The 144,179-nt window shown below is 35.3% G+C and overlaps 9 protein-coding genes, 1 long non-coding RNA gene, 1 other non-coding gene and 1 pseudogene across 14 annotated transcripts; 6 read left to right on the top strand and 6 right to left on the bottom strand.

Moving 5' to 3' along the window:
• Positions 1–11,500: 11,500 nt before the first annotated feature.
• LOC108332575 (uncharacterized) lies at positions 11,501–14,722 on the top strand. The gene is made up of 4 exons (XM_052870254.1): positions 11,501–12,230; positions 12,294–14,031; positions 14,222–14,529; positions 14,637–14,722. Exons 1-4 carry the CDS (start codon positions 11,501–11,503, stop codon positions 14,720–14,722), a joined length of 2,862 nt encoding a protein of 953 aa, XP_052726214.1.
• Positions 14,723–14,741: 19 nt separating this feature from the next.
• On the top strand, positions 14,742–17,666 carry LOC128194686 (uncharacterized; annotated as a pseudogene).
• Positions 17,667–23,804: 6,138 nt separating this feature from the next.
• Positions 23,805–33,278, bottom strand: LOC128194700 (uncharacterized). 2 transcript variants are annotated; one of them, XR_008246026.1, is made up of 6 exons: positions 32,370–33,278; positions 27,231–27,297; positions 27,062–27,120; positions 25,521–25,596; positions 24,249–24,323; positions 23,805–24,169 (listed from the first exon to the last, which is right to left on the bottom strand). It is a non-coding gene; the product is annotated as an uncharacterized LOC128194700 (long non-coding RNA). The 2 variants fall into 2 exon arrangements; XR_008246027.1 differs by lacking the exon at positions 27,231–27,297.
• On the bottom strand, positions 30,266–31,750 carry LOC108332576 (inositol polyphosphate multikinase beta-like). The gene has a single exon (XM_052870327.1). It carries the CDS (start codon positions 31,550–31,552, stop codon positions 31,106–31,108), a length of 447 nt encoding a protein of 148 aa, XP_052726287.1. The 5' UTR covers positions 31,553–31,750; the 3' UTR covers positions 30,266–31,105.
• A 3,960-nt stretch (positions 33,279–37,238) lies between the features above and the next one.
• On the bottom strand, positions 37,239–38,307 carry LOC108332351 (N-terminal acetyltransferase A complex catalytic subunit NAA10). Its single transcript, XM_017567575.2, has 2 exons — positions 37,928–38,307; positions 37,239–37,714 (listed from the first exon to the last, which is right to left on the bottom strand). The coding sequence occupies exons 1-2, from the start codon at positions 38,225–38,227 to the stop codon at positions 37,430–37,432; spliced, it is 585 nt and encodes a 194-aa protein (XP_017423064.1). The 5' UTR covers positions 38,228–38,307; the 3' UTR covers positions 37,239–37,429.
• Positions 38,308–50,772: 12,465 nt separating this feature from the next.
• On the bottom strand, positions 50,773–61,939 carry LOC108334402 (F-box/WD-40 repeat-containing protein At3g52030). The gene is made up of 9 exons (XM_017570232.2): positions 61,582–61,939; positions 61,289–61,471; positions 60,117–60,171; positions 55,676–55,774; positions 54,011–54,114; positions 53,293–53,382; positions 52,764–52,903; positions 51,854–51,938; positions 50,773–51,286 (listed from the first exon to the last, which is right to left on the bottom strand). Exons 1-9 carry the CDS (start codon positions 61,767–61,769, stop codon positions 50,917–50,919), a joined length of 1,314 nt encoding a protein of 437 aa, XP_017425721.1. The 5' UTR covers positions 61,770–61,939; the 3' UTR covers positions 50,773–50,916.
• Positions 61,940–68,836: 6,897 nt separating this feature from the next.
• On the bottom strand, positions 68,837–80,053 carry LOC108332542 (protein RETICULATA-RELATED 4, chloroplastic). Of its 3 annotated transcripts, none has more exons than XR_008246066.1 (8): positions 79,494–80,053; positions 72,402–72,470; positions 70,950–71,081; positions 70,792–70,845; positions 70,672–70,716; positions 69,695–69,834; positions 69,317–69,455; positions 68,837–69,217 (listed from the first exon to the last, which is right to left on the bottom strand). XR_008246066.1 is itself a non-coding variant. In XM_017567854.2 (8 exons), exons 1-8 carry the CDS (start codon positions 79,998–80,000, stop codon positions 69,169–69,171), a joined length of 1,122 nt encoding a protein of 373 aa, XP_017423343.1. In that variant the 5' UTR covers positions 80,001–80,053; the 3' UTR covers positions 68,839–69,168. The 3 variants fall into 3 exon arrangements, 2 of the variants coding, with proteins under 2 accessions (XP_017423343.1, XP_052726470.1); XM_017567854.2 differs by having other exon boundaries at positions 68,839–69,217; positions 69,317–69,442; XM_052870510.1 differs by lacking the exon at positions 72,402–72,470 and having other exon boundaries at positions 68,839–69,217; positions 69,317–69,442.
• Positions 80,054–88,359: 8,306 nt separating this feature from the next.
• On the bottom strand, positions 88,360–88,431 carry TRNAQ-UUG (transfer RNA glutamine (anticodon UUG)). The gene has a single exon. It is a non-coding gene; the product is annotated as a tRNA-Gln (tRNA).
• An 8,094-nt stretch (positions 88,432–96,525) lies between these two features.
• LOC108334282 (phenylacetaldehyde reductase) lies at positions 96,526–100,144 on the top strand. Its single transcript, XM_017570039.2, has 6 exons — positions 96,526–96,782; positions 96,889–97,058; positions 97,142–97,333; positions 98,100–98,262; positions 98,813–98,999; positions 99,779–100,144. Exons 1-6 carry the CDS (start codon positions 96,662–96,664, stop codon positions 99,921–99,923), a joined length of 978 nt encoding a protein of 325 aa, XP_017425528.1. The 5' UTR covers positions 96,526–96,661; the 3' UTR covers positions 99,924–100,144.
• Positions 100,145–111,005: 10,861 nt separating this feature from the next.
• On the top strand, positions 111,006–113,877 carry LOC108333901 (phenylacetaldehyde reductase). The gene is made up of 6 exons (XM_017569402.2): positions 111,006–111,177; positions 111,511–111,680; positions 111,765–111,956; positions 112,779–112,941; positions 113,209–113,395; positions 113,534–113,877. Exons 1-6 carry the CDS (start codon positions 111,057–111,059, stop codon positions 113,676–113,678), a joined length of 978 nt encoding a protein of 325 aa, XP_017424891.1. The 5' UTR covers positions 111,006–111,056; the 3' UTR covers positions 113,679–113,877.
• A 7,775-nt stretch (positions 113,878–121,652) lies between these two features.
• On the top strand, positions 121,653–128,569 carry LOC108333903 (phenylacetaldehyde reductase). The gene is made up of 6 exons (XM_017569404.2): positions 121,653–121,835; positions 121,939–122,108; positions 122,191–122,382; positions 122,500–122,662; positions 127,608–127,794; positions 128,220–128,569. Exons 1-6 carry the CDS (start codon positions 121,715–121,717, stop codon positions 128,362–128,364), a joined length of 978 nt encoding a protein of 325 aa, XP_017424893.1. The 5' UTR covers positions 121,653–121,714; the 3' UTR covers positions 128,365–128,569.
• Positions 128,570–134,564: 5,995 nt separating this feature from the next.
• LOC108333900 (phenylacetaldehyde reductase) lies at positions 134,565–137,209 on the top strand. The gene is made up of 6 exons (XM_017569401.2): positions 134,565–134,822; positions 134,904–135,073; positions 135,150–135,341; positions 135,460–135,622; positions 135,713–135,899; positions 136,814–137,209. The coding sequence occupies exons 1-6, from the start codon at positions 134,702–134,704 to the stop codon at positions 136,956–136,958; spliced, it is 978 nt and encodes a 325-aa protein (XP_017424890.1). The 5' UTR covers positions 134,565–134,701; the 3' UTR covers positions 136,959–137,209.
• The last annotated feature ends 6,970 nt before the right edge of the window (positions 137,210–144,179 follow it).

Raw genomic sequence — 144,179 nt, 5'->3', positions numbered from 1 at the left:
GTGCACTTGAAGGAGTTTGGCAAAGCATCCTGGTGCTATTGTTGTGAAGGTTGTGGGAGGGGGTAGGTAGTGGACGACCATTGTTCCAGAGGTAGCTTAGGTTGATGGAGACCAACGTGTTTATCTAAGTTTATTTCGTAGTAGGGGAAAGGCTGTTAACAACCTCGTATGGTGTTGCAGGTGGTAGCCAACAATCAAGAAAAATGAAGAAAAATGTGTTAGGTTATGGCAGGAAGTGAAAGTAGTTGAAGGGAAATTGGATTTCTTTCCAGTTTGTGGTGATTGTTTTGGTTTTTATGAGTCAAAGGCAGGGAAGTTTTGTTCTGGTTCTTGTAACGGTTGAATTTGATTAAAGGTATATGATGGTTAAAATTTTTTGTTGTTGTAGTATTGTATAATATATTGATATATTCCTAATTACTGTGTGATGTTTGGTTTATTAAGGTGAGGCTTTCAAGTTTATGATTTGAAGTGGTCAATCTGGTGGAGAAATTTTCAGCAGCAATTGAGGATCATTAAAATTATATTCAATCAATCTCGATTATATATTGTTAAGGCTTCAAGAGGTATTTCTTCATCAGTGTTCGAAGTATTTATTTATAATGAATACAGGATTGCATGTTATTTGACTTCTATTTTTTTAAAACTTATTATGTTAATATAATAGGGTTTTATATTTTTGTATTGTTGCAATGTATAATGTTTATTTAATGTATAATATTTTTTTTTTGGTGATCAATAATTTTTTTTTATATATTAAGATATGATATATGAATGAATGAATGAAGTATGTTTAATGAACATATGAATGTTAGATAAAATTAATTGTATGTAATTTTGTTTAAGTACATATAGATGGAAGAAATTATAGATTTATCATATTTGGATCGTGAAGATATAGATGATGATGTGGTTGGTGTAGACTTCAAGATTATTGGAATGATACGTCAACACTTACAAATAACCACATCACTGGCGGCAATCACAATGTTATGCATTGTTGGACACGCATTGAGTATCTTGAATATGTACTCCACTGATTCCAGTAGTGTAAGCAATTACCTACCTGATAGAGACCGTCGTAGGGAGCAGTTAATGTCATATCTTGTGCATACTCATCGGTGCCGCGACATTATTAGGATGGGTCCAGAGGCATTTATTAATCTTTGTGAGAGAGTAAGATCAACTGGGTTAGTCAAGGACGCAATTCGGTCGACCGTGGAGGAACAAGTTGCTGAATTTCTTCATATAATTGGTCATAATGTTAAGAATCGTAGTGTGGCCTTTTTCTTTCATCGATCAGGTTCGACGGTTAGCAAACACTTTCACAATGTGTTGGACGCTATCTTAAGTTTAGAATCAGAATTTCTAATACAACCATCAGGAAATGAGGTTCATCCACATGTGTTGAACAACAATCGATTTTATCCGTACTTTAAGGTAGTGATTTGATTACATCTGTTAATGTTATTTGAACAAGGATGATAACAAATTATGAGACATATGATGAGTTAATATTTTTATGTTTAGGATTGTTTGGGGGCCATCGACAGTACTCATGTTAGGGTAAGGGTTCCAAGTTCTGAAGCTCCGAGATTTCGAGGAAGAAAAGATTGGCCAACACAAAATGTCTTTGCGGCGTGTGATTTTGACATGAAATTCACCTACGTTCTTGCTGGATGGGAAGGCACTGCATCCGATTCAAGAATATTAAAAAATGCTCTTGATCGAGATGATCCGTTGGTTATCCCCCAAGGTGAGTGTGTAAACAATCGATGTCCATGAAGTTATTTAGTAGTGACTAATTACCTTTGTATGTGGAAAATTGTAGGAAAATACTACCTGGGTGATGCAGGTTTCATGTTGAAAAGCACAATTTTGACTCCATATAGAGGCGTAAGATATCACCTAAAAGAATATACACGCAGAGGACCACAAAATGCACGGGAGTTGTTTAATCATCGGCACTCGTCGTTGAGAAATGTAATTGAAAGAACATTTGGTGTGTTGAAAAAAAGATTCCCTATCATTGGAAGTGGCACTGAACCACACTATGGATTGGAGACGATGACTAATATCATACTAGCTTGTTGTATATTACACAACTTCATTCGGGGCGTGGATAACGATGACTCCTTACTCGATGAAGTTGATAACGAGTTGAATGAAAGGGAAGAACATGATGTTTCATCATCTCAAGTTAGAGAAGAGGACCATAGGATTTGTAGTAGTATTAGGGATTGTATAGCTGATCATATGTGGCGTGATTACCAAGCATCGTAGTTATTGTATTTGATTGTATTGTATTTTAATTTATTTTTATGTGTATGAGAACAACATATTATTAAGGATGTTTTATGTTAACTTCAAACATATTTCTTGACTCATTAGGTATAAAATGAATAGGGGTAAGGCAGCCGCCATTCCGTCCTGTGGTCCTACTAGAGAGTTCATGAAGTGGACAGAGGACATGGACGCACGTCTACTACACTGCATGATCGAGGAATCAAGAATGGGTAATAGGGTTGACGGAAGCTGGACAACCCAAGCATATAGTAACATCGTTGATCATCTTCATAGCGCTGGGTATGTCGCAGTTACAAAAAATAATGTCAAAAATCGTCAGAAAGTGTTGAAGGATAAATGGCGTGAGGTGCATGACTTGTTTTCTGGACTGAGTGGATTTGCGTGGAATCCAGTAAGTATGACATTTCATGCTGAGGACGAAGTCTGGCTTGACCTGATTCAGGTATTTATAAAAATACTTATTTTTTATGTGGATCCTTATTATACATAATATGAAGCAGTGTGTTTATTGTCTTTGTTGTTGCAGTCGCGGCCAGCTACGGCAAAGTGGAGAGTTAATAGTATAAAACACTACGATTTAATGGTCGAGTTATGGGCAGCTGATCGAGCTACTGGGAGTGGTGTTCGGACTGCTCGTCAAGCTCGAAGACAACGTGTTGGTCCTCATGTCAGTGTTGATTTGAATCAAAATATTGAGTACATTCCAGAACAGTCTCAGTGGACAGGGTACAGAGACCCAACTCCACCATCGCCTCCTCCATCTGTCGATGAATATAGTCCGGGACAGACTCAATCTGTGCCTTCCGTCCCATCTGGTGGGACTTCATCCTCACGAGGCTCGAAAAGGAAGGCACCTATGGTGGATTCTATTGATACCCAATTTGATAAGTTGACGACTAGTCTGGATGGGTTTGCAAATGTCCTAAGCTCATCAAATGTACATTTTGGTGTAATTTCTGATGCCGCCATGCGTCAAGTATCAGCGATGGAGGACAAAAATGAAATACTACGTTCCCAAACCGAGATTCTTCGTCGCACCCCCAATTACACATATACTGAGGCGGACATTTATGAAATGTTGACTGCTATGAACATCAGTGATGAAAATTTGCTAGAGTAGTGCTATGATTTCTTATGTCGAAACCCCACATGTACGAAGAGGTTGATGGGACTGCCACCACATAAGCGGTGGAACAAATTATTTAAAATGATATCGGGCGGTGACTGTTAAAAATTTCCATATATGATTTACTAGTATTAGTATAAGGACGCAATTCTGTATTAGTGATTTAATTATGACTTATTATATTTCTATGGTGGATGTAATATTTTACTTCTATTATGTTAACGATGTAATGATTTGGTGTTGTATGTATCCTTTGTTGATTTTATCGTTATATATAAGTAATGTGTTATGATATCCTTTGTTGTTGTTTTAATAAATAGCTTGTTCTTGAACAAATTCTCAAATGGCATCATCATCAACAAGAAGGTCAAAAAGAACCCGTAAGGGAAAAGAAACTGTCAATGACGCAGAAGATGCACCCCATGTTAGACCATCTGTAGAGGAACAATTAGATCAGCGGCGTTTTTTCACTCACAGTCTTCAAATGGAGAACTATGCAGCTAATTTCTATACAAGAAGTGTAATTCCTCCAAAGATAATGAATTTGATTCATTCACCGGTTCAGGGTTATTTTTCTAACAACAGCTTCTTTTTCAAGGGTTAAGCCAATTTCTGACATTAGAGGGACCCTACTATCCGGATTTAATCAAAGTATTTTATTCAAATCTTAAGATATTTGGAAATGGATATTTGCTCACTGAGGTCAACAGGAGAAAAATTAGATTCAAACCTGTTGATTGGTTGACTGTAGCTAACTTGAAGTACGACGGTCAGAAATTATGTTACTCAAATATCCCAGACGATTTTCCATATGACCGCGACATGGCATTAGCTACTATGGTTATACCAGATTTGGAGGGTGGTCAAGGTGTTTTAACTGTTGGTTGTTTGAATATCAATGATCGGCTTCTCCATTATATTATTGTGCATATGTTGACTCCACGACCAGGGAATTTTGCCAGGTTATTGCATGAAGATATTTTTATGATATGGGTGCTGAAAAATAATATACCTATCAATTGGCCTCATCACATCATGCAACATATGCTTAAATTCAAGGTCAGTGACACAGCCCTCCCATACGGTGTCCTTATCACACACATCATGCAATATTGTGGAGTTGACGTCTCAGCCGATGCCAGCACTCAAATAGGGTCCCGACATCACTTTTCTATCAATTCTTTGAAGAGGATGAAAATTGTATATGTCAACGGTGCTTGGCAACACGATCTGGATGATGATGAAGAAGAAGACCAACCACACCCTTATCAAAACCCTGTGCAGCCTCCTCCACCTCTATCAAATGCTAACATGATAACTCAAATGTGGGAAGGAGTACAAGACTTGAGACATAGGATGTAGGGTATGGAACAAATGCAGGTGCGGGTACAACGTATTGAAGATAACTTGGCAAACCTTTCCCTAGACATGAACCGCCAATTTGCTAACCTAAATCAAAATGTGAACTCCATTCTTCACCATTTAGATGATTAAGTTCATCCATATTTCCGATAATATATTTCATGACTTCAATGTCTTTATTTTAGTTTGTATGTGACTTTGAAATCTTAAATTATGTTACAATTTCCCTAAACATTTTAAAATATATTCATTTGACTACATTATAACTTGTATAATTTTTAAACAATATTTTTAACAATTATTCATAATTTTTTTTCTCTTTATAAACATTTTTACAATTAAATATAACATTACAAAACCCCATTTTATAATACTTTTATAAGTAAGGGCAATTTGGTAATCTATATTTTCTACCAATTAAACTAATTTTTAAAATCTATCACATCAATCAAATCCTACACTAATTCTCACAAACTTTCCTTCCAAATCCACTCTCAATTAACCTCAAATGCACTAAAAAAAACAACAAAAAAATTACCCTCAAATCCACTCAAATCATCTCCCCCAAATCATCTCCCTCAAATACCTTCAAAAGAACACACCCTAAGTGACGTGACAACTTGCTTCTTCCCAATCAATGAATTAACGAATTAATGTGTTCCTTCTTCCAGTAAAGATCAATCCCATGAGCTCTTGAAACTGGTCCAGGCCGTGACGCTCTTGGACCGCTGTTGTCTCCGTGTGAAGGCTGTTGGACACTGTTGGGAGCACGCTGGACATGATGTTCTTCTTCCGGCAAGGCCGTGAGCTTCTCTGCTCCATCCAGCCGTGAACTTCTCCCATCCGGTGGTGGTTTCAAACTGCTGTACTGAGAACTCCTTCATGGGTTGCTTCTTCCAGCAGCTGGATGGTTTTCTTTGCTTAGCTTCACTTCTTCCAGGGCCGTGAAGGTAGCAGGGAGTGTGATGTTTTCTCTTCACTTTGCAGCTCCCAAACTTCAACTCTCTTTTGCATGTGGGCCGTGAATGCTTCCTTAGTAATACTAATTGAATAGCATTTTATTTTCCATTGTATGTGCCGTGAAGTGTGTTTCATGTGTTCTCTCCTTCAACAAATGGTGGTGGTGTTGTCTCCCACTTAAGAGAAAAAAGACTCCCCATTTTGTGTGTTGTAGCCGTGACTTCTCAAGAAGGTGTGGTCCCCTTGTTATTCCATGTCATATGATGCCAAAAATGAATTGTCCACTATGGGGCCATGTGTTTGAAAAAACCAAAAGCTTTAGTTTCTCCATTTTCACGTAAGCTTTCAAAGGGGTGGCCCCTCCATTATTTCAAAACATGTGATTTGGTGTATGCTTGACAAATTGAATTTTCTAATGGACCCTACACCGTGTTTTGCTTCTTTTCAGTATGTATCTCTTGCATTTTTCTTCAATCTAACTTTTGACAAAAGCAAGAAGAAAGGAGGCCATATATCTGTGTGCTTTGGTGCTTAAGTCCACATGAAATGAGTCACCAAAATGGACCAAAATAAATCAGCATATAACATGAAATGTGCTTCTCCCAGAATCGTGACACCATATTTCCAACTTCAAACAAAAATATTCCACTTCTAAGTTTCCACATAAACACACAAAATAAATCAATGCGCGGCTTTTTTCAAATATAGTGTGTGAATTTTTTTTCAAATGTCCAAATTTATATTTCCAAAATTTTCCCTGCAATTACTAATGCAAATAATTAGCTCAGATAATTCAAATTAATTAAAATAAGAATTTCTGATCAAATTAAGCACAATCAGTAAAAACGGGAAAATACTGGACAATTAAGTACAATTCCCCGATTAATTCTAGCACAATAAGCTAAGTGAAGTGAAGAAAATAATGATTCATCAAGGATAAATATGGATAAGTAGTTATAGCTCAAAAGAAAATAGAGGAGCACTGGGGAACAAGTGGAAATACAGTCAAATCTCACCCAAACCTCTAATTCAATCCTCTTCTCGACTCCATTGTTCTTAAAATTGTTTTTCATTTTTTCTCTCTTTTTCTCATCAATTTTTTTCATCCTATCTCTTTTCTTTTCTCTCTTTATCACACAACAGGATATAATTTATATTTTCAAAACATGATGAGGAACCAACTAGCCAATTTATCAGAATTCCCAAGGAGACCACACTTTTTCACAAAACACTTCTATAGCTCCAGACTTTCCTAAGGTTAAGGTAATCATGGTTTTTTTTTCACTTAGGGTCAGTGTATGAGCTTTAAAACAAACAAATGGGGAAAGTATAGGCTCAAAGGGGTTATCAAAGGATAATAACAGGGTAGGCTTATTTGGCTAAAGAGGCTCAAGAAATAAAATGCCTTTATCATTTCCAATCATGCATATCAATCAAGTATTATCAAAAAGAATCAAGCCAAGGCATATGTGCAAGCAATCAAGAGACATATCACACACAAGAAAGAACATAAAGTGGCTCAAATCTCACAAAGGGTATTCGTCACAATCAAATCAACCTCTTAAACATTATAATCATCTTCCAAGCAGAGAAAAGCAAGGATGTCAAACCATAAGCATTAAGTAAGTGAAGGAAAAATCTACAACTTAGACAAAATTCAGAAATCAAGAGAAAATGTAAAATTTATTTCACACAAAACACACTAAAAACAATTTAAAACAGAAAAAATTTAACACTCAAAACAGAAAAAATTTCACACACAAAACAAATAAAATTCAGAATCTCTCCCAATAGACCACACTTAAACTACACATTGTCCTCAATGTGTTCTAAGCATATATCAGTAATCAAAACAGTAAACATATTATGGACAAGTGCAATAAAGTAGGAAAAAGGGAGAGAAAGAAAATGCAAACTCCCGTAGGTTATGGTGGAAGCTGCCAATTTTGGACTTGTAGGGAGAGATCTGCATCTTCACGATCCAACCATGAAGTTTTGAGGACGAACTGCTTCATCCTCCAAATTTGATCTAGCAGTGAAATGTTTTCCACAGCTGGATCCAAGCAGTGATTGTTGATGAGAAGGTTCAGTAGGTGCCTATTGTTGTTGAAACTTTTCTGGGTGGTGGCACCTTTATCTTCCACTGTGGGTGCATGATGGTCAAGTTTATGTGTACCTCCTACAACATGGTTAGTACAATGTGGCTCTACAAAAATTACATGCAGGGGTATATCACCCAAATTATCATATTGAACCTCACTTATACTCTCAGAACATGAATCACTTTTAAATTCAGAAACAATATCTACCACAGACTCAAATTCATGTTCAGTGCATGAAGAATAAACATTCGGATGTGATAGCAAAAATTTGTTTTCATCATGCAGAGAGTTAGAATTAAGAGCATGCTCATCAATATCATAATTATCAACATACCTCTCAACAGCATAATCATCAATACAATCAAATTGAGGTATGTTGGTGGAAAATGAAAATGGTCTACCTGGCTCAAAAGTATTGCTTATTCCTGCCTGGGCCTCAAAATCTTCAGTAGTCTCCTCAGGTGCAAGAGTGGGAATCTGCCCGATCTGATCAGTCAGATTCTTCATGGCAGCTTGAGTTTCTTGCTGGATTTGCTCGAATTGAATGGTCTTCATGGTTATCTGCTCCAGTAACTCCTTCATTGTAGGTTCAGAAGTAGAAGACTGAGGAGCTATTTGAGTAGGAGCATCATACTGCTGACTCTCGTATTGCGAGACTGGGGAAGGGATAAAAGTATCCTGAGATGGTGCTTCCTCATATTTCTTTGGAGCATCGTACCATCCCAAACTCGTGTCATTCCATCTAGGATTGTTGTTGTAACCATACGGCACAAGGGAGAAGTTGCTCAGAAACTGATGCTCAAGATATCCCCAATCGGTAACGGATCCTAGAGGAAGAGAGTCTTGCCAATCCTTAGCTGCTCCTTGTAATGAGTGCGGAAATGCCCTCAAGAAAATGTGATTATCAGTGAGATTTGGAGGTTTCATTGCAGAACAAATTCTATAGAACTTCTCCAAATGTTCATGTGGGCATTCGCCTGCAAAACCATGAAACTGGGGCAGCAATTTTATCATTCCAATGTTAAGAAAGTGATGATCACCATCCCTATTCGGTGGAACTGGCTCCCAAGGAGAGCTCTCAGAAATTGGAGGATGGGCCATATTTTTCTCAACATAGAGGTCAGCAGAATTAAAATCAGAGTACCACGCAGAAGTAGAATCATAATTAGAGGCACTCGCAGAATAAGCACTATTCCCATAATTAAAATAGGTAGACATGGAAAAATAAAAAAAACTAAAAACTAAAAATTACGAAATAGATAAAACACAACAAATTTGCACAAATAAAAAGTAAATACTAAAGATTACGAAACAGATAAAACAAAACACATTTATACATGCTACAAGCACACACAAGACAGAACATAATTGTTTTTTTTTTAATTAACAGACATAATACAAAACACAACACAATAAAAAATATAAAAGACTAAACATATATTAACACAACATATATTAACACAGTAAAAATCTAAAACAAAAACCTGAACTGAAGTGACAACGCCGCCAAAATTTGCTGAAGGTGTCGTTGTCGCCTACAAAAATATACAAGACAAAACACACAAAACACACATATTAACAAAACAAAAATTTACACAACAAAAATCTAAAACCAAACCTCTTTTGGTCCCCGACAACGGCGTCATTTTGATACGGGCGTCGCGACCCGTCAAATTTGATTGCACGAAATTAATGCAGTATAGCTAGGATGTGACTCCTAAGTCGTCTCACAAGGACCAAATTGTTGGTTCAGTCTCAGATCAACCACGAAGGGGGGTTTTGATTGTTTGTGTTTTTATACGCAAAAAAATTGAATTACGGTGAAAGAGGCAGAACCTCTTCCAGGCCGTGGCTTCCTAATTCCTACTCCTAATACAATCCTGTGAACTTTCGGGCCTTCTCTTATTTATTCTCGAAATTGCTCCTCTCGGTGTCTCCATACAGCCTGTACCGAGAATGTGTGTGGGTCTCGTTGCCCCCCTTTGTTTCTAACGTGCCTGAATGAATGAGGGGTTCTCCACTTTTCTCAATTCACGGGAAAGTTGCACCCATTTCCTACATGCAGACAAAAACATTTCCATGCAAATAAACAAAAATAATTTCCTTTAGTGTGTGGGCTCTCCATTCCTTGTGCATCTTCTCCTCTCCAAGGTGGCTGCCTCCTTGCTACTGCCACTTTTTCTCCTCCCTGCCGGTGCACACCAAAACTCCTGCTGCTAAGTGAGCTCCCTTCATTCTTCTCCAAACTCCTCCATGTGCTTCCGCTGGGACGTCTTCTTCTTCCAACTCAGTAACCATTTTCTTCTCTTTTCGGTGTGTTGGCTTGTTCTTCCATATGCTGCTGCCCTCTCTTTTCAACGTGGCTGGACACTCTCATTAATGGAAGCTTCCTTCTCTATTTCCATGACCTTCCTCTTGGTGGCTTCAAGCTGGACGTTATGTGCAGCTGCTCCAGCCTTGCACTTCTTCTTTAATTCATGGTAGCAGCCGAGACATCACTCTCCATCTCTTCTCCTTATTTACGTGAAGCTGCAGCAAAAAAAATATAGACAACCGTGAGAGTCTCCCAAGATGGACGGAAGTTGTGCTCTTCAAAATGAGAAATATATGTGTGTAACACGTATGTGGCAGCTGCTGGATGTTCCCTCGTTCTGTGGCATTTCCCTTAGCATTCTGGAATCCATTGTGAGCTTTCAATCAACCAAGTGGTGGCCCCCTCCATTATGCTTCACGGTTTACTACATCCTTTCCTAAGCCAAAGAAAATTCTCGCGGCTCCCACTTTGACTCCATCCAAAACTTTGCTTGTAAAATGAATTATTCATGGGCCCATTATAATTGGAAAATGACTACCGTGAGGAATTGTGGCAGCTCCTTTCCACACTAGAAAAATCACATATCTTACCTATATAAAACAAAACCGTGAGCTTCAATGTGGTTGCTCCCACTTGCATATTTGACAAGATGAATTGTACATGTGGGGGCCGTGTGTAACTTATAATATTCAAAATGATTTGAGAAGATCCAAAAACATGAGCAGCTCTTGCAACGTGAACTTAGCAATGTGCACATATTCAATTAATTTAATCTTCATTGCCATGGTTGCCAAGTCAAAACCCGTGTGTGGTATGACCCCCTTCAGAAAAGTAGATTCTCTTTGTAAGATGGTATGGCCGTGGCATTTATTAGGATATGTGGCAGCACATTTGTTATCTTCCAGCTATAAAACCGTGACACCACTTCTCCAACTACAAACAAAAAATATTCCACTCCTAAGTTTTCACATTAACACACAAAATAAATCAACGCAGTGTAGCTTTTTCCAACAGAGTGTGTAAATGAATATTCTTCCAAATGTCCTAAGATATTTTCTAGAATTTTCCCTGCACTCAATAATGTAAATAATTAGTCTCAGATAATTCAAATTAAGTAAAATAAGAATTTTCTGATCAAATTAAGCACAATCAATAAAAACGGGAAAATACTGGACAATTAAGCACAATTCCCTGATTAATTTTAGTACAATAAACTAAGTGAAGTGAAGAAAATAATGATTCATCAAAATTGGAGTTGAACCACCTTTGTATGACAGGGAGGTGGTGGCAATGTTTGTGAACACTCTCCAGCCGCCATTTTACGAGCACATGGTCGGGAACGTGTCTGCCAATTTCGCTGATATCATTATAATAGGCGAAAGGATAGAAATTGGGGTTAAAAGTGGGAAAATTGCATACAGTTCGCCTGCAACTGCAAATTACAAAAAACCCAATTTCAATGCGGGAAAGAAGAAGGAAGGGGATGTGCATGCGGCATCGGCAATGCCTGTGTGGAGAGGTCAAGGTCCCACTCATAGCTTCCGACCATACTTGGGGCAACCCCCTTATGCAGCTAATGCGGCATTTGCTCAACAAGCCCGGCCTCAACAACAACAAGGGTATTATCAACCGCCATTGCCCCCAGCTGATACTTGGAGGGCTGGGGCAATTGCGGGTCCAAATCAGAATGCGGGCCAAAACCCTTACCCAAGAAGGAACCAATTTGTTAATTTCACCCCTATCCCTACAACTTACACAAAATTGTTACCCCATCTCGTCAGAAGGGGTCTGGTTGCTATTTGTCCAATGAAGCCCATGCAACCTCCGTACCCCAGGGGTTATGATGCAGAGGCCAAATGTAGTTACCATGGGGGAGGTGTTGGTCACTCAACTGAGAGGTGTCTAGCTTTTAAACACAAAGTACAGGCTCTAATTGACTCGGGGTGGTTAAAGTTTCAAGAAGATAAACCTAGCATCGAGACTAATCCGCTTTCTGGGCATGGGAGTGCCTCGACGAATGCCGTCGAGGATGAAAAACATGAGTTGATAAGAGACGCGGGTGAAATCTGAAGTTGTAGAAAATTTATCTTTAAGGCGCTGATAAAAGTGGGCCTTTTAAAAGGCGATTATGACGAGGACGTAACATGTGCACTTCATTCGGATGATGGGCACTCTATTGAGGAATGTGGTGAATTTGAAGATATTCTACAAGACTTGCTGGATAGAAGTTTAATGCAAGTATGCTACAAGGACAAGGAGGGGGAAGTGTTCACACAAATTGACGGGGAATCCGACGTAACTCTGCCTGAGCCGTTGGTGATCCATTTCACTAGAACCACCCATGTGCCAGTGGCTGAAGAAAAGCCGTCTGTCGTCATTCGGGCGCCGTCTCCCTTTCCTTACAGAAGCGAGAAGGTTGTCCCTTGGATGTATGGAGCACATGTGTTAGATGAGGGAAAAGGCGCAGATTCGGCCGTTGAGAACATAACAGGCATAGGTGGGATGACGAGAAGTGGTCGAATCTTCGCGTCACCAATGGTGACAAGAGAGGGGACCAATACTAATGAAACAACAATGGCCGCAAAAGTCAGGGAGGTTTTAAAAGGAAAGGGCGCGCAGGTAGAGGAGACTCCTAACGAGGAGGAAAAGAAAGAAATATCTGAAGAAGAGGCCTGCAAATTTTTAAAATTCATTCAACAGAGTGAGTATAAGGTGGTGGAACAGTTGAACCGCATGCCTGCTCAGATTTCTTTGTTAGAATTGCTTATGCATTCTACCTCTCACAGAAGGTTGTTGATGAAGGTACTCAGTGAGGCTCATGTTGAGCAAGGTATTTCGTTGAACAAGTTTGAGGGCATTGTTGGCAACATCATCGCTAATAATTACCTCACCTTTACTATTGAGGAGATACCCACTGAGGGGAGAGGGCATAACAAGGCTCTTCATGTCTCAGTGAAATGTTTAGATCACGTTATAGCGCGTGTCTTGGTGGACAATGGCTCCTCTCTGAACGTCATGCCAAAATCGACATTGGAGAAGCTACCCTGTGATGGAATGCATATGAAGCCAAGCTCTATGATTGTGAGAGCTTTTGACGGCAGTAAGAGGGTAGTGATGGGAGAAGTTGAATTGTCAGTCCAAGTCGGTCCTTATGTCTTTCAAGTGACATTCCAAGTTATGGATATCCTCCCGGCTTATAGTTGTTTGTTGGGTCGCCCGTGGATCCATTCTGCAGGAGTTATGCCTTCCACACTACACCAAAAGCTGAAATATGTTATGGGAGATAAGCTGGTGATAGTATCAGGAGAGGAGGACCTCCTTGTGAGCGGACCATCATCCACGCGTTATATTGAGGCGGCTGAGGAAGCTTTTGAGACAGTTTTCCAGTCATTGGAGATTGTGGGAAATGCCTATGTGGAGCCATTCCCAACAAACCCTCATTTGTCGCGTGCTTCTATCATGATGGCCAAAGTCTTGCTGAAAGAGGGGTATACGCCTGGTACAGGTTTAGGCAAGTATGGGCAGGGGCGAACTTTCCCCCTAAAGGTCGTTGAGAATAGAAACAGATATGGCCTAGGGTACAAGCCCACCAAAGAGGACAAGAGAGGGCTGATGGAAGAAAGGAGAGAACGCAGTCTGGCTCGTGTGGAAAGGCGAGAACCCAAGGTGGAAAGGACTCGTATTTGTAACATCAGGGAGAGCTTTCGTAGCGCTGGATGGATCAACGCGGGCCATATAGCAGCCGTGGAGGATGAAGATAGGTCTGAAAGCTCAAGTTTCGTGCGGGCCTGCTCCCTAGATGCACCACTTGACAATTGGGAAACTCTGAGTTTACCCGTGATGCTTAATTTGAATAAAATGTAATAGTTTTAATTAATCCTATAGCTTCACCTGGGGCTTTAGGATTCATGACTTACGGGTTGACGTTTAGTTTTTTGTGCTCAGCGTGATAATCGAATCGTGTTTGTTTGTGTTTTATCATCATTTCGCATTCGTCATCTTTTTTTCCTTTTTATTTATTCTTTTTTTTCATAAATTTAAATAATGCAGATATGACAATGAAAGTTTTGAAAATAACAATGTCGATATTCCTAATTTTGAGCACCCTGTCGATAATACGGAAGATGATTATGAAGATGATCCGAAACCCTCTCCAGAGCTCTTGAGATTAGTGGAACAAGAGTCTAAAGAGATAAAACCCCATGAGGAAGAGATTGAAGTACTCAACTTGGGAGAGGAAGAAGAGATAAAGGAAGTAAAAATCGGTACTGGCATGAAAAAGGAAGTGAGGGAAGGGTTGCAAGCCCTATTGAAGGAGTTTAAGGATGTGTTCGCGTGGTCTTACAATGACATGCCAGGTTTGGATACCGATATTGTGCAACACAAGCTCCCACTTAAACCGGAATATCTTCCAGTCAAGCAAAAACTAAGAAGAATGAAACCAGAAATGTCATTGAAAATTAAGGAAGAGGTACAGAAACAATTCGACACAGGATTTCTGGCTGTGGCGAGATACCCACAATGGGTAGCAAATATTGTACCAGTGCCTAAGAAAGATGGTAAAGTTCGAATGTGCGTTGACTATCGTGATTTGAATCGTGCAAGTCCGAAGGATAACTTCCCGTTACCACACATCGACACTTTGGTTGATAATACGGCCAAGTACTCGCTATTTTCGTTCATGGATGGTTTCTCAGGGTATAATCAGATCAAGATGGCGCCTGAGGACATGGAAAAGACGACCTTTATCACGTTGTGGGGAACCTTTTGTTATAAGGTGATGTCTTTTGGGCTCAAGAATGTCGGGGCAACCTATCAAAGGGCGATGGTGACACTTTTTCATGATATGATGCACAAGGAGATAGAAGTTTATGTGGATGACATGATCGCCAAGTCTGAATCGGAAGAAGAGCACATTCTCAACTTGAAGAAATTATTTGAGAGATTGAGAAAATATAAACTCAGGTTAAACCCCGCCAAATGCACGTTTGGAGTGAAGTCTGGGAAATTATTAGGTTTTGTGGTTAGCCAAAAAGGGATAGAAGTGGATCCTGACAAAGTGCGAGCAATATCAGAAATGCCTACGCCCAGAACGGAAAAGGAGGTTCGCGGTTTTTTGGGTAGATTGAACTACATTGCTAGATTCATCTCCTAATTAACCGCTACCTGTGAACCAATGTTCAGGTTACTACGAAAGAATCAGGCTGTGGTTTGGAACGAGGATTGTCAGGCCGCTTTTGAAAAGATCAAACAATACTTGCAAGACCCACCTGTGTTGCGTCCACCCGAGCCAGGAAGACCACTCATTTTGTATTTAACTGTATTGGAAAAGTCAATGGGATGTGTATTGGGTCAACATGATGAAGCTGGAAAAATAGAGCATGCAATATACTACTTGAGCAAGAAATTCACAGATTGCGAACAACGATATTCGTCGTTAGAGCGAACTTGTTGTGCATTGGCATGGGCTGCTCATCGCTTAAGGAAATACATGTTGAGTCACTCTACCTGGTTGATATCCAAGATGGATCCTATCAAGTTCATTTTTGAAAAGCCTGCTCTCACTGGAAGGATAGCTCGGTGGCAGATGCTATTGTCAGAATATGACATCGTATATGTTACTCAGAAATCCGTCAAGGGTAGTGCTCTAGCGGAATACCTGGCTCATCAACCCATTAGCGATTATCAACCTATGAAACCTGAATTTCCCGATGAAGACATCATGGCTCTACTCGAAGAGAACGGAGAAGACCAAGACGAAAAAGCATGGAAGGTATTATTCGACGGAGCCTCGAATGTGATGGGACATGGAATAGGGGCAGTGCTTGTTTCTCCAGGAAAGCAGTACATACCAATGACAGCAAGGTTGTGTTTTAATTGTACGAATAACATCGCGGAATATGAGGCTTGTGCTATGGGTATTCGAGCGGCGATCGAATCTAAGGCAAGAGTTCTAGATGTATACGGAGATTCAGCTTTGGTCATCCACCAATTGAAGGGAGAATGGGAGACTAGGGATACAAAATTAATTCCCTACCAGGCTTACATCAGGGGATTAATGGAGTATTTCGATTCCATCACGTTTAACCACATACCGCGAGAAGAAAATCAATTGGCAGACGCATTGGCTACCTTGTCATCAATGTTCGAGGTTGACCAAGATGCAAAATTACCAATGATTAAAATGAAGAGCCATGTAGAGCCAGCATATTGCTATTTCATCGAGGAGGAATCAGACGGTAAACCTTGGTATTTTGATATCAAGCATTATCTTAAGACCCGAGAATACCCTGAGAAAGCATCTGAAAACGATAAAAGGTCGCTAAGGAGATTGGCTGGCAATTTTATCTTGAGTGGGGATATTTTATACAAGAGAAATCACGACATGGTCCTCCTTAGATGTGTGGATGCAAAGGAGGCCGAGATGATATTGAAAGAAGTGCACGAGGGTACCTTTGGCATGCACATGAATGGGCACTCGATGGCCAGGAAGATATTGAGAGCTGGTTACTTTTGGCTGACCATGGAAAGTGATTGTTGCACACACGTGAGAAAGTGTGAGAAATGTCAGAAGTATGCAGATAACATCAATGTGCCACCTACGACTCTAAGTGTGTTGTCTGCACCGTGGCCATTTTCGATGTGGGGGATAGATGTCATTGGAGCTATAGAGCCGAAGGCGTCAAATAGACATCGTTTCATACTAGTCGCAATCGATTACTTCACCAAATGGGTGGAGGCTGCTTCTTACGCCAACGTGACTAGAAAGGTGGTGACCAGATTCATAAAAAGGGAGTTGATCTGCAGATACGGGCTCCCCAACAGAATCATCACTGATAATGCCACCAACCTGAACAACCAGATGATGACGGATTTATGTGAGGAATTCAAAATTCATCATCATAATTCTTCTCCTTACCGTCCGAAGATGAATGGGGCAGTAGAGGCTGCCAATAAGAATATCAAGAAAATTGTTCAAAAGATGGTGGTCACTTATAAAGATTGGCACGAAATGCTTCCTTTTGCTCTACATGGATATCGCACATCGGTACGAACATCAACCGGGGCAACACCTTTCTCGCTTGTGTATGGGATGGAGGCAGTACTTCCATTTGAGGTGGAAATTCTGTCCTTACGAGTGTTAATGGAAACCCAACTAGAGGAAGCTGAGTGGGTTCAAGCTCGATTTGATCAGCTCAACCTCATTGAAGAAAAAAGGTTAACAACAGTGTGTCATGGGCAATTGTACCAAAGAAGAATGAAAAATGCATTTGACAAAAGGGTGCATCCAAGAGAGTTCCACGAAGGTGAGCTGGTGTTGAAGAAGATCTTGCCTGTACAAAAGGATCATAGAGGCAAGTGGACCACGAATTATGAAGGGCCCTTCGTAGTGAAGAAAGCATTCTCTGGTGGGGCACTAATTCTCACAAGGATGGATGGAGAGGAGTTACCATTACCGGTTAATTCGGATGCGGTCAAAAAGTTTTACGCATGATGATTCCGTGATAGGGGATCGATATTAAGGGATATCGACATGATCTTTACAGTTTTACGCATAATTTTTGTTTGCACGCTTCTTGAAATATTGCATGTCGCGCTGAGCTTTTAGGTAAATAAGGGAAAATAAAGGTAATGATAATTAAGCACACATGAGTAAAAGCATCGCGGGTATATTCGGTTGGCACAAGCTTGTTCCTGAGGGATGTCGTGGAAGACTAAAAAAGGAGAGAATAAAAATGCACATGTTGAATTCATTGTCAATTAAGTTGTCTAGGGCATAGTACGTTAAAAAAAAACAAGCAAATAAATAAAGTTTTGAAAAACAAAGTGGCAAAGATGTGGAGTCTTCTCCTGATTCAGGGTTTTGGGGGTAACCTGTGTTCTTTTCTCGTTAAAGCATCCGCTTTCTTATCGCGTGAACCCCTAACCTTTTCATTTCCCTTCAAAACAAAGGATTGTCGTGGATATAATACTGGGGCAGTTGTCGTCATGGTACCCGTGCCCAATGATCCGTGATCGGGGAGCAAAAATAATGAAAAAAAATTTGAAAAAATGAAGTCAATGTGTCAACCGCTACAGAATTTCGTCTCATGGTTAAGGCTGTGGAAGGCAAGTCAAGCAAGCTTCAGGATGACGTGTGGCCGTTTTCTTTATCCAAATGATAAAAGAAGTTTAATCAATTGCACCCACGTTGAGCCATAAGTCGTAATCATTTTTCATCACCCTAGACAAGAGTCATTCGCATATCAACGTCAACCTAAAAGGTACATCAAGGACATCCAAAATCAATGAGAAAATTATTGTAAAAAAGATAAGAAAAAAAAAGGGCTACAATAGAGGCAACAAAACAAGTGACCAAAAGGGAAAGAAAGAAAGTAAGGGAATGAATGGAAAAATAATAAAAGGATGTCCAGAGTTTTAAACTCTTAGAAACTGGTTGACTCAACACTTTGCGGATGATTCTTGGTAAAATGGTTTAACCGTTAAACACTTATTTGAGCTTTCATTATCCATTTCTTTCATAACCCGTTTGCCTTTTAGCCACGTTACAAGCCGATTAAAGTCCACGCCGACTGAAGATTGTTCGTCCTGATCTTTCTCACAAACTTAACTCTGGGAAGGAATGACGTGGTGACTGACATCATCACTAGAAGAAAAGAAAGGACATTGAAAATGAAAACTGAAAATATAATGTAAAGTTTCCCCGTCAATCGTCATGTCAAGAAGGAACCCTCAACTGGGGCAATCCTTCCTACCCCAAACCTCTTCACCTCCCCAAATCGTACTTACTGTGCACAACAAAATTGGGGCAGTCTTGTGGGCCTTACATGTTTCTATGTTAACCATACCTCCCCAGATGAGGAGAACACAAATGTTAGCTCCACATACAATCATTCAGTTATCCACTTCTCGTCCCTATTTTTCCCTCACCTTCTCAGGTTCAGGCCAAATCGGATCGTAGGAAGCGATAAAGAGAACTTGAACTCAGGGTTACACCCTTCTCTTTCTCATTAGAGGGCTCACTGTCTCCTGACATTTCTATGGTTACGTTTTGAACGTACATCAGGTTTGATGACGATGTTGACAATGAGTTTCAAACATGGGCAGTCTAATTAAGAGAGGAAAAAAAATTAAAAAAAAAAAAAAGAAGAACATGGCAAAGGTTTCATGTGTTTAGGCATTCATGCACTCTCATGACATTACATCATACATTTCATAATAAGCAAGGTATTTTGTTTGAAAAATCCTTGAGGCACAAGAGAAGTTGTGAAAAGGTTAATACAATATTTGCTTTTAAGTTTATTCGATGTTTTGCTCGGTGTTTACCAACGTTTCAGAAAGTTTCGAATTCAAGTTTTCTTCTGTGATATTGGCCCTCTGCAAGGCAATGGTCAAGTCCAGGTTTTAGTTTTTCTAACGGCCCTTTGCTTGGCAATGGTCGGATTTAAGTTTTCTTCTACGATATTGGCCCTCTACAAGACAATGGTCAAGTCCAGATTTTGGTTTTTCTAACAGCCCTCTGCTTCGCAATGGTCGAATTCAAGTTTTCTTTTGCGATATTGGCCCTCTGCAAGGCAATGGTCGAATCCAGGTTTTTGTTTTATGTGTTGACCCTCTGCTAAGCAATGGTCTAATCCCATCTTTTTGTCGTATTACTGGCCATCCACTCGGCAATGGTCAATTTCCGTTTGTTATCCTACGTGTTGACCCTCTGCTCGACAACGGTCGAATTCAACTTGTTGTTCTGTGTTACCGGTCCTCTACTGAGCAATGGTCGAGTCTAGATTTTCGTTGTTGACCCTCTGCCCGACAATGGTTAAATTCCAGTTTGTTGTTCTGCGATATCGGCCCTCTGCTAGGCAACGGTCGAATCCAGGTTTTAGTGTAGTGTTGCTAACCCTCTGCTAGGCAATGGTCAATTTCCGTTTGTTATCCTACATGTTGACCCTCTGCTCGGAAACAGTCAAATTCAGCTTGTTATTCTACGTGTTCGCCCTCTGCTAGGCAATGGCCGAATCCAAGTTTTTGTTCCTGTTTGTTGGCCCTCTGCTTGGCAATGGGCGCCTTCTTTGCAATCTCACATTTTTTCATGGATTTGGCTAATCTTAGGTCTCGTATTCATTTTCCTTCATTTCGCCTCCTTAGAAATCCAGACGAAATTAGTATTTCTATCTTTACTCATCTTTTACATAATAATATGAAGACATCACATTGTCATATTATCTAGTAAAATATAAGTAAAGAGGGGCAGCTGTCAATACAAAATTTCGTCCGGATCGTTTTTGGCTTTACTGTAATCTATTATTTATTTCTTTGTATCTTTATTTTTATTCTCGTTTTTATCTTGTATTTATTTATTGTTACTTGTTTATTTGTTTTTTTATTATTATTTATTATTATTTGTTTTTTTGTTTTATTTATTATTATCATCATTTTTGTTTTATCCATTTTTATATGTTATCTTATTTTTCTCCATATATATGTATATATATTTTTCTTACGTTTTATTATTATCTTACTTTTATTTTATACGTTATTGTTATTTTTAAAATTTTACTATTTAGTAATTGTTTTTATTTTCTATTCTATTTTCATTTTAGTGTTAAGTTTTACCTATTTTAAATATTTTGTTTAATACGGTTAAAAAAGAAAAAAAAAGAAAGAAAAAATATAAGAAAAAGATTTGAAAAAGAAAGAGGTGTTGGCTGTGGAGGTTGGAACGTGGGGAGCAGAAAAGGAAAAAACGATTTTCTGCAGAAAGCAAGGTGGTGGCAGAGGCGTTGGGGCGTCATACGGATTTGGTACAATTTGGTTTGGGCATACGGAATCAGCAAAAAGGTTTGAGCACAAGGTTGGAGCACAGAAAAACACAAAAAGAAGAAAAAGGGGATTTGGAGAGGGGGGGCTTCATCTTCGAAAAACACACACTACTTCTGAGGTCCACCATATTTTTTTTTTGCACCTGCAAAGACAAAGGTTAGCTTGAACGAAGGAGGAGGAGGCATCGGATTAGCGGAGCTAACGACAGCCAGTGGAGCCCCAAGAGGTAAGTAAACTTGCTCACTCGTATAGTCATAAGTCTTGGATGTATTATGCTTCATACTGGATGTTGTTACATTGATAATGCATTGTTGTGTGAATGTCTGCGTTTCGCCATCATCATCCAATGTATAATTACATGTTGTCTTCAATCTGAAACCTCCAATATCGTCCGCCACTCACCAACCTCCCCTTCCATTCATTCTCTGTTTCACCACGCTCCCTCTCTCCTTCCTATCTCTCACGCTCACGGCCAATCCCAACAAACCAAACCCAAAACCCACTCGTTGCCTAGTCTCAATCATGTTTTTCCATCACCATACACACCCACACCCGTGACAACCAGAAAATAACATTCACACACATGGCACCCATTACACAATCAAAGAAAGAAGGGACGAGCTAGAGCGACGGCCGACGATGGTCTCGGCGGTGAGGGGCGGAGCTGGCGACGGCTTGGGCGGTGACTCGCGGCTATCGGTCGGATGGAGGCTTGGGCGTGCGTGGAGGAGTAACTCCTTTTGGTCAGAAAGAAGGAGACATTGGTCTCATTTGAAAGGAACGGCGTGAATGTGTGAATGAGAATGGGAAGGCAGAACCCCTAGGGGAATTCTAGGTTAGAAACTACCCCGGTGGGCCAAGCCCAGAAGTAAACGAACGAGCGCTCGTTATCCAAACGAACGAGCGCTTGTTAACCTTAAGCCTTTCTCGACTGACCATTCAATCTTCTCACGAACGAGCGCTCGTTATCCAAACGAACGAGCGCTTGTTAACCTTAAGCCTTTCTCGACTGACCGTTCAACCTTCTCACCAACGAGCGCTCGTTATCCAAACACACGACCGCTCGCTAACCTTAAGCTTTTCGACTGACCGTTCAACCTTCTCACCAACGAGCGCTCGCACGACCGCTCGCTAACCTTAAGCTTTAAGCCCTGGCCGTTCAACCTTCTCCCCAAAGAGCGCTCAATAACTAAGCCTTTTCGACCGTTCGCTCAGCCTTCTCCCTGACGAGCGCTCGTTATCCAAACTTTTTCGACCGACCGTTTGGCAGCCTCAGCCTTCTCCCCAACATCCGCACGATAGCCTCCGCTCTCTTCCACGGACTGCTCGTTAACCAAGCTTTTCGACTGACCGTTTGACACCTTTTTTATTTTATTTTTATTTTGGCACCCCATTTTGTTGTTTTTTTTATTATTTATTTATTTATTTGCCTTTTTATTTATCTTATTTCATTTTATTTTATTTTATTTATTTCTTCACTTATTTCAAAATATGTATATATAATAATTTTACTTATATACACATAAAAAATAAAATTTACAAAAATACGCTTTAAAAGGTTTAGCACACGTGAGACCGCTTGCGTCGTCCTTGTGCTAAAATCCTTTTCTTTTTCTTAAATAAAAATTACAAAAATATGTTTTAAAGGTTAAGCACACGTATGATCGCTTGCATCGTCCTTGTGCTAAAATCCTTTTCTTTTTCTTAAATAAAAATTACAAAAATATGTTTTGAAGGTTAAGCACACGTGTGACCGCTCGCATCGTCCTTGTGCTAAAAACCTTTTCTTCTTTCATAAGTAAAGTTACAAAAAATACGTTTTAAAGGTTAAGCACACATGTGACCGCTCGTGTCGTCCTTGTGCTAAGAACCTTTTCTTCTTTCTTAAATAGAATTACAAAAATATTTTAAAGGTTGAGCACACGTGTGATCGCACGCATCGTCCTTGTGCTAAATACCTTTTCCGTTTATTTTATAAAAATATCAAAAAGTATAAAATTTTCAAAAACTAAAATCATCAACAATTTCAAAGCAACAGACAATTTCTACCCAGAACTACGTGATCCTTGATTCTCCATCAAAAATGGAGATACGTAGGAGCAAGGCCAGTCCTTGTCAGGTTCACTTCCCAAAAATCCAAAATCATTTCAAAACAAATTTTCAAACAATTTCCAAACAAATTTCTCAAACAGTTTCAAAAAGAACTACGTAACCCTGATTTCTCATTTTGAATGAGAATACGTAGGAGCAAGGTCAATCCTTGTCGGGCCCAAAAACCTAAAAAATATATTTTGTTTATTTAGAATTTTATTTTAGGGGATAGTTAAACATTTTGAAAACCACATCACATTCGCGCATTTAGTTAAAGGTACTGCCTTCGAGCAGGCGTTGTAGGGTGCTAATACCTTCCCTACGCGTAACCGACTCCCGAACCCAGAATCTGGTTTTCGTGGACCGTGTCTTATTATTTTATGGTTTTTCCGTAGTTTTCCACAATAAACTATGGTGGCGACTCCAAAATCTCTTTTCAAAACTCGTTTTTTTTGGATCGTCGTCCCGTCGCGATTCTGGTAGCGACAATATCAAGAATGCATTTTCCCATAGGAATCTTAATGAACTCTACATGAAGCATCCTCTTAGATTTATTGATCAAAGAAGTCAACTAAAAAATGTTTTAGATAAAGACTACTTTATTTTTAATTTTAGCTTAAATGAGAACAGATCACAAAACTTTCATCTGGCACACTCGTCATATGCATCCATTTTCATTCTTATCACTTTATAGTTGTGAGAAATAGAGAAGATTGGGAGAAAATATCTCTTGAGGGTAGTTTATTTATAATGTAAGATATGGGCCAATGCCCATAATACAGAATGGACTGAGCCCAATTAACAGAAACACACATCTTAACATCTAACAATAGTCATAATTATAAGTCATAAAATATATACAATCAACATAATCATTCCAGCCCCACAGAAATAGGTTACCTCTCAGACTACTACTTTCAAGCACAATACAAATCAATTTTATGATTATTTGAAAAGAACCAGATTGTAGAATAAAAACTCAATTACATGAGACCTACACGATTTGTTTATTTAACCATCCTCCCATTGTCTCATGAAGATGAAGAGGAAGATCCCAATGGTACAACGTTACATAAGGTTGTATGCCTGTTGGAAAATAGAAACTTAATATAATTTTTTTAAAAGATAAAAGGATAAGGTAAATTAGCTGCATGCAGAAATATACCTCTTTCAAGAAGAGAATTTATAATGTTGTTATAAAAAGTTATCCCTTCGTCATTGATTTTGGTTCCTAAGCCATCTACACCAAAACAACCATTACAATACAACAAAATGATAAATCCAAAGAATCGTTAGCTTCTATATACACTAATAAGACAACACAAATACCATTTTCAGAATGAGAAGTATCTCATCGTGTATGGACTCATTTAGTGAAATCAGTTCGTTTTCAAACTTTTTAACTTCTCTGTATCACCTAATTTACTCCTAAAACCATCAAATGCCCTTGCATAATCTACATTTGTAAACATTTCCATTGATAATACCCTTTCTTCTAAATACCAATCATCTTCCCATACTTGCTGTTAAAATGTAAGAAAGAAAGAGTAACGAGAAGTGTGTTTCTATAGTTATATAACTTTTCTTCTAAATACCAATCCTCCTAAAATGTATTTCTATAATTGTATAACTTTCCTTCAAATACTGAAGAATTTGATTCACTATATACGAGTGTCTTTCTCAAGGATCATGCATAAATTAACTGAACACAGTCACAGCATAAGAAAACTATAGTCTACTGTGAGATAAATAGATGAGTTTTCCCACAAGTTCTTTGGTCTTGGAGATGAAGAAACTCATTCATGAGTGGCTAAGCGAAGCACCATCAAACATGCAGAAAAGTGTATTTTGAACCAATCATGGAGACTCTGGATTTCTTGTCATGCCATATGGGATCACCAAGTCAGATGAGTGAAGCCTTGTACCAGCACTTTCATAAGTTCATTTATGCTTTTGATGACATCTAATACAGAAAAACACGGACTAAACATATGCATCATGTGAAGTTAGGATCTTTAATTGATATCGTAGCTTTAAAAAGGCAAATTCGAACTATAATCATAAACAAATATTTCCTTCTCCTCATAAAATGTTCTGTATTAGTTTAGGATGGCTTCAAACAAGAGGAAAAGTTTTCCACTATAGATCGCAAGGAGGCTTTAGTTCCTTGACCTGTGATTCAATCTTATGAAATGACACACATAACATGCTTTCCCAACTAGTCCCCTCCCTTTCAATCTATAAATAAAGCTTTGGTCAACATTTGTGAAAAATGAACATATATTTGGAGCAAAAAGATTAATATATTAGCTACTGACTAAGTAATGTTTACACAGATAAACTTTCAGGATTCATGATGTCGGGACATCAAAAATGATTTATGAAACTACTAACCATATAGAAAGCACGTTTAAAATTCATAGGTAGTATAACTTACCAGAAAAAATACGAGACCACGAAATGGAAAATCTGTAAGCATCAAATCCCAACTTGGCTATTAGATCAATATCTTCCTGTTACGATTATTACATTCAGAATGTTAAGATTTGAAAATTTGTGCATAAGGCAAACCAGTAGTAATACTTCACAGAAATAATCACAGTACCCTAATAAAATTTCATATATCCCTCCATATTCAAGAAAAAATAGAGTCAATGACTTTCCAGCTAAAAGTATTTGGCTTCGAAGAGAAAACAGGTGCGAAATTATCAACGAAGTGGTAAAAAGAAAAAAAGATGCATGCATGCGAAAAAGTCAGTCTCCAAGGAAGAAACATTTCTTGAGCAATGTAGTTTAACCCAAAATAAATTGACAACAACAATATATAAAAAAAAAGGCTTGATATCCCTGATGGTTCCTATTTTCGTTAGGTGTGTTCGATTTGGTCCCAGTTTTTTTTTCTGTTTAATGTTGTCCTAAAAAATGTAATTTTTGTTCAATTTAGTCTTATTTGCAAACGGCGTTTAAATCGTTAACGGCATACAGTCCAGGTGTGCACAGGACTAATGAGATGACATTTAACTTCTACCACATCAGCATCTTCTTCAACCTTCAACCTAAAATTAGGGTTCTGCATTTAGGGAAAACCTTCCTGCGGCTGCGCCGCGAGAAGAAGGAAAACGCTACTCACGGTTTTGCTTCAATGGAGGATGATTTCGCGAATTGTGCGGCTCATGGTAGCATGAAGAAGAAGAACCTAGTTGTGTAAGAAAGCACTCATGGTAATCGGTGGAGGCAAGCAGCGGCGCGATTTTAGGTTTCTTTGATTTGGGATTTTCGTTGTGGTTCTCTACAGGTTGGAGAAGATGATGGCCTTGGAGCTTTGCGCGATGGCGACAAGGATTGTCGCGTTGACGATGAAGCTCTCGATTTGGATGATTCATGGCTAATGCGCGAGAATGAAGATTCGAATGGAGTTCGAGATTAGGGTGGCTTGCGACATTATTGATGGTGAAGACTTAGCGGTTTAGGTGGTGCGATTTAGCTTTCTCTGTTTCTGGCGGTTTGGGTGGGCGACTTGAGAAAATCCTGTGATGGCGGTGGCGCGAAGGTGATCTGGGTAGCGCGGCGGCCTGAGGAGAGTTTCGTGATTTGGGGGAGATCGCGACTTTGATGGTGGTGGCCATGGAGGTTGCACGCGATGGCTGCCATGGTTCTCTACAGGAGCGGCTTCACGGCGGCATGGTGACTTTGGATGATCTCTACTGCGACGGTGGCGTTAGGGTTCGGTGGCAGCGCTAGGGTTTCGGTTTTTGTTTGGGCTGAAGGTTGAAGAAGATGCTGACGTGGCAAAAGTTAAATGTCACGCTGTTTGCAAAAAGGACTAAATTAAACAAAAATTACATTCTTTAGGACAACATTGAACAGAAAAAAAACTGGGACCAAATCGAACACACCTAAAGAAAATAAAGACCATCAGGTATTAAGCCAAAAAGAAATAAATGAATATCAAACATTAAAAAAAAAACTGTTACTGACCATGTACCGATGATAATGATCAACTGCAACATCACCATTGCTTTTGTCAATATTTTTTCCTAATAAAACAATAAAGACAAACAAGTAAAAAAGCATGAAGGGGTGCCATTAACAAAATGATATTGAAGAGTTTCACAATCTATTAATATCAAGGAAAAAGTTCTCATACTGTCAGTGTGTGAGAAGGCATCCCATATGCTAGGACCTCTACCACCCTCCTTGCAACCACCTTTTATCTATAAATTACCAAGTAGTTTAATGTCTAATTGAACAACTTTTCCATCAGTTATAAATATGAAATTACTTATTTTGATATATTCCATTCTCCAAGTAATTGGCCAAAAGACATTGATCCAAGATCTCCCTATCATAGAATAGTTTATATCTTAATTACCTTGTCTTTCATGATAAGTACACATTACAAGTTATTTTGAACAAATGGTCACCTAGTTTGGCTTTATAGCTATCATAGAAAGTCCTCTTGATCAAAGCCAAATTTAGGATATGCTTAACAGAAATTAGAGGAAGCCGATGTTTAAAGAAAAAGGAGTAAAAAAGATCGAACAAACTAAGCACTGCAGTGTAACCTCAACCGAAGAAGGAAGAACTACAAAGTTTAACAAGACTAAGAATTTCTAAGTTCAAATGACAAGATGAATTAGATGAGGTGCAGTAAATGTTTGCAAATCCAAATTAAGTAATGCTATGTAAAAATTTTGTTAAAACACGTCAAAGTTTTTTTTTTATCATCAAACACATCAAAGTTGAACATTGACAGTATAAAAATTCAATTATTCTCCCAAAAAAATTGTGTCCAAGCACTGAAACCTTAGAACTAGATCTATAGAAAAGAAAAACAATAAAATAGAGTATAACCAAACTAAATAAACTACAACATAAACTTCTTACAGTACCCCAAACGCCAACATTAATACAGAGAAAGCCAAATCAGAGATCATCTTGAAGGGACTTTTTTAAATAATAAAAACAATAAAAGGTTGTTGGGTTCGCAAGAATTATAAGAAAGATTTAATCATTCATCCCTATTTTTGCTTGAATCTCAATTTAGTCCTTGTAACATCCCAAAATACAGTAATCACCATATAATAGAATTAATTACATTAAACAGTAAAGAAATTCAGTCTTTACACTAAGATCAGAGTTCAACAACCAACCGGCTTTAATTACAGAATTCCATACATTAATTCAGAAATAAAAAAAGAGTTTAGGATGAACAGTTTTACAAAAACAAATAACCGAGCGTCAAAACTAAAATAACTATCGTCTCAAAATAAACGAACGCTCTAGGGCTCGGCTTTAACTTCCACCTCTACCAGGTTTTCTTCTTCCATCACTTCTTCCAACAGAGTATCTCCTTCTGCTCACATCCACAACGGATGATCATTGCATTGACAGGACGGACGTACAGATACAGGACAACACAAAGAAGGAACACAGGGTAAGCTTATGTAATTTAATCCATGCATCAAACATACAAATTTAACAAAACAATTATACAGTAATATCTCAACACATATAACCATCCAAAAACTCTCATTATACAGACTGTCCGGACTGTATGAATCTGTGCATCTACAGGCGTTCGTGCACCCGGGTGATGTAGTAACTGGGATACCCTCAACAGCTGCCACCCGAGGTTAGCCCTATCAGTCCAAAGTACCCCTAAGGACTAGGACCTCCTGTCGTTCCCACACATGACCTACCCTCCTCTACGTGAGGACGAGCACTCATGGAACATCAGGATGAACTGCCATTAGTAGCTTTACCATGTTCATACTATACAACTTCCCATATTCAACACATAGAGTCGTTCCTCCCTGAAACGCTCGTTCAATATCCACCATTAATTATTCATCTCATATACTGTTCATTACGTATAATATTTCACTTTATTTTCATTTTAATCTTCCAATCCCAATTCACAAAATGACGAACGTTCAGCCCTACTTATAATGAGGACGAATGTGAGGAAAAGAAAGAGAAACCTTAGTCCAAGAGCAGAATAAATTCGACTGCAAATACACATCATTTTTGACAAACGTCATTTACCAATTGACTCAGTTGAATGAACCGACTCTCGGAGGATTTGATCAATACTCAAGAAATAATTTAAGTACAAAGACTCTAAATCGGATCCAATGGATAAAGCACCCCTCAAGAAAATTTCAGAAACATAACGAGAATAATTCTATTTTAGAGACCGACTGCCAGTCTATGACCCAACGCGGTAAGACGATTTTACTGAAATTGAACGTACGCTATTTCAACACGTATAATATTTAAAGACGAATCCGAGCGTTCGGTGTAAGACCGAACACTACTTATGACGTACGCTTGGTGTAAGACCGAGCGTTACAATTCTTAAAGTACAAGGTATATATATATATATATATATATATATATATATATATATATATATATATATATATATATATATATATTACTTTATTTCGAAGATTAAGGTAAGACTATTCTGAGCCGAACGCTCCAAGATAGTATTCTCACATGAGGACGCTCGTTCTCGATCAGAATTCCTTCCAATTGAAAGAACTCCATTTTAACCAGTGTACTAGAAAAACGAACGGTAGAGGACCGTTCGATGACGAACGTACATAATCATAATAAGAATTTCATATCCAAATTTTCCACTATTTCCAACTTAAGTTTTTCAACCTACCAGTTCATACTTTATACTTTCCATCAAATATAATTTCTCAAACTTTATAGCATCTACATTAATAATTCATACTTCGAATCAATAACTCATTTTCATATTCATACACTTCATACATATCAACCATCATGCATCATACTCATACTGGATATATATATTCACTCATTCATCAACATGCATTCATTTTCAGCAAGCATACAACAGCATACGAATTAAATTAATAAGCTTCCCTTACCTCTAATGTGAACGGACGTCCTACAGTTTGCAACTTGCCTTTTCAAGTACAATCCTTTCTACCCGCAACGCTCACTACCCTTCGAACCAACATCACGACAGATGAAAAGGATTCAGAATTCAGCTTAAGGACTCATGCACCCAGAGTTGGGTGTGCATGGTCACAAGAACGAACAGTTGAAGGAAAATTAACTTACCGGTTTCAGAACTCTAAACTGTTCGGTTCAGGTGAAAGCTCAAGACGCCAGGGATACTTCTACGGTGCCTGAACAGTGGTTGGAGCAGAGAAGAGTGAGTTACAGTAGAGAGAAGGGAAAGGTTTTCTAGAGAGAAGGAGGAGGAAATGAAAACTCAGTTTTCTCAGGAGGAAGAAGGGTGCATGCAGAGAGTGGGAAGAAGTGTTTCAGAAAATCATTTTTCTTCCAAAGGCAAAAACGAACGTGCACTCTCATACGGACACCTTTCTTCCACTACTGACTTCAGAATGTTCCACTTTGAAACTTGGCAATTGTGCGTCAGAGTTTGTGAGTGCGTTTTTAAAGCACTGAGCAGGGTTTTTGGGGAGTAATTAATGAGATTTGACAGGTGGGTTTTTGAGTTAAATTTCCAAGGTCTTACAGTCCTCGTTGTTTATGAAAATCTGAATTGAGTCCTAAATTTATGAAAATTGTAACAATTAATCCTTTTTGTTAAATTGTGGCGTTAGTGTATGTTTGACGTGACATTCAATTTTGGACGAACCCAAAAGCAGAACAATAAACCCTAAGCCTTGCCATCTTCATTGCCAACACTAATCATAGCAGAGATAAGAGATGAAGGGAGACGATGTCGCCAACACCTACTCCATTTGCAAGCCCGGTGGTGGCCATGGGTGGCGACTAGGGGCGCCAACGGAGGCGTTGACAGAACCTCTGGTGGTGGCTTGTTCCAAGGTGGAAGGCACAACGACATGCCCCAAGTTGGAGGGAAGACATATCTCACAGAAAAAGAAGAGGGGAGCAGCACCACCGGCTCTAGGAAGCGCCATTGGCCCTAGGCAACGCCGGCGGCAAGCTCGACAGTGGCGACCACGCGATGGTGGTGGAGAGAGCTCGACGGAGAGCGAGGACCCTGACTTAGTGGCAGGTTCGGGAGCCGATTTTGACGTCCATGACGGAGGGTTTGGTGTAGGGGGCGATGAGGTCCTGGAGGAGAAGGTGGGTGTGGGGGCCGGAGCCGTCGGAGGCGGGGACGACGACGGTGCCATGGAATGCCAGGAAGAAGGGGCGGATGGAGGGTGGGACGGCGAGGGAGGTGTAGAAGGAGAGCTCGGCGGAGCCCCTGTCGTGTTCCTGTAGTGGCGTGTAGAACTTTCCAGAATCGTCCACCAGCAGACCCAGAACGTCGTTCTTTGCCATGTGACCCGCCACCTGGTGCTCTGGCACTTTCAGCATTTTCACAGTTCCAAAACGGAGAAGAGAGGTATGAGGAAGAAAACACCCACCACAATACAACAAATCAACAAAACCCATTATACTGTTTGGGGAAGTAGAAAAAGGTTGGAGGAGGAGAAGTAGAAACATTGATCAGTTCGGTCTGCCTGGGAAAGAAAACAAAATTGGATTGATGTGTGGAGGGGTATGTGTTTAAATGGAGCAAGGCATGAGAGAAGTACTGGAAATATGTTTGGCTTTCAGAGAGAAAAAGAAATTTAATTAGAAAGAAGGTGAGTTTAGCTTTCAGAGAGAAAAAGAAATTTAATTAGAAAGAAGGTGAGTTAGAGAGAGGTGCAGGCCGTAAGTGTATTAGAATGCTAAAATTCTTTATTAAGAAGAGAAATAGGAAATGATTATTTAGTATTGGGTGGGCCCATGTGTAAGTAAGATAAAGTAATTTAGGTTTTAGAAAGGCAGGGTACTAGATTGTAGTAGAAAAAGGTTGAAATAATAATATCTACGCGCTTGAGTTATCCCAGCCACGTAAGAAACTGACTACAGCATGCCACGTCAAATACATACTAACGTCGTTGGAGACAATTTAACGAAAATGATTCAATTGTTACAATTTTCATAAATTTGGGACTCAATTAAGATTTCCATAAACAAAAGACTAAATTGAGATTCCATGCGATAATAGGGACTCCGTAAATGATTAAACCTATAAGAAAAAACACAAAAACAAGAATAAAGAAACTTTATTTCAATACACAAAGTATGTATCAACACAATTTATATAGCATCTAGTTTGGCATATTTTCTTTATATGGAACTAAGAAAAGGAAACAAGAGAAAACCTCTAAAACAGGAGAAAACATCATCTAATACAACTAATAAAGGGTAGACGGTCTAACAAAACATTACATTATGTTTTGGTAGATATTTTTGGGACCGAGAGACTAACCTGCTGACGCGTCTAGGCCGCTCGCTCGCTTCCAAACTCCTACTGTTGGCCGATCGGTATTGGCGCAAGCCGATCGGTCTCCTTCTTGACGAGGGTGGATGTACCTGCAAAAGATACTCCGACACTCAAGTTAGGCGTGTGATTTGAAGAGCCTCGGCTCTTAGTTGAATATTTAGTGAATGATTATCACTATTGAGTATTTGAGAGTAGCGTAGAGCGAATAATGTGTAAGTGGAACGTACCTGGCTTTCGGCCCTGGCTTTGTATTTATAATTTACCTCATGGATCTTAAGCTGATATAAGCCCAATAAAATATAAACAGAATAAGATATAAACAGATTACCTGAATATCCGGTTGGTATTTTGTAACCACTCGGTTAATATTTTATACTGTACACGTTACATTATATAATAAATATCTAACCGACTTTCTTGTGTACTCTTCGACTGTCATAATTTTTAGATTCACTACATTACATACATACAGAAAGTTCAATAACAACAACACAACTTTTTCTCTTTCTTCTTTTGCTAAAAACATAGACCAACAGAATATTTAATAGGATTAAAGAGGTAAAATAAAGAATCAAGGCATTCACATTTGGCAACAAAATGCTGTTCAAAGTGACATAAAATATTGGAAGAATGAATCTGCATTGGCAGGAACCTGGTATGCAGAAGTGGCAACTCCGAAGACGAAGTTTGGAGGGAAGTCGCTGCGCGAGACAGAAGAATTTTCGTTGTGGTCATTTTCTCTCAGGAACTCCTCTCTCTTCACCATTTTCAACTCTCTCTCTCTCTCTCAGCACCGTCTTCTTCAGTTCAGTGATTCCAAAGATTCTTCTGCTTTTCGTTAACGGTTTTTATAGACTCAACTCAAGCAATAACACGACCACACACAACATTTGACGTCGCTGTACTGTTCGGTATCATCACATTATCTTCTGAAAAAACTAGATTTAAATTTACTTATTATTCTTTAACGAAAACTTTTCGCAATAAATTAATTTGTGTGTTTTACTTTAGTCGTTTATTTGACATAAAAGTTAGGGTAAATATTCTTAAAAAGTAAAACTTTATAAATAAAATTTCTAAGAATAGTAGAAGGTAAAAAAATACAATTATGACATTCCACTAATGGTTTTTCTTTAAGGTAAGTGTCAACTTTTTCGGTAATAAATTAATAAAAACAAAAAATAAATTTGGTAAGGTTTTCTTAAAATATGATAGATATTCCAAAAACGACATCAACAAGATCTAAATCATCAAGTTCCTGTCAACCAATGTAAATATATACAATACTTAAATATTGTTATATAAATTTAATATTAGTAATAATCTATTTATATAGCATAAGTCGATTATTAAGAATGGAAGGATATAATATTGTTACAAGTAGAAAATTTATTTATTTATTTTATGTAATGGTTTTAGTAATTATTTAAAAGATTTATATGTAATTCTAAAATATAAAAAGATATATGATTAAAGATATTTATTGGATAAAATATCTGATTAAAAATATTTTAAGCAGTTAAGATATTTATGAGTAACTAACCAGATTTCTAGGTAAGGTTATTTTTATTTGTCTTATGAAACACTTATAAATACAATGACAGAGTCAAAAGCCAGATTTGTTCCAAATACGCTCTATTGACACTAGATAATATTCTAGTGATAATAAAATCACTTTCTTGATAGTTGAGACTCCACAACTCACGCCTGACTTGAGCGTCGGAGCAAACGACTTCTAGAAAGGAGAAGTGAGCAAAACATCGAAGCACAAGTGAACGACATAAACATCTGGAAGCAAGGAAGACACGTCAAAAAGATATGTTTCTCGGTCCTATAAAATATTTACTGAAACAATTTGACACCCACCGTAGGGCCGAACGACATCCCATTGAAACCGCAAGGAACCCGGACGCAATCTCAGCATCGTCATGTCAACCACACCCCAACGTATTGATCTCCGTCAACAAACTTATGCAATTTTACAAATAATTATTTTTGATATAACCATCTTAAATGTTATATAATTTAATTCCTATTATATGTTATATAATTTAATTTATATTATGTTAATACTTCAAAACCACAACGTGCTATCCATCTTAATGCATCGTCCTCGGTGACGGCTGAAAAAGGTAATTGTTTCTACTAATGTTACTACTGATGAAACTTATGTCACGTAAGAAAGAGTAGATTTTCTTTGAAAGAAAGGCTTCAAAAAGAATCACCTCCACCTCCTTTAGCAAGGGCGAAGAGAGCGTTCGTGGACTGGGTTTGTGACTACCTGGTTCTAAGCGGCATCATCTGCGCACGCCGCCTGCAAGGCGATCCCACCGCGTCGTTCGATCCAGCCCCGTGTCAGCCGCCGCGACTTTCAGGCCGGCCCCGTGTCATCCGCTGCGCCGTTCGGTAATCATGTATTAGCAGACACCACTTTTTCGTTATACTATGATCAGGTAAAAAGAAAATCTTCAGCTGCAGTATGATGATAAATCATGAAGGCCGCAAGAGTACTAAACATGATGTAGAAGGTGGCGCATTCTTTCGGCATCATCAAAGCCGATTCCACTTTTTAATCAACGACAGCCAGAACCGCTACGCCATCGCCCGTAGCGCCACCTCATTGCCTTTGCCGGCCAGGACCACAATGCTTCTGTTACAGCCATCATCAGTTTGTTGCTACAGCGGCAATTAGAAACATCGTTAACTTGTGGCCAGAGACCTTGCTCACATCTGAGTCGATCATCACTGAAATGGTGTCGTCAAACAATACAATCACATTGTTCAGTCCATCCTCCGCGGAACTCACGGCATTCTTTGCGCCATCCGGTCCGACCTTTGTCGCGCATTAAGCCACCCGCGGCACATTAATGATAACTTTTCCATTAGTACCTGTATCTGTCAGGATCAACTCCTTTTGCGGGGGCCGCCTCACTATTTCCACCAGCATAGCCTCTAGCGCCATTCGTGTCCACGTCGAGGGCCAGATCCAAGCCCAACGATCCCTGCAAGCAAGTCGCCGATTATTTCGAAATCATTGTCAGAACCAGCATTGGCGACATCTTCGCCGCCATGAGTATTGCCGACAATGGCCTTGGCTGACCTCTCTGCATTACCTATGAGGTTGTCTACTTCGTCACCAAGAGCAACATCGGGCAGCACAAGCCGAAGCGTTCCGGCGTGTTCTGACGCCACCACAGATCATCACCCTGTCTCACCGGTGAACCATCATAGTGCAGAGTCTCTATCTCCTTCGCAACACAAGCAAATCCCTTTCTTCCTAATTGAAACCCTAATTGCAAAGATGACACAAACACCACCAGCATTAGAGCAAGTCTAGTGCCTCAGCACCAAGACGACGACAATCACCTATTGCGGGCGCGACCGCAAACATATCAAAGATCAAAGAATGTCCTATTCAGCTTGTCGAGCCGAAGATCCTCCGCTTCAAGGCTTCCGAGCCTATCCTTCTGCTCGGCTGCGTTGGAGATCCTCTTCTTCAAGGCTTCCGAGCCCATCCTTCTCCACGGCCACCACGTCTCACTGGCGTTAACATGCATCCAGCTGGCTTTCGTACAACACTATTGTAGGATCGAGAAGAGGATGCAGCATCTTAACAAGAAAGAAGATTTTGTGTTTAACTTTAGGTTTTCCTAGTGTATCATCTATGTGCCTCGACAAAGCCAGCACTATATATTTCAAAGCAGCACGAGCACGAACAAGTGAAAGGGGAAATTAATTTCAAGTCTGCTCAACTTTTCATTCTCAGTCATATGATATGCATGGATGCCCGTGATGGCATATAATACTTCTAGAGATTTGCTGGGTAAATGCATTAGGCTGTATCTGTCATGCTTAGAATTGGTTCTGGCATCTACACTGCATCCAGAATTAGTACATTGAAAATATTTTCCACAATCAAAGAACTGAATTTATCTTTGGAATGGTGAGAATCTCTTCTGCTTCAGATAACGAAGGAAAGCAAAGATTCAGTACCCAACTCTCAATATCAAGTTCTTCCAATAACATTGTAATCCCCTCTTGAAGCACCTCAAGAATAGATAACCTGAGCAAATTATCTGCATCTGAACTGATTTCTTCTTCAAAAATCTGAATCATTGCCTCCTCAGGGATGGGTACAAATGACTGAAAGGTATTTGAGCCACGAACAAGGGCGCTGTTATCTCCAGTAAACTTCCTAGGTTTCAGGCATTGACAATACGAGCTACCCAATTCACTACAGTCGAGAAGCAGAGGAGATAATATTCCAGCTCATAAACAATGATGAATGGGACTTATTTTTCAGAAAGAATTCACACAATATCATTGAAGTGGTTGTTTTAGCAAGGTGACGTAATCAACTCATTATGCCGTCATAAAGGTATCATATAACATAATCAAATCCCATATGCTTAAAGTATCATGGAATTCAATTAATGAAAGGGAATCGCAAGCACTGGTGCTAATTATGTGAAGCTAAAACGTGCGAAATCCAAGCAAAGTGGATCCTTCATTTCAATCCGGTCGCTTCTTCATAAACCACGTGTGCGTAGTGGCATGAATCGCCAATTCAAAACATGCAGCTACAGCGACATAAACACAAAGTAGTAACCGCTACTATGAAGAAAGTAGAACAACCAACAAACCTTTTTCCCAGCAAAACTGTAGACAGTAGTGGCCACAACAGCCACAGCTATGCTAGCACGCACCATGGTGCCAAACAAATGAAGCTCCAGTAGATCAATGCCGCTCCGCATAGCACGACACCAATCTATAGTGCCAGCAATTAAAAAATCTGCTCACAGCAAGTCCTCGAGTGAAAATAAAATAAATTCCCATGACAAAAATCAACAAAGATACCAAATCACAGCAACCCTGTTATTCATTCAGGCATCTCAAAGCCGAAACCAAAACAGCAAAGAAAAAATTTATATCAAAATGAAGTAACACAGCCCAATAAATCTACAACAAGTTTGCACAACACAATTCAACCACAGCCTCCTACTTCAACCAAAAGTCTCATTTCTTTCCACGACTTAACCATTCAATCAGGTGGCTTTGGCATTCCCCTTGACCTCTCCGGAACAACAAATGCCTCCATGTTCGTGATGGTGGTGGTGGTGATGGTGATGGTGGTGATGGTGGTGAAGATGGTGCTGCTGATGCTGCTGCTTCCCCTTGAGCTGCTTCCTCATGTCATAAGCATCCTCTCCGTCCGCATAATACTTAGCCTCCACATCATGAATCTTGTACCCCAAGGTCTCGGTGTACAAATTGAAGGCCGCGCGGTTGCTCTTGCGCACGTGCAGGGACACGTACTCGGCACCAAACACCTGTGTGGAAGAATCCAATACAAGACCGAGAAAACAAATATATGTAATTATAGTTAGCCTGATTTAATTTTGGTTCTATATTTTACAAAATCCACAAATGGAACCCTAAATCCCCAATTTTATTCTCTCAGTTTTTAATTATAAGTGATTTTAGTCCCTGAATTTTTTTTTCCAATATAATTGATCTATCGAAAGATAGGAGTTGTTATGTACCTGTTCCATGGCGTTCTGTGCGGCGGTCATGAGTTTGGTGGCGAGACCGAGTTTGCGGTGGGTGCGGAGGACGGCAAGGGAGGTGATGTGGCCGTGGCAGTCGGTGGTTTCCTCCTCCATCTTGGCGAGGACGTAGCCAACGATGCGACCGTTGTAGTCTTCGGCGACGTAGAGAAGCTGAGGCCATGAGAGGATATGATAAAAGTAATACTTCATCTGGTAGTTCTCAGGGAGGCAGAAGAGGTTGCACGCCTGCATCGCCAGAAGGTCCTTCACCGTCGCCTTCCTTATGCACACCATTTTCTTTCCCCCTTTCCCTAACTCCCTTTGCTACCTATGGCGTCTTTCACTATGAACACCACACTGCACCCAATAAATAAAACGATTAATGCTAATTTTGGACCTCTCTTTTTTTCCTTTTTATTGTTAGTGTTATTAACTCAATAACTTTTTAAAAAATAATGAAAATTACGTAATATATAGTTAATGTTTTATGATGTGTTGTGGTATTAGAGGATTTGGTTATTTGAATATTATAAATAAAATTGTGGAAGAAAAACATACGCACCAAAATAATACATTTTTTATATATTTAAAAAATACAAATACGATTGTAGGGAAATTAGTATTAGTAGACAGAGAGTTGCTCCCTCCATCCCCACCAACCGCTCCCTGCACCTCCTCATACCTTATTTGCTCTTCTATAAAACGGATGTCAACATCCGTTTCACCTCCAACGGATGTTGACATCCGTAACATCCATTTACATATTTTATATTTTAGTTTATTATTTTTATTTTAAAAAAAAAACTTCAACGGATGTGGTCACATCCGCTAACGGATGTGCCACATCCATTTAATAGATTTTTAAAAAGTTTTTTATTTATTATTTAAATAATAATATATAAATTAAAATAATAATAATTATTTTATTAAATAAAATAAAATTAATTTATAAATAATTAAATAATAATTTTTAAAAAATTAAATAATATTTATTTATTAATTTAAAATATAAAAAATTAAAAAACTAAAAACAAAAAAAGACAACGGATGTTGTGGCGACATCCGTTTTAATATATTTATAAAAGAAATTTAATTATTATTTAAATAATAATACATAAATTAAAATTAATAATAATTATTTTATTAAATAAAATAAAATTAATTTATAAATAACTAAATAATAATTTTAAAATAATTAAATTATATTTATTTATTAATTTAAAATATAAAAAATTAAAAAACTAAAAACAAAAAAAGGCAACGGATGTTGCCACATCCGTACGGATGTGGCGACATCCGTTTTCATATATTTATAAAAGAAATTTAATTATTATTTAAATAATAATACATAAATTAAAATTAATAATAATTATTTTATTAAATAAAATAAAATAAATTTATAAATAATTAAATAATAATTTTAAAATAATTAAATTATATTTATATATTAATTTAAAATAAAAAAGATAAAAAAGCTAAACTAAAAAACAAAAATGCAACGGATGTGGTTAACGGATGTCGCCACATCCGTTTTAATATATTTATAATAAATTTTTTAATTATTATTTAAATAATAATACATAAATTAAAATTAATAATTATTATTTTATTAAATAAAATTAATTTATAAATAATTAAGTAATAATTTTAAAATATTTAAATAATATTTATATATTAATTTAAAACAAAAAAAATAAAATAACTAAAAGCTAAAAAAACAAAAAAAGGTAACGGATGTGGCACGTCCGTTGAAGAATTTTTTCTTCAACGGATGTTGACATCCGTTGAAGAAAAGAGGTGGGGTGTAGGATATTTTAAAATATAAAGGATAGTTTTGGAATTTTAGAAAAATGTGATGGTGGAGGGAGCAAAGTGGGGTGGTGTAGGGAGTAACCCTCTAATAGATATATAGATAGATAAAACAGAACATAAGAATGTAGATACCAAAACAATGTATTTAGACATATATAGTTACCATCTACTGCCCCCACAGATCACCACCAGGCTTTTCAGTGTGCTTTGTCCTCACTCGCAAACTTTTCGGCTCCAGGCTAAACACGCTTAACCATGGAGTTCTTATGAGTTAGGCTACCGAAAAGTAAATGCATTTTTGGTGATATGAGTAGTCAAATCAATTCCTTTAAGTTATCCTTCAACTGTATAGTCCCATACCTACACAGTCTCCAGATCCCTCTCATTCTGGTGTATGTTCGATTCATCCATGTACCCCTTCCACCCGAAGCTGCCAGGAGCCGCTCCTTGTCTATGCCCCCTGCACCATGCCTCTTGCACCGGCGTCACTCCCCGCCCTCGTTAGTGCCCGGATGTCACATGCCCACCAGCTTCCGTCTGGTTCGTCCTCGAACCACACCGTACTGGGAGAGGCTAGGCTCTGATACCAAATGTAAGGTCTTGAAAATTTAACCAACCTCCACCTGTCAAATCAAGTTTTTAATGTCAGAAAACCCTGTTCAGATTTTGTATTTGGAAACGCACCCAACCCCACACTCTGACCACCATTAATTTCACCGCGCCGCACGTGCAGTGCCATTAAAACGCACTCACACCCATTCTGCATGCAACTGCCAAGTGTCACTTTGGAACATTCGAAATCTTTAGTGGAATCCAAGTGGCAGCAGAAGAATGGACGCTCGTCCTGCATGGGAAGAGAAAATGATTTTTCTGAAAAACTCTTCCCACTCTTCTGCATGCTTCGTCTTCTTCCCCAAACTTCTGATTTCCTAATTCTCTATCTTCTCTCTAGAAACCTCCATCTTCTCTCTACCATAACTCACTTTCTTCTTCTCCAATCCAATTTCAGAGACCGTAGAAGTGATCCAGACGTCATAAGCTTTCCATCAAACCGAACAAGTTCAACTTTTGAATCTGGTAAGTTCGTCCCTTAATCGTTCATTATTAGGTTTCATGCAAAAACCAAACCTGGTTACCTGCATGTTCTTGTCTGAATCAAATTTTGATTCTGTAAATGGTTTTAGTTCGCAAGAGTTGAGTGATCTGAGGATAGAAGTGATAGTTGGGGGAATCCAGATTTACACGTTAGGACGTTCGTTCACGAATCCAAGTAAGGGAAGCTTATTAAGTTTAATTCATGTGTATGTGTTGTGCTGTATTATATTATATGAGTTATGAAGCATGAAATCTGTGTTAATTGATCTTTAGTATATGATCTGGATGATGAAAAGTTATATGGAATTCATGAAATGTACTATGAGATGAGTAGTTAAATGTATGAAAGTTTATACTGAAAAAATGAGTTTACTGTAATTGAGATCTTGAATATGAAATGCTATGATAATGAACGTTCGTTATCGAACGGTCCTTGACCATTCGGTATTTGTATAATTCCCTTGAAAAACAAAATTCTTTCATTTGGAAAGAATACTGATTTAGGACGAACGCCCTCTTATATTAGTCTTACGTTTGAGCGTTCGGCCAAACGTAGGTGCTCTGAGTGTTATGTGAGAAATTGAGAAGCTTGAAAAATATAAAATTTATACTTAGTCATTCTAGAATATTTCACTTCCCTATTGTTATCTTATAAATTTCTATTTCTATTAATATTTCGCATCAGCAATGGGTCTCGTCCCAAAGCGTACGTCCTAAGTGGCGCTCGGTCTTATATCGAACGCTCGTCCCAAAGCGTATGTTATAAGTGGCGCTCGGTCTTATACCGAACGCTCGCCCGTACACTTGATTACTAAACGTATGAAAATAGCGTTCGTCCAAATATTTAATAAATATCTATTACCGCGTTCGGTCATTGACTGCGGTTAGTCTCTTTTATTAATTTGTATTCGGTATCAGCATCTAAAAGTCTTGCAGTGTATTTATTCATTTGGAATCGATCTATAGTTAGTATACTTAAATTATTCCAAGTATAATTTGAATCATTCTAGAATCAGTTCATTTAACTGATTCAAGTGGTCATAACGTCCGTCCTTGGAAAGACGTTCGTTTCCTTCCGTTCAGAAACGAGAACTTCTTTGTATCATGTTAACGTTCGTCCTCATTATGAAGGGGGTTGAACGTTCGTCTTTGTATGAAACTAAAATGGAATATGAAAATGATATTAAGTTGAAAAGTTATTAAAGATGAACAGTATATGAGGTGAAACTATGGTTGTGGAATTTGGACGAGCGTTCCGTGGAGGAACGACTCTTGTATTGAATATGGAAAGTTGTATAGTATGACTGTGGTAAAGCTGCTGATGGCTGTTCATCCTGATGTTCCGTGAGTGCTCGTCCTCAAGTAGAGGGGAGTAGGTCATGCGTGGGAACGGCAGGAAGTCCTAGTCCTTTTGAGTACTTTGGACTGATAGGGCTAACCTCGGGTGGCAACTGATGGGTATTACCCAGCTATTTAATCCCCCGGGTGCACGAACGCCTGTAGATACACAGATTCATACAGTCCAGACGGTCTGTCTTATGAGAGTTTTAGAATGATTTTATGTGTTGAGATATTTGATAATTTATGATATGTTGAATTGTATGAATGACTTGTGAATTAAATTCAATAAGCTTACCCTGTGTTATTTCCTTGTGTTGTCGTTCGTACCTATACGTCCGTCTTGTCTATGCAATGATCATCCGTGTGGATGTGAGCAGACGGAGAGGCGTTGCTTGAAGAAACGCTGGAAGAAGAAAATTTGGAGAACGCCAATCTGGTCGGAGTAGAGGTTAAAGCCGAGCCCTAGAGCGCTCGTTAAGTTTTAGTCTTTAGTCGTTCTGTTTAGCTTTTTGGACGTTCGGTTAAAGTTTGTAAAACTGTTCGTCTTTAAACTTTGAAATACTGTTGTATGGTATTTATCGCTGTACTTAAGTACGTTCGTTTTTAGAAGTTTATTATTAGTGTAAAGACTGCACTGTTTTACTGTTAAATGTAATGAAATTCTGATTATGGTTATTACTGTATTTTGGGATGTTACATTAGTGGTATCAGAGCCGTTTTGTTCTTTTAAGGATACTGTAGGTTATGAGTGCACTGTGTTTTTGTTGTGTGCTTAATGTGTGTTTAATGAGTAATTTTGAAACTCTTTGAACATGACTAACGCTCGTTTTTCTCTGCATCCAGAGAACAAATGGCTCCTAGACTTCCTCCTCCACCTCAACCTAACGAGCCTGATACGTCCAACAGCACTAGGTTGTTGGAGACGGTGATTGATAGACTGCAGCAACAGAACACTACGTTAATGGAGCAGAACGCCACTCTGATGCAGCAGAATCAGAACGCCATGCAGAGTTTGGAGGCCTCTCGAGCCAACTCCGAAACGACTCAGCGACAGTTAATGGAAATTCTTGCTGCTACCAGAGGCATGCCAGGAGCGTCATCTTCCACCGCTAGTCCACATGCTGAATGGAGTTTGGAAAGCTTCCTCCAACATCATCCGGCCAAGTTCAATGGAAAATGTCTTCCAGATGAAGCGGATCAGTGGTTAAGAGATATGGAGAGGATCTACGAAGCTAAGAGGTGTCCGGATGACAACCGGTTAGCCTTTACTGAATACTTGCTCACTGGTGAAGCAAGTCACTGGTGGATGAGCATGAAAGCCATCTTGACGGACGCTCAGAGTCCCATTAATTGGACGGTTTTCAGAGCTAAATTTTATGAAGAGTATTTCCCGGACAGCGTGCGCTTTGCTAAGGAAGTTGAGTTTCTACAGTTGGTACAAGGGGGAAAGTCCGTCTCGGAGTATACTAATAAATTCAAGCATCTGGTCCGTTTTAACACCATGGCTACAAGTGAAGAATGACAATGCAGGAAGTTTGAGAACGGGCTGAGGAGCGACCTGAAGGTATTAATATCCAGCCTGTGCATTAGATCATTTCCTGCTATGGTCGAGAGAGCAAAAGTGTTGGAGAAGAACGTGGCTGAGGCAGAGCAACAGAAGAAACAACAGTTGAGTAGGGGGCCGGTTTTAGCAAGAAATACTTCTACTGTGAGAAGACCCCCGTACGCTCGTCCAACCCAATCCTCTGGTGGATCCCAAGCCTTGGCTACTGTCGGCCAATCTGGACAGCAAAGGAGTTTGACCTGTTTTCAGTGTGGAGGACCGCACTATAGGTGGGCCTGTCCTCAACTGACTGGGGGAAAATATTGCAACAAATGCAGAAGGAGCGGACACTTGGATCATGAGTGTAACATGGGAGGCCATGCGGTAGCAAGGCCGCCGAACGCTGGAAGAACACAGCAAGGGAGAGGTGGACGTGCGCAGGCAGTAGGGAGAGTGTATGCTATCACGGGTGCTGAAGCTGCTAGTTCAGGTATACTCATCATCAGTACTTGTTTGCTGTTTGGAAAACCTTGTTGCGTATTGTATGATTCGGGGGCAACTCATTCCTTCATCTCGAAGGCGTGCGTTGAAAAGCTGGGGTTAGTGGAGAGTGAATTACAGTTCGACTTGGTGGTGTCAACCCCAGCGGCTGGTGGGATTAGAACATCTACGGGTTGCGTTAGATGTCCTATAGAAGTTGAGGGGCGTAGATTCAAAGTTAACCTCATCAGCTTACCTCTTCAAGGTCTAGAGATAATTTTGGGGATGGATTGGTTGGCTACCAATCGCATTCTCATAGATTGTGGTAAGAAGGAGTTAGTCTTTCCTGATGAAGAAGAAGAGGAATTGTTAGTGACGCTCGGTCAGCTGAAGGAAGATATCGTAGAGGGCGCCTACTGTTTTCTGATAATGACGCATTCAGATGAAGGATTTGAAGGAGTGAAATGGGGACGATCGTCACAAAATGAGTCGAATGGAGGACGATCGGTAATTGAAGAATTTCCTGAAGTCTTTCCAGACGAGATACCTGGACTGCCTCCTGTTCGTGAGGTCGAATTTACGATCGATCTGGTGACGACAGCAGCGCCAATATCGGTTCAACCTTATAGAATGTCGCCTGCGGAGTTGGTTGAGCTCAAGAAGCAGATTGAAGAATTGATGGACAAACAGTTCATTAGGCCGAGCGTATCGCCTTGGGGAGCGCCTGTGTTGTTAGTGAAGAAGAAGGATGGCAGCTCCAGACTTTGCATTGACTACCGGCAGCTTAATAAGCTTACCATCAAGAACAAGTATCCACTCCCTCGGATTGACGACCTACTGGATCAGTTGCAGGGAGCGAGCGTATTCTCAAAGATTGACTTACGCTCGGGCTATCATCAGATTCGGGTAAAGGAAGGGGACATTCAGAAGACGGCCTTTAGGTCTCATTATGGGCATTATGAGTATGTGGTAATGTCGTTCGGGGTGACGAACACGCCAGCAATCTTCATGGATTACATGAACCGGATATTCCGACCATACCTGGACAAGTTCGTAGTGGTCTTCATTGATGAAATCCTAATTTACTCCAAGAGCCATGAAGAGCATGAGGAACACTTGCGGGTTGTACTTGGTGTTTTGAAAGAAAAGGAATTGTACGCCAAATTATCAAAGTGTGAATTTTTGATCAAGAGCGTGCAGTTCTTGGGGCATGTTGTGTCAGCCGAAGGAATCTCTATGGACCCGGCAAAAGTACGAGCGGTTTTGGAGTGGGTGAGTCCGCGTTCGGTCACAGAAGTGCGGAGCTTCGTTGGTCTTGCAGGCTACTATAGGCGTTTTATCGAAGGTTTTTCTAAGATAGTAGCACCACTGACTCAGCTCACGCGCAAGGATCACCCGTTCGCTTGGACCGATCGGTGTGAAGAGAGTTTTCAAGAGCTTAAGCGGAAGTTGACGAGCGCTCCGGTTTTAGTGATTCCAAACACTGCCAAACCATTTGAAGTCTACTGTGATGCCTCTCATCAAGGTTTGGGCTGTGTACTGATGCAAGAGAGACGAGCAGTGGCGTACGCTTCTCGACAATTGAAGGTCCACGAGAAGAACTATCCGACACACGACTTGGAGTTGGCAGTGGTCGTATTTGCTCTGAAGATTTGGAGACATCATTTGTATGGAGCAACCTTTCAGGTTTTCAGCGATCACAAGAGTCTCAAGTACCTCTTCGATCAAAAGGAGTTAAACATGAGGCAGAGGAGGTGGCTTGAGTTTCTAAAGGATTATGAGTTTGAGTTACTCTACCATCCAAGGAAGGCAAATGTAGTGGCGGACGCCCTAAGCAGGAAATCGGTTCATGTTTCAGTTATGATGGTGAGAGAGCTCAATCTGGTGGAGAGCTTTAGAGATCTAAGGTTGCAGTTTGAATTGGAGCCGAACAGTATCAAATGCTGCAACCTCAGAATAGCAAGTAACGTATTCGACCGGATCAGAATGAAACAACTGGAAGATGAGGAATTGTTGAAGATCAGAAGAGCGCTCGGCACAGATCAAGCAAAAGAATTCAACATGGGGACGGACGGCCTATTACGCTATCTAGGTAGGACGTGCGTTCCTAACGACGGCGAGCTGAAGAGAATCATCTTGGAGGAAGGACATCACAGCCGTCTTAGCATGCACCCCGGCATGACTAAGATGTATCAAGACCTTAGGAAGACGTTTTCGTGGCCTGGAATGAAAAGTGACATTGCTCGTTTTGTAGCATCCTGTTTGACGTGTCAACGAGCGAAGGCGGAACACCAAAGACCTGGCGGCCTACTCTAGCAACTAGAAATTCCTGAATGGAAGTGGGATAGCATATCCATGGATTTCGTGACCCACCTACCACGTATGGTCAGAAACCATGACTCAATTTGGGTGATCGTGGATAGGCTAACGAAGAGCGCCCACTTCCTGGCAGTTAACTTGAAGATGTCAATGACCAATCTAGCAAAGCTTTACATCCGAGAGATCGTTCGTCTACATGGAGTGCCTTCAAGTATAATTTCTGACCGAGACACGAGGTTCACATCCCGGTTTTGGCAATCTCTGCAAGGTGAATTGGGGAGCAAGTTACAAATGAGTTCAGCTTACCATCCTCAGACGGACGGTCAATCTGAGAGAACAATCCAGACGCTGGAAGATTTACTGAGGACGTGCGTCCTAGATCACATGGGCGTCTGGGATGAAGTACTGCCGTTAGTAGAGTTCACCTACAATAACAGCTTCCAGTCCAGCATTGGAATGGCTCCCTTCGAAGCTCTTTATGGACGTAAGTGTCGCACGCCACTTTGCTGGTTTCAAGAAGGAGAGAACGTATTGACCGGACCCGAACTCATACAGCAAACGACTGAAAAGGTGAAATTAATCCAGGAGAGGTTGAAGACGTCAAGGAGCAGACAGAAGTCTTATGCTAACAAGAGAAGAAGGCCGTTAGAGTTTCAATCTGGTGATCACGTATTCCTTAGACTGAATCCAACCACTAGAGTCGGCAGAGCCATGCGACCAAAGAAATTATCCCCGAAGTTCGTCGGACCCTATCAAATACTAAGGAAGATTGGCCCAGTAGCGTACGAGCTAGCCTTGCCTCCTCAACTATCCAACCTTCATCCCGTATTCCACGTATCTCAGCTCCGGAAATACATAGCAAATCCCTCGCACATATTGGAGCTCGAGGACGTTCGTCTTCGTCAAGACCGAACGTTCGAGATGAAGCCAGTTCGCGTTGAAGACGTCCGCACTAAGTATTACAAGGGAAAAGCCATTCGCTTAGTGAAGGTGGTGTGGGACGAGAAGACGGACGACTCTACATGGGAAGTAGAGGACGCTATGAAGGACTTGTACCCTCACCTATTTCCTGGTAAGCTTTAATTTTTCGAGGACGAAAATTTTTTTTAGTTAGGAAGAATGTAAGGTCTTGAAAATTTAACCAACCTCCACCTGTCAAATCAAGTTATTAATGTCAGAAAACCCTGTTCAGATTTTGTATTTGGAAACGCACCCAACCCCACACTCTGACCACCATTAATTTCACCGCGCCGCACGTGCAGTGCCATTAAAACGCACTCACACCCATTCTGCATGCAACTGCCAAGTGTCACTTTGGAACATTCGAAATCTTTAGTGGAATCCAAGTGGCAGTAGAAGAATGGACGCTCGTCCTGCATGGGAAGAGAAAATGATTTTTCTGAAAAACTCTTCCCACACTTCTGTATGCTTCGTCTTCTTCCCCAAACTTCTGATTTCCAAATTCTCTATCTTCTCTCTAGAAACCTCCATCTTCTCTCTACCATAACTCACTTTCTTCTTCTCCAATCCAATTTCAGAGACCGTAGAAGTGATCCAGACGTCATAAGCTTTCCATCAAAACGAACAAGTTCAAGTTTTGAATCTGGTAAGTTCGTCCCTTAATCGTTCATTATTAGGTTTCATGCAAAAACCAAACCTGGTTACCTGCATGTTCTTGTCTGAATCAAATTTTGATTCTGTAAATGGTTTTAGTTCGCAAGAGTTGAGTGATCTGAGGATATAAGTGATAGTTGGGTGAATCCAGATTTACACGTTAGGACGTTCATTCACGAATCCAGGTAAGGGAAGCTTATTAAGTTTAATTCATGTGTATGTGTTGTGCTGTATTATATTATATGAGTTATGAAGCATGAAATCTGTGTTAATTGATCTTTAGTATATGATCTGGATGATGAAAAGTTATATGGAATTCATGAAATGTACTATGAGATGAGTAGTTAAATGTATGAAAGTCTATACTGAAAAAATGAGTTTACTGTAATTGAGATCTTGAATATGAAATGCTATGATAATGAACGTTCGTTATCGAACGGTCCTTGACCGTTCGGTATTTGTATAATTCCCTTGAAAAACAAAATTCTTTCATTTGGAAAGAATACTGATTTAGGATGAACGCCCTCTTATATTAGTCTTATGTTTGAGCGTTCGGCCAAACGTAGGTGCTCTGAGTGTTATGTGAGAAATTGAGAAGCTTGAAAAATATAAATTTTATACTTAGTCATTCTGGAATATTTCACTTCCCTATTGTTATCTTATAAATTTCTATTTCTATTAATATTTCGCATCAGCAATGGGTCTCGTCCCAAAGCGTACGTCCTAAGTGGCGCTCGGTCTTATATCGAACGCTCGTCCCAAAGCGTATGTTATAAGTGGCGCTCGGTCTTATACCGAACGCTCGCCCGTACACTTGATTACTAAACGTATGAAAATAGCGTTCGTCGAAATATTTAATAAATATCTATTACCGCGTTCGGTCATTGACTACGGTTAGTCTCTTTTATTAATTTGTATTCGGTATCAGCATCTAAAAGTCTTGCAGTGTATTTATTCATTTGGAATCGATCTATAGTTAGTATACTTAAATTATTCCAAGTATAATTTGAATCATTCTAGAATCATTTCATTTAACTGATTCAAGTGGTCATAACGTCCGTCCTTGGAAAGACGTTCGTTTCCTTCCGTTCAGAAACGAGAACTTCTTTGTATCATGTTAACGTTCGTCCTCATTATGAAGGGGGTTGAACGTTCGTCTTTGTATGAAACTAAAATGGAATATGAAAATGATATTAAGTTGAAAAGTTATTAAAGATGAACAGTATATGAGGTGAAACTATGGTTGTGGAATTTGGACGAGCGTTCTGTGGAGGAACGACTCTTGTATTGAATATGGAAAGTTGTATAGTATGACTGTGGTAAAGCTGCTGATGGCTGTTCATCCTGATGTTCCGTGAGTACTCGTCCTCAAGTAGAGGGGAGTAGGTCATGCGTGGGAACGGCAGGAGGTCCTAGTCCTTTTGAGTACTTTGGAGTGATAGGGCTAACCTTGGGTGGCAGCTGATGGGTATTACCCAGCTATTTAATCCCCCGGGTGCACGAACGCCTGTAGATACACAGATTCATACAGTCCAGACGGTCTGTCTTATGAGAGTTTTAGAATGATTTTATGTGTTGAGATATTTGATAATTTATGATATGTTGAATTGTATGAATGACTTGTGAATTAAATTCAATAAGCTTACCCTGTGTTATTTCCTTGTGTTGTCGTTCGTACCTGTACGTCCGTCTTGTCTATGCAATGATCATCCGTGTGGATGTGAGCAAACGGAGAGGCGTTGCTTAAAGAAACGCTGGAAGAAGAAAATTTGGAGGACGCCAATCTGGTCGGAGTAGAGGTTAAAGCCGAGCCCTAGAGCGCTCGTTAAGTTTTAGTCTTTAGTCGTTCTGTTTAGCTTTTTGGACGTTCGGTTAAAGTTTGTAAAACTGTTCGTCTTTAAACTTTGAAATACTACTGTATGGTATTTATCGCTGTACTTAAGTACGTTCGTTTTTAGAAGTTTATTATTAGTGTAAAGACTGCACTGTTTTACTGTTAAATGTAATGAAATTCTGATTATGGTTATTACTGTATTTTGGGATGTTACACTTTCTTTCCCGAATTTAACTTTTAATATTTTTGGAATTTAATTTTGTATTCATTAATTTGGTGTTCAAGTTTTTTATTGAAAATACTGAAATAACATTTTATTATCCGATTGCATCAGTATTTTTATTGAATAATGATAAATTTTAAGTTAATAGTATATCAAAACTATATAATTATGTAATTAAATTTGACAGAAAAGAAGAGAGACTAAATCTATCTATGAAATAATGAGAGTCAAACCACTTAATGTCTAATCTTTTATCAATCATAAAATTGCAAGCTTAAAATGAATTCCTTTATGAAAAGAAAAAAGAGATTCCTAATCTATCTACCTTTAAGAGATCTGGAACACTTCGAGAATAAGAAAAAGCTTCACATACCAAAAACTAATCACTCCAACCACACATGTCTATATCCACCAGCCAAGAGATCTTAACAGCTAAAATAACACCCATAATCTAAGAATAAAATTTATTGTGATTTTTTATAAAACTCTTCCACGATAGAATTCTATTTAATGAACAGAGGCTCAAACTACCCGAAATTATGAACCAGTGCTTTATATGATACACAAGAACGCGATAATAGCTTGATAAAATTCATGGATTATATAATAGTGATAATTATTTAGAACGATAAACTTTTCTTCGTCACACTACAGCTCTTCAAAAAGATAATTATTTACAAACACTATTCGGAAAATTAAATACTTAATTTTACAAAGAAATGTCAGCTTCTGAATTTCCATAATCTGATGTCACTGGTATTGTGTGTGGTAACAATCTTCTTCATTCCAACAGCGAGGCAGGTAATAGAAGGTCGATCAGTTATACAAACGAGGTGCTCAATATTTATTAAGTCATCCTCGGGCAACCTCTGCCCTTTTATTCTTTGAACGGAACCAGAAGGACTTTGAAAGGTTGATAACAATTTATCATCCATAGAAAAACAAGCAACAGTTTTGCCATCGTTCTGATTTAGCAATCTTAAGATACCATCTATTCCACCAACGACTAATGTTGATGTGTCATTTTGCATGTGCTGTAGGGAGTATATAACATTAGGACACACTCGGCTGCTCCACAACAGTTTCCTTGTTCTGCATGAAATGGACAAACAAGGTTGAGCATATGATTAAACAAAATAGCGAACATTTAGTAGTGATTAAACAGAAACGGATCATTACTGGTTTATGCTTGCAGTAGAAACAATTTCTGTTCCATATAAGTTCGTGTTGTAGTTAACGTCCTAGGAACAGACGTTTTATTTTTTCCATTCTTACCTTGTCTATGAGACATAAAAGTTCCAGCACAAATGAATAATGTAATGGAAATACGAAAAATTGCAAATTTCTGGGAATGAAACAACCGGCTTAGAGCCAGAGAACATATAATGTGCTTCATTACAGCAGTCTTAATTTCTTTAGGAGTTTCCTACCCTTTTAGGATGTTCATAAACGTTATATCAGCTTCAGATAATTTTTTTAGTAAGTCATTACTTTGTCTATTTGATTCCCTCTAACAAAGAAGACTAAAGCAGTTATCAATTAAATTCATATAATCAATATACTTTTTGTTGTAGCAATTGCCTATATAGTAGCGTGTAACAGCTGTAGTGAACGAATGCACCTAAGGAGCAACCTTTATTACACTATTGCCGCATTTACCTAAGGTCCCAACAATATGCACATCCAACAGCTGATCCTGCGAATAGTAGCTGAGAGGAGGGATTGAAGCACATGGTCCTTATGCCTGTGAGACAAAAATTGAATCAGATTCACTTTTTGCACCAGAAATGTATAGTGCTTTTGTAATATTAGCTAAAACTAATCATGGCACTCTATGGCATACAAAAATAATATCCTCAATATATAAAGATCAACAAAATATTTCACCAAATAGAACTGGTCCACCAAAACATGAGCATATATAAACTTCAACAAAAGACCTCAAATTTGGGAAGATTACAAGTCACAAAAGACATTCAAGTGTAATAATCGAGCTCCTTGCATATCTCCATGAATCCAATGTTTCATATGAGGACCAAACACACTAAAATAGATTATCATTTCATTAGGGAGATGTTATATATATAGGTATCATCAATTGCTTTGTAAAATAACTTACCAGTTAGCATATGTTTTCACCAAGTATGTGAGAAAGGTCCTTGGATGAATTAGATATACAACAAACTTGGTGCATACTACCTATTTGCTCTAGCTTGAAGGGGGTGTTTAATTAAAGTAATTTTGGCAGGACACAAATATACAATAATATTGTAACTTAAATTATTAACATTTATAAATTAAGTTCCAATCATTATGTACAAGTAATAACTCTTTTAATTTGTCCAATTAGAGACATTAATTAACCAATTAAATACTTTTAGAAAATATTTTCATAGCTATGTGTGCTTTTAATATATATATATATATATATATATATATATATATATATATATATATATATATATATATATATATATATATATATATATATATATATATATATATATATTGGTTTTCTCTTCCCTTGACATTAACCAACAAATGCCAATTAAAAGGGATAAATTTTTACCTCTGACATCACTTGATCTAAGTGTTGCTACCTGTTGAACAGAGGATGGATCTGATATTCTTATATCCCCTGAAGTGGAGCCACTTACTATCAATCGATCTTCGTTCAAACATAAGCATGTTATTGGTACAGGGTGCATTCTGCAGATAACAAGTTGTGCACATCATGAATGCTACATGACATCTTGAACATATTAATCAAGCAATATATATGAACCAACTTACAAGAATGAGACTATTATTTTTGTTTATGAATGGGATTATTTGTTCCAAGCCACCAAAAAAATGACTACACCATTCCTTTTCAACCAATGTTGATGGGAACTTGGGTATTATGAGGTGCCTAAGTCCCACATCAAGTAGTATGGAATACTCATTGAAGTATTTAAGCGATCCTCCCCCTTTAATACCTACCTTTAGAGTGCAAGGATGCATATCAAATGTTATAGTTCAAAATCCTTTCTTGGTAAACTTAAAATGTTGCTGACCAGTTTTGGACAAAAATCAACATAAAAAAATCTGCGAAATACCTTAATATTTGAGAACATCTCCTACTGTACATGTCAAAAACACGAACGGCTCCATCATCACACCCAACCACAGCTTCTGGATCAACATAGCTGAAAGAACAGAACAGAAAAAAACTCAGATATCATATGTAAATAGTTTTTCGTCTTACTTCTGTTGAATACTGAATATCTTCTGTTGTACAACTTTTATAAAGCTGCTTTTAAACCCTTGTCTTTCTTTCTTGCTGGTTTTGTAAATGGCCACCCTTGGTTGTGTGGGTATGTTCTAGGGCCTATTTTCGCTATCACTAGGACACCCACCATCACCACAAAGAAACACAATGGTAAAAATTATTTATCATGGTCTGCCTCTATGGAACCTTGGTTCCTCCTTAAAAGATAACCCCTACTAGACTAAATAACTTCCTCTAATCACCCGTAAACTGTCCAATTACTGTTAACCGTTTTGTGACTTCTAATTTTGAACCTTTTTCCTAACATACATCTTAAAAGTCTTATCACGTACAGTGGCTTATCATTATCCAAGAGAGTTACATACCCTAATTAGTTCTCTTAAACATAATTCAACCTGATTTTGACTATAACAAAGATCCTATTGAGTGATAGACTCATGCAATTCACCAAATCTTATTATTCAACTAAATAGGTTGCCAACTGACTTCATGTCATCACTCCACACAAAAAGATAGGAAGTAAAAAAGAGTGTTGATTAGTTTACCGCATGCATGAACCTTTTACAAATTTGCCTCCAAGTGAAGGAAATATGCTTCTTTTCCCATTCCGCCTCCATATGCATAAATGGCTACCAATTAGACCAACAATCTGAAAATAAAATTTTGGAGTTCAGAAACCATAAAGGATACAATCTTCCACAAGCCAGCAACTTAAAGAAACTTGAATTGACCCCAGCACTTTTTAGGCAAATTGACAGTATAAATGAAAAGATGTAGCAAAAATAAAATAACACTGGCCTTCAGATGATTTGCAGCACAAATAAATTACATAGAAAATTTCAAACAAATAGAGGACACAACATTGATGCAGGTGATAACTCTAGCATTGAGTGTTTGACGTAGATTAGTCAAAGGATTGAAGCCCGATCAGCCCAGACAAGCTATGTTAGTAGCACGAGATCCCAAGTTGGATGTATAGGACTTTAGTGTGAGGATTATAAGGACCTGGGCTCACCCACTGCATAGCTAGCTTTTGTAGAGCAATTCTCGCAAGATTATTATGAATTACAAGATTGGTATTAGGGCATTATAGTTGAACAAATTACCAAAATATGTATTTGTATAAAGTTTACAAGACTCATATCTACTTAAGAAAGCCCAAAACTGCATTCAGATCAATAGAAATAAAAGGATAATAGAGTAGTTTAGTAATTCTGTTGTATAGTTACTTTTCTGTTATAGTTTCAGTTATGCAGTTACTTTACTGTTATAGTTTCAGTTGTACAGTTTATTTTCAGTTAGAAATTCTGATGCTTTGTTATCTGCTGAGTGAGAAGTTCGTAGTAGCTTGCAGTGCAAGTATTACTGTACTATAAATAGCTTCATCTCTCTTGTATAAATTTAGTTAAACAAGAAATTTCTTCATCTTGTCACTCTCACCCATTTTTATATAGATCCTGAACTGTATTAAAGGAAAACAAATCTCAGCAGTTTGACAGTGCTCATCTCCCAGATCAAGAGTTCAAACCAATTTCTGCTTATCTTCCTCTACCAGACTTCCCTGTCTACACTTCCTCCTAATTGCATCATGTGTCATGATGCCACACTCCACAGCCAAGGCAGAGTTAGTTGCCTATTCTCCCTCCCAAGTTTTGATTAGGTGCATCTCACCTATTATTCCTTCTTGTACATCTGTTAGGTTCCTGGGTTTGGAACCTAACAAGAAAACACTCAAAAGATAGAAACAGAAATGAAAGAATGAGTTTTGCTATTATTCACCGTAAACGAATCTCTTTACAAGGACTGGGTTTGGGAGCATAACCTCCCTCTAGAGAGCCTAACCTCCCTCCTCAGGATGACAAACCCTGTTAGACTACAATCAAACAATCGACCCCCCACTACAATTGATTATTTGCTATTTATACAACCAATAACCCCGCTCTTCCTAACTGCTAAGGCAGTTGGGCATTTAATGTTTTATTCCTTCACTCGTAAACTCTCCATCCCTAAGAACATCACTGAAGTCTTAAATATGAAGGATATGATAAATAATGAAATGAGTTGATTAAATTTCATAGTAATGCTTTTCATTCCCAATAAAGAACAATATTTTAAACAGGTGGTGTCATATGATTTACTGATACAATGAAATTCCTTATAAGTGCACAGTGTAAAGTTAAATCGATAAAGCATTCATTCAATTAATTCACCTTGCTCTCATCAAAATCAAAGTCAATTAAAGGGAATATAGCTGGCATTGAGTGTTCTTCTATGCATTTGTAGCTGTCTAAAGACCAGAGACGAATAACCTGTCATAATGCCATTGAAATAATTAGTACAAGGCCTAATGTAGCCAGAAACTATATCATACTATTTATAAAAAGACTCAGACTAAACAGAAAAATCACTTATATTTATAGAATACAAATATTGATTCTGTGAGCTAGCCCTCTGCAGTTTATTACTCATATGCACTTCCAACCAAAAGATAAGATGCCACGGACAAATACCATAACCAAAAAATTCAATAAAATTCAACAAAATTCACTGGTGTGCTAAATTTTTTTCCAAAAATTGTTTTATTTTTTTTTTAATTTCTGGCTTTATGGTTATGTTTGCTTTAGTCATCGCCACATTGCTAATGCCTCCACCTTTAATTTGTCTAGTCATTGTAGTGCCACCTCAGTGTTTCCCCAGCACTACCACCGCCATTTTGTCCAACGACACCACAGTTGTTATTGTCCAAGTTAGGTGACTGCCATGCTGCCAAAATTTCAAGAATTTGAGCTCTGACGCCCTTCCATGCAACTCCTCAATGTGTCTTCCCTCTTTGTGATGGCCCCATCCAGCCTCCCCCCTAGCGATGACCACCACCATCAAACTCATCTCTCCATCCCCTTTCCAGATCTAGTAAATCTTAAAAAGACACATTTGTTTAACCTAGCAGATAATTTATCAAGATCAGGACAAAAATTATGAACGAAGCATGTGGACCCAAAATTTCTAAGTGGTAAGAGATGGAAAGGTTCATAAGGAAATAAAATAGAATAAAGAATTTGTTATGTAAAACCAAAGATGACATGTGATTAATGAGATAACACGGACTAAGAACAACATCATCTGGAAAACGTTGAGGAAGCTCACCATAGACTAAAATTGTGCTGGTTGTTTCAACGAGATGTCTATTCTTGTGCTTAGCTACCCCATTTTGTTGAGGTGTATAAAACACATGAGGACTGATGAAAAGTGCCATGAGAAGAGAAACAAGATTTATTACCAATAATGTGATTAGTGGAACTTGAGTCCAGAGCCTAATGGTTAAGAGAGTGGGAGAGAGTGAGGCAAGCAAACAATGTAGCTTTGCGTGAAAAAAAAAAAGCAATGGAACCAAAGTTCTAATGTTGTTCATACCATTGAGAAATTTGTTTAAGATAGCTTGCTATCCTAAATTATTAGATGAAGTGGGACCTAAATTGGATGGTTGTAAGGGAGCAACTTGGGCAACCGCAACAAATCAAGGAGGAAGACCATGTAACATCAGTCAATTTTGTGACTGAACCTATGACAATGTTCACACTTGTATTCTACCTAGCTTTCTAGGGTGATTGTGAATATCACATATTAGTAAATGTTGAAATATTTTGCAAAATTTTAAACTTAGTGACAATTTTGATACAGTTATTTTACATTTACTTTACACTTATTAGCCATTCCCATCCTTTCTTGCCACTCATGGCAATCTTCATAGGCTTATTTGTCCTCATAATCATTACCAAAATGGTGTTGTTGAACAAAAACATAGGCACATCACTGAATTGGGCTTAACTGTATTTTATCATGTTTCTCTTCCTTTAAAGTTTTGGGATTTTGCCTTCCAAACAATAATTTCTTTACTTGTCAATCCACCACTTCAGGGGGAGAAAACACTTGAAGTGGATGAACTCTCCATCTTGTCATTACCATGTTTGTCTTTGCAGGATGTCCAAAATCTGAGCAATGAAGCTACCATAATCGACAATGAGGAAGAAGAGGAAGAAGACAAATTTTTTGGATAAAAATATGAAAGAAGAAAACAACTCACTTTGACTCTTGAGCAAGAAAAATTGTCTAATCTAGAGGTGAGGATCCAGAAGATAACATTGAGGAGGTAAGTATTACTGAAGATTTACCCATTGTATTGAGAAAGGAAAGAAGATCATGTGCTAAATATCCTATTTCTTAGTATGTTTGCACTAACAATCTCTGTGATAAGCATGGAACCTTTATTGCTACCATTGATGCCATAGAAATTCCTACCTCAATCTGGGAGGCCATGAAACTTGAACATTGGAATCAAGCCATGAAAGAAGAGATGAATGCATTAGAAAGAAATTCAACTACGGAGATGGTTGATAAGCCAAGAGACAAGAAGGCAGTAAGGTGTAGATGGATATTCATAGTGAAACATAAGGAGATGGGACAATAGAAAGATATAAAGCTAGATTGGTGGCAAAAGGATATACCCAAACTTATGGGATTGACTATGAGAAAACGTTTGCCCCAATGGTAAAACAGTTCGAGTTGTTCTCACTTTGGCTACTCATTTTGGATGGGACTTACACTAGTTGGATGTGAGGAATGTCTTTCTTCATGGAAATCTAGAAGAGGAAGTGTACACGGAGATTCCCCCAGGTTTTGAAGGGAAAAATGAAAGAAACAAGGTATGCCTTCTAAAGAAAGCATTGTATGGTCTTAAGCAATCCCCTAGAGCATGGTTTGGAAGATTTACAAAAGCAATGGTTTCCTTGGGATATAGACAAAGTCAAGGAGATTATACTTTATTCATAAAGCACTCTTCTACATGTAAACTCACTATATTGCTTAACTATGTGGATGATATGATTATTGTAGGAAATGATGAAAAAGAAAAATTGGCAGCCCAATTTGAAATGAAAGACCTAGGAAAACTCAAATATTTTCTTGGAATAGAGGTTGTGTTAGATATATTATATCTTTTATCTTTTAGTTAGTTTGTTATTATTTCTCATTTGTATTTTGGGCTTAGCCCATATTTCTTATATTATAAATAGAGAACCCTATGTGTGTATTTTACACAAGGGATATTTTCTCCCAATCTTCTCTATTTCTCATAGGTTGCTTACTCCAAGAATGGAATTTTCATCTCCCAAAGAAAATACGTACTTGATCTCCCCAAAGAAATAGGAAAGCTAAGATGTAGAACCTCAACAGTTCCTATAGAACATAATCATAGAATTGGAAGTGAAGAAAGTGCTCATGTAGAGAAGGTCCAATATTAGAGATTGGTAGGAAAATTGATTTATCTATCATATACAAGAGCAGACATTGCTTATGCAGTTAGTGTAGTTAGCCAATTTATGCATGATCCAAGAGAAAGACACATGCAAGCAGTTGACAAAATTCTCCCATACTTGAAGTCAAGTCTAGGAAATGGGCTATTATTCAAAAGTGAAGACACATTAACTATAGAAATATATACTGATGTTGACTATTCAGGTTCTATTACTAACAAAAAATTTACTTCTGGGTATTGTGTCTTTCTTGGAAATAGTCTAGTAACATGGAGGAGCAAAAAGCAGATAGAGTATCTCGTTCTAGTGCAGAAGCTGAATTTCGAGCTCTAACTAAAGAAATATGTGAAGGACTTTGGATGAAATTTTTTTTGGATGACCTTAAAGTCAAGGTGGACAACCCTATGCAACTACACGATAACAATAAGTCTGTCATGAGCATTGATCATAATCCAATACAACATTATAGGACTAAACACTTTGAGATTGATAGACATTTCATCAAAGATAATCTAAACAAAGGCTTTGTGATTACAACTCATGTTCCTATAGAACTTTAAATAGCATATATTTTTACAAAAAGGCTCCCTCTGGGTAGATTTCAAGATCTTGTATGCAAGTTGGAAGTGATTGATATTCATTTACCAACTTGAGGGGAAGTGTTGTAAATAGAGGGAAAATCTTCCTAATTAGAGAAAATATATGTAGAATCTTCCTAATTAGAGAAAATATTTGTAGGATCTTCTAGATTATTTTTCAGTATATTGTTTCCTAATTTCCCATTGTTAGAAGATTAGATTGTTACAAATAGAGGTAAAGAGAATTTAATAGACATGAATGAAAATAATAAAAGTCATTCTCTTTTCCAAGACTTAACAACCAACACTGAGACCAATATATAAGTAACCAAGCCCTTGGGGAAGAACCAAACACTTAATACTCCACTAAGGATCCCATACTATTCAATGTGGGGCTTAGGCACCCCAAAATACTGAAGTCCCTATCCCTTTATAACATTGTCAATTTGTTGCTATATATAAAATACAAGTTCCTCAATCAATGTGAGATCTTCATATATTTGTCTTGTAAATAGTTGGAGATGTATATTGTGCTATTCATTACAACCAAGTGATCAACTTACTAATTGCAAATTTGCACTTTGTATAAGACATGCAAGTCTCAAAAAGGTGAGACACAAAAACAGTTATAGTCCACCTTCAAGAAGTTGGTAATCTATAGAGAACAAAGAGTAACCAACTTGTTCTATGCCAGCAGCTTAGGGAAAAGGAAACCTTTCAAGAATCAGAAATTGGAAATATAGAAGATAAAATGCCACCCATACCTTATCACCCACGCCAGTACCTAGCACGCCCATTTTCATTCGGCACTGAGCAACCCTGAATTGAAAGGTAGGTATTGGAAATCAATATAAGTCTGGCATGTTGACTTGATGAGCAGTTATAACTCAGACACACATAAAAGGGCGTTATAATGCCCTAAATATGGATTAGTCAACTTATGGCCAAAGATTCACCAAAGGTAGGTATTGAAAATGAATATAAATCTTGCATGTTGACTTGATGAGCAGTTATAACTCAGACACACATAAAAGGGCATTCTATAATGCACTGAATGTGGATTAGTCAACTTATGGCCAAAGGTTCATCAATACTTATGAGAAGCCTTGATGGTTGCAATAGACGTACTGAGAGCACACGGACTAATGCTACCAGAGAAGGGTAAGCAAAAGATATGGGAGTAAAATTCTTTACTTACCAAGAAACTCAAAACAATCATGCCAAATAAGATCCCAGCACTAACATTCACTTCAATAAAATTTCTAAAGTGCTTCAAGTTTTCTATTTTGAAAAAAAAAAGAATAATAATCAACAAAATATTAAAGTTCTATTTAAGGATTACTAAATGAAAGCCAGGCACTTATGGCAACAAAATAGGGCCTCATTTGGACTTGAACAATAAACAGATCCACACTAATAAACCATTCATTCTCAAATACCGAACCAAGTTATCAACCACATTCGATTCAACCACTTACTATCAAGTGAAAAAGCACCATCTAATGAGTAATGCCTCCCAAGTGAATATTGAACCCAATGTTACAAATATTATTCCAATGGCAGATTCCAGAACGTTTCATGGTGTTGAAATGGCACACATCATAATGTCTCGACTTGCTCATTTTATGCAAACAACGTGCAAAATGTAAATTTGTACAACTATGTCTGTTAAGAGCACTAGTCTGTTAGAAATTTTTTTTGCTCTATATAAAGAAAATTTACATACTCTCATCGTATCTTTCCAAATCAAGCAATTACACAACAGTTTATTCAATGAAAGTCCTCTCTCATTCTTGGAGATCTATGACCTTTGGCAACATCGATTAGGTGTCACTTGCATATCTTCACATTTTTGTGATAACGTCAAGGAATCAATTGTTATGTAAAATAAAGAGATTGAAAACATTACTAAAGTGCAAAGGGAAGATTTAGGTACGTTGTTGAATGACCCTTCCACTGATCAACGTAAAAGCCACCATCTAGAAGAGCCAATCTATGCTGCTCCATAACCATCTCTCCTAAAATGACCCTCAAGGGCTTTTCGGTAAATTCAGACGACGAATTCTTTATGTTCCTCTCACAAAACTCTCGCAGCGAGCGGGACTCGACGATGGCGTTCCTTCACGAATACGCACGCGCGAATTTCAGAAAAGCACGTGCGAATTGAGGATGGTTTGATTGAAACTGATTGCATAAGAAAAAAGGAGAGAGTGGAAGTGAGCGAGGTACCAGAGTTTGCAAACGAGGGAGCAACGAACGAGGTCGAACATGTCGAGGAAAGCGAAAATGGTGCACACGATGTCGGGGTCTAGAGACAGTATGTTCGTCGGAGTTTTCCGCCGTTCATATATTTGGTCGGCGGTCGCCGGCGAAGGACCGTTCTTCGCCGCCGTGAAACTCTGTTGATGTTTGTTCATTGTTTAAAGGAGGGAATCAAAATCACAGTGACAGAACACTAAGACAGTGATTTAACGGAGCAAATGGTGAAGGAAGAATCGGAAGGGAAAACCGAGATAACGGGGGTGACCTTAAGAAAATGGGTGGTGAGTGATAGACGTAACCACACCACTCCATGAAGTGATGTGTATATTTTGAATGAGGTGGCATAAAAATAAAGACTTAATTAGTTTTTGGTCAAAAAGTTTTCAGTAAATTCTTTTATTTTTTTAATTAAAATTGAGAATAAAATATTAATTAAATCTAAAATAAAATTTTGGGTAAATTAAAATAATGTAGTGAAAAAGGACAGAAAAGTAATTAGAGTTGACTCAATTGTTAAAAGATCGTAGATCTATTTGAGATTTATTTGGAATTTTATATATTGTATATGTTTAACATGTAAAAGTCACGAAGGTAAGAACTAATATGTATGGTTGAAGGCTGTCTTGAATCCTAATGTCCACTCTGGTTTCTTCTCTGACAAAATTGTAGTATATGAGGAGGAAGATAGGTGTAGTGTTCATGTCTAAAATATAAAATTGTCAAATTAGCTCCTTTAATAAGATTTGGCCCTAACTTATGTGAGTTGGGACCAAAAAAGTTCACAGGGCCAAAAAAACTCTTTATTAAAAAAGCCCACAGGGCTAAAATCCCCTAAAGCCCTATAGGCCAGGGCCAGCCCATGGGCTTTCCTTTTTACAAAATTTAACGTCCAGAAACATAATATCATCATACAAGTAATCACAAATCATGTGTATTTTTTATCCAGCTTTCATTTTATCTTTGTTAGTAATAACTTATAACCATAATTGATTCATGTGTAATTATATTTTTTTACCAATAAAATTAATTTTCTACTTCATAACTATTTCTATATTAATTAGTTTAATAATAATGTTTTTATATAATTATTCCTTAATTTCCAAATTTTGTTTTGATAATTTTTTCATCTTAATTTTGGTTTGTAAATTTGACGGTTCAGAGATATCCACATAAAATAGGTTTAAAAGTTAAAAAATTTAATTTAATTTGTAAAATTTTAATGGACTAACAAATTTATTTATAGATGGTAATCTATTTTGTCACTAGTTTAAATCAATATCATTCGATTAAGATTTGTGATCAAAATTACATTATTTTTAATTGGTGTGAACATGTTAAAATTTTTACTTAATAACTTTTTAACTTTTTTAATTTTCCAAATTTAATAAAATTAATATTTATTATTTACAAAGTTATATAATTCTTTTAAAAAAATTTATGAAACGTATAATTTAATCATTTACATCAATTTATATATTTTTATGTCTTTTTCATATATTTTATATTATATTCATTTGTCTTTTTTATTAGTTTCTTATTAAGAGACATTGATGTAATTTATTTATTATTATAGTTATTATAATTTTTATTTATTTTATATGTTAATAATTAAATACAATAATAATTTTAATTTTAGTATTATAAATTATAACATTATATTTTATTTAAAAATAATGTATCTATTATTTAATTATTTTTTATTACAATCGGCTCAATTATGATAAATAATTCAATAAAAACAATCTTTGTTGGATAAAGATAAGTCTGATTTTAAAATATTAATTTAATCTAAAAGGTTAGAAAAAAAATCTGATTTTATAACCACTAGGATTACATCTAGATCTTGTATACTAACATATATGATATTTATAACAATTTTGCTTAAGAGGAATTTTCACTAAAAAGTTAGTTCTTTTATTACGTGAAATTAATTTTAAACTTTATAAAGTTTGTGGTTTAATTTTTTAATGTATATATATATCTATACAAAACATTCAACAAAAGAATTTTATATGACAAACTATAAAAAATAAAAATTTTACACCGATATTAAAAATTCATCCAATCAGTAGATTTGAATTTAAAATCTATCCATAATTAATATTTCAAATATTTATATAGATATTAGAATTCGATTATTGAAAAATTGAATTTTCAACTGTGTTACTTTTATAGTTTCTTTTTTGAAATTTTTTTCATTTTCTTTTAAATAAAAATAATAATAATAATTTTCTTTTTTAACTTTCCAAAAAATAAAATTATATATTTAAAATATACTTATAATTAAAAAATTATTTTAAAAAGTTTTATAAAATCAATATTAATACATTTATATTTAATTAAAAAGATATTAAATATCATGTAAATTTTAAAAATTATTGAACTTGTAAAATAAATAAAAGAAATAACTAAAAAAACATTAAAAGTGAATTAATTTAGTTTGGGGGCTAGCCCCATCCTAACCCTACCCCAGCCCACTTTATGTGCGGATTTAGGGGTTGGGGCTTTTAAAAAGCCCCCTATTAAGTGGGCTAGAAAATTGGGGCTTGATTTTAGAAGGGGCCAGGGTCAACCCATGAGCCAGGGGCTCAAATGACACCTCTAAAAATCACTTGAAGGTGTCGTTTCCCAAAAATAAAGTTGAGTATTTTATAAATTAGTCTTCTCTTTTAGGATTTTTTGACACTTTAATTTTTGACAGGTTGCTATTACATGTGTTTATCATATTCTATCTATTTCTCGATCACCTCTAATTCCATATTTGTTTATTGATTATTATTCATTTAGTGTTTCTAGAACAATACTTTATTGATGCATGGAAACATTCTTCTTAAAATACCTTTGTTAAATTAGTCATAAAAGTTGTTATACAACTTATAGATATGATTAAATGATCATGTGATCTAGATAAATAGCTAGATTTGAATAACATTATTTATTTAGTGCCTAATGGTGATTGATAGTTTATGAAAGAATATTTTAGGTTTAATATCTATTTTAGTTTCTAATTTGGGGTGATGTGTTCAAAGTGGTCCTATTTTGTTGTTTTGAAAGTTTACTATTGTCCCATATTTTGTAAAAACAGTTCAAGTTGGTCATTTTTGCTTATAGCGTTAAAAACCTAATGATGTAATTGTTCATCTGGTCAAAAGTGAATGAGGTGTCCAGTTTTGTAATACGTGTCACGCTGAGGTCAATTGAGGTGTAAATTTTAAAAATAAAAATTAATGACGTGGAAAAGGTTTAACAGAGTCTTAAATGAAATTGTGGTTGTACTGTTTTGCTACTACTTGTGAAATTGTTGTTATGTGTCATGACTAATTACATGGTGGAGGAAGTGAAGAAGTTCCCTTCTCCTTCACAATGCCCATCATTTACCTTTTCTTCACCTTCATCATCACCATAAACCTCCATTCTTTTAACACAGACATTATCACATCTCACTTGTACAAATAGAAAAACAACAACCCATTACCCATTTCTTCATCCCGAACCCACAATCAACACACCATTCTAGCACCATCATTTTTCAACCTCAACGCATACACAATAACACTCTTGAAACCCACACAGTCATCATCCGAAATCTCCATTCTCTTTCCCTTTCTCCTTTGTCCATTCATGCATAAAGAATACAAAAAACAAAGGAGAGTCACCATTCTACCACCACCCAACACATTGAATGATTCAAAATCCTAATCTGAAATCCCTAAAATTTGCAAGATCTGAAACACAAGTAAAGGAAACCACAAAACGCTGCAATCTGAAATCCCCTTCTTGCGAAACACTCTCGATTCGGAACGAAAAGGGAGGAGAAATCCTATGTTGTGTCTTCAAGTTGGAGATTTTCAGGAGCCATAGTCTTTTGGTTGGGGCTTGTTAAAGACAAAAGGCATTCAAATGGAATTTGCTCAGGCTCTACAGAACAATGTGCTTGGATTCAGAAAAGTGTACTCAATTGCCACGTCAATTTGATCAGTTGCCACATAACTGGACCGGTCATTTATTATTGGATAAGGTGGACATTACGCCGTTAGGTTTTTAACACCGTAAGCAAAAAGGACCACCTTAAACCGGGTTTACAAAACATGGGACAATAATGAACTTCCGAAAAAGGGTAGGACCAGTTTGAACACATCACCCCAAACTAGAGACCAAAATAGGTATTAAACCTAAAATATTCTTCGACCAACTATCAATCACCATTAGCCACTAAATAAATATGAAATTCAACTGTAAATATCACACTCTAGATATTTTCTTAATCGCCTTACTAGCACTCAATTGCGGATGTTATGGCCCAGTTGTGTCATCTTTAATTCTTTGTAAAATTAATACAGATTATCATAAATTCATCAATTCCCTAATTTTCTTCTTCTTAATACCTTTTCATGTAATTATAAGTTAAAAAAAGGTTATTTAATTACAAAATATGATCAATTAAAACATAATAAGTGTCAAATTTATATGGAAATTTTAAGTATTCTAGACACTTATCAATTAGCTACCAAGGTTTTTGCTATCAATGTTTAAAAATTTAAGACCAATTTAGACATTAATTTCTTGGTAGCTAAACCCTTGTTCATAATATTTTAGTGGTTAACAATTGATAGTTTTTGGAAACATTAATTATTTCTCAATTACAATCCACCACCACAGAATAGTAGGTTAAATAAGTTGTAAATAATGCTAAATTGGTTATTAATTGTTCAATTATTATATGACCTTGGACAACCACTGTACCTTTAATAACAATGTTTATAAAAAGCTTTGAATTTCATCATATTTGAATAGTAACCACTAATACATTTTTTGGAAACATATTTTAATTATTGTAAAAAAAAATGGGTTAAATGATTGCCAAGATGTGGTTAAGTCAATTATAAACTTGATTAAGTGATCATATAACCTTGAACCACTTGACCTTCAAACAGGAGTATTTATAAAGCTTTGACATTCTTTATTTCATAATGGTAATCAATAGTGTTTTTGTGGAAACATATTGTAATTACTCTTGACTTAAACTATGCAACAAAAAAACGGGTTAAATTAGTTCAAATAAGTGGTTAAATGAATTGGTTAAATGATCATATTACTTTGGACACTACTTGGCCTTCAATAATCGTGTTTATAAACCTATCAGTGTGTTTAAAATTGAATGCCTACCATTGATTGAGTTTTTGGAAACATACTTTAGTTATTCTTCATTTACACTTTAGGAAGAAAAAATGGGTGAAGTAAGTGCAAAAATGTGGTTAAACTAGACATAAACTTGGTTAAATGATCATGTGAGCTTACACAACTATTTGGCCTTATGGAATAAGCTCCTTCAAGCTATATGACTCAAACAAGGTGGAGACTTTCAAATGGGTTGATGGTTGAGGAAGTTTGATGTGGTGAGATGGTGGTTCCTCCTCCCAGCTATATGACTCAAGCAAGGAGAAAGTCTATGGTAGTGTTTGGGTGCTCTCAAGAGAGATTGGACCAACTTTTAAGGAAGGGTGGGTATAGAAAACCTAGATGGAGTGCTCTAGCCTTGATGACCTAAGTTGAGTAACATGACACAAATTTGACAACATAATATTTAATTCAAAAGTGAATTTACATGAGGAGACACATGCCTCAATCAATCGTCTTTAACAAACATGTCTCTCTTGATGAAACTATGTGTCAAGTTGCTAAACACTTGTTCACAACCTTGATGATGACCGCTCTGGACGATGCTTTCTCTCAAGAAATCTATGTTCCTCCTCCGATGCTTCTTGTCATTCCTGAAGAACCATCTGTTGAATAAGAAGCTTTAAAGGAAACCTATGTCGCTCCCTCCTCTTCACCTCCATGTACACCATGTCCAACTTTTGAAGACCTTGACCCTATCATACAAACACCTAGCCCCTCACACCAAACCACAACCTCAATCTCTCAATTTGACCTAAACACTAACCAAATTATCCCTCAACCACAACCTTTAGTCACCATTCCAGCCAACACCTCCCTAAACCTACCTCCCTTACCCTTTGACCCAAACTCTCAAGCCATCTTGACCCATGTTCATCACTTGCTTGCTAAAAACAATGCGCGCCACAATAAGCTACAATTGTCGTAATGTTTCAAGAAAACAAGGAAGAACAACAAGCAAGCTTCCGAAACCTTCTCAACACCCTAAACAATGTCATTGCCCAAATATTTTCCAAAGGTTAAAGAGTATGACAAAGGTTAAAACCTCCTTCTTATCATGAGGTAATAGTTTCATATTTGAAAGATAATGTGGATAATGTACAAGAAACTTAAATGCCAAGACTAATAATTAAATTCTTTTGCTAATGTAGGTCCTAGAAACTTAAATGCCAAGACTAATAAAAGTGGGCAATCCATAATAGAAAATGAGAAAGAAGTTGAAGACATGGAAAAGGAAAAGAACTTTCAATTAAAGATGACTTAAGTGATGTAAAACTTGGAGAGGAAGAGAATTAAATATGAATGATTGGGATAGAGTTTTTTTTTTTTTGTTTGAGGTTGCTTAGTATGTATAAGCAACAACCATGGTCTATAGTAATTATGTAACAACAACACATTTTTTTAATGGTTGTAATGCAAAATTTGCTTAGTAACATACATAATTATAAGAATCTTATGGAGTAGCCACACTTTTTCTTTAAAGTTGTCTTGTTGAAATTGTGTGGTAAATACATGTAAATACAACCACTCTTTTTTACTATAAATTTATTTTATTACTAATTATATCCATATATCTCGTATATTTAAGAATATGTTACATTTTTTTTTAATGTTTGTGAATCTTACTATTCATGATGGTTTGATATATAGTTTGTATCTCGATTCAACTATCATAATCGATATATATATATATATATATATATATATATATATATATATATATATATATATATATATATATATATATATAGTTTTCCTTGTATCTTATACTGTAACGTTTCTGTTTCAGAGTCTTAAAATATGTTTTACAGGTACTTGCTTTATTTTTCTTTCATTCTTTATCTGCATGTGAGGCCTTTCTCCTTCTTCACACACCTTGCCGTGGTTAAGCACCAAGACATCAAATACACTGTCACGACTACTACCAAAATTCTGATACCAATAGATGAATAATTGTAAGAGAAAGAAAGGGAAGACAATAGTTGCTAAGGAGCCACGCACGCATAGTAAAAAATTAGAAATAACTGCCGGTTGTATAAAATGCAAAGATCAAATACATAATTGCAAGTGGCAAATAACAGTGATGATTATAGTTCGCAACAATATACAAGTGGTTAACTACTCATGATCAAAGTAAATTCAAGATTTGTTTTAATTACAAGTATTTCTGAGTTTTTTTCTTACTAAAAATATAGAATTCTTATAGTTTTATATCAAAAAAACTCTTGCCAACGTTCGTTACATACAAACGTACAATTTTGCTTAGACAAGGCAGCAAGAGAAACAAAATATAGGGCAGCAAACTTAATCATCAACTGAAGTTCCATGAATCAATATACTTGGGCTTTGACCAATGCAGCATTGCATAAAATATGCTTAATCCTTTTTCTTTTGGACTCCAACCCATCGAGCAAAATCCACCCACCTACTCACAAATGTGTAATAAATAATTAGGAAGAAAAGACACTGCAAGCGTAATGGTACATATTCATAGAAATCAATTGAGATTAATCAATAATCTTACAGTAGCGAACCCCAGTAGGTATTGGCAGTTCTAACAGTAAAGTATGCTGCGGTTAGCATAAGCTTGTTTCGGTGTAGTAATGGTTCAAGAATTCGTTGCTCAATAATTCCTGCAAGTACCTGGTACCTGATAACAAAGGCTAATCCTTAATAAGAGGTTTTATTGTTTGTTTTCTTTTTTGTTTTGCTAACTAGCAGAGATCCTCATGATCTACAAATTTTGCAACTGTGACAGTATACTACTAGTGGATAACTCAGAATACAATCTATTCACAACTACTGTTCTCTTGATGGGATGTCCAATACTGTTAAAATACAAAGATAGTAGAAAAATAGGGGTAAAATACATTTATTGCAGTTTGTTCTGACAATGGAATACCTGATGTTGCTAATGACAACCATGTAAACTCCATGTGCTACACTGGTTGATATTACAGGTAAATTCTCAGCCTGGGCAGCAAATGTTTTATTAACAGCATTCTTTACATTAATCAACGCATTTGTTATCATAGTACCAACCTGAAAAGGCATTGCCATCAGTCAAATTACGCAGAGCACGGCCCAGATATATCTCAAATCCTGTTCGATACTATTCTGCTTATAGAACTTCACCATGATGAATGAGTGTAATTAGTACAATAGAAACAGTTTCTTTTTCGAACATGTAGCCCTTATGCCTCGTACGAGCCACACTACAACATGCTTGAGGAGCAGGTGTCATATCTCTAAAATAAATTTGTAACATGTATTTTATGTCATCTACTGTACTTAATGATGCATCTAAACTTATTCTTTCACGATTTTCTATTTTTGAATTAGGGTATTCTTCAATTGGGATTCAAAAGATTAATTTCTTGGAATACTGAAATCTATTTGAGTTGACCTCTTTTACACATGCTTTTCCATACACTCTAATCACGGATAAACTCTTAATCATATGGTTAAAGAAGAAAGCTATCTACTAACTATTTTACACCACATTGTATATGTAATTAGTTGTTAGTTAGTTTCAATGTTTTCTAGGTGAAGTAATTCACTGTTATATGGCTAAATACATAATGAAGTCTCAAAACAAGAACTTAGCAAAAGATTTATATCAGACTAGGAAACAGAGTGAAATACGAAGAAATAGCAAGAGAAATTCTAATCAATATAATACTTCTCCATTAACTTAAATCTTAAACCGTGACACCTAAAAGCTCAATCCAACTGTCAAAAACAATGAAACCGCTGCAAGAAGTCTAACCTAAATTAATTTTTGTTTTTCCATATATTTTGAAGATCAGCATAACTCCAAGACCAAAGGCTATAACAAGCTAAAAGGGTATTTTGTACACAAATAATGTGCTAATTTACCAATGAAGCGCTGGTGCCAACAACAAATAGCTTTGCGCCGTTACGCTGCATAAGAGACGGAGATGATCCTCATTTAAAAGGAAAAATTATGTGACTTGCTTTAAATGATCCAAGACATACCACTATAGCGCCTATTCTTTGGAGAAGGGTATACGATGTTCCAGGTAAAGCCACCTGTAGAGATTATTTAACTTCTAATCATATCCAGTATAGCAATTACAACTAAAATTATAACAAAATTCAAAAGAAGAAATGCAGAAAGATGAAGGAGTGTTAACCTGAAAAGCATTATCAGGACAACCATAGAACAATTTAGCAATGGGTCCAGCACTGACTGCAAGGGGAGGTTTGAGAGAAACAGTAGGTGCAGGAAACCACACAAGTAGAAAACCTGTTACAATGCCTGTTACCTAAAATAAATTTAAAAACTGAATTAGGTGATTCCCAAATTCTTACATAAAGAACTAGACAGAATACAAATTGAGTTTCACAAGAGTACAAAGAGTTAGTTCAAATATGATTAGTACAAAAGGGAAATTTTGAGACCACACTACTTCTGGGCTCGAAAACAAAAATATGTGGATTGACTTTCGATGGAGTATTAGGGTAATTTTGGACAAGCTTCTCCATAGAGGCTTTTAGGAGAAAAGGATATGATGAAAATGAAATTAACTTCTTCATAAACTATAATGGGCTTATGCACATATTAAAAATAAAAATTTAGAAGAATTAGTTCGAGGAAACTCTTACAGATTAATCTGTTCATAAGCTCATTATAACTTCCGAAGAAGCTCATTTTAGTTTCTCTCCACTTTTTGTCATAGAAGTCCTTATAGAGAAACTTGTTTAATAAAGTCTCGTAAAAGAATATAAATCCATCATTTGTTGATTTAAGTCTGCTAATTGGAAACTAGTGCAACAGCTCACAAACATGGCAAAACTTAAGAAAGAAGACATAAAGCTGACACATTATAGTTGCAAAATTCTAATTTTCTAGTCCCTATACCTCTTTTTCTCACATGATTAATCTCCATACATAGAATGTTGTAGAAAAGTTGACAAAATCATTGTACCTCTTAAAGACTTATCCGCGCCACGGTATATGTACAAGTCCCCGGAACAAAGAGAGTAAAAGAATAAATCCATGATATAAAGAGGATAAGAAGAGAAACTAAGAAAAAGTAAGAAAATAGCTTGAGGAATAAAGTTTCCTTTTTGAGAGGAGAACAAAAAATTTGATTTGGTGTATGATTTGGAATCCAGGAAATGCTTTATTGACAGAGCAAGAAAGTTGGTCAAAAGCTAGAATAATGAATAATAAAAACCGTTGACACTTATCAATTAATAAGAAAATAAAAATGGTTGACCAATGTTTAAAACTAACTTTTCTTTTGCAATTATTATTATTTTATAACATAGAAACATTCAATTTAAACATTGGACATAATTTTTAATTTAGTCATTGTATATACCATTTTAATATCTTTCAGCCTCTAACATAAGGACTGAAAAAATTAAGAGTGATATTCATTGGAGCTAAAGAAAATACCACTTTTAACTATAAGAATTAAAGAAGATTTTTTTTAATTAGAGTAATCAAGCATGCAATTAAATTTTCGAAGTGATAATATTTTCAATCACAAGCCTAAAATGTGATAAGTTGGAAAAAATTTAGAATTCTTTTGCTAGATTACTATAGAACAAATATTATATCCTGGTGTTAAACATACCACATTCGCAACAACAAAATCCAGCTCCTTCTTAAAGTTTTCCTTACGGCGCTTCAACTCTGCAGCTGCCTGGAAGCACACAGGATATCCATTACAGATTGATCATATGTATTATAGACGCTTCGCTATAAGACACTACAGGTTATTTATATTCACGGCACTATTCTTACGGAAATGTTTTGTATATTCATGCTGATGAAAATCTCAATCCATGGTTAATTCATAGTATAATCTCCCTATGCCTTATTTCTTTTCAGGTCAAAGAAAATTATAATTTACAGATGTAAGAAAATTATGGAAGAGATTTTCAGAAATAGTGGAGAATTTATTTCATTTGACACACTAGCTCCATGGATTGGTAACACATTTCATTTAACCTTAAATGTTCATAATACTAGTGACCCTTCAAATGTTTAGCGGTTACATAAAAATAATGTCCTCTAATACATAATAAGAAAATCCTCAATAGTTATTTTACACACCAAGTTTTTCCCTCAATCTTGTTAAGTCTTCAAAGTTGAGATATTTAGTGAAGATATCTGCAAATTGGTCTTGTATCTTCACATCACCTAATTCCACCTTTTTCTTGACAATCTTTTTTCAAACTTAAATGTCCAGTTGACTTCAATTGCTTTATGACCCTCAATAGAAGTTTTGAAAACTACTAAGTACCATTCTTCTTAATGACTTTGATATCTTCCTGCATGCTTCAACCTTCTTCTGTCTTCCAAAGCGGTATCAAAGGTTAGGGATTCACTATCCACAAATAGACACAACAAATTATTTGTAAATACTGTTTAATCATATATCTCTTGAATACTTTTCCTTTTTCATGGCCCTTCACTTGATTTTGCTTGGGGGATGACGTTTTATGAATCAAAGGTGTTGAAGAATGAGGTGGAGTAGAAAATGCATTGTCATACAACTTTTTTAATGACTTTCCTCTAAATAGGGAACAGTTTCAATCCAAACTTTTATTACATAGATTTAGCTTTCAACGCGCATATGTATTATAGAACATATCCAATACCATTATTTTAACAAAAAGTCATTGAATTCTTTGGATGTAAATCCATCTTTTCTAAAAGACCTTAGAGCCTTGATTAGATAACCACCCTCCTCTTCAGCTTTAAATTTCTTAAAAGCTGCAAATGCCTCAAAATTTTCCTTCAAGTGGCTCTTCTGCTCTTTATTCGGCTTCTTTTGGGAAAACTTCTTCAATGCTTGCCAAGGACACATCAGTATTCCCCTCACCGTCTTCTCATCTCTGTAGGACTTAGAGCTCCAAAATTTAAATGGTCAAACCTCAAACGTCATCATGCTTCATCTTCTTCTGTAGGCCTTTAAGCATTTTGCTTCATTGGTCTTGATGCTTAAAGTGAACATTCTATTTAGTAATCAATTTAAAGTTTTAATCTCTAGGTCTCAAATAATTATCTTTCGAGATAATTTTATAGCCCTTCTCAACATGACGTACTGGACTCAAAATTTTGCTTCTTCGTTTAGGAACATAATAGACATTCTTGATTAATTTTGGGAGTCTCATTTAAGGAAATTAAAATAGTATCTTTCCCTTGGATTTTCACCTTAGAAGAATCACCAAAGGAAATATTTATCTGCACCTTTTTGTTCAAGCTACACAAAATTCTCCTTATAACCACAAATGTGATTACTTGCTTCATTATCAATATAATCTTGTATAATAATTCTCTTCAAGTTCCCAAACATCTTGGGAACCTAGACTTCAATGTGATGACACCAACTATTATATTCGCATCGGTAAGACAAGAATTGAAACAAATTCAGGTAATTGTTTCTCATTGTTAGAATTATTGTTAGAATGATTAGTGTGAGTTGTGTGTGTGCTGTCAGTATGAGCTGTGTGTGTGAGTTGTGTTCCAACCAAAGTGACTTGGAAAGGAAATGGGTAGTTACTTTATTTCCCTTATAAATGTAATGCTAATGTAAGAGGAGAAGCAAGCCTTCTCATTCAATAATATGTCTTTATGATTTCTGTGTTCATTCAATATGGTATCAGAGCGGGTCGATCCCGCTCTGGTTTTTTCTTTTCTCAGTTGAGCTATCAGATATAGCTCCACCATTATCACTCATCATCTACCATAATCATATATCAACCTCTCTTTTTTTTCTCAAACTTTATTCACTGTTTGGCACACCCATCACCACATATCGCCACCTTTCTCTGACGTCCGCCGCCGTCCGCCGCCGTCGATCAACCCAGTTTCGTCCGGCGACCAGCAGATCTGGAGCGCCTCTCCGAGCGACAGATAACCCCGCCGGAATCAGTCCAAGCATCCTCTCCACGCGCCTCCACGCGCCACCTTTCTCTAGCTGAGCTTGGGCGCGTACTGTTCACGCGCCGCCGTTCCGACGACGGAATCACTTCGTGCTGCTTCCAGTAGACTCGTCGGACCTTCCTCTCTCTGTTCTGTCCCTCCATAGCAGCCATTACAGCCTTTTCTGAGTTGGGTATACAAAAGGCTTCATTTTCTCTTTCTCACTGCAGTTTGTCGCTGCTGCCTTCCTTTGTTTTTTCTTAGAATTCAGATTCATAGACACCATGCAATGGCAACTGGCAGCATTATCTCATTGTCAGGAAGTCCCAATATCACTTCTGAAAAACTGAATGGGAAAAATTATTTATCTTGGTCCGCTGCTGTTGAAATGTGGTTTCTTGGCCACGGATGTTATGATCATCTTGAGCAAGATGGAACACACGTACCAGCTGAAAAAGCAGATCAATGGAAACAAGCAGATTTCCAACTGTGTGCTTTGTTGTGGCAATCCGTAGAACCACAAATCTTCATATCCCTTAGAGCTTTCAAGACATGTCACTCTTTTTGGAAGAAAGCTCAAAGCATTTATGCCAATGACATTCAACGTCTGTATGACACGGCGAATAAACTTGCATCCCTTAAAATGGAGAATCATGATATGGTATCTTTTATGGCTGAAGCCCAATCCGCTACTGAAGAATTGCGGATGTTTTTAGAAGCAGGATCTTCTGAAGATATCAAAACAAGGTTAGACAAGTATTATATGGTAATGATTCTACGAGCTCTGCATCCCGACCTTGCTCATATCCGAGATCAACTTCTAACCAGTCATGAAGTTCCCTCCATGGAATCCTTGACCACACGTCTTCTTCGGGTTCCGATGCCACACCCTCAAGAGACTTTTGGGGCAGTAGAGCAATCTGCCATGATTATCGCCCGCAGAAGAGGACGCGGTACTAGAGGAGGAGGACGTGGAGGACGTGGAGGTCGAGGGCGAGGTCCGTGCACATATTGCAAAAGGATGGGTCATACCCAAGAGAATTGCTACTTATTGCATGGTTTTCCTCCAAAAACCGCTAATATCTCTCAGTCTAACCCTTCAGATTCAAAATTTACTGAAGATGAATATCAGGAGTACCTACGGTTAAAATCCAATAGCATGGCACAAACATCTTCAAGTACAGCGTGCATTTCTCAATCTCCCAAAGATCAAACTTCATGGGTAATTGATTCGGGTGCTTCTGATCATATCTCCGGTAATACCTCTTTGTTCTCAACCCTTTCTTTTCAAGAAAAATCTCATTTAATAACCCTTGCAAATGGTTCAAAAGTCTCATCAAAGGGCATTGGTCATGTCTCCCTGTCTCCATCCTTAAATCTCCAATCTGTTCTATTTGTTCCTAACTGTCCTTTCAATTTGATTTCCTTGAGTCAGTTAACCAAATCATTAAATTGTTCAATAACCTTTGATAACAACTCTTTTGTTATACAGGAGCGTGGGACAAGGAAACGGATTGGAGAAGGATATGAAGCAGGAGGATTATACCATTTTGGATCTCATCCCCATGTGTCATGTGTTGCAGCTCCTACTCCTAAACTGTTACACGATCAGTTTGGTCATCCTCATTTGTTAAAATTAAAAAAAATGTTCCCTGAACTTGGTAATGTCAATAGTTTAGAATGTGAGTCATGTCAACTCGGAAAACACGTTAGGTCTTCCTTTCCTAAAAGGTCACAAACAACGTGTGATTCTAGTTTTTCCATTATCCATTCTGATATTTGGGGACCTAGTCGTGTCTCGTCCTTTGGTTTTCGGTATTTTGTTACTTTCATTGATGAATATTCAAGATGTACTTGGGTTTATCTTATGAAAGATCGTTCTGAATTGTTATCCATCTTTACCTCCTTTTTAAATGAAATCAAAAATCAATTTGGCCAAGTTATCAAAATTCTAAGAAGTGACAATGCCAAAGAATACTTCTCTTACAATTTCTCTGCACTTTTAAACTCTCATGGTATCCTACATCAGTCTACTTGTCCTCATACACCACAACAAAATGGTATAGCAGAAAGAAAAAACCGACACTTGATTGAAACTGCCCGTACTCTTTTGCTTAGTGCCCATATTCCCACTCATCACTGGGGCGATGCCATTTTAACTGCATGTTATCTTATTAATAGGATGCCCTCTTCTTCTCTTAATCATAAAACTCCTTTTTCCATTCTTTTTCCAAACCAACCTCTCTTTCACACCTCTCCTCGAATCTTTGGTTGCGTATGTTTTGTTCATGACATGTCTCCTGGACTAGATAAACTTTCTGCTCGTGCAATCAAATGTGTCTTCTTGGGATATTCACGGCTTCAAAAAGGTTATAGGTGTTACTCTCCTGAAACTAAAAAGTACTTTATGTCTGCAAATGTTACCTTTTTTGAACAAACTCCCTACTTCACTTCATCTGAACAAGAGATTGAGGGTATCCAACAGGTCCTTCCTCTTCCCATGATTGCGTCAAATATTCCTCCTGTGTCTACAACTCAGCGTCCCAGTTCCCCTGAACCATCATCTCCCAATGTTACACAGGTAGAACATCCAGAAAATGGTGAATCCTCTCCTTCAGATTCTTCCTCACCGTCACTTACTCCCACGACTCCCGAAGATGATTCAGGTTGGCCCATTGCTCTTCGGAAAGGTACTCGTTCCACTCGCAACCCACACCCAATCTATAACTTTCTTAGTTATCACAGATTATCTCCTTCCTATTGTGCACTTATATCTTCAGTGTCTTCAGTTGATATACCTAAAAATATGGAAGAAGCACTTGCTCATCCTGGTTGGCGAGAGGCAATGATTGAAGAAATCCAAGCTCTCGAACAAATTAAAACTTGGGAGTTGGTACCTCTTCCACAGGATAAAAAGGCAGTTGGTTGTCGATGGGTGTATACAGTTAAAGTTGATTCAAACGGCAACATTGATCGTCTCAAAGCTCGTTTAGTTGCCAAAGGATACACTCAAGTTTATGGCATAGATTATTGTGAGACTTTCTCTCCTGTGGCCAAGATGACTACTATTCGTCTATTCTTTGCAATGGAAGCTATTCGTCACTGGCCACTTCATCAACTCGATATAAAAAATGCCTTCCTTCATGGTGATCTTGAGGACGAAGTTTATATGGAGCAACCTCCAGGGTTTGTTGCTCAGGGGGAGTGTGGAATGGTATGCAAATTGCATCGCTCTTTATATGGTCTCAAGCAATCACCACGTGCTTGGTTTGGAAAATTCAGCTCTATTGTTCAACAATTTGGCTTGAAACGAAGTGAAGCAGATCATTCAGTTTTTTATTGTACTACATCTCTTGGGAAATGTGTTTATCTAATAGTATATGTTGATGATATAGTCATCACAGGAAATGATGTTGTTGGAATATCTCAACTAAAGAAACACTTATGCAAACATTTCCAAACCAAAGATCTTGGAAGCCTCAAATACTTCTTGGGCATTGAAGTAGCTCGGTCAAAAGATGGAATTGTAGTCTCTCAGAGGAAATATGCTCTTGATATATTACAAGAGACAGGAATGATTGATTGTAGACCAATAGACAGTCCTATGGACCCAAATCAAAAATTAGCTTCAAGCGAAGGTGATTTGTTCTCCGATCCAGAAAGATACAGAAGACTTGTTGGAAAACTGATTTATCTCACTATTACAAGACCGGATCTATCTTTTGCAGTTGGAGTGGTCAGTCAATTCATGCAGGCTCCATGTCTTGGCCATTGGAATGCTATCATTCGTATTCTAAGATACCTAAAAAAGGCTCCTGGACAAGGGTTGTTATATGAAGATAAAGGAAGCATTCAAGTCTCTGGATACTGTGATGCAGATTGGGCAGGCTTGCCTATTGATAGACGGTCTACTACTGGATATTGTGTTCTCCTTGGGGGAAATATCATTTCATGGAAGAGTAAGAAACAAAATGTAGTAGCCCGATCAACAGCTGAAGCTGAATATAGGGCTATGGCATCACTAACAAGTGAACTTATATGGGTGAAGCAATTTCTTCAAGAGCTCTGTAACATTCAAACCATGAAGATGTATTGCGATAATCAAGCTGCTCTCCACATTGCATCAAACCCAGTGTTTCACGAGAGGACCAAACATATAGAAATTGACTGCCATTTTGTTCGGGAAAAATTGTTGTCCAAAGAAATTTGTACTGAGTTTGTTGGGTCAAATGATCAACTTGCAGATATGTTAACTAAGTCCTTAAGAGGACCTAGAATTGAATTCATTAGTTCCAAGCTTGGTACATACAATTTGTATGCTCCAGCTTGAGGGGGAGTGTTAGAATTATTGTTAGAATGATTAGTGTGTGCTGTCAGTATGAGGTGTGTGTGAGTTGTGTTCCAACCAAAGTGAGTTGGAAAGGAAATGGGTAGTTACTTTATTTCCCTTATAAATGTAATGCTAATGTAAGAGGAGAAGCAAGCCTTCTCATTCAATAATATGTCTTTATGATTTCTGTGTTCATTCAATATCTCAGCTCACTAAATATTTACCTCAATTTCATAAAAAGTAAAAATAGTCCAATTCAAAAATAACATACAAAATAATTATAAAAAAAAAACATATCTGATTGTATACATGACTATTTCATTCTTCATTAAAAATGCAAGAATACTTAAATAAATATAAATTCATTTCACATAAGTGAAAATTAAAATTTATCCATCTTACATAGAATAAAAAACCTAATATGTTCGCACTGAAAAAGAAATCAAAGTTGGATGAAAGAAGAACCTTGGTGAAGATGATAACACCACTTTCGATGAGAAGCTTGGCCAAGAACAAATCATCTGCGAGCAACCTTTCCCTAAATCCACGGAACTTGAGCAACCACCGCAGTACAACTGACTGTTCCATCTGGAAGAACCTCCGCATTATCGAACCCGGAACCCTCCCCGCGGAAACTGCTGCCGCCAAGTCTTCCGGCAAACTCTCCAACCCCCGGCCGTCCTCCGCCAGCGCCACCATCGCCTCTTCCCTGTTGCGGCCCCTTTCCTCGTCTTCATCACCGCCATCACTGCCCCAGTTACCGCTTCCGCCGCCACTCCCCGACGAGCTGCCACCATCCCGGTATGCGGAGATGGCGGTGGCTGTAGTGTGGACGAAATGGGTGGTCGTGAAAGTGCAAATTTTAAGTTTGAAAGGCAAGAAGATGAGAGTTGGGTGGGGTGGCAGTGACGAGTTGTTGCAGTGAGAGAAGAAGAGCGTGGATTGAGTGAAGAAGAAAGACGCTATAGCCATACGTGAGGATAGTTGGTGACGTTTAAAAAATGGAGGGAGAGAAGTCAGAGATGATAAGGTATTGGATAACGGGGAAATTTAACATTTTAGGTATAAGTATTAAAAAGTTTAATACATCATTTTATCCCTAGTTTTACATTTTTTTTTAAAATCATCCTACATTTTAAAAATAGTTTAAATGTTCAAAATAATCTTTTTAGCTTATGATATTAAAAACATAACGGTGCAGTTATCTTTGTGACCAAAACTGAATGACGTATAAAATTTTTGTAATATGTGGCACATATGATATAATTTGAAAGTGTAAATAAAAAATATATAATGACGTCAGCTAGGTTTAATGAAATGGGTTAAATCAAATTATCCTTATCTAAGAATCCTATCGTGATTTATAAGTTTAACAATATAGTGAAATTGGTCTTATAATCACTGTACGTGGTGATTCCTTGAAGGTCAAATTTGAAGAGGGTACGTACGTGAGATAAATGTTGATAACCCTAGCCTACTTACTTGATGTTCTTGTTATTGGATTTGGGGGTTAGGATTTAAGGTGGAAATATAGGGTGGAAGTGGATGGTGGAGAGGAAGTGGATGGTGGAGTGGAGGTGGACAGAGATGGCAGACTAGAGGTGGAAAGTAATGGTGGAGAGGAGGTGGATGGTGGAGTGGAGGTGGACAAAGATGGTGGACTGGTGGTGGAAACTAAGTCAGATATCTTTCATGTGTTTTTCGTTGATACCCATTTGGGACCAAAGTACACAGTTTTAAATTGAAAAGGGGACCACATTGCACATTTTTTTACCAAAGGGGAAACTAAATTTAACATTATATATAAACACCTGAACATAAACATTGAGCTTCACCTTCACATTACATTAACACTACACTAGAACGTAAACATTGAGCTTCACCTTCACATTGTTTCTGCATTTCTGGCTTGTGCAATTTGCAGGTTGGTGCCCATGGATGCTGCTTGCGAACTAGGGTTTCTGCGATTTGGGTAGCGATTATGTATGTTTATGGTTTGCTGTAGGTGTGAATTGGGTTTCTAGGTGTCGCGATTGCGATTTTCTTGTTCATATTTGGGTTGAAATTTATGGTTTGCAGGTTAGGGATTTCGATTAGGTTCTTGCTTAATGGTGGTGAGGCGCAACGCATGGTGGAGATTTTGCCCTCATTACTGGTGACACGGTTTAGGGTTTCATGATGGCTAGGGTTTGATTTCTAGGTTTTTTGTTGCTTTTTTCTGCTTCGAATTGTAGGTCTGTGTTGATGGTGGTGACGACGACATGGTGGCCCGAGGGTTTGGTGGTGACACGTTTCGTTTTGCGGCAGTAGCGACGGCTAGGGTTTCACAGTGGTGGCACAAAGGTTTCTGGTCTTAAGGAAATAAGGGTTTCACGGTGTCCTCCTATCATTTTACATTAACATTACCACATTAATGGGTCACAATTGCCACATTATAAAAAATTGGACAGATCACAGTTGTCACATCATTGCACCGTTATGTTTTTAACATCGTAAGCCAAAAGGACCAAATTGAACCGTTTTTAACGAAATATGGGACAATAGTGAACTTTTTTAAAAGGTAGGACAATTTTGAACACAACGCCCCAAACTAGGGACCAAATGATGTATTAAACCTTATTAAAAGGTTTAATTAAGTTGATAGATTAGATATTTTTTAGTGAGTTTCGTCTAATTTTATTAATTATTTAAAAAATTTCTATTTTAAATTAAGTTTAGTATTTAATTTTTTCTTTTGTTAATTAGGTGGTTTGATTGTTATTTTTATCTCATTATTTTATTTATTTATTTAATTTTATGTAAAAAGTATGATTGGTTAATATAAAATTATATTGTAGTTAACATAAAATTATGATTAGTTTATACAGGTTGGATAATGGAGACAGTCTCATTAATAATGTCTTTAATCATGGTAAGTGATAATGTTTTAAGGATTAATTTTTTTTCATAAATTATTAAGTAATTTTAGTTTTAGTGTTTTTTTCAAAAAAAAAAATTCTGGTTAGATTTCTATCATTTCAAAATTCATGGATTAACCAAGTGTTAGTGTTGACAAATAGAGTGGTACCATCTCGTTTTAATAACACGTGACAAATTATAGAATTTGAAGACTTAAATACAAATTTTGTTGAGTTTATTTAACATGAACTTCTTTATTTCCTTGATCGATAAAGTTAATTTTTTGTAATTTTATTAAATTTAAAAACTTTTTGTAATACTATTTAAATAGTTAACGACATATTGAACAGTGTGATACAATTCATCTGACATGTCAATTTATCTTACGTGAAGGAGAGATTCATTTTCTCACCCATATCCTCACCATCATCTTGAACTCATACATTTCTCCCAACATTCAAGCAACATGACACAACCTCCCTATCATCCTCATCTTTGAAGACCTCCCCTTCATCAACCCCAATATCATAACATTAAAAGATTTCATCTCCTTCATCTTTACCTCTGGGACCCATCACACAACCACATCACCACCTTCTGAAACATAGGTAAACTCTATAAAGGAGAGGTTTGAATAGAATTTTAAATTTTTTTCGCAAGTAAGTGTTAGACGCTATTGCAGGGGTTAGACGGTTTGTAGATAGTGTTGAACACTTAAAGATTTTCAAAAGCGTTTAAAAAGCCTTTAAGATGAAAACAAGGATGAAAGACTTATTTTTATAATGGTTCACTCCAATATGAGCTACGCCTAGTTCTCCTTTAAGCACTCTTAAAGGATTTCACTAATCTTTGAAAGATTTCAAACGAGTTTCATCATTCCTTGTTTACAAACGAGTATTATCACTCCTGGTTTTACACTAGTCCAATTGACTAGATCATTTACTCTGCTGAATTAAAGAAACAACTAGTTTAATTCAATTCTGAATAAACAAAAACAATAAAATGTTTTTATAAAACAAACAGATGATAACTCTCTTGAAGATGATATTTTTGCAATATAAAGAGTATATCCAAAAACTTGTAAAAAAACTTTTTTTTTCAAAGACAGTTAGGTGATGCAAGTTTGAGAGAAAATTGACAATGTAAGAGTAAATAATAATGACTCTTCTTGTTTTTCTCTTCATGCGTTCGTCTTTATATAGACTTCTTCAAAAAAGATATGTTACTTAGAGCATTGACTTTATCACATAAGGTGTAGCCTTTTGGTATGAAGTCAGATGCTACGTTGCTTCATACAAAGGCAATTGTGATGCTTGTATAGATACATTAGACAAAAGATATTGAGAATACATTCCCAGAATGTCTTCCTATCTCTGAATGTTCTTTTGATCCAATGTAGAACATTTGAATGAAGTTTTTCCTTTAATGATTTGCACAAATAAAGAGAGCACACCATAACAAATAAGAGAGTACTTTTTGTACATTCTTTTCATGTTAGACGTTTATTAACGTTTAGGCATGTTATGTGTACTATAACATTTATATATAGCTTGTTTAGAGTAACATTTAGGGTTTAGGATAGTGTTTACACATGTATAGCGTTTAACATGTTTATCCTAAACAATTCATTTTAATAAATGTTATTTCGTTAGTCACTATTTTTAAACTTCAAAACAATGGTTGCTTAGACGATCTTGTCTTAAAACCTTCATCTTCTTACAATACTAAACAATCCATCACCAACATAACCAACCCACACCGAACATAACCATCATTAATCACCCATCCCTACATACCTTCATAAAAAAAAAACATTATCACAAATCTTCTCCTCTTCATCATTCCAAATTCAAGAAACCTCAATCACATACCTCCATTTCAAATTCATGAAACCCAAATCACATACCTCCATTTCAAATGCAAGAAACCCTAATCCCGAAACATTAATCACATACCAGGAATTCAAATTCAATAAACCTCAATTGATTGTATGTGGTTATGTATCGGTCCGTTCTTAACTAGTAATTGCCTAGGGACAAAGATGAAGTCGATTGTGGTTGAGAGTAGTATTGGGTGTGTTGGTTTTGTGAAAAGGAAGATAATGCAGAAAAAGTTTTTATGTTTGTTTTGTGTTGATGATGGGTGGTTTGATGTTGAAAAAAAATGAATATGTGGAGATGAGTTTTGTGCACGGAGGAAGAAAATGGAGTGTGAAGTTGGATCCTTGGAGAAGGTGGAGAGTGTTTTATGAAGATGAAAGATGAGTTTTATGAAGTTTGATGTGTGTTAGTGTAGATGAAGTTGGATATGATGATGGAGGAAATAGGTCATGGAAGATGAAAATGGTGATGGAGGAAAAAAATACACTTCATACAAACAATGTTAGTTTTTCTACTATACCATTAACTATTTAAATGTTATTACTAGAAATAACCAAATTGACCATAATTGACTAAAATTTGGACTTTATTAACAACGAAAAAAAAGATGGCCACATTGAATAAAATCAATGAAAACAGGGACATAATTAGTATTTAAACTTTAAAAAATGAAATTAATTTTCCACTTCATCTTCTTCTTCTCTATTAAGACACCCATCCAAGGTTCTCCATTTCCAGCAGTGTGATCCATTTCCAGCATGTGAGGTCCTCAGCTATCCAACACAGACATTGTAACACCCAAATTTTGAGATGTCACACAAATTTTTTTGAGAACTTATCTCTAATACCATTGCGAAATATAAATTAAATAAAATCTTTTATTTATTATAACTGAATTTAGAAAACTTTATAAATCAAATGTAATTATAAAACATTCATGGAATCTTGTTACAAAACTATTAGCACTGAAATTAAAATCTTATAGTTCTCTCATGTATCTCGTTGCTCAACTCTACTTTAGCTACATTTGTATCAACATCTACTCTCGTACAAGTACAAATCATTATAGATAAAAACTACAATCACAACATATAAGAATGAGCTAACAGAAACAATTTATATAAACATAAATATGTATTAAAACCTTGCTTACGCATGGATCACACCATTAGTTAAAACATGAAAAAAAAATTCACATCTAAGCATGTTCGACATATAAAAAAATAAGGATAATTTTAAAATATGTCAATTTATATAATTTTTGTTGACAAATGCATCCAAAACCATAAAATATAATAATATATGAACTTTTAAATAAATATATTTTTAATTATAACAATAAGAATTATTCATTATTTTATATTAAATATAATATAGTAATTTTATTAATTAGATAATTATATAATCTTGTACTTTTTAATATGTGAACAAGATGACCAACAATAAATTTATAATAGACTTCATACTTGATTAAATCTTATTAAAAGTTATTGTAAGGTCTCGAAAATTTAAACCACTGCCACCTGTCAAATCACGTCATTAATGCTCTAAAATCCTGTCCAAAATTTGTATTAAGAAACGCACCCAAAACCCTACACTCTGATCATCATTAATTGCACCGTGCCACGTCAAAACGCACTCACACTCACTCTGCATGCATCTGCCAAGTGTCACGTCCGGAACATTTGAAAATAGATAGTGGAGAACAAGTGGCATCAGGAGAATGGACGTTCGTCCTGCGTGGGAAGGGAAATCACCCTCTGCATGCGCTGACGCCATCTGTCACGTTAGAAGTTTCTAAAATCTGTAGTGGGAACCAGGTGGCAGTACGGGAGTGCATGTCCGTTTGACGTGGGGGAGAAAAATGGTTTCTCTGAAAACACTTCCCATCATTCCCTGCATTCACCTTCTTCCTCACGAAACTCTTGCTTTTCTTCTTCTCCAACTTCTCTCTAAAACTCCTTCATCTTCTCTCTAAGATAACTCATCATCATTTCCTCCGATCCCATTTCAGAAACCGTAGGACCATTCACGGCGTCGTGAGCTTTCACCGGAACCGAACGCTTTAGAGTTCTGTGACCGGTAAGTTTTCAAACTCTAAATACCCTTTTCTGAGTTGCATGCGAACCCTGGTACAGCTGCATGTTAGAGTATAAGCTAAGTTCTTCTAGGTTTCTTGTGGTTAGATTTAGTGAAACACTTGAGAAGCACGTTGAGGGTAGGAAACTGTATTTGGGCAAGTTAAAAAGCATTCGCTTAGGGCGTTCACTACTGATCCAGGTAAGGGAAGCTTATTAAATTTAATTCGTATGCTTTTGTTTGTGTTGTATGGATGTTCTGAGAGTTTCGTGAAGCATGATCTGTGATATTTGATTTTGATGTATGATTATAAGTATAAGTTGATATATGGTGAATATGAAATGTACTATGATATGAGTATTTGAAAATGTGAAATATGTATATGCTGAGAAATGAATGAATGTAAGTGAAACTCTGAATATAAACTCCCATATGATAACGTACGTTCGACATTAAACGGTTCTTGACCGTTTGGTGTTCTAGTAAACTTCTTTGAATTGGAATACTTTCATTTGGAAAGAATTCTGGTTGAGGATGAGTTGTGTCGGTCTTTTACTTAGAGCTCATAATGAGTAGTGTCGATCTTATACCTATCATTCGTACTGAGTAGTGCTCAGTCTTACACCAAGCGCTCATACTCTTTTCTTGTAAAATCTCTAGATGAACATAGTGTTGGTCTAACTTTAATAATGTTCTCTACCGTGCTCAGTCGTTTACTAGCATTGGTATTCTGTCTGTGAACTATAGCAATTGGTCCCTCCGACAAGTTGGCCAACCTTGATATTCCGCGAACCGGACCTCAGGTCGACCATCTGTGTCGACCGACCATGTCGAACACCCTTGTGAATACAGGTCGACCATCTGTGTCGACCGACCATGTTGATAACCCTTGTGAATACAGGTCGACCATCTGTGTCGACCGACCATGTTGATAACCTTTGTAATACAGATCATCCATCTGTGTCGACCAACCATGTTGATCACCCTTGTAATACAGACCATCCATCGGTGTCGACCGACGATGTCGAGCCACCTTGTAACATATGTCGTCCATCTATCTTGTAGCCGGTATTACTTTATTTTGGAACGGGGCAAATTCTTCGGTCTCGTTCCTCACATTTGGTCTCGTTATAAAGAGGTCGTGATTTTATGTACTTGAACTGAAAGACAAAAATGAAAATAAAAGTGAAAGATTATAAATGATGAACATTATATGAGATGAATAAACGGTTGGAATTTGAACGAGCGTTCCAAGGAGGAACGTCTCTATGATTGAATATGAGAAGTTGTGTAGTATGACCATGGTAAAACTGCTGATGGCTGTTCATCCTGATATTCCGTGAGTGCTCGTCCTCACGTAGAGGGGAGTAGGTCATGTGTGGGAATGGCAGGAGGTCCTAGTCCTATTGAGTACTTTGGACTGATAGGGCTAACCTCGGGTGGCAGCTGATGAGTGTTTCCAGTTACCACACCACCCGAGTGCACGAACGCCTGTAGTTACATGGATTCATACAGTCCGGATGGTCTGTCTTATGAGAGTTTGAACTGATTATATGTATTGTGATATCTTTATGAATGTTGAAATGTTATGTGTATGAATTATTTGTGAATTAAATTCAATAAGCTTACCCTGTGTTGTTTTCCTTGTGTTGTCGTTCGTCCATGTACGTCCGTCTTGTCGATGCAATGATCATCCGTGTGGATGTGAGCAGATGGAGAGGCGTTGCTTGAAGAAGCGCTGGAAGAAGAAAATTTGGAGGACGCCAATCTGGTTGAAGTAGAGGTTAAAGCCGAGCCCTAGAGCGCTCGTTAAGTTGTAGTTTTTATCTTTGCTGTTAGCTTTTGGACGTTCGGTTAAAGTTTGTAAAACCGTTCGTCTTTAAACTTTGAAATACTGCTGTATGGTATTTTACCTCTGTACGTGAGACGTTCGGTTTTGGAATATTCGTGATTAGTGTAAGACTGCATGTTTTAACTGTTAATTGTAATTAATTCTAATCTATGGTAATTACTATATTTTGGGATGTTACAGTTATCTTTTCGTATAAATAATTTTACAGTTTTCCTTAATTATAAGATTCAATATCAAATCTTTTTCATTTTATAATGATTAAAATATAATTAAATCTTAATTGTTATTTATTTCATGTCTATTGGAGAAAAGAATTTGTAAAACACTGTATTTAGAAACATATAATACAGAGACACATGTTTTAAGAAAATAAGTCTCTCTGCAATGAATTATGTATCCCATTGTGGTTAAATTGGTGAGTTTATTAAAGAAACATTCTCTTAAAATGAGTTGTTTTTTAATAAAAAAAATCTATCAGGTGTCGAAACCAGGTGAGTTCAAAATACAGAGTGTTGTTAACCAATAATGAATTATGTATGTCTGCAAATAACTTGGTGAGTATAATAAAGAATTTTTTTCTTTTAAAATAAGTTTTTCTTTTTCTAAAATAAAAGAAAAAAAAAGGTCCTACCGGGAGTCGAACCCAGGTCGCTGGATTCAAAGTCCAGAGTGCTAACCACTACACCATAGAACCCCCGTAACGTTAATAAAGTTTACTCAAAATATAAATTTATACTTCAATGAGTAAACTTTATATAATTTAGGTTTAATAGGTTCAGAGGTCCCTATATTTGTGGGTTCGTTTCAATTGGGTCCTCCAATTTTGAAAGTGATCAATTTGGTCCCTAATTTAACAAAATTGAGTCAATAATATCCTTTCCGTTAAATGCAATGGACGTCATTAACTTTTTAAACATGTGGTATGTTGAAGCATCCTCCAAATAAAACTGTGCCACCTGCAAATAAAAGGATGCCTCAACATGCCACATGTTTTAAAAGTTAACGCCGTCCATTATATTTAACGGAAAGGGTATTATTGACTCAATTTTGTTAAATTAGGGACCAAATTGATCACTTTCAAAATTGGAGGACCTAATTAAAACGAACCCACAAATATAAGGACCTCCGAACCTATTAAACCTAAATTATATAAAGTTTACTCATTGTTTATATTTTTTCTAAATATAATTTTTTCAGTGTTTTAAAGTAAAGTTTCACAAATACACTGTTTATTTTACTCCTGCAATAATATTTTTCAAGTTTCATTAGCATAATTTATTTTTAATCATTTGGTAAATAGTTAATCCAATGTTTCAAACTACTAATTTCTTTTGAAAGAAACATATATTATGTAATTCAGTTTTGAAAGATTCATTTAGATTTTTATCATGAATAATTATAATATATTCCCTTAACCTTTTCTTCTAGTTTATTTTATTGAATTTTTATATTAATCGTCATTAATAATAACAATTTATACTAAAAAATATATTGTTCACTTTCAAAATTATAGTGATTTCAAGGCAGTGTTTATAGCTCAAGGTTTCACTAGTTTCTATTGTAGATTTTGATGTGAAATTTGTGACAATTTCCTAATTGATTCTCTCTAAATGGAAAATATAGAAAAAGTTGATTTAATCACCTTTTATTCTTGGGTTCTCACCTTTGGATTTGGTAGAGGAATACTGTAACATCTCAAAATACAGTAATTACCATAATCAGAATTAATTACATTTAACAGTAAAACAGTGCAGTCTTTACAATACTAACGAGGGTCAAAAAGCCGAACGGCTTAAAATACAGAAATAAGCGAACGCAACAAAGACAGGAGTTCAGAGACGAACGGTCTTACAAAACCTTGACCGAACGTCTATAATAAAACTAACAGACTAATAAAAGAAAAACACGCGAGCGCTCTAAGGCTCGGCTTTAACTTCCACTTCCACCAGATTTGCGTCTTCCAAATTTTCTTCTTCTAGCATCTCTTCAAGTGACGCACCTCCATCTGCTCACATCCACATGGATGATCATTGCAAAGACAGGACGAACGTACATAGACAAAAGACAACACAAGGAAAACGAAAGGGTAAGCTTAAGTAATTTAATTCATACATCAACATATACACTAATATTTCAATTCATACAAACACATAACTCAACATATAACATCATCCAAAATATATATATATATATATATATATATATATATATATATTCTAGACCGACCGTCCGGACTGTATGAATCTGTGTAGTTACAAGCGTCCTTGCACCCGAGTGATGTAGTAACTGGGATACACCAAACAGCTGCCACTCGAGGTCAGTCCGTTCTTACGTCGCCCATGTTAACTTATGGACTAAGGACCTCCTGCCGTTCCCACACATGACATACTTCCTCTACATGAAGATAGTACTCACGGAACATCAGGATGGACAGCGAGTCTTAACTTATCCACAGTCATACTTTACCAAAATTTAATATTCAATATATATAAGAGTCGTTCCTCCCTGGAACGCTCGTTCAAATTCCATAATCGTATAATCATTCAATATAGTGTTCGCACTTCAACATCTTATAATTTATCATCATCTCTATCTTTAGTTTTAAAAGTATAAAATAACGAACGCTAAAGAATAGATTTAGAAGGCTCGTTGTCAAACCGAAGAAATCAAGACGTACTTACATGACGAACGTGACTACTACTAGAATCAGTTGAATGAACCGACTCTTAGAGATATAACATCAATGTTCAGAATAATTTAGGTTCAAAGACTCTAGACCAAATTCAAATGGATAAAGATACAAAAAGACGATTATTTAGTTATACTGAGAACAATTTGTTTAACAGGATCGACTGCCAGTCAATGACCGAAAGCGAATATTCATTTACTGATAATTTGAGACGAACGCTATTTACGTACGTTCTGAAATCAAAGGTATGGACGAGCGTTCGGTATAAGACCGAACACTTCTTAGGACGAACGCTAGATATAAGACCAATAATTATTTAAAGCGAACGCTTGGTACAAGACCGAGAGCTCATTAGGACGAACGCTCAGTGTAAGACCGAGCGCTACCAATTTATAAGTATAAGGGATAATAACTTAATTTAATTTACGAGGTTACCACTAGGCTGAGCCGAACGCTCAACATAGTATTTCACGGGACGCTCGTTCTCAATCAGAACTCTTTTCAAATAAAAGAATTCCTTTTTAAGCAATTGACTAGAAACCGAACGGTATAAGACCGTACGATGACGAACGCATTTTATCATAGTAAGAATTATCATATTCATATTTTTCATCTATTCTAACTCAACATTTCTCATACGATTCATAATCATATAATCTCATATTCCTCATTTAATTTACATACTTTATAGAATTCATATTAACAACTTATACTATACAAAAATCATCCATTTTCCAATTCATACGTACCAACCAGCACATACTAAATTCATTCATGCATAACAGCGATCGTTCAAGCATACTCAAACAACATACATCTCATACATTCTATTTCTATCATACTTGCACACAATCATCTACGTATAAACTAAATTATTAAGCTTCCCTTACCTGGATAGCAGTGTACTCCCAAAAAGCAAGGTTTAGTTCGTCCTCTAACAGCGTTCTACCCTCAGGTTTCGCTCAACAACTTGCACTTAATCTAAAACACCAGAAATCAGAAACAACTCAGACCTATAACCCATGCATGCAACCAGAACTAGGGTTCGCATGAAACCAAATGGACGAACGGTTAGCGACGAGAACTTACTAGTTCTGATCCCAATTCTGTTCGGTCCAGAATGACGCTCACGTCTCCAGGAACGTTTCTACGGTTCTGAAACGTGATCGGAGAAGAAGGTGAATAGTTACAGTAGAGAGAAGGTGAACTGGTTCTAGAGAGAAGGTAGAGAAAATGGAGAATTCAGTTTTGAGGAAGAAGGTGAGTGCATGCAGAGAATGGGAAGAAGTGTTTCAGAAAATTCAGTTCTCTTCCCCAAGTCAACCGGACGTTCTCTCATACGCGGACACCTGTCTTCCACTACTGTTTTCAGAATGTTCTAACGTGACACATGGCAGGCGTGCGTATGAGAATGTGAGTGCGTTTTAAATGCACTGAACGTGTGGCGTGGGTGCATTTATGGAAGCTGACAGGTAACTCAGCAGTGTATTAATTGAGATTAGACAAGATAATTATGGTTTAATTTTCCGAGGTCTCACAAATACATTTTTAATATCTTCTCCCAATTATAACAATTATGTTATTATATACAATTATTACTATTAATTTGATCGACTATAAACTGCTTGGACTTCGAATGGTTAATTAATGAAGTAATTAAGATTTTTTTTTTGTAAGAGTCACTATCAAAACCTTTTCACTTTGTAAGTATTAAACACATAATTAAACCTTATTTGTTATTTATTTTTATTAAATAAAAGAAAGTAAAACACTCTATTAGATGAAATATTATACCAAAATTTAATATTAAGCCGTACATCATATATATATATATATATATATATATATATATATATATATATATATATATATATATATATATATATATATATTTAAACTCACCCAACTTAGTTTAAAGAATGAATCAGAAAGAATGTTATATGATATTTAGTATTACTTTTCAAATTATTCTAGAATTGGAAACCTTATTTCTTTGTTTAATAGAATCTGCAAATTCAGAATAACTTACCAATTACGGCAAGATCAATTATATACCTACCTATATCTTTGTTTAATCCACATCTTTCCTACCATCCACTTTTTTTTTTTATTTCTATTTATGTTTAACGCATCTCTTACAAAATCTTATCTCGTTCTCGTAATTATCCCGTAATTATCTTTACGATCCCGATATTTTAACAACACAATTTTAATACTCTTGATAATGTCAGGTGTCAGTAGCACATTGGTCCAATTTTTTTTTTTATTTCTGAAATTGTAACATCGAAAATGATAAGAGTTTTAGAAATTTGGGATTCCAAATATATCCCTTGCCCTATTTCTTAGAAATCACCGTTCTTTCTCTTCCTTCTCGTTCACCATCTTCGTTTTAGCTCTCCCTTTTGGTTTTCGGTCTCCCTCTTCCTTATGGTTGTCGCTCTTCCTTGTCGTTCTCCTTCTACGTTTTCGTTACATTTTTTCATCTTGGTCTCGTCCTCTTTGTTGAGTGTATTGTGCGAAATGGCAAGTTTCGGTAACCATGGTCCTTGGACGAGCAAGGTAAATGCATTCTTCTTTCATTTTGTTCATTACGTTTTCAGTTTGGATTTTGGCTTTTCCCTATTCTGTTAAATTTTTTGTTGTTTTCGTTTTAGGGCTTTTATGTTTTGTTTATTTTGTTTGTCGTTGATGCAGTTGAGGGTTAGTCACTTATTTTCAACAAAGTATATTTCTACTTTGAACGAGCATTTGACAGAGGAGCACCGGTCACTGATTGCGGAGATGGTGGATAGAGTGTTTTACGTGAATAACCGTCCATGAACACTAGATTTTTTTCCCCGGGAGGCATGTCCACCAATCCACCTCCAATGAAGACTTATGTGAGGATGGGGTCACGAAGGCGTTACAAGAGCAAAGTGATTAGGATTCCTTACACTGAATTTCTTAGAATAAAATATGAGTGATATTTGTATAGATTTCTTAAGTACAAAATTGTACATAGATGAACAAATGTTTATAATTTGGAATATATTTTGTTCAATGTTAAGAGAAAGTAATACAAAATTGTACATATTATTAATCTTAATTGAATTTCCTTTGTTATTGTCATTGTGAAATGAGGTTTTGTTTGAATTGTTAATGAATAAAGTGGCCACTTTGATTAGTATTGATGTATTTGATGGAGGAATGAAACAATGCTTGTGACATGATGAAGTTAGGTGAAGTCTTGGAACTTCTGCACCAAAAAACATAGTTGTAATCGATTACACCTCTTTGGTAAATGATTACACGAGAAAAAAAATGGAATTTCTACAAAAACTTGTACTGCAGGAGCCAGCTGTGGTAACATAGGTGACCATAGTGTAAACTTTTATATTTTTGGCATAAATTCAATGGTTTTGGTGTGATTTTATTGTAGGAAATCATGTTTGGACACCCCTGTTGGACATAAGAAACAATTTTGTTGAGTTGAACAAGTTAGGTGAAGTCCTGGAACTTCTGCACCAAAAAATACACTTGTAATCGTTTACAGATGCTTGGAAAACGATTACACGAACAAAATCCAGGATTTGTACAGAAACTTGTACTGTAGGAGCTAGCTATGGTAACCTAGGTGACCATAGTCAAAATTTTTAATTTTTTGGCATAAATCCACTGGTTTTCACTTGCTTTTGGTGTTTAAGTGTGAGTAGAGGCTGAGAAGTCATGTTTGGGCACCCCATGATAGAGGAAAGGAACAATGTTTATGAGATAAGCAACTTATATGAAGTTCTGAACCTTCTACACAAAAAAAACACACTCGTAATCGTTTACAGATGTTTGGTAAACGATTACACGAACAAAATCCAGGATTTGTACATAAACTTGCACTGTAGGAGCCAGTTGTGGTAACCTAGGTGGCCATAGTCAAAATTTTTAATTTTTTGGCATAAATCCACTGGTTTTCACTTGATTTTGGTGTTTAAGTGTGAGTAGAGGCTGAGAAGCCATGATTGGGCACCCCATGATAGAGGAAAGGAACAATGTTTATGGCAACTTTGGTGGTCTTCACTTGATTTTGGCAGTCTTTGGTGGAGGAAAGACCTAATGTTGGTGTCATGACCAAGTTAACATGCTGTCAACTTTGACCTTTGTTTTCTATTTTAATGATAACTTTTCCCACCGACCTCCAAATGATGTGATCTTTTTTTATTAGAAACTAGACTCAAAAAGCTTTCCAATGACTAATAATTTGTAATTTTTGGACATCTGAGTAGGTATAGTTTATTCCTTAAAGTTAACGCTTTATATATTCCTGCCAACTCTGAACTTTGCTGGTTGTTTTGCTCATAACTTTCTCCACCGAACTCCAAATGAGTTGATTCTTGTTTTATTGGAATCTAGACTCAAAGACCTTTCAAATTATGTCATGCTAATCAATTTTAGGCCTTTTTTGCCATTGTAATCGATTACAAGGACCCTGTAAACGATTTCACGAACAAAATTCTGGTTTTGTACAAAAACTTGTGCTGAAGGAGCGAGCTGTGAGCACATAGGTAGCCAAAAATTATTTTTTCATATTTCTTGAATGGATGAGAGTTCTTTTTAATGTTTGAGTGTGAGTAGAGTCTGAAAACTGGGTTTTTGGCAGTCTTTGGTGGAGGAAAGATCCAATGTTGGTGTCATGACCAAGTTAACATGCTATCAACTTTGATATTTGCTTTCTATTTTAATGATAATTTTTCCCACCGACCTTCAAATGATGTGATTCTTTTTTTTTAGAAACTAGACTCAAAAAGCTTTTGAATGACTACTAATTTGTAATTTTTGGACATCTGAGTAGGTACAATTTATTCCTTAAAGTTAACGCTTTATATATTCTTGTCAACTCTGACCTTTGCTGGTTGTTTTGCTCATAACTTTCTCCACCGAATTCCAAATGAGTTGATTCTTGTTTTATTGGAATCTAGACTCAAAGACCTTTCAAATTATGTCATGCTAATAAATTTTAGGCCTTTTTTGCCATTGTAATCGATTACAAGGACCCTGTAAACGATTACACAACAAAAATCTGGTTTTGTACAAAAACTTGTGCTATAGGAGTCCGCTGTGAGCACAAGTACCAAAAAATTTTACCTAATTGAATTTGATCTTTTTTTGGGCACATGTGTAATGTGATTCTTTTTTTAGGCACCAACACTTAATTGAATTGGATCAATTTTTTAGGCACCAACACTTAGGCCTATCAAGGTCGCTTACATAATCGATTTTTGTACCAAACACCCATAACGAAATAAAAGTTTCAATATATATGGTCGAACAACACTATTAGAGAACGTATGGTACTATATCAAAATTGAAATTTTATTCATATAATATATTATCAGTACATATTACCCGACATTTAAAATCATGATCTTTTGTATATAAAAAACATGTACTAAGTTCCAACTCGAGTGAAAAATTTCTTTCGATCGAGAAGACCCGTGAGAGTGAAAGCAATGCTCTAGACAAAGTGAAAATGGTGGAGAGAGACGAAGAAAAGGGTTGTCATTGGGTTGTCATTGGACCTACAGTTATAACATCAACAAAACAACAAGGGTCGAGAAGTTGGTTAGGGTTCGTGGAGTTCTATTTTCTAAAAAACACCACGTGAAGGGTTTCAATGCTGCAGAAGACGGACGTCCAAGACAGCGAGAAGATGATTCTTTAGAGTTTAACGATAAGGTTAGTCTTTGAACACCAGAAAGATAATAGAACTAAGAGAGATGAGGGAACGCGAGAGATGAGAAAATACGAGAGATCAGATGAAACTGCGAAATGCAAATAAAAGAAGATACAACAGCACGAAATGAAATTTCATATTTTTTTTCTTCCCATAATACTCTTACCTGATCAATTATATATTAATTTATTTTTTTAAATATCCGCGACAACCACCACGTTATCATAACTGTGTCAAGAAAACGTTGTTAAAAGAAACGTTTTCCTTAACTTTATTCAGCATCATTCGCCCAGACAAATGGGGTCACACTTCCCGCTTGGTGTAAGTAGATAAGGTAAGCCACCTGGTTCATCTCAACACCACTCCTTTTTCTGTATCCAGAAGTGTGTGCAAGAATATCGAACCAAACAGCACTTTTTTAATGAATAATAATGCAAGCCACGTGATTCCTTGGAACACTATAATTTGCCTTCAGTGAACAAAGCACAACACTCCACGAAGAAAGCACAGAGCAGAACAACATAATCCACAATGAGCACCGCCGCTGGAAAAGTAGTGTGTGTCACCGGCGCTTCCGGTTACATCGCTTCCTGGCTCGTCAAGTTTCTTCTCGAACGCGGCTACACCGTGAAGGCCACCGTTCGCGACACGAGTATGTTTTTTCTTTATCTTCTATAATTTTTGTTTTCGTGGTTGATTATTTGTGGTGATGCATTACTATTTGGAAGATTAAAGATTGGGTAATGTGTGATGTTCAGGTAATTCCAAAAAGGTAGATCACTTGCTCAGCCTTGATGGTGCGAAGGAGAGATTGCATCTCGTCAAGGCCAATCTTCTAGAAGAAGGTTCCTTTGACTCTGCCGTTCAAGGTTGTCACGCTGTGTTTCACACTGCCTCTCCCTTTTTCAACGATGCCAAAGATCCGCAGGTTTGCTTCTTTTGCAATTTGATTTGTGTTTATTTTTTTATCTGTTGCTGTGTAATATTTTGTTTTTAATTTATCTATTGCAGACTGAGTTGTTGGATCCGGCAGTGAAAGGGACTCTGAATGTTCTGAAATCGTGTGTGAACTCGCCCACGCTGAAACGCGTCGTTTTAACTTCTTCTATTGCTGCAGTTGCGTTCAGCGACAGGCCTAAAAACCCTGATGTAGTGGTTGACGAGACTTGGTATTCTGACCCGGAATACTGTAAGAGAACAGGGGTATGTGCTGTTTCCTCTAATAAACTTTCATTACACGTTAATCCTCATTACCTAGATGAAACTTCATTGGAGAACCACACAAATTGTATATACAGTAAAGTTTCAGACAACGAATAATTTGAAGACCAAGAAGATCTACTGGTGTGAGTTTTAGAAGAAAAAATCTTGAATACAAAATCACTTTTTACTTCCACTAATGTATGTGAGTCTAATCTTTCAAAGAAACCATTGGCTTAACACCATTCGTGGAAAAATAAAAAGTAGTATTTCAAGCAGAGTATGGCTTATATTCTTTGCTTTCCATAGCATGTAAGTGCACACAAGCTTTTCATGATACGGCTAATGTTTTACCTATTAAGTTTTGATGTTATAGCCAACGGTTTAAAATCTAATTTGAGGTGCATAGAGACGTTTCTCAAACAAAGTATACAAGTAAACACCAACAATTATTTTAGCTTCATCCCAGTGAAGACTGGGTATTCCTTCGTAAGATTAAATTCTGTTTGTTGTAATTTTGGTATTATGCACTCATTGTTCAGTAATTCTCATGCGTAGCTGCACTACAAAAGAATTTAATCTGCTTCTCTCAATTTGTTCATATGATATGAGAACAGCTTATTAGTTGTAATTTTATATGCATTAGACGATTGCTACTGAACTTTAATACTTATATTTATTCAAATGTCAACCAAGTGTTGTAATTTGTTATGTATACTGTGTTATCATGTTCTTCACTTTTTCTTTCTATTTCCTGTTTTTGTTTTAGTTATGGTATAACCTTTCAAAGACTCTGGCCGAAGATGCTGCCTGGAAATTTGTTAAAGAAAACAATATTGACATGGTTACAATGAACCCAGCATTGGTTATTGGACCTCTCTTGCAACCAGAGCTTAATACTAGTTCTGCTATAGTTTTAAGTTTAGTTAATGGTAAGTAATTACTATTTATGCAGCGTGCTGTATAATTTCTATTGTTTGCTTTGTCTGCTTCTTGATTACAGAATGTAATTTTTTTCAACTACAACTGTTATGAGTGAAATGAAATGAAAAGGAAATATAAAATAATAAAACAGAGATTAAAATGCAATACGAAAAGGACTGGTTAATAATTTGTTATAATTCAACTCAAACTATGTTATGTTACTAATAAACGCTGCTGCATAGCTAAAGCGTTAATGATAGAAAACAGAAGAGAATGATAATAAACTACTGCACTTTGTTATTCACTTATCAGAGTCTTTAAGTAGGCAAATTCAAACCCCACATAGCCAGACATTAGGAATCCTACTATCAAGAGATAATTGAAATTACAGGAACAATAACAGTAAAATGTTTTAAACAACTAACAAAGTTATTTGCTAACAACTACTTGGACTCATTAACCCCACACACTCACACACATGTACAGCCTTTATGTGTTATGATTTTCACTGCACAATTTTTAGATAATTGAAGAAACTGATTCATCGCCTTGACACAGGAGCGAAAACATATAAAAACAATTCTTTGGGATGGGTCGACGTGAAAGATGTTGCAATGGCCCATATTCTAGCATATGAGAATGCTTCAGCTAATGGAAGATATTTACTAGTTGAGAGAGTGGCACACTTCGGAGAGGCTGCGAAGATTTTACGAGATTTATACCCAACATTGCAAATTCCAGAGAAGTGAGTATAAATATTTTGATAGTATCTAAATTGCATACATTTTATATACATAAAAGGTGAACTAAAGTCCCCGTCTGTTGTACCTTACTGTTTATTGCTTTACTTTGCTTAAAAACTGAATTTAGTGCATAAATGCATTCAGCGATGATGATCTGAATCTATACAAAACCTTAGATTCTATAGGCTAAAACAACATAACAACCTTCCTAACATAAGACTATATGCCGCTACCAATTTGTCCTAATTTACAATATCAACAATCTGTGTTAACTCAAGCTTATGAAAAATATATTAATTTACTAAAATTAATTAGCTACTGTACAAGTGGTGTGGAACACTCTTGGCTGGGGAATAGATATTATGACTTCTTCATGCATAAATTTTTAGATATCCTGGATTTGAACATGTATTGTTTTGCATATGCAATATTGATACATATAACTCTAGGTGCATACTTGAGATTCTTAGTTTCACCATAATCTAATGACTAGAACTTTTCACACTTAAACGTCTCCAGTATATTTTTGTAGCTATGGTAACTTGTGTGGTTGGAATTTAGTGAATTATATGTTCATTAGGTGAGGCCAAAAGAAAAACTTTGCATATGTAGGTATTTAAAAAATTGTTTTGTAAGAAAAACTCATTAGGTTATGGGCCCAACGTGACACTTGATTTGGTGGTCTAATGTTGTTTTGCATTTGTATAATTATAAGTAATTTGAGATTTTGTTGTTTTTGATTTTTCTAATACCCATTTCACTCTGTCAACAATATTGTCAGGTGTGAAGACGATAAGCCATGGGTACCGATATTTCAGGTTTCCAAGGAAAAAGCGAAGAGCTTGGGGATTGACTATATTCCTTTGGAAGTGAGCCTCAAGGACACTGTGGAGAGCTTGAAGGAAAAGAAGTTTCTCAAAGTTTAATGGTACCCTTAAAGAAACGTGGAAACCTTCTTATGCCTATGCTTGAGTAAATTTAGTATTAAATAAGACTTGTATGGAAACTGATGTAAGTGCTGTAATAAGTGACTCTTGGACTGGTTTGTTCTGGTGACAAGTTTGAAACATGCGTCACCATGTTAGAGTCTGCATTAGACATTGTATCCTCGTGATATTATATTAGTAGAAGATGTTTGTTTGGAAAATTCGTTGGTAAGATCAATGTGAATATTGATTGTATGTCAGACGTAAGTAGGGTGTTTTAAATTTGAGATACCTAATGTGTAGGCATGTATGATATTTGGAGAGGTCGTTCTCTATTTTTAGTACGAAAAGATTGTAAAAATGTGTATTTGGTGTAAAATTTAGAGGTAGTTTAGTAGACGTTGTGTATTTAAAAAGTTAGGAATGATTTTATTTATATGAATAAGTGAAGGATCAGCACTAACATTTGTTGGAAATTGAAATATATTGATTTTTTGTTGGGAAATTGAAATATATTGATTTTTTTAAAGAATTGGATGATTTTATATAGGTGGACTGTCATAAATTTTGTTTTATTAGATTTATTTTTGGTCATAAATTTTGTTTTATTAGATTTATTTTTTCTTTTAGGGGGTTTTTAAGAAATTTGAAGGTGAAGTAAAGTTTATGATTTGTCAAATCTGATTGATAAAAAAATGTTAAAATTGATAGAAAATAAATATTATTAAAATGATATTTATTAATAATGTGTTTATTGGTAAAAAATATTATAAAAAAAATCAAAATCATTTTTGAAAATAAAATAAATTTGTATTTAAGTAAAATCAAATAAATATGTTTAAAATTTAATTTTTTTAAGAATATAATTTATTATTAAGTGGTATAATTTTTTTGTTTGTGAAGTTAAATTAAATATTTATGATCATAATTTATAATAAAGGTTTTTTTGTTTCGCTGATGTAATTATGGAATCAATATTATAGAACTTAATCATTTAATTAGTATAGAATTAAGTTAATATTAAAATTGAGGTATGTGAATTGTCGATTCATGTTTAGAGATAAGTTGGTCAAGTTATCCTCAATTGGTTGAATATGTCTTTATATTTTATTTGATACCTTGCATTCTATTTTGTAAGTCTTCAACCTCTCCCACATTTGAGTCATCATGTCGAGATTTAAAGGATAGGGAGGATGTTCAAAATGACCACCAAAGTGTTGGCTTCCTTTAATAGAGTCATCATGTTTAGGACCTTGATGTTCTGTTTGTCCTTCGTCTTCATCAATATGGAGATCATGCTGCCAAACACCATTGATGTTAACAATATTCACCCTCTTTAAATAATTGGTAGAAAATTGTTGTTTGGTCCCAATCTGAGTGTTGCATCGATGTCAAGATGTACTATACTATATTGCATGATTTTGGTGATCAATACACCATATAGTGGAGTTGTGTCACTAACATTGCATTTAAGCATATGTTGCACAATTTGATGAGGTCAATTGATAGATATATTATTTTTTAGCACTCATAACATAAAAATATCTTCTTGCAACAATTTTGCGAAATTTCCAACTCGTGGAGTTAACATATGCACGATAGCATAATGTCGAAGTCTGTTGACCCCGCATTTCTGGTCTAACCATAGTAGCCAAAATGTCATCTCGTAATCATAAGGAAAGTCATCTGGTATATTTTCAAAGAACAATTTTCGACCCTCATATTTTAGATGAGCAACATTTAACCAATCAGCTGGTCTCAACTTAATTCTCTTTTTTGTTGACCTCACTCTGAAGATATCAATTTATTGAGATCCTTAGATTTGAATAGAAGACTTTTATCAAATCTAGATAGAAAGATTATTCCAATTTAACAAAATATGATACGCCCTGAAACACAAGGTGATGATGAAAATATAGACTACAGGTGACAAATGAATCAAAATTCACAGTCTTCGAACTAGAACATTTTTTGTAGAGATATCAGTTGCTTAATGCTCCATCTAATGACTATCGTTGAAGAAACGACATGGATCTAATACTTCTTTCACGAATGACCTCCTTTGTGAAAAAGTGTTTGTCTCAATCACTGTTTCTTTTCCCTTACGACTTCTTCGAGTCATTTTTCATGATGATGATGCCATTGAAAGAATAACTTCAACAAAAAAGAGAGAACAAAAACAAAAAAATTTCATAACAACAATATAATATTAATAACAATTACGAACTTCATACATATAATAAGTGCTGATAATTAACATAGTTCAATATAATGCAACAATTGTAGGATGGGTCAAAATGTTATAATAAAAATCAACTTAAAACTATTAAACATATACATGGACTTAACTACCATCCCTCATCATTGTTAAACAACTTATTCCATCTATGATGTGAGGGCATTTTCATTAACCTTTTCGTGCATACAGGGTTTGCACACATGAAATCATATTATTGTTCCATAAGTGTATCTTCTTGTATGTTCATCGTAGATAACATTTCCCATATGTTGTCCTCAGTGTATTGGAAAGATGGGGTGCGACGCATGATTTCCACTTGGTTATTGAGAATTTCATTCCTCTTCTCAATGGCAATCACTTGACGCTCGATTATGGATGATATTTTCTCAAAATGAGCATTACTGGATCCCATGACGTCCATGAAGCCATCGAGCCTTGTTGTCAACTTATCAAATTGTGAGTCCATTATGTCGACCATAGGTGCCTTCCGCTTTGAACCACGTGAAGATGAAGTGCCTCCTAATGGGACGGAAGGCACAAACTGAGTAGCCCTTTTAGGAAAATCATCCCACAATTCAATCATTTTGAGAACAATGACCCTACAATCATATCTGGAACACTCACAACACCATATGAACAAATTATTACAACATTCTTAATCAAATCTATATATTGAATGGGACCACACTTTGGTCAAACCATTAAGGCAAACTGCTTACATGTTTGGTTGAGTGGGAATAACGATATGTTGTACTTTAAATGTTGGCTTCATGTCTTTAGTACAGTTTAACAACATCGAAAATAAGAGTTCCATGTTACAAGTCTGTATACAAGTAAAAGAAAGTTCAAATATGAAGTGCATGGTAAAATAATCAAAATAACTACATGTTAAGATAAATATCTTTACAATAAAATTGTCTATATGTTTACGTTCCTGTCTATTGTGCTTAAGTGAATCAAGAGGTTATAATAAAAGGGACAATTAGAAATAAAATTAATATTTTTAAATGGTAAAGCATGGGTATCATAGGCTACAATAAGTGCATGGTTACAATAGAATGAATAATTTGTGTTGGCTTAATTTTGTTGGACTGGGTTACATTTGTAACATTGTTTGAGTAGGACCTACGTTGGGTCCACATTAGAATATGGATGACTCTTTAAATGTTGATATGTGAATGATGATAAAAGGAGTGTAGATAGTATTTAGTTGATTAAGGTATGTGTTTGGTTGACTTCATATGATTGGGAGGTTTTAAGATCAATAAGTGAAGAAGTATAGATTGAGTTATGAATTTTAATACCTTGAGGGTGAAGTTGAGGTCTTGTTAGTGGTATATACTTGAAGAAAGGGACGTGTTTATCTTATACCTAGTAAATCCCAAGTTTTTTACTATCTACCGTGTGATACGGGATATGGGCTCTCTTTGGCCTTGTGTGCGAAAAGAGAGTGACGTTCAAGTACTGCACCTTCTTTATATTTGGAATGATGTTTTGCCTAGTCTTTGGCTCGTTGTTGAGTTTAGTACCCGGTACGCGATATGTCGATGTTTTTACTCATAAGTCCTTGCGGAGTAGGGAAACATGTCCTTTAGCCGTGAGGGTGGGACGACTTGAACGATCCTGTATGAGGAAGCTACAGGTAGTATGGTTACGAGCCTATATGGGGAAGCTACAAGTGGTATGGTTGTGAGCCTATATGGGAAAGCTATAGGTGTTATGGTTGAGTACAGGAGATAGACTAGGGTCCTTGATGATGATGTTGGGGTTCATGATGATGATGTATTTGGAGACTGTGTTGATAAGGATGACATTGATGGTATGGTAATGACATGGCTGATGAGGATGTTGATGAAGACACTAGTACAAAAATCGCATACAACGTCGAATATTCTGGACTTTTAACAGCTAATTCGCGAACAACATCATATCAGGAGATGTTAAATTTACGTTAAATTTAAAAAATTCGACGTTAATTAAATGTCAAATTTTGTTAATATATGCGTTAAGTTATTGTCAAATTTGGTCAACATTCGACGTTAATCAATTGTTTTAGTTTTTTTTTAATTAATTGTGATCATTTTTTACAACTCTACGAGATCTGAAAAGCAAAAAAACAACAAATTTCAGTTTTTGGTATTTTATAAAACATGAACTATGAACATGTAGTGTAGTATCAACAACAAAAAATAATAACCAACAACAAACAAGATCAATCAAACAACAACAATAAACAACATCGACTAAACAACAACAACAAACAAGTTCAACAAAAAAAAAACAACAAACAAGTTCAACAAATAAGTTCTTAAAACGAAAACGAAAGCTAATCTTCAAAAAGTGGGTTCGTCAAAATAAAGTTTCGTCACAGTGAGAGAGAAAGAATAATGCGCCTATGAAGGACAAGAGCACGAAAATAATCGGTTTAAACAAACAAAAATCATACATAAATTAATTAATTAACATGCATTTGTATTAAATGAAAGAAAGATTACATGTGATGCTCGTCAAACTTCGTTCGAGAAAAGTTTGAGAAGAGAAGAGGGTATCGCGCGCTAAGATAAACTAAATGAATTTTCAATCTCCTACTCAATTTTTTATTGAATTCACTAACCTTTTGACGTTGAATTTAAAAGTCATTCGACGTTTTATATCCTTTACGTCGAATTACAACTCTAAACGACGTTTAATAATTGCATTATTTACAAAAATGTCACCGCTCATTTTTAACCCTGGTTATTCGGTGGTTGGATGTTGAACGCGTGACGTTATACGTTGTTTTTGTACTAGTGAGATCATGGTGTGAAAATGATAATGTTAGTGAGGATAATGCTATAGATGAATGTGTGGTTGTTATGTTGTGTTTATTTGTTATTCATATATTATATTGTTATTGGTGGTGTTAATGGTAGTTTGTCTATACTTGTATGTGTTTGTGTTTGTGCCTTGCGATGATCATATGACCTTTGGTTATACAGGAGTAGAAAATGTTGCAAATGTTTCAGATACATGATAGAGTTACAAATGTTTCAGATACATGATAGAGACGCGAGAAAATGTGAAATACTTAGGCTTATTAAAAGTTCTTCATGTTTTAAAGTTTTAAACAATGTAATTAGGACTTTTTCACAAATAAACTATGAACAACATTTGTCCATTTATAGTTTAGGACCTTGATGTTCTGTTTGTCCTTCGTCTTCATCAATATGGAGATCATGCTGCCAAACACCATTGATGTTAACAATATTCACCCTCTTTAAATAATTGGTAGAAAATTGTTGTTTGGTCCCAATCTGAGTGTTGCATCGATGTCAAGATGTACTATACTATATTGCATGATTTTGGTGATCAATACACCATATAGTGGAGTTGTGTCACTAACATTGCATTTAAGCATATGTTGCACAATTTGATGAGGTCAATTGATAGATATATTATTTTTTAGCACTCATAACATAAAAATATCTTCTTGCAACAATTTTGCGAAATTTCCAACTCGTGGAGTTAACATATGCACGATAGCATAATGTCGAAGTCTGTTGACCCCGCATTTCTGGTCTAACCATAGTAGCCAAAATGTCATCTCGTAATCATAAGGAAAGTCATCTGGTATATTTTCAAAGAACAATTTTCGACCCTCATATTTTAGATGAGCAACATTTAACCAATCAGCTGGTCTCAACTTAATTCTCTTTTTTGTTGACCTCACTCTGAAGATATCAATTTATTGAGATCCTTAGATTTGAATAGAAGACTTTTATCAAATCTAGATAGAAAGATTATTCCAATTTAACAAAATATGATACGCCCTGAAACACAAGGTGATGATGAAAATATAGACTACAGGTGACAAATGAATCAAAATTCACAGTCTTCGAACTAGAACATTTTTTGTAGAGATATCAGTTGCTTAATGCTCCATCTAATGACTATCGTTGAAGAAACGACATGGATCTAATACTTCTTTCACGAATGACCTCCTTTGTGAAAAAGTGTTTGTCTCAATCACTGTTTCTTTTCCCTTACGACTTCTTCGAGTCATTTTTCATGATGATGATGCCATTGAAAGAATAACTTCAACAAAAAAGAGAGAACAAAAACAAAAAAATTTCATAACAACAATATAATATTAATAACAATTACGAACTTCATACATATAATAAGTGCTGATAATTAACATAGTTCAATATAATGCAACAATTGTAGGATGGGTCAAAATGTTATAATAAAAATCAACTTAAAACTATTAAACATATACATGGACTTAACTACCATCCCTCATCATTGTTAAACAACTTATTCCATCTATGATGTGAGGGCATTTTCATTAACCTTTTCGTGCATACAGGGTTTGCACACATGAAATCATATTATTGTTCCATAAGTGTATCTTCTTGTATGTTCATCGTAGATAACATTTCCCATATGTTGTCCTCAGTGTATTGGAAAGATGGGGTGCGACGCATGATTTCCACTTGGTTATTGAGAATTTCATTCCTCTTCTCAATGGCAATCACTTGACGCTCGATTATGGATGATATTTTCTCAAAATGAGCATTACTGGATCCCATGACGTCCATGAAGCCATCGAGCCTTGTTGTCAACTTATCAAATTGTGAGTCCATTATGTCGACCATAGGTGCCTTCCGCTTTGAACCACGTGAAGATGAAGTGCCTCCTAATGGGACGGAAGGCACAAACTGAGTAGCCCTTTTAGGAAAATCATCCCACAATTCAATCATTTTGAGAACAATGACCCTACAATCATATCTGGAACACTCACAACACCATATGAACAAATTATTACAACATTCTTAATCAAATCTATATATTGAATGGGACCACACTTTGGTCAAACCATTAAGGCAAACTGCTTACATGTTTGGTTGAGTGGGAATAACGATATGTTGTACTTTAAATGTTGGCTTCATGTCTTTAGTACAGTTTAACAACATCGAAAATAAGAGTTCCATGTTACAAGTCTGTATACAAGTAAAAGAAAGTTCAAATATGAAGTGCATGGTAAAATAATCAAAATAACTACATGTTAAGATAAATATCTTTACAATAAAATTGTCTATATGTTTACGTTCCTGTCTATTGTGCTTAAGTGAATCAAGAGGTTATAATAAAAGGGACAATTAGAAATAAAATTAATATTTTTAAATGGTAAAGCATGGGTATCATAGGCTACAATAAGTGCATGGTTACAATAGAATGAATAATTTGTGTTGGCTTAATTTTGTTGGACTGGGTTACATTTGTAACATTGTTTGAGTAGGACCTACGTTGGGTCCACATTAGAATATGGATGACTCTTTAAATGTTGATATGTGAATGATGATAAAAGGAGTGTAGATAGTATTTAGTTGATTAAGGTATGTGTTTGGTTGACTTCATATGATTGGGAGGTTTTAAGATCAATAAGTGAAGAAGTATAGATTGAGTTATGAATTTTAATACCTTGAGGGTGAAGTTGAGGTCTTGTTAGTGGTATATACTTGAAGAAAGGGACGTGTTTATCTTATACCTAGTAAATCCCAAGTTTTTTACTATCTACCGTGTGATACGGGATATGGGCTCTCTTTGGCCTTGTGTGCGAAAAGAGAGTGACGTTCAAGTACTGCACCTTCTTTATATTTGGAATGATGTTTTGCCTAGTCTTTGGCTCGTTGTTGAGTTTAGTACCCGGTACGCGATATGTCGATGTTTTTACTCATAAGTCCTTGCGGAGTAGGGAAACATGTCCTTTAGCCGTGAGGGTGGGACGACTTGAACGATCCTGTATGAGGAAGCTACAGGTAGTATGGTTACGAGCCTATATGGGGAAGCTACAAGTGGTATGGTTGTGAGCCTATATGGGAAAGCTATAGGTGTTATGGTTGAGTACAGGAGATAGACTAGGGTCCTTGATGATGATGTTGGGGTTCATGATGATGATGTATTTGGAGACTGTGTTGATAAGGATGACATTGATGGTATGGTAATGACATGGCTGATGAGGATGTTGATGAAGACACTAGTACAAAAATCGCATACAACGTCGAATATTCTGGACTTTTAACAGCTAATTCGCGAACAACATCATATCAGGAGATGTTAAATTTACGTTAAATTTAAAAAATTCGACGTTAATTAAATGTCAAATTTTGTTAATATATGCGTTAAGTTATTGTCAAATTTGGTCAACATTCGACGTTAATCAATTGTTTTAGTTTTTTTTTAATTAATTGTGATCATTTTTTACAACTCTACGAGATCTGAAAAGCAAAAAAACAACAAATTTCAGTTTTTGGTATTTTATAAAACATGAACTATGAACATGTAGTGTAGTATCAACAACAAAAAATAATAACCAACAACAAACAAGATCAATCAAACAACAACAATAAACAACATCGACTAAACAACAACAACAAACAAGTTCAACAAAAAAAAACAACAAACAAGTTCAACAAATAAGTTCTTAAAACGAAAACGAAAGCTAATCTTCAAAAAGTGGGTTCGTCAAAATAAAGTTTCGTCACAGTGAGAGAGAAAGAATAATGCGCCTATGAAGGACAAGAGCACGAAAATAATCGGTTTAAACAAACAAAAATCATACATAAATTAATTAATTAACATGCATTTGTATTAAATGAAAGAAAGATTACATGTGATGCTCGTCAAACTTCGTTCGAGAAAAGTTTGAGAAGAGAAGAGGGTATCGCGCGCTAAGATAAACTAAATGAATTTTCAATCTCCTACTCAATTTTTTATTGAATTCACTAACCTTTTGACGTTGAATTTAAAAGTCATTCGACGTTTTATATCCTTTACGTCGAATTACAACTCTAAACGACGTTTAATAATTGCATTATTTACAAAAATGTCACCGCTCATTTTTAACCCTGGTTATTCGGTGGTTGGATGTTGAACGCGTGACGTTATACGTTGTTTTTGTACTAGTGAGATCATGGTGTGAAAATGATAATGTTAGTGAGGATAATGCTATAGATGAATGTGTGGTTGTTATGTTGTGTTTATTTGTTATTCATATATTATATTGTTATTGGTGGTGTTAATGGTAGTTTGTCTATACTTGTATGTGTTTGTGTTTGTGCCTTGCGATGATCATATGACCTTTGGTTATACAGGAGTAGAAAATGTTGCAAATGTTTCAGATACATGATAGAGTTGCAAATGTTTCAGATACATGATAGAGACGCGAGAAAATGTGAAATACTTAGGCTTATTAAAAGTTCTTCATGTTTTAAAGTTTTAAACAATGTAATTAGGACTTTTTCACAAATAAACTATGAACAACATTTGTCCATTTATAGTTTGACGAACTATCAATATTGTCTAATATTGTACAAGACATATTACTTATAACTTTTTTATTTTCTAGAAAAATAAAGCACAACAAAACAAACCAATATATATAAACAACAAATATTGTCTACACCATCTTTATTAATACGTACAATACATTTCATCATTTTAATAATATATTTAATGGTTATTGCTTTTGAACTAAAAAGTGAACCTATAACACCACATAAATTTTCATCAAATTCTACTTTAGTCCACCTATAGCCAACATCAAACACATACCTACAATTATACTTGTTGAGGACAATTATCTTTGCGTCACACGAAAGGATTGATTCAAAGAAACTCATCGGCTAACCATCTCCTTCAATAAAAGACAACATATGTCTAAAGGTCTCTCAATATATAAACACCATTTGAAAAGTGTCTCTCCAATCCTTGTACGATTTGTATTCTTAAGAATATCATTCATTTCAACAATGTATTTTTTGTCAAACTATGTATGAAGACAAATATACAATACCATAAAAAAAATAACCATACCATTACTTCATCAATAATATGAAAATAATTGATGTCAAATATATAAACCCTTTCCAATTAAACATGCCATTTATTTTCTCTTTTGTATGTCTACTTATACAAGTCATTCCTTGTATAAATATGTCTAAAGGTCTCTCGTTATACAAACACCATTTGAAAATTATCTCTCCAATCCTTGTACGACGATTTGTATCCCTAAGAATACCATTTATTTCAACAATGTATTTTTTGTCACACCATGTATGAAGACAAATCTACGATACAATAAAAAATAACCATATCATTACTTCATCAACAATATGAAAATAATTGATGTTAAATATATAAATCCTTTTCAATTAAACATGTCATTTATCTTCTCTTTTATATGTCCAAATAAATATACAAGTCATTCCTGATAAAGATCTTATTCATTCAAAAAAAAAAAGAATGAACCATAAATCAACAACAAAGTTAAATAACAACATTATAAAAAAAACAACTTTCACGTAACATTGACCACATAATAAAAAAATTAAATTTTTTATCACTAACGAAACGAGATTATGTATTTTACTTAAAAATGTGTTGTTGAACTTCCCCTAAATAAATCCAAAGACACAACAAGAAATGAAAGAAAAGCAACATTGAAACTATATGTTTCATCTTCACATCGAAAAATCCACATTAAGAAACCAATGGAGCAAAATAGAGCTATGTTTTCCGATCTCAAGTTGCAACGAAGAAAGAAAGAAAATCTCGCACCTAACAAACTTGATAATTTCGTTTTTAATATTAAAATCTTTTAATTCGATATCTTCAAAAATAAATTAAAAATCCATGTAAATATTGACAGAGTATCAAAATGTTATTAAAAAAAGTGTTAACATATCATTTTTGGCTATTTACCGCGCTAAGAATGCAGTCAAATGGTTTCAACTTACATTTTCGTTTGAGATAATTACAAGCCACGTGTTTCTTCGTAAAGATGTACTAATATACCAATTACCATTTTTTGAAAATTTTTCGTCGTTCAGAGCAAAAGAAGATAATCCAGAATGAGCAGCGGAGCAGGACAAGTAGTCTGTGTCACCGGCGCTTCCGGTTATATCGCTTCCTGGCTCGTTAAGTTTCTTCTCGAACGCGGTTACACTGTTAAGGCCACTGTTCGCGACCCAAGTATGTGTTTTTATTGTTCTGTTTTCGTCAGTGATTATTCGTAGTGATGGTGTTGCATTACTATTTCGAAAACTAAAATTGGATAATGTATTGGATCTGTTAGGGTCAAGATTACTGGTTTTATCAGTAATCTAGGGTTTAGTTTTGTTCCCTCTTTCAAAAACCTGTTCATTCTTTTGTTTTGAAATACTTTTCATCAGAAAGATTATGAAATACATACTTGTCTTCTTCTCTTTTCTTCTTCTTCGTTGATTCCTTTTCTGTGCGTCTCTGCCATGGCTCAATGCAGAGCTTCTCTCGTTTGCCATATTCAGTATAATGTGTGATGTGCAGATGATCCCAGAAAGGTGGATCACTTGCTTAACCTTGATGGTGCGAAAGAGAGATTGCATCTCTTCAAGGCGAATCTTCTAGAAGAAGGTTCCTTTGACTCTGCCGTTCAAGGTTGTCACGTAGTCTTTCACACTGCTTCTCCCTTTTTTAACAATGCCAAAGATCCGCAGGTTTATTTCGATTGCAATTGGATTTGTTCATTCTTTTTTTATCCATGGCTGTATAATAATTTGTGTTTACTTTATATGTTTCAGATTGAGTTGTTGGATCCAGCTGTGAAGGGGACTCTGAATGTTCTGAGATCGTGTGTGAACTCGCCGACGCTGAAACGAGTGGTTTTAACTTCTTCTTTTGCTGCAGTTGGGTTCAGCGACAGGCCTAAAACCCCTGATGTGGTGGTTGATGAGACTTGGTACTCTGACCCAGAATTCTGTAAGAGACCGGGGGTATGTGCCGTTTTCTCTAATAAACTTTCATTACATGTTAATCCTTAATAATATTACCGAGATGAAAACTTCATTGTGGAAAACCACAAAAATAGTAAGTGTGGTAAACTTTTGTGTTTCTTAAAAGACAAAAATTATACATGTACAATATATATATGTGTGTGTCCTAAAAAGAAAATTATGAATGCAAGATTGCTGTTTACTTCCACTTTTATATGTGAGTCAAATCTTCCAAAGAAACCATTGGCTTAACACCATTGATGGAAAAATCAACATAGTATTTCACAAGGACACAATCAATAACTTTCAGCTGAGAATGTCTTCTATTCTTTGCTTTCCAAAGCATCTAAGTGCACAAAAAAGCTTTTCACAATATGGCTAATGTTTTACCTATTAAGTTTGATGTTATAGCCAATGGTTTAAAATCTAAAATAGCGGTGGATAGCGGACAACTAAAAAATCCTGTAGAGAAAGTCGTAGGTTTCTCAAACAAAGCATACAAGTAAACACCAGCAATTATGTAGCTTCATCCCATTTGCAGACTAGATTTTGCTTCATATGATTAATTAGGTTTGTTGTAATTTTGATATTATGCACTCATTGTTCACTTATTGTCATGTGTAGCTACACTACGCTACTAAACAATTTAATCTGCTTGTCTCGTTTTGTTCATATGATAGTTGTGATTTTGTATGCATTACACAAAAAGTACTGCACTGTAATACTTACATTTATTCAAATGTCAACAAAGTGTTATAATTTGTCATGCATATTATGTTACCTTGTTCTTCTTACTTTTGCTATTTCCTATTTATGTTTTAGTTATGGTATGTCCTTTCAAAGACTTTGGCCGAAGATGCTGCCTGGAAATTTGTAAAAGAAAACAGTATTGACATGGTTACAATGAACCCGGCATTGGTTATTGGACCTCTCTTGCAACCAGAGCTTAACACTAGTGCCGCTATGGTTTTAAATTTAGTTAATGGTAATTACTGTTTACATTATGCTCTAAAATTTCTATTTTATTTTATTTGGCTGCATCTTGATTACTCAATGTAATTTTTTTGAACTCAAACCTTGTATGAATCAATTAAAATGAGAAGGAAATATAAAATAATGAAATAGCAACTAAAATGGAACAAGAGAAGGAGGGTTAATAATATTTTATGATTTTTCTACTCAATCTATGTTATGCTATTTTGCTGTACTATTTTTAGATAATTGAAAAAACGGTTCCGTCGCCTTGATACAGGTGCGCCAACATTTAAAAATGATTGTTTTAGATGGGTCGACGTGAGAGATGTTGCAATTGCCCATATTCTAGCATATGAGAATGCTTCAGCTAATGGAAGATATCTACTAGTTGAAAGAGTGGTACACTACTCAGACGTTGTGAAGATTTTACGAGATTTATACCCAACATTGCAACTTCCTGAAAAGTGAGTATAATTATTTTGATATTATCATCAAAATAGTGTACATTTATATATAAAAGGTGAATTTGATTTGAGGTCTAATTTTGTTTTTTCATTTGTATAATTCTAACTAATTCGAGTTTTTGTTGTTTTTGATACCAGGTGTGAAGACGATAAGCCATATGTGCCAGTGTTTAAAGTTTCGAAGGAAAAAGCAAAGAGCTTAGGGATTGAATATACTCCTTTGGAAGTGAGCCTCAAGGAGACTGTAGAGAGCTTGAAGGAAAAGAAGTTTACCAAATTTTAAGTTGTTACCCTTCAGGAAACGTGGAAGCCTTCTGTAATCGTTCATATGGCTTCTTATTCTCATGCTTATGAACATATTTACTCTGCAAAATAAGACTTAAATCAGAACTCGTGAGTACTGAAATAAGGTTGTTCTTTGTGTGAAGTAGTGTTTGTATTACAGATTTAAACCACTGGAATATTTTGATTTTATATTTTTAGACTTTTTTTATGATAATAAAAATAATAAAAACAATTGAATTTTTTATATAACTATTATTTTAACGAATAATAATTACTAAATTATAAAATATTAAATACGTTAAAATGAAATATTCTATTTTTATTAATATTATTATGATTATGTACTTATTTTTGTAAATCAAGAAAACCAAATATTTTAAAAGAGGTAAAAGAAATGTGTATGTTGAAAATTTTAAAATTTTTAACCTCATTATTAATTGTTATAAATTAATAGAAAATATTTGTACATGTCTGGTATTGTTTGTATTAAGACAACTTGTAAATAAGACTTGTGAATTTTACTCGTTTGACAATGGAGTTGTCTAGAGATTCATTAGTCATTATTGATGTGAATTTGTAGTATGGCCTACAGTGGTAGATTTTCAATTTGAATGTATGAAATCTTTAACTATTAATGATAAATAGATTCACAAAATACATTATTTCCATTCAAAATACTTTTACTATGCTTTTATCAAACACATTCTCTATCTTTAAAATATATGAAAACATAAATTCCATACATTGTATTAAAATGACAAAAGCTTTAGAAAAAATTGATTTATTAATTTTAAGGGAATTTACAAAAAAAAAAATAGTAAAAGAAAAGTTAAATTATGAAACATAGATGATTAGAAATCTTAAATGTAAATTATAAGAAATGCACAAGAAATATCAAATATAATGATGAACACAAATACGTTCTGTTTATTCTATTTCTAGTTTTAAGATTATATAATTTACTACAAAATTATTTTTGTCTCCATGAAATACGAGTAAGAAATGTTATATTCTATTGTATTTTTGAAAATATTAGGTGATTATTTATTTTTCTCATCATTAATCTCAACTATTGGATCAAGCCTAGTCAACTCGATTTTTGACTTTGACAAATATCGAGTCAAATCAATGCATACTTAAGATCAAACTGAGTTGATTCAGGTATAATATTGAAATTATTTAGTCCGATTTGAAAAGATAGTGAGATCAATAAGTTAAAGGTAATGAAAAGATGTGTCAAGACAAAATAATACCTAATTGAGATGAAGAATGAATTCATCATCGTTCTTCATTTTATATTTTCCTCTATCTATCGTCTACTTGTTAAATAAAGAATAAATAAAATACTAAAAATATAATTAATGAAAAAAAATTATGAATTAATTGAAGACCATATTCAACCAGAATTAAGTTAAGTGAATTATTTGTTAAATTTATTCTAAGGATAAAAAAACATTCAAACACGTTAAAACATATTGAAAAAACTTCTAAATTTACTACCCCAGTTAAAACAAACTCATGTCAAGTAAATTGGATTACTGAATGAAATTGTGAAAGATATCAAATTCAAATGATTGATAAATAATATATATATATATATATATATATATATATATATATATATATATATATATATATATATTACTAACTTACGTACGCTTGTTTTTCAATTGGTAAGAAACCCTTACTCACCTCCCTCATTTCTCTTAACAATTTCTCTTTCATCTCTCTCACTCTAACAGTTTCTCTATCATTCCTATAGTCCCAAGTGAAAAAATCAGAAACACTCGGCGTTAAACAATTTGCCTTTGTAAAGGGTTGAGTAATTGACATATTTACCTTCAGACAAAGGTTCATTCAAGATCTCTTCAATTTCATCATCTTCACTAACCTCTCTAATTTCATCATGTGTAGGCCAATTACCAATTCCTTCAGATGTCATTGTGTCGGTGAAAATTAGATAAAATTATATAAGACAAAAATTATAAAATGAAAATTCATTATGAAATTGTTTAACGAGTTTTGATTTTTTCCGAGGTCAATTATCAATTCCTTTAATGTCATTATGTTTGTGAAAGTTAGATAAGACAAAAATTATAAAATGAAAACTCATTATAAAATCATTTTTTGTAAGAAATTGTTTAACAACGAGTATTTTTGATTTTTTCAGACCGGGCTACCATAGGATGTCAGAGTGAAAGAGATGAAAGAGAAAGAGTTGAGAGAAACGAGGGAAGTGAGTAAGGATTTAGGGGTTTCTTTTTTTTTTTAAGTTTTGAGAATGAAAATTATTCAAATACCCTTAATCAAATATTTTTGTCTACTAAAACCCGATACACATTTTTAAAATGTACCAACTAAAAAATAGGTGTACGCAAATTAGCAAACGTGTATATTATATATTATATATATATATATATATATATATATATATATATATATATATTATTCTACGTCAATGTACCTTTTTCCAGACAAAAAAATCATTTCTTTTCACTCTAAAACTCAATCCCATTCTTTATAACTCAACATCAATCGATCAGTATATTTATTAATATATAGACAAAAAAGTGTTGATATTCCAACATATTAATAAAGACCATTTATTTTATTCTTCTCTCCTTCAATAGAAGTAAGTGTGTGTGGATTTTCTAGGCAGAAACCACCGACATATCTCATCACAAATCGAATAACGTATGAAATAAGATGATTTACTAGATGAGAGTAATATTATAAAGGCTTAATATTTCTTTTTTGTCTCTTTATAAGGAAAATGTTCAACTTCGTTCTATCTTTTTTAAAAAGTTCAATGTGATTTTAATTTATAAAAAAAGATTTAATTATATATTTTTTTCACAGATCCACATTGAATTTTTTAAAAAATAAGACGAACTTAGACATTTTCCTTATAAAAAAGAAAAAAAAAAGATATTAAGCCTGTTATAAAAGACGATAAACTATGTACCCGACATACGCCGCAATAAATTATTAATATCTACAAATTTAACTCAAAAAGATTCTGAAATGTTGCCTCGAGTAATGTTTTCTGGTTTTTTTATTGTTAACAAGTTTTTAGGTGCGAGATTTGCGCTTACAGGACAAGATTGATTTTCCTTTTTTTTTTCATTCTTTTTTATCGTAGATTGCAAAGAATTCATGAAACGCCTGGGAGTACGAGATTCACCTCTTCATAAGCAGTCTTGAAATGTTAATTTTTAATTGAATTTAAACTATACTTAAATTTTATCAAGTATAATAATAAACTTTTATGTAAGCTATTTTAAAAAAAATACAACAATAATAAAAATAAGAATTCAATAATAATAATAATAATAATTATTATTATTATCATTATTATAATGTGAGGTTACTTTACAAATCTAGATCTTATATATCTCCCTGAACACATGGATGATGATAAAAGGATTTTGGAGGAATATGCTATTAATAATCTAGATCCAAAACCTTAGTTTCCTTAATCACAAACACTTTCTTCTTACATGAATCCAATTCAAACACAAATTCTTCACCCATTAAGAGACTTTGAGTCGTTCTCCTGTATTTCCATGATTTTGTTGCTGTACTTCCAAAATAACTGATTTAAACTTTGAATTAAAACAACCATTGGGGTTGATTTTTATTTCATGTTAAGCGGCTTTCACCAACCACTCTTAATGATCTCTATATGATTGCACTCCTCCTTAGTTTTTGTCCACTCTTTCATTTTCGCTCTTTGCTTCCTTTATGATCCTCACTCACTCTCTCTCACTTTATGCTTCTATTTTTGGTGGTGGTTCTTGCGATGGTGGTTCTTGTTTGTTGCTGTTGATGGTTCGTGCTGGTGGAAGCTGAATTCATCATTAAATAAAAGTGGAGAAAGTTGAAGATTCTTAACTTATTTTTGAAAACTGATTAAGAGTGTATCTATTTTCGAAAACAAGAGAGAATTATATACGAAATAAGTGTAAGATCCATGAAAAATATTTATCTTAATTGTAACAATTTTATTACTAGTAGTAATAAATTTATTTGTGAATGAAAAATATAATTAATAAGTTAAATATAGAAATTTTGGTAGCTTAAATGGTAGAAAATTGTGGTGATTTCAAGAACATGGGTTCAAGGTCTTTTCTACCTTTTTGTAAAAAAAAATTATTAAAAAAAAATTAATTAAAATATTGATAGTGGATAAAACACTTCAGATTTTTAAGGCATTATTGAGGAATCCATGATGTAAGTGGTGATTAAGATATTAATATAATAAAATAATATTAAAATAATAAATAATATTAAAAAAATTGATGAATAGTAAAATTTTTGGTCTATAAATAGCCATGAGAGGGGAGGCTATTTTGCACAAAGAGAAGAAGAATCAAGTGAGAGATCTTGAGAAATAGAGAAAAAAGAGTTAGGAAGAAATTTTTAGTTGCAAGAAGAGTAGAGGTTCTGGAGGGTTTTCGGGGAAAATAAATTCGGAGCAAGAGAAGTCTGGAATAGAGGTAGGGGAGCTAACCTTTCTAAGCTTTTATATTATGATTTAGTATTGTTTTATTACTATTCATGTCTTGAACTTCTATGTGAATACTGTTAATGAAAAACATAGGTGCTTACTGTATATCTATCTATAGTGAATTTCTGTGCTAATATTATATCCTGTTGTTTTGAATCTGTAAATAAGAAATTTGTTAAAACTAGTTGAGGAACACTTTGGCTAAGGAAATACTTGGTACTTAAGTTGTCCATTGTGACGCACCTCTCTTTCCTGGAAGTCTACTCGACAAGTTTTTAACTTAACTCTTGTTGAACAGATTATGTACTGTTAAATTATTGTGCAATATATCTCGTTGGAATGAAAATGTCTGATGAATTCATGTTATTGTGGTAGATATGGAATTATGAATTATAATTGTGATGGTAGGATAGAGGAATCTTAAAAACTGGAGTTGGTACATCCCTGATCATAGAGCAGCCCTGGTCAAATCCAGTAAGTTGTGACTAGTCATATGTACTGGCGTTTATGGTGAGTTTGATTCCTCAAACATTTGATTCTTCTCCGGTGTCCATTTATGGTGATATTTTAGTATTGTTAATTTATTTTGTGATATATTCATTTTTGTATGATTTTTGTGATGATTGTATTTTATTATATTGGATTCGAATTTATGCGTCTGAACATGATATGAGTATTATGGGGAGATTTTGTAAGGGTATAATGTGAGTTGAGGAATATGAGTATGGTATGAGTCTCATGGAGAGATTCAGTAATGTTATGGTATTTGTGTATATGTTGATGTTGAGGGTCCCGTAGTTGGAGGTTATCCTGATACTCTAATAGACATCTAGTCTCAAGTTGAGAATGATGAATTATGTGGTGAGAGGGGCAGGAGGTCCTGGTCTATGTGCCGGTTTTGGACATAGTGTTGAGGACTAACCTTGTGGATGGTATGGAGGGCAGGAGGTCCTGGTCTATGTGCTGGTTTTGGACATAGTGTTGAGGACTAACCTGTGGATGAGAAGAAGTAGAAGTCATCACAAGTGCATAACCTCCCGTGACCACTCATCAACATATCATCGAAATGAGTGTCTATTGGGCATTGTGGAATGAGTGTCTATTGAGTACTATGGGATGAGTGTCCATTGAGTATTGTGGAACGAATGTCTATTAGTAATTGTGATATGGTGGGATGAATATCTATGATGCGATTGTGGTATGATGGTATAAGTATATATGATGCGATTGTTGTATGATGATATGAGTATCTATGATGCGATTGTTGTATGATGGTATAAGTATCTATGATGCGATTGTTGTATGATGGTATGAGTATCTATGATGCGATTGTTGTATGATGGTATGAGTATCTATGACGCGATTGTTGTATGATGGTAGGAAGGTGTCTGACATAATTATTATATGAGGTTTGTTGAGTGCATCAAAGTAATTATTCATGTTTTATAAATGATATGATTGGTTACATGTTAGCTCACCCTACTTGTTTGTGGTTGTGTTTGGGTATGTGCAATGATCGTATAATTCGTTATACGGGAGCAGATGAAGGAATGTCGTCTGACTCAGTGCCAAGGAAGGGAGAGATAGAAGAATAAAGTAGAAGAATTCGAGTTATATTTATGAATTTGTAGTTGAAATCTGAGTTTAAAACATATAGATATATATATATCAACTATGAATTTTCAAGTGTAAGATTATGGGATATTACCTTAAATTTAATGCTTCAATATATAAATTATAAATTATAAAAAATGTGAGATTTTGGGATGTTACAATAAGTTTCTCCCTTTTTAATGTGACAAACATACCAGTAACTACCTTTTCAATTTAATTTTACAAATAACATCTTTCTTAATATATAACCTTTCCGTTTTCACAATATATTTTCATTAAATAACATGGTCTTTCTGAAGTTTTACTTAATAATTTTAATCAACAATAACTAATATATACATAATGTATTAGGGACGTCAATCCATACACAACATAGCTTATGTGAGTGAAATATGAAACTTTTAAATATTATATTTTCTTTTACTAAAAAAAAGTCTCACAAAATCACATTGCTTGAAAAAAACTAAAAGGTGAAACATCTTATGATTTATGCTGATCCAAAATCAATAAAAAAATCTATTTATATATATTTTATAAAAGTCCTTATAGGATAGAAGGAGAAAAAAATGATTTAAAATAATTTTTGACCTCTTTTGAACAATGTAAAACTATTAAATGTGAAACAAAATCTATTTACATAGTGGATAGATTTGACAATCTATAAATGCCATGCAATAATAGATTTACACCACAAAAAGTTTTAAGTTTAAATTACTCTCCTAAAACATCATTTACAATGAAGTGAGCAAGAGATAATTTACCCTAAACCCTTACTAAATAACTTTATCTTTGAATAAATAATTAATTTTTTTATATATATTATTCCTACATTAAAACATCTTTAATTCTTATCATTTCTAACTCAATATAATCAATATTTGAAAAAAAAAATCCAATTTAGTTAAAGACAATTCATTTTATCCCACTCCTTCAAATAAAAAGTGTAAGTTGATTTTTATACATATATTGATATGGAGATATATGTATTAGCTAACGAAATCACATTAGTTTTTCGATAAAAGTATCAGTAAGCACTACTCAGTGTTCACCGACCCATGTCATCCCCAATAAAATAACATATAAAATAAGATGAGAGTTTTTATTAAAAAAAAAATGAAAGGATAAAATTATAAAAATGACTACCCACATGCATACCTCGACACTATATCATTAGATTAATAAATTACTAACCACGGACTACAATTTAGCCATCACTTCCAAACAATTTAATTGAAAAAGATTCTGAAATATTCCCTCTAGTGACGTTTTCTTGTTTTTATTTTTAGCTAGTGTTACGGTACGAGGTTTGCTCTTAAAGAAAATTCCACTTTGCGTCAAATATATGTCTACTCATTCTCTGTAGGAGTATTTTCAGATGTTAATTTCTTTTCGATTTCGTGTTATTCATTTTTTTCATTCTTTTTAGGGAACATCTTTTCCAACTATCTCTTAAAATTTTCATCATTCTTTCTTTATTTCACTTTTTATTTTGGTTTTTATTTCGATTTTCTTTTTTCCTACCTCTGACCTCCTTTCTTAATCTTGTTGTCGACATCCTTCTCCTACTTATATTATTGCTTTCAATATCTTTGTCTCGATATCCTCCAATGGATGGATACCTCGACACTATTGTACAATATTTAATTTAATTTTCGTATTATTTTGTAAATGAAAAAAAATATTGTTTTTTCAACATGATTCAGAATATTAGAATCGCACAGCTATCTATAGGCTATATTCTATCTTGATCCGCCTGGTTCGCGTTTTTTGCATGTCTATTTTTTTATGTATTTAATCGATCCATGCGCTCTTCTGAACAACACTTTGTGTCTTTTAAAACCTCAGTTTTAGATTCATTGAACATTGCACAAACTCAATACTCAGCTCAGAGCAGAAGAACATAATCCAGAATGACCAGCGAGGCCGGACAAGTAGTGTGTGTTACCGGAGCTTCCGGTTACATTGCTTCCTGGGTCGTCAAGTTTCTTCTGCAACGCGGTTACACCGTGAGGGCCACCGTTCGCGACACAAGTACGTGTTTTTCTTTTTTGTTTTCTATAGATTTTGTTTTCGTCGGTGAATATTTGTGGTGATCATTTGGAAGATTAAAGATTGGATAATGTGTGATGTGCAGGTGATCCCAAAAAGGTAGATCACTTGCTCAGCCTTGATGGTGCGAAGGAGAGATTGCATCTCGTCAAGGCGAATCTTCTAGAAGAAGGTTCCTTTGACTCTGCCGTTCAAGGTTGTCACGGTGTGTTCCACACTGCGTCTCCCTTTTTTGACAATGCCAAAGATCCGCAGGTTTGTTTCGATTGCAATTCGATTTGTTCACTTGTTTTATCTTTGGCTGTATAATAATTTGTTTTTGCTTTATGTATTTCAGACTGAGTTGTTGGATCCAGCTTTGAAGGGGACTCTGAATGTTCTGAAATCGTGCGTGAAATCAAAGACGCTGAAACGCGTGGTTGTAACTTCTTCTATTGCTGCAATTTCGTTCAACGACAGGCCTAAAAACCCTAATGTAGTGGTTGACGAGACTTGGTATTCTGACCCAGAATACTGTAAGAGAAATGGGGTATGTTCCTTTTCCTCAAATAAGCTTTCATTACATGTTACTCCCTACTATAGTTTGGCATGCATGTTATCTGACCTTATTCTTCACATTTCTTGATATTTCTTTTGTATGTTTTAGATATGGTATAACCTTTCAAAGACTTTGGCCGAAGAGGCTGCCTGGAAATTTGTAAAAGAAAACAATATTGACATGGTTACAATGAACCCAGCATTGGTTGTTGGACCTCTCCTGCAACCAGTACTTAACACTAGTTCTGCTGCAGTTTTAAATTTAATTAATGGTAATTTCTATTTATTTTTATTTGATCTGTCTTCTTCTTTATTACACTGTATTTTTTTTCGCTGAACTATTCCTAGAAAATTGAAGAACTGTTACATGGTGTTAGTATTTTAAGGTTGTGAAAGGAGTAGTTGATGGGATAGAGAAAATGTAGAGATAGTTGAATGTAGAAGTAGTAGTTGGAAGAAGTGTTGTAGTTGTCTTTAGTTGTAGTAGATGTTGGTTCATACAAATGATAGATGTTGGCTACATACATCAAATGGTAGAGTTCATGGGTATTTATAGACCCATAGATTATTCTAGAACATACTAGCCACAACTTATGTGGAATGTTCTAGATTTTTACCTATGTAGAATATTTTTGATTTTTCTTCCTATCTTAGGTTTTTCTATAATATTCTAGAACTTGTATTACATGTCAATTCTTCTATCTAAGGAGCTTCTACATTCTTCTAGAATTTGCATTACACTTTAATATTCCTCCTTAATGCAAATTCGGTAACTCCAAGCATTGTGCGCAGTAGTTCAAATCTTGGTCTTGGTAATGCCTTCGTAAATATATCTGCAATTTGGTCTTCTGTTGGACAGTACTCGAGTCGTATTTGTTTAGTTGTCTCTTCATCTCGAATGAAGTGATATTTAATGGCTATGTGTTTTGTTCTTTGATGATGGACTGAATTTTTTGCTATTGCTATTGCCGATTTGTTGTCGCAATAGATAATAGTTGGTCCAGCTTGTGGTTCACCCATTTCTTCAAGTATTCTTCGTAGCCATATTGCTTGACTTGTGGTTTTAGCAGCTGCTACATACTCTGCTTCTGTTGTTGATTGTGCCACGGTTGCTTGCTTCTTTGATGCCCAAGATAAAATACCCGATCCTAGTGAGAAAGCATATCCTGACGTACTCTTCATGTCGTCCACTGATCCTGCCCAATCACTATCTGTGTAGCCAATCATCCTTGAGTTAGTCATGGTTTTGTACCATATACCAAACTCCTTTGTGCCTTGTAGATATCTTAAAATTCTTTTTCCTACTCCATAATGAATCTGACTTGGGTTTTGCATGAATCTTGATAGAAGACTTGTAGCATACATAATGTCTGGTCGTGTGGCTGTGAGATAGAGAAGACTTCCAATTAAGCTTCTGTAGCATGATGCATCTACCTCTTGTGCTCCATCATCTTTTTGTAGCTTTTCGTTTACCACCAGTGGAGTAGTGACAGGTTTACAACCATTCATCTTGAACTTCTTTAATAGAGCTTAATATATTTCTTTTGAGAGATAAATATACCTTCCTTTTCTTGTTTCACCTCTATACCGAGGAAATAGTTCATCAAGCCAAGGTCGGTCATTTCAAATGTCTTCATCATGTCTTCTTTAAATTCTTTCATCATCTCTATATTGTTTCCTGTATAGATAAGATCATCGACATATATAGAGACAATGAGATGGTACTGACCTTGTGCCTTAATATATAGTGTTGGCTCACTCTTACTCCTCCTGAATCCTTGATCGATGAAGTATTTATCAATCTTGCTATACCATGCTCGAGGAGCTTGCTTCAGGCCATATAATGATTTTTTAAGTTTTAGTACTTTGCCTTCATTGCCTTTGTCGATGAAGCCCTGTGGTTGTTCAACATAAATCTCTTCTTCGAGCACCCCATTTAGAAAGGCTGACTTGACATCCAGTTGATAGATGTTCCATCCTTTTTGTGCTGCAAGAGCTATTAAAACTCTAATTGTATCTAAGCGAGCAATTGGAGCAAATGTCTCATTGTAGTCTATTCCTGGTTGCTGTGAGTAGCCTTTGGCAACCAATCTTGCTTTATGCTTTTGTATAGTTCCATCAGGATTGAGCTTTGTTTTATATATCCATTTGACTCCAATGATGTCTTTTCCATGAGGGCAATTTACGAGTTCCCAAGTGTTATTCTTCTCAATCATTTTAATCTCTTCTTCCATAGCCTTAACCCATACTTCTTGCTTTGATGCTTCTTCATAACAGTTAGGCTCAATCATGGCCATATTGCAAGTTTCATATATGTCTACCAAAGATCTTACTCTTCTTGGACTAGATTCAGGTGAAGAATCTTGTTGTGGAGGTGGAGAAAGCATACCTGAATTTTCTACCTCTTCTTGAGTTTCTTCTTGAGATTGTTGCACTGGAAGTAAAATGTTGCTTTTAACAACTTTTTCTTCTTCCCAATTCCAAGAAGCATTTTCGTCAACTTCAACATCTCGACTGATGATGAGCTTTTTCGTTTGTAGGTTGTAGACTCGATAGCCTTTTGATTGTGTGCTATATCCCAAGAATATTCCTCGTATAGTTTTGTCTTCAAGCTTGTGCCTCCTTTGATCAGGAACATGTATGTAGCAAATAGACCCAAATACTCGTAGGTGTTTAGCCGATGGCTTTCTCCCACTCCAAGCTTCAATAGGAGTCTTGTCTTGGACTGCTTTAGTTGGACATCTGTTTAGAATATAAACTGCAGTGTAGACTGCTTCAGCCCAAAAAGTGTTAGGCATACTTTTCTCTTTCAGCATTGATCTTGCCATCTCCATAACTGTGCGATTCTTTCTCTCTGACACGCCATTTTGTTGTGGAGTATATGCGACTGTAAGTTGTCGCTCTATGCCTTCATCTTCACAGAATTTGTCAAACTCACGAGATGTGTACTCCTTGCCACGATCACTTCTAAGTATTTTTAGCTGTTTTCCACTTTGCTTCTCAACAAGGGCCTTGAATTTCTTGAATACTCCAAAAACTTCTGACTTTGCCTTTAAGAAATAGACCCATGTCATTCTAGAGAAGTCATTAATGAAGAGGATGAAATACTTGTTGTTATGATGTGAAGGTGTTCTCATCGGTCCGCAAACATCGGTATGAATCAACTCCAATAAGTCTTTTGCTCTCCATGCTTTGTCTGTCGAGAATGGTAATCGATGTTGTTTTCCAAGGAGACATCCTTCACATGATTCATTATTCTCCTTCAAGTATGGAAGATCTCTCATCATGTTTTTCGTATATAGAAGCTTTAAGGCATGTGTGTTGAAGTGGCCAAATCTCCTATGCCAAAGCCATGAGTCATCAACTTCTACCTTCATGGCAATATTAGTTCCAGGTTTGAAGCTTATAGGAAAGCTTCTATTTCTCTTCTCCATTTTTACTTGGCCAATTTCTATCATTTTATTGTCATAAATTTTGCATGTATCTTTCTCAAAATGAAGAGAATATCCATTCTCCATCATTTGGCCAAAACTTAAAAGATTTTCTTTAAGATTTGGAACTAGTAAAACGTCTTTGATGAATTTAGTACCTTTCTTTGTCTCCACCATGACAGTTCCTTTGCCTCGAGACTCCACTGTGGTGCCATTTCCTAGCCGAACTTTGACATTGACAGATTTATCAATGTCTTTGAAGATACTTTGATCTTTTGCCATGTGATTATTGCATCCACTATCCAAGTACCAACTTCCTTCTCTACCAGAAGATTCTTGATTGGCGTAGAATAAGAGTTTCTCTTGATTATCTTCTTCCGCAAAGTTTGCTTGATGCTTATTTTTATTACGACAATACTTTTCTATGTGACCAAATTTCTTGCAATAGTGGCATTGAGGTTTTCCATGATGCCAACAATCTTTTTCCAAGTGACTTGTCTTTTTACATATGCCACATGGAGGATATTTGTCTTGACGAGTCATAGAGAAGCTTCTAGGATTTTCTTTATTTCTAGAAATTTCTTCTCTACTTTTATCTCCTTCATATTCTTTATTCTGAGACCGTAATTTTAGTTTTGATTGAAAGGCATTTTCAACCGAGTCTTCTTCATGCCTTTTCAATCTTTGTTCATAAGCTTCAAGAGAGCCCATTAGTTGTGTGATTGACAATGTAGCCAAATCTTTTGTTTGTTCAATCGCGGTTGCGATTGCATCATACTTTTGGGGAATAGAAATTAAAATTTTCTCAACGATCTTTTTGTCAAGAATATTTTCCCCATAGGCTCTCATCTGACTAACTATTTCTTTTATTCTAGAATAGTAGTCTTTAATGGTCTCAGATTCTTTCATTCTTAATAATTCAAACTCTCGTCTTAGAGAATGAAGTTTAATATTGCGTACCTCGTCACTTCCTTGAAACTCCTCTTGTATTGTGTTCCAAGCTTGTTTTGCACTTGTGGAACCAATTAGCCTTGGGAAAATTGTGTCATCAACTGCTTGTTGAAGAACAAATAAAGCCCTTGAATCCTTCTGCTTGTTTTCTTTCAACTCCTTCTTTTGAGCTGCAGTAAGAGTAGAGGTGTCTTCTGGAATAGTGAATCCCTCTTCTATGATATCCCATAAATCTTGAGAGCGGAAGAATGTCTTCATTTTGACACTCCAAAAATCATAACTTTCTCCTTTGAAAATAGGTACTGGAATTGATGATGTTTGATTAGTAGTAGCCATTGTTGAGAATATATTTGGGAGTAGTAGAATGAGTTATAGTTTTGTTTGAGGTAGTTGAAAATTTTATCTACGCCCAGTAGATGACCGAACGTAGCTCTGGTACCACTGTTAGTATTTTAAGGTTGTGAAAGGAGTAGTTGATGGGATAGAGAAAATGTAGAGATAATTGAATGTAGAAGTAGTAGTTGGAAGAAGTGTTGTAGTTGTCTTTAGTTGTAGTAGATGTTGGTTCATACAAATGATAGATGTTGGCTACATACATCAAATGGTAGAGTTCATGGATATTTATAAACCCATAGATTATTCTAGAACATACTAGCCACAACTTATGTGGAATGTTCTAGATTTTTACCTATGTAGAATATTCTTGATTTTTCTTCCTATCTTAGGTTTTTCTATAATATTCTAGAACTTGTATTACATGTCAATTCTTCTATCTAAGGAGCTTCTACATTCTTCTAGAATTTGCATTACACTTTAATACATGGCCTTGATACAGGTTCACCAACATTTAAAAATGTAACTTTGGGATTTGTGGACGTGAGAGATGTTGCACTTGCACATGTTCTAGCATATGAGAGTGCTTCAGCCAATGGAAGATATTTACTAGTTGACAGGGTGGCACACTACTCAGACATTGTGAAGATTTTACGTGATTTATATCCATCATTGCAACTTCCGGAGAAGTAAGTATAATTATTTTGACAGTTTCAAGACTGCATACGATTCATGTAAATCTGAACATAGGTCCCCATCTGTTGTACCTTACTATTTGGTGCTTTGTTTACTTGCTTGAAATGCATTCAACGTTTGTGATCTGAAACTACACAAAACCTTAGATTATATAGGCTAAAACAGCATGACAACCTTCCTAAAATAAAACTATATACAACCAACAATTTGTCTTAATTTATCAAATCAATCTATTGTAACTCATGCTCATACAAAACTATTATAATTTACAAAAATTACAATGACAATAACTCTTCTCTTAGCCGGGGATTAGATATTATGATGTTTTCACACATGAATTTTTTATACATAAATAATTGAAGTTTTTATTGTTTTTTATCTTTCTAATATTGTTTCACTCTGTCAATAATATTACCAGGTGTGTAGATGATAAGCCATATGATCCAATCTTCCAGGTTTCGAAGGAAAAAGCAAAGAGCTTGGGGGTTGAATTTACCCCTTTGGAAGTGAGCCTCAAGGATACTGTGGAGAGCTTGAAGGAAAAGAAGTTTACCAACTTATAAGTTGTTACCCCTCAAGCAACGTGGAAAAACCTTCTTTAGTTGTTAACTTGGCTTCTTATGCTCATGCTTATGAATAAATTTTACTGTAAAATATGACTTATATCAGAACTGCTAAGTACTGAAATAAGTTATTCTTAGTGTGGTTTACACCTCTCTTTTTCCATCGTAATCTACTTTCTTATTTTAATATCTAAATTTACCTCAACTACCTTACAGAAAATATGTTCTTGAAAGAATATGCTTTTCGAGGAAGAGGCGAGGAGTGAAAGAGAGAACTCAAATTTCCTTGCACGAAAAATGTCAAATACATTGGATTATTTATAGGTGCTAATGGAGAGATCTAGACTCTTTTGTAAGATCTTATATCTAGAATTTTTTCTAGGATCTTATCTAACTAAAGCTCCAATATGGAATTTTCTACATCCTTCACTTATTAATAAGACTTTCTAGACCTTAATTAGAGAAACTCAAAATGCATTTAGATATTTATTTATTTCAAATTACAATAACATTATTTATCTCCCTTCATTTGAAATTTTCTTCTTCACACCAATATTTTCTCTTAACCTCTAAAACTCTTCAAAATTTAGTGGCTTTGCGAAGATATATGTAACTTGATTTTCAGCCTTGACATACTTGAGCTCCACTTCCTTATAGAAATAGACTCTTATGAAATGATATCTGGTTATGCTTGCTTCGATCATAAAACATCGAATTCTTTGCTAGTGCTTGTGCATGCTTGTAGCATTTTACAACAAGTTGTGCTTTTTATTTTTCACATTTCCACTAGAATTCTTCTTGCCTTTTACCACCCATTTTAATCCAAGTGCTTCCTGACATTTGATAAGAGTTTTTAGTTTCCAAATATCATTATTTTGTATTAATTTGTCTAAAGTTAATTATAACTTCTTCCTAGTTTCTCATCTTTTTTCTTTTTCTTTTTGTAGAAATCTTTGTAGAAAAATATGATTCTATCATTTTTGTTGATCTAAATCTGCTAACTGAAAATCAGTGGTGTAAAGTCATCAAAACTTAGAACGAAGACACTGAGCTGACACATTATAGTTGGAAAATTTTATTTTTCTAATCTCTGTAACCATTACAAACATTAAATTTAAACTTTGCACATCATTTTTAATCCTTTTAGTATTCTTTTATACAATTTTAATGTCTTAAGTCTCTAGTAGAAGGGCTAAAAAACTTAAAAGTGATATTGAGCTAAAGAAAAGAAACAATTTTAAGTATAAGAATTAAAGAGAATTTTTTTCTAGTAAGAGTAATCAATCATTCAATTAAATCTTCAGAGTAATAATATTTTCAAACACAAGCCTAAAAAGTGATAAGTTAGAAAAATATTAAAATTCGTCTTTTAGACTTATAGAAAAAAAAATATTGCATATTGGTTTAGCAACAAGAAATTCCAGCTCCTAGTGAATTTTTCTTTACGCACAGGATATCCATTATTACAGATTTATATTTGCATATAGATGCTTCACTAAGACACTTCACGTTATTATGTTCATGGCACAATTTCTAGGAAAACTATATATATATATATATATATATATATATATATATATATATATATATATATATATATATATATATATATATATATATATATATATATATATATATATATATATATTTCTTCTATAGATGTTTCACTAAAAGACACTACATGTTACATCGCACGTTTGTCTACGAAAACTATATTCACAATATCATAAATCTAACTTATTTTTTTAGGTCAAGTAAACTATATTTATACAATTACAGAAATACACCGAAAAGAGATGTTAAAAAACTATATAATGAGATTTTGAGAAATGGAAGAGGTTTCATTTTATTCGAGATACTAGTTATATTATATTGAGAATTTATATATTTATAGTTACATGTAATATATTTCATTTAATCCTAAATTTTCATGATATCAATTTAGCAGCTACATGAAAATAATGTCCTTTAATATATATAAACTAACTTAGAAGCCTTCACATGAACTAACTCCACTTTTTTCTTGAAATTATTTTTTCTTCAACTTAAAAAATGACTTTGATTTCTTCTTCCACACTTCCATCTTCTTCTATCTTCAAATAGAGGTAACATTTTTTAAAATATTATTTAATCAATATGTTTCATTTTTCTTGATTTTTCACTTAAGAAGTTGATGAACGAAGTGTCATTAAAACATATATTTTTTTATAATATTAAAAGACGAGATCACCTCTTTTATTTTCGACAAGACCCCTTATCTGTGACCGTTGTGAGCGTTATTTGCAAGCCACATAAGTTTTCTTCTTTTGTTAAGATAAAGATAATTTAAATGTTATGTGTTAAGACAAGATCGTCTAAATGTTATGTGTTAAATTGGATCGTTTAAACAAATCTAATTTTGAAGTTTAATATGTTTAAAGGAAATATCGTCTAATAACGTGAATCGTTTAGGACAATAAATGCAAGCTAGACGTTGTATTTAAAAATATTCTAAACACTATAAGTTACTCAAATAGACAACGCCTTAACAATAGTACACATATAATGCCTAACGCTTACAATTGTCCAACGTTTTATTTCATGTATGTTGTAGTACTATTGTTTTTGTTGTGTTGTGCTCTCCTTTTTCTGTACAAATCATATCAATACACTACCTTTATTCAAAATCCTGCATTAGAATCAGAAGAACGATTAAAAACATGAAGATATTTTAGGAATGTTTTCTTCATTCTTTCTACCTATCTCTTTGGTACAAAACACTATTGCCTTTACAAGACACAACATAGCTTCTGACGTAGTACAAAAGGCTAGACCTCTATGAGAAAGTCAAAAGTTATGAGTAACGAATATTTTTCGAAGAAGCCAACATAAAGTTTTCTTCCTTACTAAACAAACCAAGCTTTTTGTTCATCCCTACAAACGGACACCATAGGTACATATTCGTTTTTGTTTTCCTTGAACGGGGGATTTGTGTGTATTTTGTCAAAATTCGGTTATTATTTTCACTAGATTTCGAAAACCGATTAACGGTTAGGTTGTGAATTGGATTTAGAACCAGATTTGAAATTTGAAAAAGCTTAACCAAATTTCGAAATCCAATTTTTATATTTTTTTTTACAGATATGGAAAGAATACAAGGTGCATCTACATATCGGGCTGAGAGTTCTTCACAAGATGAACGGAGAAGGAGACCTACGACATTAACTCGTAGAAGGAGTCGTCTTGAAGAGGCTGGGGCATTACATTATGTTGATGTTCATAAGGAGCAAAAGGATGTTATTAGGCAGCATGATGATGTTCTTGAGTAAACAGAGGATGTTTTTCAAGAACAAGATGAAGTAGGTGGATTTCCAAGAATCCATATGATACATCAGTCTTGACTAGTTATGTGGATGTTGCATATGCGTTGTGACAAGGTCAGGTTAGTATAGTACTTGAATTTTAATGATTGATGAGTTGTTTAAACTTTATATCTAATTATTTTATGTAAGACCGAGGGGAGATCAAATCAGTCTCCATTTAGAAAAAATTAAACAAATTTGGAACATATCATGTGGCTATTCAACATTTTTGTGTTGAATTCTGGTTTGATGTCTCTATGTGATATTTATTACAATTACGTCGAGAAAGGTTTAATATTGACGTTCGTTGAGAGATGACATAAGACAAATAGGTTCCATGTCTTGGTTTGTGAGATGACTGTCACACTAGATGACATTTTCGTATTGCTACACCTACCTATTGTGAAACAATTATGTTTGAATATGAAGCCTTGTATAAAGAAGGTTGGTCTGCTATCATGGACCTTTTAGGTGTGGATCGTTTGAGGGTTACTCAACTGGTTGAGAGATGTTTACAATGAATGTTTGAGCAACAATAGTGGGAGTGTGTCACATGGATATACTTGTTGCATCTAGTTTGATGCACACTATACAAGTTGGTCAAGGCTCGACTAAGGGATTAGACACACTTATGTATGCCAAATCAAACTCCTAAGACTAAGGCCTTGTTCACTTGAATGGATTTGGGAGAGAGTGATTGAGGGGATTTGAAGGTAAATTTTGTTGTTGTTTATTTGAGTGAATTTGGAAGTAAGTGAGAGTGGATTTGGAAGTAAAGTTTGTAAGAATTAGTGTAGGATTTTATTGACGTGACAAATTAAAAAAATTTACTTCCATATCCATTCTCATTTACCTCCAAATTCACTCAAATAAACAACAAAAAAATTTATCTTCAAATTCTCTCAAATCCCCTCAATCACTCTCCCCTAAATCCATTCAAGTGAACAAGACCTAAGGGTGTATTTGGTGGTGTTCCTACTCGGCCCAATAGACATACTAAAGAGCACGACTCAACAAGGCCCATTAAGCTTATGCACTCTAGAACAACCAAAACTTACGTCTATTGGAGCAATATCCACATATGATAATTCATCTCGACGTTATTATATACTTAAGTTAAGTATTATTCAATTGATAATATAGGTCCATGACCTATATGGATCCTATAAATACAACTAGTATTTTTTAAGGAATACTCATTTAATATCTCTCAGACTCATACTCATAGATCCTAAACTCTCTTACTGACTTAAACGTCAAAGAGTCTTTTTCAAGTGAATCTCTTCCTCCTCCATCAGAGCAACAAGGGATTCAAGTCTAATTATCAAGAGCATTCAAACCATTATTTGGATCTTGTCACTTGTCCGTAGATCTATGCTAAAAAAGGAAGTTATTCTAATAAATTAACTTATTTAAAAATATTTTAACTTTTTAATCTATTCTGTATTTATTGAAGTATATGCATTCAACTTATTTTCTTTGTAATAGTATAATTAAAATTAATTTATTTTACCAAATATTATTATAAAAATAACGTAGTTAAAAATTAAAATATGAACCTACATAATTTATTAAACATATAAATTAAATATTTAAACTATTCAAATAATATTATTGCATAAAATTATAATTTTTTTCAAAAAAAATTATCAATATACATAATTAAAAAAATAATTATATATTTTTTAAAATAATAACAAAATTTATTGAAAGTTCTTGTTGACGAGTCAATTTACTCTCAAGTTCTTCAACTAATTTAACTCACATATTAAATAATTTTAATTTACTTTAACCTATATTTAAATATATATTTTTTTTCTAACTTAATCAAGTGAATCCTCTAATAAAAACTGTATTTGTAACTCAACCAACTCAGACCTCTCATGAGTCAAATTAACATCCCTTTTTAAACCTATCTTTAAATCTCTAATATTCTATCACACTCAGCAATGAAACACAGAAGGTTCTAGTACATTTTGATCGACTGAAAAATCACGGAAGAATACGTGGCGAATCATTTTATTGAATGCCAACAATTTAATAGTGATAGCGATCTTAAAGGACAATAACTTACTCACACCTAATTTTCTCAGGTATTTTAATGTGTTTTTTCAGTTTTGTTGGATTCATAATGTACTTAAAATAATATATACTCAAGAATATATATATATATATATATATATATATATATATATATATATATAAGAAAAAAAATAAGGTAAATTATAAGAACTTTAACATTTAAGACAAATTAATACAAAATTGTTTCCTTTTCGAATAAATACTTTTTTAATCTGTAGAAAAATAATTATGATTTTAATTATATTTTATAAAAAAATTCTATAAATTTTAAAGTCAATGTTTTTTAAAATAATATTAAAATTAAAATTTATTTGCTCTATAAGTATTAAAAACCCGTTGACAACTATTTTAAAGATATTTTGGTTATTAAGAAATTATTTTTTGTATTTATAAAAAATATTAAATAAAATAATAGATGTAAAGTGTTTCTAGAATTATTGTATCAAAATAATTGTATGGACATGTTGACATCAGCAGATACGTATGTTAACATCAGCAGATACGTCATCTCGGTTTAGACTTAAAATAATCTGCTTATATCTTTAGAACTATTATATGATATTCAGTATTACTTTTCGTATTATTTTACGTATTATTCAGCAGATACGTATTATTTTCCTGGGCGGGAACTTCTTTTTATTGAATATAGAGTCACTCAATATTGAATAAAAAGAAGTTCTGAGGAAAATCATGAACATAACCAAATCTGCAAAGTCAAGATACCTTACCTAACAATCAACTATATTATTAATTTGGTCTGTGTCCGTTTTGCACATGTCTATGGTTTATTTATGTGTAACTACCAACCCATGTGCCCTTCTGAGCAACTTTGGTTCTTTTAAAACCTCACTTTGAGACTCGGTTAACACAGCACAATTCAACACTCATCTCAGAGCAGAAGAACATAATCCAGAATGACCACCGGCACTGGCCAAGTTGTCTGTGTTACGGGCGCTTCCGGTTTCATCGCTTCCTGGCTCGTCAAGTTTCTCCTCGAACGCGGTTACACTGTTAATGCCACCGTTCGCGACCCAAGTATGTGTTTTTTTAATGTAGTTTTTGTTTTCGTGGGTGATTAGTTGGAAGATTAAAGATTGGATAATGTGTGATATGCAGATAATCCCAAAAAGGTAGATCATTTGGTTAAACTTGATGGTGCAAAGGAGAGATTGCATCTCTTCAAGGCCGATCTTCTAGAAGAAGGTTCTTTTGACTCTGCCGTTCAAGGTTGTCAGGCTGTGTTTCACACTGCTTCTCCCTTTTTTATCGGCGCCAAGGACCCGCAGGTTTGTTTCGCTCTGTAGTGGGATTTGTGCATTTGTTTTATATGTGGATTACGTATAATAATATTATGTATTTCAGGCTGAGTTGTTGGATCCAGCTGTGAAGGGGACTCTGAATGTTCTGAAATCGTGTGCGAAGTCCGCGACGCTGAAACGCGTGGTTGTAACTTCTTCTGTTGCGGCAGTTGCGAACAACGACAGGCCCAAAGCCCCTGATGTGGTGGTTGACGAGACTTGGTTTTCCGACCCAGAATTCTGTAGGAGAAATGGGGTATGTGCCGTTTCCTCTGATAATCTTTCATTAGATGCTGTGCATGGACTTTGATAAAGTTCACGTATGCTGTTACAACCTTGTTAATATTTCTTCCTATTTGGCATATATGTTTTAGGGATGGTATGATCTTTCAAAGACACTGGCCGAAGAGACTGCATGGAAATTTGCAAAAGAAAACAATATTGACTTGGTTACAATAAATCCAGCATTGGTTAGTGGACCTCTCTTGCAACCAGAACTTAACACCAGTGCTGCTGCAGTTTTAAATTTTGTTAATGGTAATTTCTGCATCTTCATTACACAATGCAAGTTTTTTCAACTGAAACTTCTTAGCTGATTGAAGAAACTGTTCCATGACCTCGATACAGGTTCGCCAACATTTAAAAATATAACTTTGGGATGGATCGACGTGAGAGATGTTGCAAATGCTCATATTCTAGCATATGAGAATGCTTCAGCAAATGGAAGATATATATTAGTTGAGAGAGTCATACACCACTCACAGGCTGTGCAGATTTTACGTGATGTATACCCTACATTGCCACTTCCAGATAAGTGAGTATACTTATTTTCCTGGCTTTTGCACCAAAGTAGGCAAATATGCCTCTAATATTACCAAAATGGACAAATTCAAACCATATTACGAAAATGGGGAAGTCGTGGGGGACCCAAACGACTTCAATTGAAGAAGTCGTGCCCCCCTTGCACGACTTCAAACTGTTGATATGAACAGTGTTGAAGTCGTGCACCCCAAAAACGACTTCTGACGACGGTAATCGATTACAACGTAACGGTAATCGATTACAGAGTGTTGAAATCGTGACCATCCTACACGACGTCCGGGCGCGAGCTTCTCGCAAAAACTGGCGCCCGGCGCCCCTCTTTTAGCTGGACGAGCGTTCTCTCTTGCGTCCACAGGGCGAGCATTCTCTTCTCGCTGGACGAGCGTCCTCTCGTGCGTCTTCGCTGGACGAGCGTCCACTTCTGCTTGCAGGACGAGCGTCCACTGCGCGCGTCTTTGCTGGACGAGCGTCCTCTTCTGCTCGCTTGACGAGCGTCCACTGCTCGCTCAGAGCGCAGAGTGCTTCTTGCTACACAATCAAGCTGGTAATCGATTACCGAAATGTCGTAATCGATTACCAGTACGTTTTCTGCCTGGTCACCATTTCAACACTCTGTAATCGATTACTAAATCAATGTAATCGATTACAGGACCCAGAAATTGTTTTTGGAGTGCACAACTTCAACACTGTACCTAAGAACAGTGTGAAGTCGTGCAGGGGGGCACGACTTCTTCTTTTGAAGTCGTTTTGGCCCCCACGACTTCACTTTCGGTCAAATTTTGCCTATTTTGGTAATAAAGAAGGCATATTTGCCTACTTTGGTGCAAAAGCCTATTTTCCTAGTTTCAAGATTGCGTAAGATTCAGTTTTTCTAATACCGTTTCACTCTTTCGACAATATTACCAGGTGTGCGGAAGATAAGCCATATCCTCCAGTATTTCAGGTTTCGAAGGAAAGAGCAAAGAGTTTGGGACTTGAATTTACTCCTTTGGAAGTGAGCCTCAAGGATACTGTGGAAAGCTTGAGGGAAAAGGGCTTTGTCAAATTTTAAGGTGTCACCCTTAAAGCAACGCGGGAACTTTCTTTAGTTGTTCATTTGGCTTCTTATGCTGTTGATTATGAATAAGTTTATTGTAAAATAAGACTTATATCAGAACTCCTAAGTACTGAAATAAGTCATTCATGGTGTCGTTTTTGTACGAGTGGCAATCAAGTTTCAAACATGCATGTCCAGAGTTTGCATTAGAGATTGTAATCCTTCTTATATAATCTAAAAACTAGAAAATCTCTGTTGCATGTTTATATCATTTGTTGCTCTAGCGGAAAATTCATGTGAAAGTTTAATATTGATTGCCAGTTGAAATAACCTGATATTTTAAATTTGGAATATACTGTGGTAGGAATCTAGATCCGAATCTCACGTTGATAATAAGAAAACTGAAGAACATATACAATAAAGTGATAGATTCATATGTTAAAGTTTCGAAATTCGAAATGATGTTATAATGTTTTATATATATTTATTTATAATTCATTAATATCATTTAGAAAGGAATCAAGATATATCTAATGCGTATTACTCAACCATTTTAAGTAATACTAAAAATAGAAGCGAAAAACACATGTCAACCGCTTTCACATATTATTGCAAGAAATAAGATATTAAAATATTATTGACAGGACCATATTCACTTCAACAAAAAAAACGTTGAAAAAATCAAATAATTTTTAATATGTATCAATATTGAAAAGCAAAACTTAATTATTTTTTTTAAAGAACATCATTATGCAAAGTCATATAAACTAACTACACAAAAAAAAAAAAAGATATTATTAATTTATAATAGACTGTGGAGAAAATCACTGCCCAAAAAATCAGTCATAAATACGTTAATCAGTACAATAATAGAACTGGTGTTGCCTTTGGATCTGTAAAATAGTTGACTTTGAACATAATTTGATATTCCTTCAAGCGCAGTGATTGCAGCAACTCTCACATAGATTTTGCTTCTTTATCTGAAGCTTACCTCGGTCATAGAATCAAGGACAGAAAAAGGAAAATCATTTTGGATTTTTCAACATGTGAAGTTGGATTTAGAGATTTCTTTTTATTATTTTAAGGGTTAATTAACTTTTATGTATCTTGTAAATTTAAATATTTTTAATTAAATATCTTTAATATTTAAAAAGTTTGTACTTTTATATTAAGTTTTTATTATTTAGTTTTTTATTAACAAGATAATATGATTGCTATTTTATTTACATGTTGTAAAAAATATGAGATTTTGATATTTATATAAAAAAATATTAAAGTTAAAGTATAACAACAAATTTTATTATTTTAATAAAAAATATGTTGAATAAGTATAGTTTATGTCATCTACAACAAAAGATAGTTACTGGTATAATTCTTTAGTTGTTACACATGCTGATGTAAAAGACATAAAAAAATTACAACTTCTTTATCTTTTTAATGAAAGTATTATATTATATTAATCACAATACTTTACCTTTTTATTAGAAAGTAAATAAAAGATTATGAATATTGATAAGTCTTTAAGAGGAAGATAACTAAAGAAATACAACTTCAATTAAATTTATATATAAGGGATTATTGTCATTTATTATAACATTTATTTGACTATTTGTTTGAAATTCTTTTGATATAATTTGAAAGAAATTAATTAAGAAGACACAACACTAGTAATATATGAACTCAATTAGAATTAAAATTGATACTATTTCCAATCCAAAACTTTAAAAAAATGATTTTTTTTTGTTTTTATTATTATATAATGTTTAATTTTATGAATATGAACTCAAATTTAAATTTTAATATATATATATATATATATATATAATAGAAAATCTTAGGATATATACAAGATTTCAAACGAACCAAGAAACAATATTTGAAAGCATCTAATTTCCTATTGGTTACAGTTCTCTTGTCTCGATAATCTCATTTTATGGTTTGAGCATATGGCTATTGAGATACAGACTAAGACTTTCTTTCGTGCTTAATCACTGCTGGTGGAAGTATAGTGGTTGTTACTCCTTACCATTTAAAATTATATATATAAGTTATAAATCCAAATAATTAATTACATGATTCAGTACTAAAACCATGTGGCACGTGACTATACTAGTAAATCCATCTATCTATTTTTTTACCTTTTGTATTTGAATAAGACTATTTAAATTGATTGAATTTTAATGTTTTCTTTTAAATAAATTATTTTAATTTCTATGATATGAAAAACTTTGTTTCAGCATTAAATAATTCTTAGTGATTAAAAGATTGTCAACATTATAAATCTTTTAATAATAAATCTTTTAATATATTTTGGTTGATGCTAATCTTTAATTAAATTTCATGACAATTTCTTTTAAGATTTTTTTAAGTGACCACTGATATTTTTTTTATCTAATCATATATATATATATTAAAGAACACAATCCAATATTTTTTTAAGTCTCTTCATTTTAAAACAGCTAAACTTACGTTTATTTGATTTATATCCAAATATCATAATTAATTTTAATATTTTGGTATTACTATTATTATTTATTATTTTATTATCATTAATTATATTAATATTATATGTTTGAAGTAAGTAATATTTCAAAAGATCCATTAATTCTCTAAATACAACTAATATTTATCAAGAAGTACTTATTTCATACCACTATATTTATAAGATCCTAACCTTTGAGAGTCTCTTACCCTGCTGTTCAACATTATTATTTTATCATAGACTATGGTGAAAATGACGACAAAAAGAATCAATCAGGCAATAAAATGTGTTAATCAGTACAATAATAACAATTGGTAGTTGCTATAGCTTAAGTTAATATGAGAGCAGCACACATCTACCAATAAGAATAAACAACTAATATGTGAGTATCATTTTAAAATAAAGAAAGTCGCCTTTGGATCTGTAAAATAGTTGACTTAGAACATAATTTAAATATTCCTTCAAGCACAGTGATTGCAGCACCTCTCACTTTGTTTTTTCTTCTTTCTCTGAAGTTTACCTCAGTAGAAGAATTTAAAATCATTTTGGATTTTTCAACATGTGAAGTTAAATTTAGAGATTTCTTTTCATTATTTGGAGGGTTAATTAACTTTTATGTATCTTGTAAATTTAAATAATTTTAATTAAATATCTTTAATATTTAAAAATTTTGTACTTTTATATTGAATTTTTACTATTTAGTTTTTTACTAACATGATAATATGATTGTTATCTTATTTACTTGTTTTTATGTTCTAAAAAATGTGAGATTTTGATAAAACAGTATTATAGTTAAAGTATGACAATAACTTTTATTATTTTAATAAAAAAATATGTTGAATAACCTAATGACGATTATAATTTAGTTGTTTCACAATAATGATGTAAAAGACAAAAACGCTTCCACAACCTCATCATCTTTTTAATGATAGTATTATATTATATTAATCACAATATTTTACCCTTTTTATTAGAAGTAAATAAAATAAAAAACAGAAAACAATATAACAGTTTCATCACGTAAAATGAATTTCATTTTAGTTATAATTTTATAAGATATTTGTATTTATGGTTGGTTTTTGAACTAACATAATTTAATATAAATAATGGACGTAAAAAATTATTTTGCATTACTACGTGGTCGTGTTAAGATGAAACCGTTAGGTTGTAGTAAGCTCGGGATGTCTCAAGTCTATACTCGTACAAATTTAATTTAGGCATCACTTTCAAAATATTTAACGAAAAACATTATGCAATATTCCTAACGATGATTTTCTAAGTCTTTTTTACCTAGTTTGTTGTGCAAGGTTTTTTTTAGCTAATGATGATTTCTTAGGATTATGAAGATCTGACTGAAACGAACATATATTAAATTGCTATGTTTTTTAAAAGAAGATAACTAAGACATATCTTCAATTAAATATGAGCCAAATTTAAACACAGATATTATCATTGTTCATCATAATGCTTATGTGACTGTTCGTCAAAAATACTTTTAATATAAGTTTTAATTAGGTAGATATAATTTTAATAATATATAAACACAACTTACATAAGAAATTTATATCCTTGGTTTCTTGAAGAACCGGTGCCTAAAACCAACCTACCCGCCAGGTTTTTTGGCTGACAACTTTATGTATCTCGGTTTCATGCAGAATCGAGGTATAAAGCCTGAGCTACCACCTCGGTTTCCTTAGACCCCGTGTCAAAACGTTCTTCGGCTTCGATTCCTTCCTAACCGAAGAATATTGGCTTCAGATTTTTTCATTTTAAGCATCGGTTTCTTTCATAACCAATGTCATAGGGCTCGGGTATTCTGGACAACCGAGGTAGTATCGTTTATTAGGTTCAAAATTTTTAGCTTTTGTCATTTCTTCTCGCGCTGCTGCTTCTGCTTCTTCTTCTTTCTCTTCGCGTTGCTGCTGTTCATTGCTTGTGTTCATTGCTTCTTTGTGTTCATTGCTTCTTCTTTCACTTTAAGCTTCCTTGTATTCATTGCTTCTTCGTTGCTTTTTCTTCGCATTGTTGCTTCGTCTTTGTCGCCACCACCGTTGTTCTCCCCAAGGGCTGCCTCCACAAGCGTTTTGCAAGTCCTTCGTTTTATTTGTGCTGCCTTCGTCATCGCCGCTTCGCTACAATTTGTTCAGTTTTTGGTGCTGCCTTCGTCCCTGTCGTTCTCACCTTCGTAGTCGTTGTTGCCGTCACCCCCAATTTCATCGTCGGTGCTACCCATCACGGTAAGTTGTTCAAACCCTCTTTATCTTGTCTTTGATATTTGAGTTGGTATATTGGTTGAAACTTGGTGCAGTAAGAAAAATCTAGACACAAATTATTCCAGTGTCTCTGCTATCTGCGTTTTGCTTCATATTTTGTTTTGTGTGTGATTGTAAAGTCTTGAAGCTGTGTTCCTGATTCTGAACTCAAGCAGGTGACAGTGGCATGTGTTCTAATACTAGAAAAGGTTGTGGAATCTTGTTCCACCTCTTACACAGACACCCTTTCACCCTTTCAACTCTGCAATTTATTGTGACCATTCCAATCAATCACAATCACACGTTGCTTTCGCTGTTTTGATCTGTATAATTTTGGAGTGAACACTGTTTGAATGACGTTTGAATTGATACACTTTTTTTATTGTTTGAATGGGATAAAAAGAAGAGTTGTTGGGTGTAAGTTTTGTTTTTTTGCTTTCACAATGGTCACATAAGCTAAAGCGGATGCTAAGGAAGACATTGTTTACAGTTCCTGAACCGAGGCATAAAGTCCTGCGAAAAAAAAAATTAAAAATTAAAAAGTCTATTGCTTCGGTTAACTTTGAACCGAGGCAGTATCCTACCCTTTTATGCCTCAGTTCAGAACCATGGCAAAAAGTTGCCTCGCCTGGATATGCCTCGGTTCAGGAACCGCTGTCTATTGACGAAAATAACCGCTGTCATTTCTCCTGACTGCACTAATGCATATTTAACCTAAAATTTTAAAACAATAAATTTATCAGTCTTTGTAGTATTCAATTTTATAAATTTAAAATTTGCATTTTATTTCCAATATATATATATATATATATATATATATATATATATATATATATATATATATATATATATATTAGATTAAATTACAATGTACTAAAATTTTCACATTATGTAAGAGCTGAGAAAATTAAAGAAGTTGGAGAAGACAGGTGTATACACAAGATAGAACCGAGTGGTTTTAAGAGTGGTATATATAAACAAAAATTTCAAAGTTTCGTTCTATTCTCTGAATACACCATCTTTCTTCAAAACTTTGATCTTCTCTTTTCTCCTCCTTCTCTCTAAAATTTCTCACCAGTGGTTCAGTTGATCGACGATCAGAAACTTCCAAGGCGATCCTGAGATCAAGAGCTTCCTATTCCACCGATCAATTTCGGGTTTTAAGTGGGTAAGTTTCGTTTCTTAGATTCGGGTGATTTTCTGGAATTTCTGGCACATGCAAGAAAGCCTTGTTGTTTGCATGTGTTCATCAGTCTTCTCTTTCCCTTTCTAACTTCATGCTTTGTCTTTTGGTTGGTCTTTTCTCATCAATCGGCGAGTTATATATGTTCTTAGGATTTTCTGGTGTTGTGAGCAAATGTCTGGAAAGAAATATTTTGTACGGTCCAGTTAAGAGGTAAGGGAAGGTAGCTAATTTAATTATGATTTACTATGTATGAAAATATTGTTTGATTTTTCTGCATGTATGTGAAATTGAATGATTGTATGTTCGGCATGGTTGGTGTGTGCTGTGTTCATGTTGAATGCTTTTCTGCAGAATTTTGGTTCATTGGCCGAGTGAATTGTGAGGAAGTGTGGTAGTGAAAATGAGGAAATTGTGTCTGTTGTGAGTTTGGTTTGTATGGAAAATCTGGATAACTTATTTAAGACTTGTTAGAACCTTTAAGTCACTCAAATTGTACCAAAAACTAGAAAATCTGATTCTCGGTCATTGAGTTTGTGATTCTGCAGAATGGACTGCCAAATTTGTGATGAAACTCTCTTAATGATGTTAGAAAGACTTAGATATTCTTAATTAACGTGTAGGGATGTATATGATCTAAGTTTGGAGGATTAGAAGTTGGGTGAATGTAGTGAAATTGGTAAGAATTGGTGTTGATCATAATTCTGCATTCATTCTGCAGAATTATGTAGTTCGCGGAGGGTCTTTCATTGACCGTTCGACTTTTCTTTGGTGCTCGGTCTTAACTGAGTTATGTTATTGTAGATTTTCAGTTAATGACCGATCAGTCTAGTGTTATTATTCAATTGAATATAGCATTCTGTTTAGTCATGGTTTTTGATTTCAAATTGTGTTCGGTCTGTTATACGCCCTAACTATTAATGATCGCTCGGTCATGTACTAGTAGTTATGCTAGTGTTAGTGCTCGGTCTTGTACTAGCAGTTATGTTAGAGTTAGCGTTCGGCCTAAGCCAATAGTGTTCGGCCCTAAAACCGTGTTCGGCTCATGCTTGAGTCTTACTCTTTAAATGACCGTTCAGTCATGTTCACATATGGAGAATGTTCTCCCGTTCAATCTTATTCATAGGTTATGTTAATCTTTTTCGTTCGATCGTGCTCAAGGGTGGTATTGGTTTTACTATTCGGTTTGATTTTACTTAAATGTGTTATGGATGAGGAAGTATGATGGTATTGACGTATGTTAAGATATGTGTAATTTGGATATGAAAGAATATTCCAAGGAGGAATATCTCGTGCATGGTTATTGATTTGTAAAGTAT

This window comes from Vigna angularis, chromosome 11 (genome assembly GCF_016808095.1).
Source record: "Vigna angularis cultivar LongXiaoDou No.4 chromosome 11, ASM1680809v1, whole genome shotgun sequence".
NCBI lineage: Eukaryota > Viridiplantae > Streptophyta > Magnoliopsida > Fabales > Fabaceae > Vigna > Vigna angularis.
This window is presented reverse-complemented; position numbering and strand designations above follow the sequence as displayed.

Coding starts and splice junctions, on each gene's coding strand:
- LOC108332575 (XM_052870254.1), top strand. CDS start 11,501: ATGGTCGGGAACGTGTCTGCCAATTTCGCTGATATCATTATAATAGGC. Junction 12,231..12,293: donor TGAGTTGATAAGAGACGCGG/GTGAAATCTGAA, acceptor GCCTTTTAAAAG/GCGATTATGACGAGGACGTA. Junction 14,032..14,221: donor ATGCTTAATTTGAATAAAAT/GTAATAGTTTTA, acceptor TAAATAATGCAG/ATATGACAATGAAAGTTTTG.
- LOC108332576 (XM_052870327.1), bottom strand. CDS start 31,552: ATGTTTCTACTTCTCCTCCTCCAACCTTTTTCTACTTCCCCAAACAGT.
- LOC108332351 (XM_017567575.2), bottom strand. CDS start 38,227: ATGGTGTGCATAAGGAAGGCGACGGTGAAGGACCTTCTGGCGATGCAG. Junction 37,715..37,927: donor CACAGAACGCCATGGAACAG/GTACATAACAAC, acceptor TCTTCCACACAG/GTGTTTGGTGCCGAGTACGT.
- LOC108334402 (XM_017570232.2), bottom strand. CDS start 61,769: ATGAACAAACATCAACAGAGTTTCACGGCGGCGAAGAACGGTCCTTCG. Junction 61,472..61,581: donor TCCCTCGTTTGCAAACTCTG/GTACCTCGCTCA, acceptor GTATTCGTGAAG/GAACGCCATCGTCGAGTCCC. Junction 60,172..61,288: donor TGGAAGGGTCATTCAACAAC/GTACCTAAATCT, acceptor CTTTCAATTCAG/GGTTGCTCAGTGCCGAATGA.
- LOC108332542 (XM_017567854.2), bottom strand. CDS start 80,000: ATGGCTATAGCGTCTTTCTTCTTCACTCAATCCACGCTCTTCTTCTCT. Junction 71,082..72,401: donor ATTTTGTTGTTGCGAATGTG/GTATGTTTAACA, acceptor AATTTATTTTAG/GTAACAGGCATTGTAACAGG. Junction 70,846..70,949: donor GTCCTGATAATGCTTTTCAG/GTTAACACTCCT, acceptor TAATCTCTACAG/GTGGCTTTACCTGGAACATC.
- LOC108334282 (XM_017570039.2), top strand. CDS start 96,662: ATGAGCACCGCCGCTGGAAAAGTAGTGTGTGTCACCGGCGCTTCCGGT. Junction 97,059..97,141: donor ACGATGCCAAAGATCCGCAG/GTTTGCTTCTTT, acceptor TATCTATTGCAG/ACTGAGTTGTTGGATCCGGC. Junction 98,263..98,812: donor AGTTTTAAGTTTAGTTAATG/GTAAGTAATTAC, acceptor GCCTTGACACAG/GAGCGAAAACATATAAAAAC.
- LOC108333901 (XM_017569402.2), top strand. CDS start 111,057: ATGAGCAGCGGAGCAGGACAAGTAGTCTGTGTCACCGGCGCTTCCGGT. Junction 111,178..111,510: donor GGCCACTGTTCGCGACCCAA/GTATGTGTTTTT, acceptor TGTGATGTGCAG/ATGATCCCAGAAAGGTGGAT. Junction 113,396..113,533: donor ACATTGCAACTTCCTGAAAA/GTGAGTATAATT, acceptor TTTTGATACCAG/GTGTGAAGACGATAAGCCAT.
- LOC108333903 (XM_017569404.2), top strand. CDS start 121,715: ATGACCAGCGAGGCCGGACAAGTAGTGTGTGTTACCGGAGCTTCCGGT. Junction 122,109..122,190: donor ACAATGCCAAAGATCCGCAG/GTTTGTTTCGAT, acceptor TATGTATTTCAG/ACTGAGTTGTTGGATCCAGC. Junction 122,663..127,607: donor AGTTTTAAATTTAATTAATG/GTAATTTCTATT, acceptor GCCTTGATACAG/GTTCACCAACATTTAAAAAT.
- LOC108333900 (XM_017569401.2), top strand. CDS start 134,702: ATGACCACCGGCACTGGCCAAGTTGTCTGTGTTACGGGCGCTTCCGGT. Junction 135,074..135,149: donor TCGGCGCCAAGGACCCGCAG/GTTTGTTTCGCT, acceptor TATGTATTTCAG/GCTGAGTTGTTGGATCCAGC. Junction 135,342..135,459: donor AATTCTGTAGGAGAAATGGG/GTATGTGCCGTT, acceptor TATATGTTTTAG/GGATGGTATGATCTTTCAAA.